General features: G+C 45.7%; 6 protein-coding genes and 2 pseudogenes across 13 annotated transcripts; 2 read left to right on the top strand and 6 right to left on the bottom strand.

The window, feature by feature from the left end:
* Window positions 1-58,929: 58,929 nt before the first annotated feature.
* On the bottom strand, window positions 58,930-62,361 carry LOC136474626 (transcription initiation factor TFIID subunit 8-like). Of its 3 annotated transcripts, none has more exons than XM_066472183.1 (4): window positions 61,372-62,361; window positions 61,160-61,243; window positions 59,951-60,120; window positions 58,930-59,863 (listed from the first exon to the last, which is right to left on the bottom strand). In XM_066472183.1, the coding sequence occupies exon 1, from the start codon at window positions 62,269-62,271 to the stop codon at window positions 61,522-61,524; it is 750 nt and encodes a 249-aa protein (XP_066328280.1). In that variant the 5' UTR covers window positions 62,272-62,361; the 3' UTR covers window positions 58,930-59,863; window positions 59,951-60,120; window positions 61,160-61,243; window positions 61,372-61,521. The 3 variants fall into 3 exon arrangements, with proteins under 3 accessions (XP_066328280.1, XP_066328279.1, XP_066328281.1); XM_066472182.1 differs by having other exon boundaries at window positions 61,160-61,314; window positions 61,420-62,361; XM_066472184.1 differs by having other exon boundaries at window positions 58,930-59,780; window positions 61,160-61,314; window positions 61,420-62,361.
* Window positions 62,362-75,859: 13,498 nt separating this feature from the next.
* On the top strand, window positions 75,860-83,616 carry LOC136477948 (DNA topoisomerase 2-like). The gene is given in 23 exon segments (XM_066476227.1): window positions 75,860-76,500; window positions 77,606-77,892; window positions 77,994-78,057; window positions 78,135-78,405; window positions 78,496-78,695; window positions 78,772-78,981; window positions 79,088-79,201; window positions 79,368-79,475; window positions 79,654-79,818; window positions 79,898-80,083; window positions 80,176-80,331; window positions 80,436-80,569; window positions 80,660-80,726; window positions 80,728-80,829; window positions 80,944-81,138; window positions 81,233-81,419; window positions 81,505-81,554; window positions 81,625-81,753; window positions 81,755-82,042; window positions 82,117-82,252; window positions 82,365-82,429; window positions 82,685-82,775; window positions 82,870-83,616. Coding segments are annotated over 23 exon segments (4,344 nt in total). The 5' UTR covers window positions 75,860-75,951; the 3' UTR covers window positions 83,460-83,616.
* A 3,398-nt stretch (window positions 83,617-87,014) lies between these two features.
* On the top strand, window positions 87,015-87,812 carry LOC136474625 (protein DEETIOLATED 2-like; annotated as a pseudogene).
* Window positions 87,813-88,916: 1,104 nt separating this feature from the next.
* On the bottom strand, window positions 88,917-90,087 carry LOC136474623 (large ribosomal subunit protein uL11z-like). The gene is made up of 2 exons (XM_066472181.1): window positions 89,514-90,087; window positions 88,917-89,170 (listed from the first exon to the last, which is right to left on the bottom strand). The coding sequence occupies exon 1, from the start codon at window positions 90,016-90,018 to the stop codon at window positions 89,518-89,520; it is 501 nt and encodes a 166-aa protein (XP_066328278.1). The 5' UTR covers window positions 90,019-90,087; the 3' UTR covers window positions 88,917-89,170; window positions 89,514-89,517.
* A 13,499-nt stretch (window positions 90,088-103,586) lies between these two features.
* On the bottom strand, window positions 103,587-110,455 carry LOC136477947 (uncharacterized). 5 transcript variants are annotated; one of them, XM_066476223.1, is made up of 9 exons: window positions 109,540-110,455; window positions 108,920-109,451; window positions 108,757-108,822; window positions 108,575-108,667; window positions 108,335-108,451; window positions 106,773-107,974; window positions 105,408-106,682; window positions 104,935-105,327; window positions 103,587-104,664 (listed from the first exon to the last, which is right to left on the bottom strand). In XM_066476223.1, exons 1-7 carry the CDS (start codon window positions 109,669-109,671, stop codon window positions 106,599-106,601), a joined length of 2,226 nt encoding a protein of 741 aa, XP_066332320.1. In that variant the 5' UTR covers window positions 109,672-110,455; the 3' UTR covers window positions 103,587-104,664; window positions 104,935-105,327; window positions 105,408-106,598. The 5 variants fall into 5 exon arrangements, with proteins under 5 accessions (XP_066332320.1, XP_066332319.1, XP_066332322.1 ...); XM_066476222.1 differs by having other exon boundaries at window positions 104,935-106,682; XM_066476225.1 differs by having other exon boundaries at window positions 104,935-106,679.
* Window positions 110,456-110,604: 149 nt separating this feature from the next.
* On the bottom strand, window positions 110,605-120,404 carry LOC136477945 (uncharacterized; annotated as a pseudogene).
* Window positions 120,405-121,046: 642 nt separating this feature from the next.
* On the bottom strand, window positions 121,047-123,389 carry LOC136474622 (uncharacterized). Of its 2 annotated transcripts, none has more exons than XM_066472179.1 (6): window positions 123,174-123,381; window positions 122,979-123,069; window positions 122,459-122,574; window positions 122,068-122,127; window positions 121,921-121,986; window positions 121,047-121,311 (listed from the first exon to the last, which is right to left on the bottom strand). In XM_066472179.1, exons 1-6 carry the CDS (start codon window positions 123,228-123,230, stop codon window positions 121,117-121,119), a joined length of 585 nt encoding a protein of 194 aa, XP_066328276.1. In that variant the 5' UTR covers window positions 123,231-123,381; the 3' UTR covers window positions 121,047-121,116. The 2 variants fall into 2 exon arrangements, with proteins under 2 accessions (XP_066328276.1, XP_066328277.1); XM_066472180.1 differs by lacking the exon at window positions 121,047-121,311 and adding an exon at window positions 121,318-121,575 and having other exon boundaries at window positions 123,174-123,389.
* A 10,872-nt stretch (window positions 123,390-134,261) lies between these two features.
* On the bottom strand, window positions 134,262-140,800 carry LOC136474621 (protein NRT1/ PTR FAMILY 8.3-like). The gene is made up of 6 exons (XM_066472178.1): window positions 140,572-140,800; window positions 136,512-136,673; window positions 136,075-136,168; window positions 135,752-135,969; window positions 135,270-135,659; window positions 134,262-135,187 (listed from the first exon to the last, which is right to left on the bottom strand). Exons 1-6 carry the CDS (start codon window positions 140,623-140,625, stop codon window positions 134,357-134,359), a joined length of 1,749 nt encoding a protein of 582 aa, XP_066328275.1. The 5' UTR covers window positions 140,626-140,800; the 3' UTR covers window positions 134,262-134,356.
* Window positions 140,801-143,160: the final 2,360 nt, after the last annotated feature.

Here is a 143,160-nt window from a genome sequence, read left to right as displayed (position 1 = left end):
TTGGCGGCGCGGATCAAGGAGCTGGAGGAGGAGCTTACCCACGCCGTCAGCGACCGGGATGCCTTCAGGTCCCGGGCTGAAGAAGCGACGACCTCGGGCAAGGCCCTCGCTGGGCAGCTGGGGGCAGAGGAGAGTGCGCACCGGCTGACCAAAGGCGCTCTGAACAAGGCCCTTGCTGCGGCTGAGGCCTCGCAAATCGAGGCTGTGGTTTTGAGGGGGACGATCGAGGGTGAGTTCGAGTCCCCTTGCTTTGTTTTCTTCCCCTTATGTTTGCTTCCTAACTTCCTCGTATGACACAGAGCTGGGGAGTGAAGCCTCCAGGGTGGCCGAGGCCTCTCGAGTCGAGGCCCAGCGGTTGAAGGCGAAAGCCGAGGCCTGCCAGGCCGAGGCCCGATGCTGGGAGCTGAAGGCCAAGGGTGAGCTCCGTGGGCTCCCGTCCCTAACTTAGGTTGTTTTTTCTCTGGCTCAACCTTATTTCATTTTCCGTGGTGCAGAGTCAGAGGCGGAGGTCGTTCAGGCCGCCGAGGCTTCCAGTGCGGTGTAGACGGTGCTCGAGACCGAGATCGGGGAGCACGAGGCACTAAAGCGTGCTGCCCTTTCCGCCTGTGAGGCCCTGGAAGTCGAGGGGGTTCAGTCGGGCAGCTCCCTGGGGAGCCGCTTGATTGCGCTGAGCAGCCAGATGCGCGAGCGGCTCCGAGGGGCGCTGCACACGGGTGTCAAGCGGGCGATGGCCATCATCTCCTCTCACTACCTTGGCGTCGACCTCCCAGCCATCAGTGATGGCTACGTTCTGCTTGATGATGATGAGGAGGCCCACGCGGCAGTCGCGAAGCTGCTGGAGGCGGCGGAAGGCCCTGGCACGGCGCTAGCGACGCTCTTTGAAGACGAGGTGGTTCCTCCCCTACCCTCTGCTGGTGCTGGGGGCCCTGAGCCTTAATCTGGGCCCCGGGGGATATGTAAAGATAGAATAGGGGTTATTTTTGTATCACAACGTTTGTGGCCGTCGAGGCTTTTATTTCTGACGTATCTGTGTTTCTTAGTTGTTTTTCTCATGTTTCCGAGCCTTTGCCCTCTGTTGCTCCTGATCCAATTTCATTTGCGAAACACCCCTTTGGGGCCTAAGCTGTCCCTTGAGCGAGAGGTAGTGAGGGAGTGCCGTAGCCCGGAGGTGTAGGCCGTCTCGCGACTCAGCCGGCCTCTTGCTTAGGAAACAGACCTTGGTCCGAGTCTCCACAAATGATTCGTCAGAGCCTGCTAGAGACTTGGCGTAGGAATTTTTTTCGAAAAGCAACTAAAAAAATGGTGCGTGGGACCTAGGGGAAGTCTCCCATCTAGCCCCCGAGGGAGGCTTGGTTCTGCCAAGGCAGAGCCGAGTCTCCCTTATTGTGTTTATTGTACTGCCGAGACCTACTGTGGGCTTGGGGGGTTTCTCGAAAAGTAAAGACCAACTAAAGAGCGCTTTTTAATTGCATTTCGAGAAACGATATATACAATGCTTGGAAATTTAGGGATAAAAGCGACGTAGCTGTTCTATGTTCCAAGCATTGGTGAAGATTTCGCCCTTCTCGTTGGCCAGCTTGTAGGTCCCGGGCTTCAGGACTTGGGCAATGATGTACGGTCCTTCCCATGGCAGGGTTAGCTTATGGCGACCCTTGTTGCTCTGTGCTAGCCTCAGCACCAGGTCGCCTACCTTCAGGTCTCGGCCTCGGACGCGTTGGGCCTGATAGCGCCGTAGGCTCTGCTGATACTTGGCCGAGTGTAGTAGCACGACATCTCGGGCTTCCTCCAGCTGATCGAGGGCGTCCTCTCAGGTTGTGCGGTTGCTTTGTTCGTTATAGGCTTGCAGCCTTGGGGAACCATATTCTAGGTCGGTGGGGAGGATGGCCTTGGCCCCATAGACTAGGAAGAAAGGCGTGAACCCCGTGGCTCGGCTCGGAGTGTTCCTCAGGCTCTAGATGACCGATGGGAGCTCAGCGAGCCATTTCTTGCCATACTTTTTCAACCGGTTGTGAATTCTTGGCTTGAGGCCTTGTAGGATCATGCCGTTGGCACGCTCTACTTGGCCGTTGGTCCTTGGGTGTCCTACGGCCGACTAGGCCACACGGATGTGGTGGTCGTCACAAAATGTCAGGAACTTTTTGCTGGTGAACTGCGTCCCGTTGTCGGTAATGATGGTGTTGGGGACCCCGAACCGGTGGATAATGTCAGTGAAGAACAGCACTGCCTGTTTGGATTTGATTCGATTGATCGGACGGGCCTCGATCCATTTGGAGAACTTGTCGATTGATACCAGTAGATGGGTGTAGCCCCCGGGGGCCTTTTGCAGAGGCTCGACCATGTCGAGCCCCCACACGGCGAACGGCCATGTGATGGGGATGGTTTGCAAGGCCAGGGCCGGGAGATGTGTCTGCCGAGCGTAGTACTGGCATCCTTCGCAGGAGCGTATTAGCTTGGTAGCGTCGGCGACCGCCGTCGACCAGTAGAACCCTTAGCGGAAAGCGTTCCCTACGAGCGTCCGAGGCGCCGCATGGTGCCCGCAGGCGCCTGCATGTAAGTCCCAAAGTAGGGCTTGGCCCACCTCGGAACTGATGCATCGTTGAAGGATGCCTGAGGGACTTTGCCTGTATAATTCACCATTGTAGAGGGCGTAGGTCTTGGCTCGGCGCGCAAGCCATCGTGCTTCAGTTCGGTCGTTGGGAAGCTCCCCCCGGTCAAGCCAATCGAGGAATGGGACTCGCCAATCCGCGTCCTGATCATTCTGCGGAGGCTCGGCGTTGACTTCCATGACCTCAGGCTTGGTCGAGGGGGTCTCGGCAGCAGAGGGGGTATTTGGCTTTGCCATGGGTTCCCCAGGTGGGCCCTCCTCTATTGTCGAGGTGCAGCCGATGGACGGTTTGTGGAGGTCTCTAGCGAAGACGTTCGGGGGGACCGGGGCCTGTGCTGAGGCTATCTTTGCCAGCTCGTCGGCGGCCTCGTTGTACTTTTGCGCGACGTGATTTAGTTCGAGACCGTCGAACTTGTCTTCTAGGCGTCGCACCATCTTGCAGTAAGCCTCCATTTTAGGGTCAAGGCAGTTTGACTCCTTCATCACTTGGTCTATGACGAGCCGCGAGTCACCTCGAATGTCGAGGCACCGTGCCCCAAGCTCGATGGCGACTTGTAAGCCATTGATGAGGGCCTCGTATTCGGCCACGTTGTTGGAGGCGGGGAAGTGGAGCCGCACCATGTAGCGCATGTGTACTCCGAGGGGCGAAATGAAGAGCAGACCCGCGCCTGCCCCGGTCTTCATTAGGGATCCGTTGAAGTACAGGGTCCAGCACTCCATCTGAATCTGAGCAGGTGGCAATTGAGTATCTGTCCACTCAGCCATGAAATCGGCCAAGACCTGAGACTTGATCGCTTTTTGAGGCGCAAAGGTCAAGGTTTCCCCCATAAGCTCGATAGCCCACTTGGCTATCCTGCCCGAGGCCTCCCAGTTGTGAACTATCTCGCCCAGGGGGAAGGATGATACCACAGTCACTGGGTGCGACTCGAAGTAGTGGTGCAGTTTGCGCCGGGCCAGGACCACGGCGTAGACTAGCTTCTGGATGTGGGGGTAGCGTGCTTTGGTCTCAGAGAGCACCTCGCTGATGAAATAGACCGGTCGCTGGGTAGGCAGAGTATGCCCTTCTTCCTGCCTCTCCACTACTACGGCGGTGCTGACCACTTGGGTTGTTGCGGCGACATAGAGTAAGAGGGCCTCGTCCAAGGTCGGGGGTATCAGAACGGGAGGATTGGTGAGCAGCCTCTTGAGTCTGTCGAGGGCTTCCTCGGCCTCGGGGGTCCAGGAAAAACGCTCGGACTTTCTCAAGAGTTGGTACAGAGGCAAACCTTTTTCGTCGAGGCGCGAGATGAAGCGGCTCAGGGCCGCAAGGCATCCCATGACCCTCTATACTCCCTTGAGGTCTCTGATTGGTCCCATGCTGGTTATAGCCGAGACCTTCTCTGGGTTGGCCTCAATGCCGCGTTCCGAGACTATGAATCCCAAGAGCATGCCTCAGGGGACCCCGAACACACACTTCTTAGGGTTGAGCTTGATGCCCTTCTCTCTAAGGCATTTGAAGGTCACCCTCAAGTCATTCACGAGATTTTCAGTCTTTCTGGTTTTGACCACGATGTCGTCTATGTAGGCCTCGACGGTTTGCCCGATGTTGTCGCCAAAGACCTAGGTCATGCACCGCTGGTACGTGGCACCTGCATTTCTGAGGCCGAAGGGCATCGTGACATAGCAGTACATACCAAACGGTGTGATGAAAGAAGTCGCGAGCTGGTCGGACTCTTTCATCTTGATCTGATGGTAGCCAGAGTACGCATCGAGGAAAGACAGGGTCTCGCACCCTGCGGTGGAATCAACGATTTGATCAATTCGAGGTAATGGGAAGGGGACCTTTGGATAGGCTTTATTCAGATCGGTGTAGTCTACACACATCCTCCATTTCCCGTTTTTCTTCTTGACTAAAACGGGGTTAGCCAACCACTCTGGGTGGGATACTTCCTTGATGAACCCAGCCGCCAAGAGTTTCTATACCTCCTCTCCGATGGCCCTACGCTTTTCTTCGTCAAAACGGCATAGGCGTTGCCTCGCCGGTCTAGATCCTGCCCGGATGTCCAGGGCGTGCTCGGCGACTTCCCTTGGTATGCCCAGCATGTCCGAGGGACTCCATGCAAATATGTCAGCGTTCGCACGGAGAAAGTCGATGAGCACGGCTTCCTATTTGATGTCGAGGGTGGCGCTGATCCTCAGCGCTCGGTCGTCGGGGCATGCGGGGTCGACCGGGATGAGTTTGATGGTTTCAGCGGGCTCGAATGCCCCTGCGCGACGCTTGGAGTCAGGCACCTCACCACTGAGTTGGTCGAGGTGGGCGATGAGGGTCTCGGCCTCTGCAAGAGCCTCGACATACTCGATGCACTCGACGTCGCAGTCGTATGCATGTTCGTACGTGGACTCGATTGTGATGACACCATTAGGGCCTGGCATCTTGAGCTTGAGGTAGGTATAGTTGGGCACTGCCATGAACTTGGTGTAGCACGGTCGCCCTAGAATGGCATGGTAGGCTCCCCCAAACCTGACTACCTCGAAGGTGAGGACTTCCTTGCGGTAGTTGGAAGGGGTGCCGAAGCAGACAGGAAGGTCGATGCGCCCGAGGGGTCGCATGCGCTTCCCTGGCACGATGCCGTGGAAGGGTGCGACGTCGCCTCGACCGGTCGATCTCCAAGAGCTCCAGGGTGTTGGCGTAGAGGATGTTGAGGCCGCTGCCTCCGTCCATCAACACCTTGGAGAGTCGGGTGTTGCCGATGATCGGGTCGACGACCAGTGGGTACTGCCCGGGATTCAGAATACGGTCGGGGTGGTCACCTCGATCGAAGGTGATCGCCTCTTGAGACCAGTCGAGGTACTAGGGGGTGGCCACCTTGACCGAGAAGACTTCTCAGTGTTCCCTCTTGCGCTGCCACGCCGTAAGGCATGTAGAGGGCCCACCGAAGATCATGAAAGCGTTGCGTACCTCGGGGAACCCGTTGTCCTTGTCTTCGTCCCGCTCACCGGTGCCTTTCTGCTTGGTGTCGTCGTCGGGGAGCCCAAGCCTAGCGTAATAACGCCGCAGCATGGTGCAATCCTCGAGAGCATGCCTGACCGGGCCCTGGTGGTAAGGGCAGGGTTTCTTGAGCATGTCGTCAAAGGGCCTAGGGCCTTTGGGGCCTCGGGGATTCTTGCGCTCTGTGGTCGTAACCAGATCAGCCTCCAGGACTTCCTGCCTCCCTAGGCGCCCCTTTTTCTTTTTCTTAGGGAGGTGGGAGGCTGAGGCCTTGGGGGCCTCTTCCCTCCGCTTACCCTTGGTATCGGCGTCGGGGAAGAGGGCTCCGACAGCCTCTTCTCCTAAGGCGAAGCTGGTGGCGATGTCGAGGAGCGCGGCAGTGGAGCACGGGACATTGCGACCTAACTCTCGGACCAAGTCCCGACATGTGGTGCCGGAGAGGAAAGCCTGGATGATCTCCGAGTCGCCGACGCTGGGTAGCTCGGTACACTATTTGGAGAAGCGCTGGATGAAGTCTCGGAGAGACTCGTCCGGAATCTGGCGACAGCTCTTAAGATCCTAGGAATTCCCAGGGCGCACGTATGTGCCCTGGAAGTTCCTGACGAAGATCCCAACCAAGTCGCGCCAGTCGTGGATTTGCGAGGGAGGGAGATGCTCGAGCCAGGCTCGTGTCGAGTCCGACAAGAGCAAAGGGAGATTGCAGATGATGAGCAGGTCATCGTCCGCGCCACCTAGCTGGCAGGCTAGGCGGTAATCGGCGAGCCAGAGCTCCAGGTTGGTCTCGCCGCTGTACTTCACGAGATTGGCCGGCTGTCGGAACCGGGCGGGGAAAGGAGCAGCGCGGATGGCCCTGCTGAAGACCCGAGGGCCTGGCGGCTCAGGGGAAGGACTGTGGTCCTCACCACTGTCGTAGTGACCGCCTCGGTGTGGGTGGTAGCCCCGAGCGGGCCCCTCGTTGTCGTGGCGTCGTCGCCTGCTGACCACCTCATGGTCTCCCTGCTCCTCGCGTCGATTGCCGAGGCGGTCCAGAAGCATGGGGACCCCGTGGGCTATCGGCGCTCGGTCGGGGTCGGGACGAGCCGAGGCTTCCCTGTCCTGCCGAGGCGGTGTCGTGAGAAGGTTCAAGGCGCCCCCGCGCCGTCGGGAGGCGGAACTCTCGGCCTGCTGAACCGCAGTGGTCTCTAGGAGATCGCAGAGCTCGCCGCGGACCCGCCGCCCCTCCGTGGTAGAAGGCTTGGGCATTACGTGAACCAGCATTGCCATAGCCGCAATGTTCTGGCTGGCACGATTGAAGACTGGGGGTTGCTCGCTTCCTTCGTCGTCATGGATGCGGTGATACACATCGTGAGCTCTTCGTCAGGCTCCCCCACCTTCACCGCGGCCTCGCTGTTCCTGTTCGAGAGAGTCTCGAAGCTGCTGCAGAAGGAGTTGGTCTTGCTCGACCTTGGCCTAGAGCTCGCGGAGTTGCTCTAGGTCTGGGCGCTGAGGTCGTGCAAGAGCGACGTTCTCATTTTGTGCGGTCGGCAAGGCATTACATGGGGGCGTGACGGCGCCCGCCCCTGGACAAAGTGGGGAGCGGCTACCTGCCCCCTCATCCTCTTCGCCTGCCCTCGGCATCCCGAGCCCGACGTGAAAACACTCGCGAGTGGGGTCGTAAGTGCCTTCGTCGTCGGAGTCGGAGTAACCGAAGCAGTAGTCGCTTGCGGCCAAGAACTGGCGCAAAGTCCCAGGGTCATGGAGCCTAGAGAAATCCACTCCGAGCCATGCCTCGTCCTCATCCGAGGAGTCAGTGTGGGTGCTTAGGTCGAGACCGAAGCGCTGGCAGCATTCTGAGGGACCCTCATGAGCAGCAGCGTACGCGTAGGTGTAGGAAGCGGCGGCATTTTTCAACCCAAAGGGGTATGGGGATGATGTCGTTGCCAGATTCTGCTCCGCCGGGGTCGGTTCTTCAGGGAGTGGTGGAGCGGAGCTTGACGACTGGGCATCATCGTGAGCCACCGGCGATTTCCCTTTGTCCAAGCTCAGGCCAGACAGGTCCCCAGCCAGGGACCCCGTACCAACAGCTGGTCGTAGGATATCGGCAGGGAGTGGCATGCCGCCCTAGGTTCGCGTAACGTCGGGGTGGTCTTGCTCGTGTCGTGCCTGGCGAGCACGGCGAGAGCGGCCGCTCGGGCACCGCATGCGCCTGGGCTGCCGGTGCATAACTTCATCGTCGGGCGGTGGGGCTCGAGGAGCGAGGAGTACCATGTCGTACTCATGCCCTAGAGACATGAACTCTAGGCTCCTGAACCAAACTACGGTGCTGAGACGCAATGGTCGCACGGGGTCTGCCATCCGGAACCTGCTGGGATGACGAAACTGACACGCAGACGACCCCTACCTGGCGTGCCAACTGTTGGTGTTTCGGACCGAGGGGTCCTCAACCAACTAGTGAATTTGTTCTACGTGCTCCCGATTTCGGATGGTGATGCAAAGAGACACAAGGTTTATACTGGTTTAGGCAATCGGCGCCCTATGTCTAGTCTGAGGGATAGAACTTGTATTCCTTGCATCGAAGTGCTTGTAGTAGGGGGTTACAAGCTAAGGGAGAGAGGGAACTTGTCCCAGGTCTCGGCAGGGTGTCGTGGAGCCGTCTGAGATGTTGGTCTCAAGCGGCTGGAAGGCGTGCGTGTGTGTGTGTTCTCTGGGGGTCCCCCCTAAGTGGCCCAAGTCCTCTCCTTTTATAGTTGAAGGGGGGACAAGGGCAGTACATGTATTACTATGCGGCGTCGTGCCGACAGGGACGGCATGTCCAAGCCCTGTGGCATGTTCCTGTGGCGGCATGGTCGTCGGAGCGGCCCATCCTTGGAGTACTAGGGTGGCGTGGTCGTCCCATCAGGTCCTATGCGTCGTGGAAGCCCCAGGAATGCCTTGGAGTGGATGTGGCGGCGACCATAAGCCGCCGTGGACGGACTATGCATGAGGCCAAAACTTGGTCGGGGCCGAGGCTGGTACTGCGGTGGGGGGGTCTCAGCGGGCGCAGACCCCAACATTGCTGAGGCCCTGATGTACAGTGCTGAGGCCTTGTTGTACAGTGCCGAGGCCTTGAGCGGGTGGCTGATCGTGGACACAGTGGTAGGACACAGTGGCCAGTAACCCCCGCCACATCCGATCCCAGGCGCTGATGGCGGCTGATCATGGTCACAGTGTTTAGACATAGTGGCTGGTAATCCCTGCCGTGCCCTGTCCTGGCCGGTATGGTGCTGATGCGAGCTCGGGTCGCGTCGGTCCTTCTCCTGTCCTGTGCGTCGTGGAAGCCCCAGGAATGCCTCGGAGTGGACGTGGCGATGACCATAAGTCGCTGTGGACGGACTATGCACGAGGCCAAAACTTGGTCGGGGTCGAGGCTGGTACTACGGTGGGGGGTCTCGGTAGGCGCGGACCCCAACATTGCCGAGGCCCTGATGTACAGTGCCGAGGCCTTGGTGTATAGCGCCGAGGCCTTGAGCGGGCGGCTGATCGTGGACATAGTGGTAGGACACAGTGGCCAGTAACCCCCGCCACATCCTGTCCCAGGCACTAACGGCGGCTGATCGTGGTCACAGTGTTTGGACACAGTGGCCGGTAATCCCCGCCGTGCCCTGTCCTGACCGGTATGGTGCTAATGCGACTTTGGGTCGCGTCGGTCTTTCTGTGACGTTGAGCCGCTGTCCGGCTGAGATCACGGGAGTGGTTGAAAGCATTAATGGGACGTGACCGGCTATTGGGAGGGTCGGCCGAGGCGGGGGCGACGGACCGCGGGCGAGCCGGCCTCGAGCGACATGGAGAATGGGGCCTCGCGTGAGACAGAGATCAGGCTCCTTGCCGAGGCTCCACGCGAGAGGCCTCGCGCGGTACGGAGAACACGCCTCCTGCTGAGGCCTTCTGTGGAGAGCCTCGGGCGAGGCGGAGATGGCGTTTCCTGCCGAGGCCTCCCTGGGGAGCCTCGCCAGGCCGTCGAGACCTCCTTCTCAGGGCTCGAGGCGAGGAGGAGGAGGACCCAGTGGGCCTGGTCATGACGGGGAGGGGCCCATGACTTATCCTTTTGCTTTTATCATCATTATTATTTTTTAGATGGGACTTGGGCAACCCATTTGACGTTTTGCTTGGGGTACCCCATTCTAAGGTACCCGACACATAGCATGTTCACTTTCATCATATAGGAATTCTTCTAGGTCATGGTCTACATTTCCCATTAATACATCAGCTATGTTACTAGGTCCAGGTGCAGCCACACTACTAGTTTTCTTTGCTGGTGCAGGAGCAGAACTAGCATAAAAGTTGTATAGTTTCTTTACCACACAAATAAACTCATCGAGTGCAAGTTGATAGTGATCACCATGGAACTTCTTCATGTAGTACTCTATTAGCCTTTTCTTACACCTTGGATCAAGAAAACAAGCTACAGCTAGAGCAATGTTGGACTGTTCCCAATATTTTTTAAATTTTGCATTCATAGCAACAGCCATTTCTCTAATTGTATCATCTTCATTAAAGCACCAATCATCTAGCAAGATCTTTATATCACAGAAACCTCTATAAAATAAGTTTGCAGTAGGATATGAAGTGCCAGAGAGAATTTCAGTGAGATCATAAAATTTCTTAAGACAACCATAAATTGTCAAAGCCTTTTCCCATTCAACAGAAGATGGAGAAATCTTAGCATACCTATGGCGATTTGAAGACTTCAGCCTAATAAATGCATCCTTGTAGTACAAGGCATCTCTCAGCATTAGGTAGGTAGAATTCCACCTTGTTGACACATCAATTTGAATACCCCTCTTTGTATCCAACCCAGCTTCGGTGGCACACTTCATAAGCTCTTCCCACTACAATGGAGACCCTTTCACAGCTAGCACAAGTGATTTGACCTTGCTAATTGTTTCTGAAATGACTTTCAACCCATCTCTAGCAACCAAATTGAGAATATGACATGCACATCTGACATGAAAAAACAGCCCATCACACACTAGGGAGCCATTACCATTCTCTTTTAGATCTGAAATTATATCATTAACAGCCACTTCATTTGAACTAGCATTATCCAAAGTCAATGCAAATAGTCTTTTCTCAATGTACCATTTAACCATAACTTCACTGAATGTCTTAGATAACTTAGCACCAGTATGTCTACCTTTTACATTGAAGAAACCAATAATTCTCTTTTGGATACGCCAATTATCATCTATCCAATGAATTGTAACACACATGTATCCTTTGTTTTGGCATGAGGTCCACATGTCCATTGTTGCACTAAAGCGGCACTTGATAGTTTTTAAGTGTGCATACAAAGTTTCCTTTTCTTCAAGATATCTGTCCATTATTTCTTTCCTAACAGTGACACGAGACTTTATCGGAAAGCTAGGCCGAAGAGATTTTATGAAATCAACAAGATACTCATGCTCAACTATATTGAAAGGATATTCATGCATGGTGATTGCCAAGTTCAATTTCCTCAAGCTAACTTCTTGGTCATATTTGAAAGGCACGATATGAGCAATTTCAGAACCAGTGTTCTTACCAACATTAAGCTATTGTTGTCCCTCCACAATACTGTGCTTTGACCTCAAATGGCTCTTGAATGCAGTCGTCCCACAAGGGCCCTCAGCTCTGTACCTCTTATTGCACCTAGCGAAATTGCAGTACCCCCACAGCTGCTCATACTGCTTTCCATCCACCTCTATAACCTCCTTTTTCTTGGTGAAATACTTCCAGACATGTGATGTGCATTTTTTGTACCTCTTGCCAGAAAGATGAGCCTACTCTTCATCATCTTGATCATCTTCGCCGATATTAACTGGAGCTGCAGGTGTGTCTGTTGCTGGTGCACCACCAGGTTGGGCTGGGCCAGTGCCAGTGCTAGCGCTAGTGCAACTAGTGTCAATGTCAACAATAGGAGCACGGGAACCGATCACTGAAACTGACGCTGCTATGGATGCTTGTGTGGCTAGACTATCACAAGTTCCAGAGCTAATACTCTGAGATGCAGACCTTTTATTCCTAGATCCTGATGATCAAGCAAAATGACCAAAATAAGTTAGAGTACTGATAAAAATATCTCAGATTTTTCCCAATAAAAACTATATCAGATTTTGATAAAAACTATAGTTTTTCCCAATAAAAATATCAGATTTTGCAGGACAAAATATTAATTACAAAGGCAAATCAATGCTGCACCAAAATAGAAGACTAGGTTTTATCTAGCCTCATAGCCCATGCTTATCTAATCTTTGTGTCAGGTTTTGGTTTTGTGTCCAGAAAAAAAAAGATGTTCCAATCCTAAGTGCACCAGGCTTTATTACTCAGTGCAGAACTGAATAATACTAAGTTGATGTTCCAATCCTGAATTTCTGGAGGGGATTAGTGTATGTCCCTAGCCAGCAGACTCATATGTACCGCTCCAGCATTGACAAACAACACACATATCAAGACTACAAATCTTCAGAAAAGAAAACATACTGAACGATGCATCAGATATATCATACATGTTCAGAGTTGAGACTGAAACTTTCTACTCAGTATGATATCACACGTCCACAACTAAAACTTCATCAATCTAGAAACATATATGTCTTACACGTGCTAGCTAGTAGTGCATGTCTGCAAAGCTTCTAGCACTGGTTCTGTATGAGAGCATACGGCAATGTAAAATAGCTAGTAGGAGCAGACAAGCGGAACATCAAGACCCCAGATCGATCGTACCTAGAGCTGGAGGTGGCGCTGGAGAAGTCATAGCTGCCGGTGCCGGTGCCCGTGCTCGTGCTGTCGGCGGCGCAAGAAGTTGGCGCATGGTCTTGGTCTTGGCCTTGGCCTTGCCCTTCGTGGGAGCAGAAACGCCGTCTTCGGTGGGCGCCATCGATGGGCACTGCGGTCGGCGGCGTTGGCTGGCAGTGGCAGGCAGAGAGCTGCAGGGCGCGGCGGTGCTCCCGGCGTACCTCGAGAACTTGGCCGGCGTGGCAGACCACCTGGAGCGCTCGTCGCGGGCGCGGAGGTTCAAGGCACTCCTCCTCGCCGACCTTCGGCACGCGCGTGGGGATGACGGTCGTCGCGGGCGTGGAGGTTCAAGGCGCGCCTCCTCGCCGACCTTCGGCACGCGCGTGGGGATGATGGACGGCGCCGCCAGCGCTAGCCAAAGCAATAGGGAGGGGGCAGACTGAGGAGCCGTTGGGCAGTCACGCTGGGGACTGGGGATGGGGAGTGGGAGTTTGGGGATTAGGGTTAGCTTCGTTATTGGGCTAGGCTAGTGCACTGCTGGGCTAGTGCCCTGCTGGGCTAGTACATGGGCTAGTGCCCTCTGCCCTGCTGGACCAAATTCGGTTCCAAACTGAATTTAAATTCGGTATATTGCGAATATAATGTAGAAATGTAGAAATCGAACGAACAAATGCCCAAACCGATTTCGTACCGAATTTCGAATTATGTACTCCGTATTTCGTTTTCGAATTTAGTATCTGTTTTTTTCCGCAAAAAACGAATTCAATCGGGTTCAATGTAGAAAACGACTACGGTTCGGTTCAGGATATTTCCGTATCGTTTTCATCCATAGTGCTGTATGACCGGGCTGTTTTCGAGGAGGCTTTCCAGCTGACCTGGACTGACGCGTGAGCCATCAGATGGTCTACTTTCACGCGATGTGCTAAAATCTGCCGATTTCATGCTTTGGTACGCGCATCAGCTGTTTCCAAGTTTCAATTGTTTGTTGAGTTTGCTTGTATTTGAAATAAGTGTTGTTTTGACCAAAACTCCAATCAGGGACGGCGATACGCCGGTACCTGTGTATGATTTGCATATGCCCCCTGTCACGATTACATTGGTATTTTCACATGTCAACTTGACACACAATAATAATATAGTCACTAATGTTTATATAGGATTCTTGTGTTATAAAACATGTCGTCAGCGGTTAGAATCTCTCTCTCCGTCTCTTATGATCAACAAAGTAGATGAAAGTAGAACGTATAGATACAAGAGATAGGGAGACTATTCTTTATTCCTCTGAATATTGGTAATTATAACATAGAGCTCTCATATATATATATATATATATATATATATATATATATAGTTCTACCAAGGCCTAAGAGTTTGGTAAGAGCCCACATACAAATGGACTAGGATTAGGATTTCTTGTTCCCCTTTCCTTCTAGGATAGAGTCCGTATGTTTTATAACACTCCCCATTGGGTGATTATCATGATATGCACATGCCTCATTAAAAACTCTATCTGCAAATCCAGTGGAAAAACTGTTCTTGGAGAAAAGAGTACATTACATTCGTTAATTGCATTGCACATGTTGTCTCATTAAAAACCTTGTGTGAGAAACCTTCAAGTAAAAACTCACATAGGAAAAAATACAATATTTAACCTTTTTGGTCATGTATTCTTCAGGATATTCTATTCTTCATGAATAGATATTGATCTTCATGATCTATGCATAAACTTCAGTGTTTTAGCAAATATGATCTACTTATCTTTGTAATTCCAGTGGTTTACCTTCGAGGTAGATTCAATAAAATATACTCCTCCTCATAAAGCTAAATTTTGAACTTTATTGTTGAAACCACACTTTTCATAAATGTGTGCTTAATTAATGATATGCAGTACCAAAAAGTTGGCTCATAATTCTTCTATGAATTGTATGGGTATAAACAAGAGCAATATGCTTCATGCATAATGACCACTTATTAGTTGTGCAAAACAAATAAACTTTATCCTTCAAGATAATAAATCCTTTCAGAAGATTATGAGTGTAAATAAGTTCATATTCAATATCTTCTGGATAGTGTATCACTTATTAGTTGTGCAAAACAAATAAATTTTATCCTTCAAGATAATAAATCCTTTCAGAAGATTATGAGTGTAAATAAGTTCATATTCAATATCTTCTGGATAGTGTATCAAACTTATACTAGAGTTTGAATACTTATAATTCTTTTTAGTGGATTTTCAAATCATAAATCTTTGGAATTTTAATTGTACCACTAAATAAATCCAGTCTTGTATTTGGCACATAGGGGATAATTCAATTGCCAAAATCACCACTATTCTTATACCTTCTATGGTATTTAGAGGATATCAACACTTGCTGCTAGCTTTACAATATATAATTTCTGAGTGTTTGTATGACACCTTCATGGTGTTTAGGATTCCTCATTTTCTTTCTCTTGGGTATATATTCACTTCAGGGATTACTGGTGTTTATTCAAGAATTGATTGGTATATCCTTCATGGATTAACTCATTCAAGGATGTTATCATTTTTGGTGAATAACATTTCTCTTCTATAAGATATATTCTCTACTACATGAGAGATTATTATGTGATATACACAATGAGATAGTTATTCACTACTAAGTCATTCAATGACCATTTCTTCTAGGACATGCTCTTCTTGAGACTTCAATATTCATTCAGGAATATATTGTACCTTAGACTTCTTAATACTTGGTATGAGATTTATTTTTCATATGTTGCGATTTATATTCTTCAGGAACTATATGGATCTTCATAATCTATTTATTAACTGCATATTTCATATTCATTCATTTCATTTACCAGAGATATAGCAGAATATTTATTTCTTCTTAGTAGGAGATTCAACCTCAATTGCTTTCTTCATTGACCCGATATAATCGCTACAAGAGACTTTGCCATGGACTTTGTTTTTCGGATCTGGGTTCTCCTAAGAGAAACATTTGCAATTATAGAGGTAGCTGAAAGGATCTAACAATGCCTAGAGGGGGTGAATATGCGTATCTAAAAATTAACTGCAAATGCTAAGTTCAAATTTGTCAGTCAATGTCGGAAGTCCCAACGTCGTCAGAAGTTTCGGCACAAACATCAGCAGTCCCGACGCCTACGTGAACTACAAAAATAGTGCCAAATTTAACTTAGCGGATAAATAATCTTACAACCCCACTTCCTTGTGGTTTGGTGAAGAGGTTGGGTCACTCCCTTGATGCCATAATGCCTCCAAACCATAGATCGAGTCCAAACCCTAAAATGAAGTTCAAGAGAGAGAGAGAGAGACAAACAAATACAAGTAATCTCTAGCAATCACACCAATAAGCACATGGGACACAAGGATTTATCCTGAGGTTCGGCAACCCCACAAAGGAGCTCCTACGTCCTCGTTGTTGAGGTGACCACAAAGGTCGAAGTCTATTCCACCTTCTTGCCTCTCTCAAAGCGACCACAAAGGTCACTTGAGCTTTCCACTAAGAAATCAAAGTTTAATACAAACTTCCCAAGGCTCTTCCACAAGATGGAAGCTCTTGGGCAACGCCTAGCCGGCTAGGGGCAAAGCCCCAAGAGTAATAGATGCAAAACCAACTGGCTTGATGAAGAAATCAAGTGCTCAAGCTTGCCAAAGTGATTCTCTCACTTAATCCACTCTCCTTTCACTCAAAACCCTAAGGGGATCGAAGATTGAAGCAAAGAAGGGAGGAGAGGGGTGCCTTTGTTGCTTGGGAGTTGTTAGGATGAAGTTGGGTCAGCTGTGAATGAGTCCGTAATGGTTAGAAGTGAAGAGATGGCTATTTATACTCTTAGTACAAATCTAACCGTTCAGATCTACATCAAAAGTTTCAACGTAGATCTCGGGACTTCCGACGTTAACAGAAAACACTGTTCACACAGGGTTAGAAGTCCACACAAGAAGTCAATGTCGGAATTCTCGACAAACATCGGGACTTTCGATGATTGGGACTCCCGACGTATGTCGGGACTTTCGACGTGCGCAGTCAGTCAATCAGCAAAGCCCCAGGTGTCGGGACTACCGATAAGGGCCAGGACTTCCGACTGTCGGAAGTTTCGACGTACGTCGGGACTTTCGACGGGCGCAGACAGCCGGCCAGCAGAGCCACAGGTGTCGGGACTCCTGGCTTGGGTTGAGACTTCCGACTATCAGGAGTTCTAACTCATGTCGAGACTTCCGACATCCACAGTCACCATGCAGGCTAAGTAACTGGGAGTCAGAACTTTCGACATGAGTCATGACTTTCGATGGTCAGGAGTTCTAGCTTACGTCGGGACTTCCAACATCGACATTCATAGAAAAATACTCTACATGCTCGTGGAGGGCTAGAGTGTCTCTCTTTTGATTTTATTTTTATGCTTCAGCGCTCTATCTTCCTCAGACCAACTAAGTTTGCATCTCTCTTTATAGTGCGGCGGATCCTAAACTCAAAAATAAAAATAAAACCTTTGGAGAGCGTTTTGAGTTCGTCCGCCTTTACAACTTCAAGAATTGAGGGATACCATTTCATCTTTATCAACTCTTTGAATCTTTCATGGGACTAATAGCTGTGACATATCTCATTAAGATCACATTAGTCCCTAATTTGGATGTCATCAATACACCAAAACCCACATAGGGGGCAAATACACTTTCGATCTCCCCCTTTTTGATAATTGATGACAACCAACTTAGGCTTTTATAAGAATGAAAGAATTTAAAGCTTTTGAAACCAAAAATTTATGAAGAGCTCCCCCTTGATGTATGCATGAATTTGAATTTCCATTATAATCATATATATATATGATTTGCATACATCAAGACAAGCTCTCCCTAAATTTTGCAATCCGTGTGGTGCAACAAGTGTGTGTGAACAAATATATATCCATGAAAAGGAATACAATAGGACATGTTATTTCACACAACAAGTAAAAGAGAATATGATGGCCAAGATTTTAAAGTAAAAACTTGAAGCAACACATGGCCATCCAAAATACATCCACCATCACAATATAGACAAGTATAAGCGAATAAGGTAGATAAATAACCATTACTTGTCCTACAATCATCCATCACAAACATATATATAAAGTTGTCCATCACATAGTATCCACCATACGGAATAGTTCACCCAAGCTAAATGTTTTTAAGTCTCGAAACAGAATGACTAACTAACTTATTACAAGATATTAAAGCCTAACACTCCCCCTTTGTCAACAAGTGCCAAAAGGGGTAGGCCATGAGTTGTGTGTTATTTGTTTGGTCCGAGCCTTTGTTTGGGAAGCCGGTCTACGAGGGACCCTGGGTTTATGAACCCGATAGGAGCCCCCGAGCCCCTGGGCGATTTGGGCAGAATCGTTCGGGTGATTTTTGCCTTGACGGCGGGTGCACGTGAGCGCACCCACGGGTGTAGCCCCCGAGCCCCCGGGCAGTTTGGGTAGAACCATCTGGGGGGTTTTTCGTGTTGTCAGCAGAGGAGGTTTTCATTTCATCGACGAGTGCGCGTGAGCGCACCCGTGGGTGTAGCCCTTGAGCCCCCGGGCGGTTCGGGCAAAACCGTCTTGGGGGTGTTTGGTAGCGGGCGTGTGTGCGTGTTTTTTTAGTCAAGGCGGAGTTGTTAACCAAGGCATTGTTGTGCAGCCGAGGCGGTTAGGCATGGGGATCCGATGAGACAGAGCTCGCGGATCCTAGCATCGGTGCACGTCGTAGGATTGGGCAAGGCAGTTAGTTCATTAGTTTAGGGATCAGGTGAGGTGACAAGGCGGTGCTCGTGGATCCTGATGGGGCGAGATCGGGGTTGTAGACCTAGGTAGTTTTTGGAGCGTAGTCGGAGCATAGCCGGATGGGGTGAGATCAGGGTCATAGACCTAGGTGTTTTGGAGCGCAGTCGGAGCGTAGCCGGATGGGGTGAGATCGGGGTCACAGACCCGGGCATTTTGGAGTGTAGTCAGAGTGTAGCCGGATGGGGCAAGATTAGGGTCGCTGACCTAGGTGTTTTGGAGCATGATCAGAGCGTAGCCGGATGGGGCGAGATCAAGGTCGTAGACCCGAGTGTTTTGGAGCACAGTCAGAGCGTAGCCGGATGGGGCAAGTTTAGGGTCATAGACCCAGGCGTTTTGTGTCTTGAGCCCCCAAGCCCTATTGGGCCTTATTAGGGGTCGGTGTGAGTTGTGTGCGTTACCCTGTCCTTGGTTCCTCACAACCGAAGGGGCTAAGTTTTGTCGCTTGTCCTGATTGCTCGAGCTTGAGTGACGCGCTCGGTGAGTTCGCTAATGGTTATGATCGAGTGAAATTGGGGTTCATCATTCATGACAGGGTCAGCATAGCCCTCTTGTGACATTCCACTGCTCCTTTACCTACAACCTAGCAGATGCCTGGGTCGTTCCAGAGACTGACCCGGGTGGCCTAACGGCCTCCCCTGGATGGAGATTCTATGGGCTTGGCAAGAGGTTTAGGATCGAACAAGAAGGTTGAGATGACCCTATCTGCCAGACTGGGTGAGGGCCGCACAGGGCTCATCTATTTTTTTTTCTCCCTTGGTTCTATTGGTTGCTCATGTCAAATAAGGCAACCGCCGCTTCGTGACGTAACACGGAGCGTTGTGATGCATTTCTCTACACGTGTGATGCTTAGTTCCCAAGCCCCCAGATGGTTCAGGGCCCAAATCATCTGGGAGGCATGGGCATATGGAATGAATGCGCATATGGATGTATGAAATGATTATAAAGAAATAGAGGGGGTTGGTAGTTTTTACCTTGATGACTCGAGTGATGGGGTTTGGAGAGCTCTAGTCGGAAAAGTCTGACCGAGACCCGTGCTCATCGTTCATGATGGAGTCGGCATGGCCTATATGGGGCATCCCTTTGCTCCTTACCTGTCGCTCGGTGTTTATCCTAAGCGATTCAATTGACTTAGGGGGCCCGATGGTCTCTCTCGGTAGAGATCCCATTTTGGGTTTTTCTAGGTCTGGCCTAGGGAAGCGGAGAGCCGCCCACGTGCGGTGGCGCTTTGGTTCTTGTGCCCGGCATGCGGTAGTGGTTGGTCGTGTAGTAGTGGTGGGCCATGCCCAAGCCACATCCCATCCGATCAGAAGCCGTTCCATTAGGTAGGGCACGTCTCATCATTCAGGGCGCGTCTCATCTGCATTAAATGGGAAAAATAGAGAGTTTTTCGCTCCACCGTTTTGCCTTCGCCGATCGGCATGCCCTTCCCTAACTGTTGTTCCCTTTGCCTTAAGTAGGAGAAGGGAGAGGGTTTTCGCCCTGTTCTTTTGCCTGTTCCTCATCTATTGCCTCCTTTCCTCTTCCTTCTTGCGTTCCTAAGAGCCGCGGTGGTTTTTAGGAAAGAAAGGGGAGAGAGCGAGGGAGAAGGGAAAAACTCACCAATCCTTTTGTGATCCTGGAGCAAAATGTCAGACTGGAGGTCATCCACCATGAGAGAGTCGGTTTTGAAGGCCTTCGTTACGAAGGGGTTCCTGCCGCCGAAGGAGGTGGCGCACTGGAGGGTTCCCGAGAGGGAGGAGTTCCCACAACCTTGGCCTGGCGAGGTGGTGTCCTTTCTTACCTTCCATGAGCATGGGTTTGGGTACCCTGCACACTAGTTCCTGCGTGGGCTCCTCAATGAGTGGGGTTTGGAGCTACAACACCTTAATCCAACGAGGGTGCTGCACATCACTGGCTTCGTCACCGTCTGCGAGGCTTTCCTCAGGATGGAGCCACACGTGGATTTCTTTTGGCAGCTATTCTCTAGGAGAGCCTTGACAGTGGGGAATCTAGCCGAGATCACGCTGGTGGGGGTTTCACCCTATAGAGGAAATCGAGCATGGGAGGTTCGTATCCCACGTACCTCCCTTGCGACTCTAACCAGGGGTGGCATGGGGAGTGGTTCTATATCAGGAATCCATGCCATCCCTGATGTTCACCGGCAAGAGGCCTAAGAAGCAGGAAAGTTGGTCATGGGGTTGCACCCACAAGGAGAGGAAGAAGGTGGTGGTCATCGAGGAGGAGCTCCAAAAGCTTGTGCGGCATGGTCTGAATGGGGTGCGGGTGTTCCACACCCTCTACCGCTGTCGGGTTGTGCCATTGGCAGAGAAGACGCGGCTGATGTGGATGTACAGTGGCTCGTTGGACCTAGACCGCGCATCACCGAAGGATCTGCCGGATGACAAGGTTTGGAGTCACCTTGGCCGGGTGCTATAGCTAAAGCCCAAAGAGAGGGTCGAAGAGAAGCCTGCGCCTTTCAACTTCACGATCATGTCCAGACTGGTATGCTCCCTCCTCTTTAGTCCATACTTCTTCCTCTGCTTTTCCTATTTTTTGATTTGGAGCCACACATTCCATAGGGGCTTGTAGTTTACAAGTCCCGGCCACACCTTCCCAAGGGTCCAGAGGGCGTGGCCCGGTAGGCCAATCAGAAGGAGGTGGCAGATGCCAGGAAGAAGAAGGCCGAGGTGGCTCATCGGAAGTACAAGAAGGAGAAGGAGGTTGCCTGGCGTGCGAAGGCCAGGGAGAGAAAGAGTGACGTCGAGTCTGAGCTTGAGTCGAAGGATCCCACAGATGTGGATGACATGGTTTTCTATGAGGAGGAAAGTCAGGAGGTCGTTGCGACCTCGGTGGAGCGCCGCGATCCTGCGGTGTTGTCCATTGGTGAGGAGCAGGAGGCAGATAGGAGCGCGGTGGTTCCCATGCTGAGGAAGCGCGTGGCGAGCACGGGTGCCATCAGTGAATGGGAGGCTAAGCAGATGCGGTCACCGTGCCCCTTGGTGGCGTCGCCGGTCCCATCGCCGCCTATGGCGAACACGACTAAGCAAGTCAAGCGGTCCGAGGAGCGGACTGGCACTTGTGCGTCGATAGGACCGGTGTCAACGCATGACTCGTAGCTAGGGGAGGCCCCGCCTACCATGGACATGATCAAGCAAGTTAGGAGGTCCAAGGAGCAGATTGGCACCAGCGTGTCGCTCGACTCATATCTAGAGGATGCCCCACCCACTGCTCTGGTCGGGGAGTCCCAAACCGAGGGTCACGGTGACCCGCAGGCCAAGCAGGAGTCGGTTGGGATGACTTCGCCCCCAGCTGAAGTGAGGGGGCATGGGTTGTAGCCTGGGAGCAGACCTTGCCCTACAGGCCCGTCAACGTCGGGTCTCGCCTTTAGAGTTGTGCCACTCACCTCCTAGTACGTTTTCCTTTGTTTCTTTTCGATCTTTCGCTATTGAGCCTTTTTTGGAGTGTGACTTACCCACACTTTTTGTTAGTGGCCAGGAGATGTTGGGGTTGAGCATTGCCCCAACTCCCATGCGGGAGACTTGGAGGCCCACCCTGTAGCATGTTGCGGCGAGCGACGGGAGGAATAGGGTGGCGGTGGTGAATCCTTCCCTTCCAGGGGTGGTGCCCCCTAGGTCGGTTGCTGGTACAACAGCAAAGGCGGCGGTATTGGTGGTGATCTCGGTGCAGATGGTGGGGGTTGCGTCAGACGTAACCCTTGTGGCCCCTCCTCCTCTAGCTGCGGTGGAAGAGGAGAGGGAGACCGAGCTCCCTGCCTCGCCGGGTGTAGGGCTGCACGGCTCACCCTCATGGTCAGAGCCGAAGGCACCGGGGGAAGACGTGGCCGGGATGGAGTTAGAGAGCCTAGCAGCAGCTCATGCACCTAAGATGGTGGATATCCCATCTGATGATGAGGTAGATGTTGAGGTGGAGCTATCGATGTTGTCACGAGAGTTGGCGGTGGTTCCATTGAAGGCTAGGCCCTTCGGTGGGCTTTTGGAGGGCGACTTGGAGTGGCCCTACCCTAAGGACCCGGCAAAGGTGTGGTTCATCCTTTAGGATTTGCAAGAGCATCAGCTCTGGGACATCCTTGGGGAGCAAGGACATGTCGTAGTGTCCAAACTCACCAACCTGTCCACAAAGCTTGGAGACGCCCAGGAGCGAGTTAAGTCTGCCCAGTAGTTAGTCGAGGTCGACCTACAGCTTGCCGTGGAGGTGAGTTTCCTATCTTTGTCCTTGACCTATGGATCTTTTGTTGGTTGCCTTAGCATGCTTATTTTTCATAGAGTCTGAAGGGGATGTCGTCCTGCTTCCTCCGAATGGAGCACGTCTAGGTGGTTGAGCTTGAGCGTTAGCTAGAGTCTGCTCACCACGAGTCCTAGGACTGGGTGGCTGAAGTGACCATGGCGCAAGCGAAGGTAAGCCTGGGCAAAATACCCGATACCCATTACCCGTACCCGAATTACCCGAACCCAGACCCGAATTACCCGAACCCGAGGTACCCGATCCCAAATTCGAATAGCGATTTTGATTACCCAAAATTAGTTTGGGTAATTCGGGTAATATCCCCCGATACCCAAACTACCCGAACTACCCAAAGATTTGTTTTGTCTTTGTATTCATCATGTGTTGTTAGCTGAACCATTTAACTTATCACTTTATTAGAATATAATTCTCTCTATTTGAATGAGTGACTGTAATATATTATTCTCTACAAATTGCTATTGAAATTCTATACAAATTGCTGCTAAAATTATGTATAGATCGCTACTGAAATTTAGTGTAGTTTGTTGTTTTCTGTAAATTTAGGTATATCGGGTAATACCCGAACCTGAACCTGAATTATCGGGTACCCGAATTTGCGGGTAGTGTTTTTTTGGGGGTAATATCGGGTAACAATTTTTATTACCCAAATTTTGAATTACCTGAATTACCCGACCCAAAAAAATTGGGTAACCCGAACGCCCAGGCTTAAGCGAAGGGGCAGCGGGCAGCTGCCCCTGAGCAAGGGCTCGAGGCGGCGAAGGCCCGCCAGGTGGAGAAGAGGCAGGGTTGTGGACATCCCTAGCAGATACCAAGGCAACGCTCCAAGAGTCCTTGGTGGCCCTTGAGTTGGAGCGGAGCGCTTTGGTGTCAGAGCGGAGCACCCTGGAGTTGGCGCGGAAGGCCCTGGAGTCAGAGCGAAAGGCCCGATCGGAGGTAGACCAAGAGGTGCTCGTGCTTCGAGGCTAGGTGATGGGGACGGAGGAGGTGAACTCCCGGCTGTGCGCGTAGGCGGCTCGACAGGCGGGGGAACTCTCCGTCCTTGAGAACTTCCATGTCAGTCCGTACCTTTTCTATTTCTCGTCGTGTTGGTTTTCTTTCTTCAGCCTATTTCTGAGCTTGCCGCCCTTCTTTCAGAGCTGGGCGAAAAGGTGAGGTTGCTGGAGCAGAACTTGGAGACGGGCAAGGCGACTTTCAGCAGGAATGCAGAGGAGCTAGCCAAGTCTCATGAAGAGCGACGTGCGCTCAAGGGGGAACTTGACCAGATCCGCAACGTTGCCCAGCTAGTCATCTCGGAGATCTTCGGGTTGGTGCCAAGCACTAGCGTGCCTCCCGTCCAGCTAGCGGGGGTCTCGGATGTGGTTCGGGACCTTATCACGAGCGAGCTATTCTACGAAGCGTCGAGGGTGCTTACGTCAGTGGTGATGCACCACCTGAACCTGGACTTCGCCACTATTTGCAGAGGGTATGCTGAAGGCTTGAGCATGGAGGACATTCAATCGATCGGGGAGGGCTTGCTGCCACATGCAAGGTCGGTGGTAGAGCAAGTGTTTGCCCAGTGGGTGATGGACATCTGATATGAAGACATGGCTAGAAGCATGCATGGGGAGGATGTTGCCTAGCCTACGAATGGTACAGAGCCTGGGTCGGAGGTGGACATTACCCCAGCTTCGATTGAGCCGAATGTGGTCCCGCCTAGAAGTGAGCAGCCCGCACCTCCATTGGTCGCACCGACAGCAGATGCCACCGAGCTAGTCCAATAGCTTGTGCACGGGCGGAGGGGCAGCGTACAATAGAGCGGGCGGCTGCCGTCGAGCAAGGGCTTGAGGTGGTGAAGGCTCGCTAGGTGTAGACCGAGGTGGCGCTCCATGAGTCCTTGGTGGCCCTTGAGTCAGAGTGGAGCGCTTTGGTGTCAGGGCGAAGCGCCCTAGAGTTGGCGCAGAAGGCCCTAGAGTCGGAGCAAAAGGCCCAGTCGGAGACGGACCATGAGGTGTTCGCTCTTCGGGGCCAGGTGATGGGGATGGAGGAGGCGAACGCCCGGCTATGCGTGCAGGTGGCTCGATAGGTAGGGGAACTCTCCGTCCTTGAGAACTTCCTCATCGATTCATACCTTTTCTATTTCTCGTCGTGTTGGTTTTCTTTCTTTAGCCTATTTCTGAGCTTATCGCCCTTCTTTCAGAGCTAGGCGGAAAGGTGAGGTTGCTAGAGCAGAACCTAGAGACGGTCAAGGTGACTTTCAACCGAAATGTAGAGGAGCTAGCCAAGTCCCGTGAAGAGCGATGTGCGCTCGAGGGGGAACTTGACTAGATCCACAACGTTGCCTAGCTGGTCATCTAGGGATCTTTGGGTCGGTGCTAAGCACTAGCGCACCCGCCGTCCAGCTAGCAGAGGTCCTAGATGCGGTTTAGGACCTTATCATGAGTGAGCTATTCTACGAAGCATCGAGGGTGCTGACATCGGTGGTGACGCACCACCCAAACCTAGACTTTGCCACTATCTATAGTGGGTATGCTGAAGGCTTGAGCACAGAGGACATCCAATCGATCGGGGAGGGCTTGCTGCCGCACGCAAGGTCAGTGGCAGAGCAAGTCTTTGCCCAGTGGTGATGGATGCCCACCGTGAAGACATGGCTAGAAGCATGCGTGGGGAGGACGTTGCCTAGCCTACGGATGGCACAAAGCCTAGGTCGGAGGTGGACATTGCCCTAGCTTCGACCGAGCTAAATGTGGTCCTGCCTGGAAGTGAGCAGCCTGCGCCTTCATTTGTCGCACCGACAGTAGATGCCGCCGAGCCGGTCTAATAGCTTATGAAATATAAGTAGCTTAGTGAATGTAAAAAGTTTAAGTTCATGGGGGAGCCCCCGTGTAAATGTTCCTGTGTGCCTAATGACTATGGTTCGTTTTGTTTTCTATGATGGAGTCACTCCATTCGAGGAAGCTTGTTCCCCTTTTGTTCCTTAGTTTTTTCTTAGCATAATTTTGTTTTTTATTCTTTCCCTCTCGTCCTGCCCGTTTGTCCCATAGGCTGCAACCTTGGGAGCCCGGGGCGTGGCCCGTGAGGCTTAGCTACTTGTAACCATAGGGAAAGGCAGGGTGCGATCAGTCGGAATGTTTTAAAGCAAAGATACATAAGGCAAATTAAAGGAACGAACTACCCTTTTGGTCGGGTATGAAGGAATTTCACCATATGATAGTAAACAAAATAGAGAGGTTGTAGTGTACCCTAGTGGAGCCCCCAAGTGCCTTGGGCCAAAAAGTGTTTAGGTCGGGGTGCTTTTATAGGAGCATACGCTAAGTAAATAATGGTAAGACTGAAACTTAGGGGAAGAGAAATGACATAGTTGTTCCAAGCGTTCAGAGAGAATGTCATCATTGTTGTCCTTCAGTCGGTAGGCATTTGGTCAAATCTCTTCAACCTTCAGTCGTCCGGAACCCTACCCGCTACGCCCCCTTTCTTGGTCGCTGCTTCTTCACCTTTTTCTTCCTTTGGCCTACCAGCCTGCCGCAAAAGGCGCTTGAGGAGATGGCAGTCCTTGTAGAGGTGTTTGATGGGGTAGTTGTGGTTGGTGCAAGGGCTCTCCGTGAGCTCATGGAAGTGGCTCAGAGGGTCTTGCTGGGGCTGCATGCCCGCGTGATTAGTCGTGGCATCCAATGCGGAGTTGGCCGGTCGGTAGCGATCCTTTCTATTCTTTTTCCCCTCTACGTGGAGGGGCCCTCATCCTGATCCTAGCGCTTGGCCTTTCCTTTGCCCTAGCCTCTGTTGGAGCGCGGTGGGAGCGGTGCTCGCTGGAGGTTTTGGACAAAGGTCCACGGCCTCGGGCCATCAGGGCTAGAACTTCGGTCGCTGCTGCGTGTGTCTCAATTTGGCCCGAGCCACACGTAGATAGGTGGTCAGTACTGATGAGGACATCACTCCTTTGGATGTACCCGCTGATCCTCCAACCGTCATGCAAGGTCCAATGACCCGAGCTCGAATGCGTCAACTCAATTTAGAGGTGAGCTCGTTCTTAAGCAATCCTTTTTATACTTTTGAGAATAGACTACTACCTAATGATGTTATCTTGCTTAGGAACATTGGAGAGGGTCATGAAGGACTTAGAGGACGTGGTGAAGGCGAAGATGATCAGCAAGGACATCCAACAGGAACCGGAGGCCCGGTCCAACATGATTTCGAGTCCACCTCGGCCTCTAGGACCAGTCTACCTTAAACTGGTCACCTAGGATGCATCTGGACTCTAGTTTCGATGATCCATATATGGATGGAAAGCTAATTTGATAAGGAAACCAATCCAAGTAGTCTCACATCAAAATCTCTTCGGAATCAATAGGAATCATCAAAACAAGTCAGCGTCCAGAATCTACCAGGGTGCTGTGACACCGTCTTTTGGTCTGTTGGACCATGTATCGTGTTTGGGCTCATTAGGTGGCGCGTCCAGGGTAGGCAACGACCCTAAGACCTTTATAATCATATGCCACCACCATCATTAGGTTTTGGGTTTTACTTAGATTATTCTGTCAAGAACAGTTTCGCCGTTCATCGGTTTGTGAGACCCCAATTTTGAGAGATTAATCATTCATCTGTAATTTGGTTGTGTTCTTTCTTGTTCTTGCTTGTGTTCTTTGTTGCACAGGAAGGGATTAGCCTTCTTGGCGAGGTCAACCTGGTCTAAGACTCGGTTGATAACTAGAGGAGCTGTGGTGCTAAGATTGCAGGGTTTGATCTTTTGATCTGAAGCCGGATCGGTGTGTCATTCTCTGCCACAACGATAGTTACCACCACCTAACGAAAGATCGGGATCCCCATTCCCATTAAGTGGTAATCAGAGCTAAGGTATACCATTAGGTTCACATTTATTCCCTAGTTTGAGTGTTTTGCATTCGTCCCATAGTCCAGTGCCATACTCATTTTTCCTATCCTAGAACCTTCCGCGCCATAGCCTTTGTATATTTCAGTTTTAGAGTCCGTCGTGTTGAGTTTGTGTCCTAGTCAAGGTCTTGTTGCTGGTTAGGTCATCTTAGAGTCCAGTTCGTGTGTTTTCCCCCATCGTTTCCATCAAATCTTTGCTGTTGTGACCAGTTTTGTGCACATTGTTCCCGTTTTGTCCTCTAATTCGGAGCCAATTCTTAAAATTAGTCTAGTTTTCGCATACGAACTCCGATTTTGATGTTCTATATATCAAAATCGATCAGAAAAAAGCCTTAGTCCTTGTGCCATTCCTGTACTTTTGGTTCCTAAGAAAGATGGAACTTGGTATATGTGTGTTGATTGTAGAGCCATCAATAATTTTACTATTTGGTATCGTTATCCTATTCCTAAGCTAAACGACATGCTTGATGAGTTGTGTGTAACTATAATTTTCACTAAGATTGACTTGCAAAGTGGCTACCACCAGATTAGAATGAAACTTGGAGATAAATGGAAAACTACGTTTAAAACCAAATTCGGGTTGTATGAGTGGTTAGTTATGCCTTTTGGTTTGACAAATGCACCTAGCACTTTCATGCGCTTAATGAATGAGGTTTTAAGAGCTTTTATTGGTCATTTTGTGGTAGTTTACTTTGATGATATATTGATTTATAGCAAGTCTTTGGATGAACATATGGGTCACTTACGTGCTGTTTTTAATGCTTTATGTGATGCATGTTTATTTGGTAACCTTGAGAAGTGCATCTTTTGCATGAATCGAGTTTCTTTTCTTGGCTATGTTGTAACTCCATAGGGAATTGATGTGGATGAGATGAAAATTGAAGCCATAAAGAGCTGGCTGGTTCCCCAAACCGTCACACAGGTGAGGAGTTTTCTTGGTCTTGCAGGATTCTACCGCCGTTTCATCAAAGATTTCAGCACCATTGCTGCCCCGTTGCATGAGTTGATGAAGAAAGGAGTGGTGTTCTATTGGGGAAAGGCACATGAGGAGTCCTTTGACACCTTGAAGGACAAGCTTATACACGCACCATTGCTGCAACTTTCAAACTTTGGTAAGACTTTTGAGCTAGAATGTGATGCTAGTGGAGTTGCATTGGAGGTGTTTTGATGTAAGATGGTAAACCCATTGCTTACTTTAGTGAAAAATTGCATGGCCCTATTCTTAATTATTCCACGTATGATAAGAAATTGTATGCACTTGTTTGTTCTTTAGAGACGTGGCATCATTATTTATGGCCTAAAGAATTTTTTATTCATTCTGATCATGAATCGCTTAAGTATCTTCGCTCTCAAAATAATCTAAATTGTAGGCATGCTAAATGGGTTGAATTTATTGAATCTTTTCCTTATATTATCAAACACAAGAAAGGGAAGGATAATGTGATTGTTGATGCTTTGTCTAGAAGATATACATTGTTGTCCCAACTTGATTGTCGGATTTTTTGTCTTCAATCAATTAAAGAACAATATGCGCTTGATCCTGATTTTAAGGATGTGCTACTTAATTGTAGAGAGGGACGTACATGGAATAAGTTTATGATCAATGATGGGTTTTTGTTTAGAGCTAACCACCTATGCATTCCAGTTGGTTCTATTCGTCTTTTGTTGTTGTAGGAGGCACATGGAGGCGGATTGATGGGATATTTTAGTGCTAAGAGACGAAGGAGCTGCTGTCCACACACTTCTTTTGGCCAAGGATGCGGCGAGATGTAGAGCGGTACGTGGTTCAGTGTGCCACATGTCAAAAAGTTAAGTCGCGGTTGAACCCACATGGTTTGTATATGCCTCTTCCTGTTCCTTCTACTCCTTGGGCTGATATATCTATGGATTTTGTGTTGGGTTTGCCAAGGACTAAGAGGGGGAGAGATAGCATTTTTATGGTGGTTGATCGTTTTTCTAAGATGGCACATTTTATTCCTTATCATAAGAGCGATGATGCTATTCATATTGCTGACATTTTCTTTCAAGAAATCATTCGCTTGCATGGTATGCCTTCCACTATTGTTTTAGATCACGACGCAAAATTCTTGAGTCATTTTTGGTGCACATTGTGGAATAAATTAGGGACCAAGCTGCTGTTTTCTACAACTCGTCATCCCCAAACTGATGGGCAAACTGAGGTTGTGAATCGAACATTGTCCACCATGTTGAGAGTAATTTTGAAGCGCAATTTGAAGATGTGGGAAGAGTGTTTGCCGCATGTGGAGTTTCCATATAACAGGGGGAAACATTCCACCACCAAGGTAAGTCCTTTTCAGGTAGTGTATGGTTTTAACCCCCGTGCTCCTATTGATCTTTTGCCTTTGCCTACCACTAAGAGAATACATAGTGATGCTAGAGAGCGTGCTGATTTTATTCGTAAGTTGCACGAAACAACTAAAGCAAATATTGAAAGAATGAATGAAAAGTATAGAATTGCTGGTAGTAAAGGTAGAAAAGAGATTAAACTTAAACCGGGTGATTTGGTTTGGTTACATTTGAGAAAAGATAGATTTCCTAAGCTGCGTAAGTCTAAATTAATACCAAGAGCAGCTGGTCCTTATAAGATAATTGAGAAAATAAATGATAATGCCTACAAACTTGAGTTGCCACCCGAGTTCGGGGTTAGTCCTACCTTTAACATTACAGATTTGAAACCTTATTTAGGAGAAGAAGATAAGCTTGAGTCGAGGATGACTCCATTTCAAGAGGGGGAGGATGATGAGGACATCACTCCTTCGGATGTACCCACTGATCCTCCAACCGTCATGCAAGGTCCAATGACCCGGGCTCGAATGCGTCAACTCAATTTAGAGGTGAGCTCATTCTTAAGCGATCCTTTTTATACTTTTGAGAATAGACTACTACCTAATGATGTTATCTTGCTTAGGAACATTAGAGAGGGTCATGAAGGACTTAGAGGACATGCTGGAGGCAAAGATGATCATCAAGGACGTCCAACAGGAACCGGAGGCCTGGTCCAACATGATTCTGAGTATGCCTCGGCCTCCAGTACTAGTCTGCCTTAAACTGGTCACCTAGGACGCATCCGCACTCTGTTTTCGACGATCCACATATTGATGGAAATCTAATTTGATAATGAAGCTAATCCAAGTTGTCTCACATCAAAAGCTCTTCAGAATCAATAGGAATTGTCAAAACAAGTTAGCGTCCAGAATCTGTCAGGGTGCTATGACACCGTCTTTTGGTCCGTTGGACCGTGTATCGTGTTTGGGCCCATTAGGGGGCGCGTCTAGGGTAGGCGATGACCCCAAGACCTTTATAATCATATGCCACTGCCATCATTAGGTTTTGGGTTTTGCTTAGATTATTTTGTTAAGAACAGTTTCGCCGTTCATCGGTTTGTGAGACCCTAACTTTGAGAGATTAATCATTCATCTACAATTTGGTTATGTTCTTTCTTGTTCTTGCTTGTGTTCTTCATTGCGTAGGTAGGGATTAGCCTTTTTGGTGAGGTCAACCTGGTCCGAGACTCGATTGATAACCAAAGGAGCTGTGGTGCTAAGATTGTAGGGTTCGATCTTTCGATGTGAAGCCGGATCGGTGTGTCATTCTCCGCCACAACGATAGTTACCACCACCTGACGGAAGATCAGGATCCCCATTCCCATTAAGTATAGAGTGGTCATTAAGTCAAGATGAGGTGCCAATGCGGCCTCCTGTGCCGTGCTCGGCGGTCGTCGTGGTGATCGGGTGGAGTGACCCATCTACCGCGTCCCCATTCCCCTGGTGGGGAGTGAGGTCACAAGTTGGCGTCGCAATACGGAGCTCTCTGCTTGTTGCATGGCGGTGGTCTCCACTAGTGCCCAGAGGTTCTGGTGGATCACCTATTCATGAGGGTCATTCAGCTCAGATAGGCCACGTAGAAGCATTGCCACATCGGTGATGTTCTGACTAGCCTGAGCGAACTATGGGGGATCGGTCCCCCTGTCCTTGGTGTTGCGCTAGACCTGACGGGTGTGACCCGGGCGCTGCTCGCTGGTCTATGCACATGGGGTGCAGTATGGTGCCCCGAGCGCACTGGCACAGTCGATGGCTGATGTAGCCACTATTGTCGTAGTGCCTCGCCCTACTCCCATGTGAGCCCAGGGGTCTCCGCACGAGAGTCCGGTGAGGTGTGAGTCTGTGAGGACTCTGCTTCCACTGGTGGGTGTCCCAGAGTGTCTGCCATGGTGCACTCCTAGGATAGACGGTGGCTAGGTGCCATGTCGTCGATGCTAGAGCCGTCACTCTTGCCATCATCATCCATGAGGCTGAGGAAATAGGTGGGAGCATAACTCACCATTCCCATGAATTCAGATGCGAGAGGGGGTGGCACTGGCATCCTTCAGAGCCCTCGAGCATATGCGTCCATGAAAGATGTGAGGCCATAGGGGAACCGGTCATATGGCAGTCGTGTTGGGGACAACAGGGTTCCTCTAGGTAATCGGTGGAAGATAGAGAATAGTAAATAAATAATAGCATGTACATTACTCACAGCAGGGTTTGAGCACAGAGTTTGCTCGAAATGAAGCGCAGATGCCGTGTTGTCGAAGTCATGCATCCCAGAGTCGATGGAGGGTGCCCCTCTAATGGGTGTTGGGACGTGAGCCTCCTCACAGAGGTGTAGTATGCTGAGCTAGTCGGCGATGAAGTCCAGGCTTCCAAAGAGGAAGGCCTAGGATGGCTCGAAGATGGGTGGAACCCGCATCCCAACCGGTGGGGGAGCGGGAAGTTTGAGCGAGCCGAAGTGAATCGTATCGCCTAAGCCCACCACGGCGAGGGTGGCAGAAAAGTGGGCCATCCAATGACCAAAAAGTATTGAACGTACAGCGTCTTCCCCACAGACGGCACCACCTGTTGGTGCAAAAAGTGACCAACACGTAAATATTTGTTGTTTTGCCATACGTTGTGATCAGAGGTGGCCTAGCACTCAATGACATAGGGTTTATACTAGTTTAGGCAACGTGCCCTATGTCCAGTTTAAGTCAGTTGGTGACTTTATTCCTCAGCCTAGGTGCTCGAAGTCTACAGTGGGGTTACAAACGAGAGGAAGAAAGATGGGGTGTACAAGAGGTTTAGTCGGCTCCGGTCAGAAGGGCCAAGAGCGACAGGAGCTCCGCTATGAGCTAAGTGTTCAAGCATGTGCTTGAGGTCCGAACCTAGTAGTTCTGTGGTTATGAGCTAGTGAACTTGATCGATCTAATGAATCTAAAGGGACTTTGATCAGCCTGGATCAATTTGGTCTATTGGGAGAGAGCGCATCCCCTTTTATAGATGAAGGGGATGGCCTTACAAGTGAGTGGGAGAGAGTACGAATGCTTCTAAGCCTTGTTGCCCACGTTGACAGGTATAGGATGATGGTAGGCGCCCATAACACTGTTGGATATCAGATGCACATAGGAGGTTCCATCATTCTTGTTTGGGTATGGCAGATGTTGGTACCTGCATATACTATTGATGCCTAGAGGCATGTGAGGAGTTTCACCATGTGCACTCGGTACGGTAAATCCTGGCGCCCACAACACTGTTGATACCCAAAGGCATGTGGGGGGAGCATTACCGTATGGGAGTTTAATGGCACCCATAATACTATGGAGGAAATGTAGGCGCCTACAACACTATTTGTGTCAGGGCGGTTGCAAAGTACTATTCCTATAGGTGTACAAGGTATGGTCTCTGGTATCATGGTTTGACTTGTGCGCCTTGTCCTGCTTTCTCTACACGTCTCCTGGTCCCTACCGAGTGGGCATTCTCGGTCGGTTGATCCCAGTCAGCTCTGATCGTGCCAGTCAGAGAAGAGCAGTGAGCTGGGGCTAGGCGTATCCCCGGTCGGAGAGTGTGGGGTCAGAGTCGGAAGCGGTGCTTTTGGCTAGGCCTTCCAGTCGAAGAGGTCATCCAGAGATGGGCTGGTGACCGAAGCGAGTGCTCTGGTTGGAGAGGTGGGCCGGAGTCGGAAAACAAGCATTGTTTCTCCTCGGCCTAACCTTTCGGTCAGAGATTGGATCACTCCCTCGGCTTGTCGCTCTGATACTTGGGCCGGCCTATAAGTTGTGCGTTATCAGTTTGGTTCGAGCCTTTGTTTGGGAAGCCAGTCTGGGAGGGACCTCGGGTTTATGAACCCGACACTAAACTAGAACCCACAGACATCCCCATGGATTTTAGCTTGATAGTATACAACATTTAGTTTACTACTAGTAAAAATAACTTCTAATTTATAACTTTAAGTTACTTCTCTCACTTTCAAAAATATCTGGCATATGCTCCGCTTCATGCTTCACAAGAGCATTAGTCAAACTATTGTTTGATTTAGTGCGTGATACTATTCTTGCTTCAAGCTTCAAAGAATATTTTCTCTTAAGATCATTTTCCTTCTATGAAAATAATATTTGGCATTCAACATAAGCTTTCTCTCCCCCTAATGTCAATATTAGATCTTTAATAGCATACTTTGAAAGATATCCCCTATGATGGGTTTAAAATAATTCAAATTCATGTATCTTCAACTACAAGTGGAGGCCCATTCATGTATGCTATGATAAAATTTTATGGGAAATATTCATGAACATATTTAAACATGGGGGTTAGTATTCATTAAATGCAGCGAGCTAGAATACATAAAGTGCACTTAAGAATGTTTAGCATTCCTACAAACTCAGGAATGTTCTCCCTCTGATTTTCACATATCATAGTTTAAAAAAAACTATGTCATTGTCTAGCTTCTTTATTGTTTAGCCAAAAAATTGATCCAATTACTCATACGTAATTAAAAAATGGATCATATACTTCAAATGTATAAATACGCAACATTCAAAATCACATTAAATTTTCTCTATAATTTTCTAACCAAATGCCTTTTCTTCGTAAATATCAAATCATCATTAAGTGTTTTATCTATTAACTCAATTTTCACTCTAATTCAGTCCATTCAAGTGGGTCACTTCTCCATTTAGCCAAATTCAAATTGTCCCTTTTAGATTAACCAACTCCCACTGATCTTAGGCTACTTGGTCATAGACCAATATAATGCTTATGCATACAACGCATTGAAAGTAAAATATTTCTTAGTTCAATGAGAACTACTAGCGTGCTAGCTAGCCAATTTAATTATGAGGGGAAAATGTAGTAGCTACAAGCTATGAATATAGCTTCTATGCTAATATTCTTGTAGGAGTGGAGATAGTCGCAGCTCAACAAGAGCAGAACATAGTGATACACATTCATGTGTAATGTGAAATGTTGATATTCAATCCAACATAATAGATAACAAAAAATGCAAAGCTACAAGCTTGGCTGCAATTAGTGCAATGTCGGGAAAGTTAACTCGGTTGGAAGGAACGCGGCTAGAACTTCAAGTCCTTATACATGCACTTAAAGAAAAAATTTGGAAGGCAATGTTTATTAAATATTTATTACCCATATTTTCTCATGTCTTTACCCAAAATTCCTCACCCTTTTCATGCCATAATTACTTCAAGTAGTAATATGCTTCATGCATCGTCTATGAATAATCATTTCTAATGTTCTATCAAATCCAATTATACTTCTAGTATTCATTAGTTGTGGTATGAAATTCGTATATCTAGTGTACTATTCAGTGTACAACAACATATTCAGGGTAGGACATAAACTTCTAGTTTTGGACAAAAGTATTAAATACTTAGTTTATGAATTATACTATTTCTTGACTAAATTGATCATTCGAAGATCAGTTCATATACCAGTATAGTCCAATTGTTCATGTGCTTCTAGAAATTCAGTTTCCCTTCTACCTACATGGTAGTAGTGCACAGAGAACTATAACATTCATGGTTAATTGAGGCTTCTTTGTGGATAAAATTAATGCAAAATTTATTAAGATAGGCAATAGCCAATTGTTTATATGTAAAACATATAAATCTAATTCATTTCATGCAAGATTGACATATATTACTGCAAGTAAAAGTTGCAACTAAGAATATTAAATGCTTCATATTAGTCTTCAAGCTAATAAAGTAACCATTAACTCTTCTATGAGTTTACATAATCCACTTAATTCAACAGGAATTTAAAACTTAAAGCATCACCATGACTACTATCAATACTTCAGGATATGAATTTCAAAAGCAACAAATCTATAAGCACATGATTTAAGTTCTTCTTCAAGAGAAACTTTAAATGTTCTAATTTCTATCAATTCTTACATGTCTTAGCTTCAATGCTTGACATTTAGCAGCTTCATGCTTGCTCAATCCTTCTACAAGTATAATATATGCAAGTCATATATCCTGGTTCATACAGCTATCTAAAAATTCTAACTCAATGTCGGTGTTTCGAGTTACCACTGATGAGTAAATTTCTAATATTACGTGTCTGGCTCAGATAATGTGCTTAGAGGACATGAGATTTATACTAGTTCAGACAGAAAGTCCCTACGTCTAGTTCGTTGCTGCTGCTCGTGTTACTAGCACTGCAAGTTTATAGTAGGGGGTACAAACGAGCGAGAAAGGGAAAGGATCTCAAGTCTCTGGTGGAAAGAGTGAATAGGTGCTGAGAGCTCGATTGCTGCTCAGCCATGCATTCATGTCGTGTTCTTGTGTGTTGATCTCGTGTTCTGATTGGTTCGAGGTGATTCGATCGGTCCTCGATGGGTCGATCCCCTCCATGGGATGCCCTGCTTTCCCTTTTATAGGCCAAGGGAAAGCACGGGTTATAGCAGAGCAAAAGAGAAGAATGAGAGGGAGAAGAAATCCTTTAGGATCATCGGGTCCTTCTTCTCCTTCATGTGGATCCCGTCGACCCTATAGATGTCAACAGGAGAAGCTCCACATCACAGCCCTATCCATCACTGGCGCTATGTGCAGGCGCCATCTACCGGTCATGCCATTCCATTCTGTCCTGGCAGACATCGTGATGAATTGACGTGCCTATCAGCGTTCGTTCAATGGTTAGGTAGAACAGCACTGGCATGCCCGACGCTGTTCTTGATGTGAACCCTCAGGTATGGCCCATCACGGCCATGGGTTACATAGGGGCATGCTAGTCTCTTCCTTGGTGTCAGAGTTTTGACCCAGGCCTATACGCCTGGACCTAGAGTGGTTGGGGCGGTATGAGACCCCGTTGGGTGAGGCAGAGCCTGTAGTCTCAGGGTTAGGCGAGGCAGAGTCCTCCCCTAGAGGTCGGGCGACATGGAGTGCACGGCCTCAGGGATGGGCGAGCTAAAGCCCATGGCCTTAGGGTCAGGTGAGGTGAAGCCCACCCTCAGAGGTCGAGCGAGGCGTTGCCCATGGCCTCGGGGTCGAGCAAGGCAGAGCCCGTCCCTAGAGGTTAGGCGAGACAAAGCTCGCCCCGAAGGTTGAGCGAGGTGGAGCCCATGGCCTTGGGGTTAGACGAGGTGGAGCCCGGCCCTAGAGGTCAGGCGAGGAGGAGCCCACATACCTGGGGGTCGGTTGGAGCTGTAGTCGCGCTCTTGACTGCTCGGATGAATCGATGTTGATGGTCCTTACCTCCTCCTCTTCGGGTACCCAAGTGTTGATCCCCGATAGTAGCCCCCAAGCCTGCGGAGGAGTAGAATACTCCTTTAGAGGCTTTTTTGAATGGGAAGACTCTGAGGGCCTTGGCCTTCTTTTGTCGCCCACGGCGTGACCTAGGGACGGTGATTCCCTTTCACCGAGATCGGACCCCTCAGGGGTATAGTCGTGAGATTTGGTGGGTCGGAAAAGGTCTTTCCTGATTCTGACCCCTACGGGGGTCTATTGTTCTGTGACCGCACATTCGATCTCCTTGCAAGTTCAACTTTCCTAGAGCCCTTGCTCGTAGCAGGGGTTTTGTCACCGAACCAACCAATTTATAAGAGCACAAGTACAAAAACAATCGCCGAAACGATCCAATTCTCGCACTTGAGCTCATATAAACCCGGTAGTCAACTGAAACCACGAAGGATTTCAAACCAACTTGCATACAACCAAGATCACAGTAATTCAACATAACACATCACACGTTACAACATTTCACAAATAGTTTGCAGATAGATTACAACACATCAGAGTCATAGTTATTACAAACCAAGTCTTGTAAAGTAGCAGAAGCAAATAGTTTAACTCACACACATGAGTTCAAATACAAGTACCAGCTTGCCGATCACATCCCACAAAAGCATTTGGATAAGATAAACATAGATCATGCCCTTAATCTAGTCTTCGTCACCCGCTGGGTGGAGACAATACTTACAAAAGCCCTGATAAAGAAGGTCATCTGCAACAAGAGGGAATAAACCCTGAGTACGAGAATGTACTCAGCTAGACTTACCCATCAGAAACCAAAATAAATGACACCAAGGATCATGCATAGCTTAATTTAGTGGATCTGGCTGACACTTTCTTTTTGCAAAAAAGCATAAGTAATAATGATCAACTCTTAACCTGAGCTAGTAGTGACTTTTAGCCATTAACATGTCATCTACATTAGCACCTATACTAAGCATTCATTTGATTAAGATGCAAACATTAATAACCATAGCAGGTATAAATCATGGCAACATTATCATCGTCATCCATTTAACCATATCGTTAAATTAATTGAATCTACGTTGCCGCTGCTTAGTCAAGTTCTCACTATCCGAGAGAGACGACAATTCGAATCGATTCCTATCTAGCTGGAGGGGTATTCCTAAACACAAACCCTGCTCCCCCCATTAGGATCGCAATCAAGTCACCTTTGGCATAATTTAGGAGTCACGAGTCCGAACAGATCGGCATTCTCAGAGAACCACTCTGCCAAGAGTGATCGGGACTCTAACCCACCTTGGGCTTATACCAATGGCTCTCCGCACATCCATACTACCTCCAGAATGCGCGCCGCTGCTCGTGTTTGTAACACCTCTGGTGTTTTGACCTAGCACTAAAACTTGACATGTCATCATATGCATTGCAAAGCATTCATAAAGTAGAAAAATTTTGAATGCATTTAATAAATAAGCTTTATTTCATAAGTTGTTATTTTATGTGATGTGATTCAAAACTCTAAATAAAGATCATGACCACAAGGGTCAAATTTCATGTGATCATGTGAGACCATGTGTCAATTGACTCAAATAACCCTAATGGGCCATGTTACTGGTCAAAAATGAAAGTTAAGTAAAAAGGTAAACAAATCAAATTTGAATTCAAATTTAAACCATAAAAGTCCTTTTTGCCCCTTTTGTCTAATTCAAAGTCCATTTGGAATTTGGGGGTGTGACAAAAAGCAAAGTTGAAGCTTATTTTATAAGGATCAACTTTGGTATTCAAAGTTTTTGAAGTTTACATATAAAAATTGGAGTAATTTTGAAATGATTCAAATGTTCAAATGCACCCCAAATTCAAATTTCAAAATGGAGGCAGAATTTGAAAATGTTCATTTAAGCAAAGTTGTAGAACATTTATTTTGAACAACTTTTATTTTTGGAGATTTTCAACTTTTTTAGAAAATTTGGGAGTAATTTGTAAAATGAACTCAGTGGCAATTCTATAATTTTGGGTGAACAGTACATGATCACCGCCCCACCGCCGGCGTCCTTTCTCTGGCCTTCTAGGCATGCCCGTGGCCACCCTCGGCTTCGTGCTGGCACAAGCGGCTCACTGCATGTCACCCCCTCACTCATCTGGCCACGCTATAAAGCCCCGACGACGTTATCTGCTTTTCTTCCTCTCCTCTGTTTCCCGCCGCCGCCGCCTCAACTCCGGTGAGCTCCCCTCGCCTCCTTAGCGCAAGACAGCCCTAGAAAAGTAGTGTCCCAGTTTCACCTGCTCCTTGCACCTCCAACTGACCTATTGTTACCACTTGATTTCACCGAGAACCGCCGATAGCGACTCTTCTTCCTCGCGGCCGGCGACCTCGACCGAAACTCCGTTTCACCATGGCCAGCATCATCCAATGAGCTATTGCCCTTGCTTGTTGTCTCTATAGCTTCATCTCGATGCTGTAGTGCTTAATCCACTCTTGCTTGGTCGTTTTGCCCACTGTAGTCGCCGAAACGCCGTCGTCGACGAGGTCCGCTCCACCGTGATCACTGTCACCGTCGAAACGTGTCACCATAGGTTCTCCGGTCTCGCTCGTTGCTTCAACACATTTGGGGTGAGCCACTGATGCTTCCTGGACTCTTTGTTTCATCGTTACCGGCCTTGTTTCGCTGGCGTAGCGCTACCGTGCCACCGTGTCCGCCATGGCCGGTGTCAGCCTTGTTCTGTGTCGTAATCAACCTCTGTAGTGCCACAGATCGATGCGCCTAGTCCTTGTGAACGTTGTGGTGCCTTTGCCTTCGCCATTAGACTCACCGTCGGCAAGTTAGCGCCGGTCAGCGCCATCGTCGCCGCGGTCAAGGCCGAAGGTTAGGGATGATAGGTGGGTCCCGTATGTCAGCAACTGTATAGTTCAAATGGAATTTTTCTATTTTCAGAAATGGATGAATAGTGTCTATTTTTGTTATTTTTGTGTAGATTTATTTAGAGCTCTAAAAATTATGAAAATTTTGTGTGACCTCTCTGTGACGAATACTATTTAGGAAAAATATGAAATATTGATTTATAGAACTTTTTGAATGTGATGAAAATTGCCCAATTAATTGATAAATGTAATTTCCATGATTTTTGTAGGCCACTGCATAATTCCAAAAATTATGAAATTTGTTTTGATACACTAATTTGTCAAGAGGAAGCTTACATAAAATTTTGAGGTCATTTGGAACAAGTTCATTTTTGGGCTTATTTACAAATTAATTCAAAAATGAATAAAAGCAAACCCTAAGTGTTAGATTAGTGTTTGATCTTGTTTTGGTCATGTTTTGTGACCAGTAGGGTTTCAAGGTCAGTTTGGTCAAGTCACTTGTGTGGTCCTTGATGGTAGAATTGCAAGTTGGTTTTGTTGGCTTGCAACTGTACCGTGAAGGATAGTTGTATTCGAGGTGTTGTTATATTTCATGTACCATGAAAGCATCATGTTTACATTATCATCATGTTGAAGCATATGTTATCATTTCGTGTAGAATCTGAGAGTGAACCGATCATAGTTGAGCAAGTTATGGAAGGATCCCCGGTTGCCTCGGGATTCGATATTTGTGGTACTAATCCGGAACCTGAGATCGTCAACGAAGGCAAGCCCCAGTTTACGCATTAAACCATTACCTTGTTTACTTTGAAAAGTTTATCACCTATGTTACTTATTGCATTAAGTTGATTTATTCAAATATTACCTACTTGATGCATTGCCTACCTTGTTAATTGTTTACCATCCTTGAAGATGATTTCATTTACAAAGGCGTAGAATGCTTAGTATGCTTATGGTAGGTTTTCAAAGTAAAAGTTTTGATACAATCAAAGATGGCATACTGGCCAAAGAAAGAAAGAAGATAGAATGAACTAGAGACTAGTCGGGTGACTTATCTTGAATGTTGGGTAATGTTGCCGACTATGTCGCTTAAAGGCCACTCATTGTGGATCTTCTGAACGAGACACTTTGTAGTACTGGTCACATACTCCGGTAAGCCTACTTTGGCTAATCTGATATTAAGACGAATACCCACGCACTGGGAGTGGAGAGATGGTGGGAGTAGCGTGCACCCTCATGGCTAGAATGTGGCCAGATTTGAGGTGTGCTGTGCTCTCGGATGGCGTGGAGAGGGCTTAGTATAGGAGGATCCGGTAGCGAGGTTGATATATGCAAGATTAAGTTCTGCATATGTCGTGTGATAAGGAATCCCCAGCTAGGACTTGAATCAATTCAAATTGCCGGTGCTCTATGGATTTGGAGACTCGTTTCATTACAGAAGCAATGTAGGACTGGTGAATTACTAAAACATGAGAAAAAGAATAGAATGAGAAGGGTTGGAATATGGGACATGTACATTTAGTTTGAGATAATGAACTAAGAAGACTTAGGGGTAAAACTTGAAAATAGAATCAAGAAAAATAAGCATTTTGGCAAAGAACTTTTGAATCTTGCTACATCCTTACCTTGCCCCAACACCTGCATCTTTAAAGTCTTTCACCCCCTGTTACGTCGGGTCAGTCTTGTTGAGTACTTTTGTACTCAGGGTTTGTTAACCCTTGTTGCAGGTGAGTCGCATGCGTAGGCTTGTTTTGGTCCTTGCTGCATGTCTGTGTTTGAAGTCAATGACGATGAGAAGTAATGAATGGCCTTTGGACAAGGCACTAGTTTGTATGATAAATAATGTTAATGTAATATTATCCTGCTACTATGGTTGTATGACACTTATGGTTTTGTAAGTTTGAAACAACTGGTTTGTAAACTATGTTATCTTAAGACTTTCGCTATATTTTACTCTGATGTATATATTTGAATAAACTGTTGTAATCTACAATGTCTGTGATTGGGATCCTGTTCAAAAAAGATTCGTGGATGATTCGGGTTTCTTGAGGACACCCGACAGACCTATTAAGTTGTTGGGAACTCATGTATGCTATCAAAGGTCTATTGAGACAACGATAGATGCACGTGGGCCTGATTTCTTAGGAGGTTCTGCCACAGTGTTCCTGGCCTAAGTCGAGCTACTAGGCTTCGCGGTTGGAACGAGTTATCCGGCCAGCTAAGTGTTAGGCTGCATTCAACATGACATGAGGACATACAGCGTATCGGTCCTTAAATGACACAGACGGAGTCACTATATCTAACCCTACACATGACTCCACCCGGTCTTCATTCATTATTAACATGGTTCTTTTCCACAATAGCAAATATAGCCAACCATGATCCACCTTATCCTAAAGCTCGTAGGTGACAGGAAATCACCTGACTTCTACCGCACTAAGCATGGCTAAGCATTTAACTCGTTCCTAAACTTAAATAGGATTCAAGTGCGATATCTGGACAAGGATAGATCTATAATGCAACAATTGGTTCCAACCAATTCCTATACTTAATGCATCATCAACAATAAAAGATACTCAAGATATTTGTAAAAACATGGGAGACTTAGAATGCTCCGAGGCTTGTCTTTTAGGAAAGAGGATGGGCGGTGGTCAGGGCACTCGGGCAACTCCTCCTCGGTGGCTGCTTCGTTGATTGCCTGAACCTTGGGCTCCTCCTCCTAGCTCGCTCCCTCGAACTCCAGAAGCGTCACTCCCTCCGGCATACCTATTGCAAGTATGCACAAGATAAATATCATAGATGCATATGAACGAAGTTAGGAATGCTCGGCGAATGCACATGCTTACTGCAGTCCGCATTTTCTGACTTAAGCTATATTCAAATCACTTTAACTTACCAAGTGTATACAACCTAATGTATAATTGCTCGTCTTTAGTTAAGGACCTAGCACCTGCACCTAAGCATGTTCTCAAGTTAGGCTAGCACCTAAACAATCAACAAGAACATTGCAACAAAGCATACACACATTCATATTTCAGCAAAACAGGAACTATATAGTGGTACAGTAAACGGATCATAACCAGAGATCCACAAATCGAAATGATAGGTAACAAGACAATTTGGAAAGCTTATAAAATTGGCTACAATTAATTTTCAGATTTCAAGGCACGATTCCAACCTTTACCAGGACGAATTTATAGAACCACATAATCAGGTCTAAACAAGACAGAGAGCAAGCAAAACTGTGATCCAACTTTGAATGACTGTAACTCATAAACTACTAGGCCCAATGCCACCAAATTTTGACAGGAGCTAGATACATAAGTTATCTACAACTTTTGTATTCACCACTTTCTCAGCAAACCAAATTATCATGGTGAACTTTGTAAAGTTCCGAGAGCTGTCCAGAAAGACATAATGCAAGAAAATATTTATTAACTTATGTTGCAAACATATAATTGGACAAAACCAACTTTACTCACTTCTCACACATATCACAAGAACACCAGAAAGTAAAGTGTTCACCACCAATTCATTTCTTTTAATGCCTTTCTTAATTTATTTAAGTATTTAAGAGGAATGATAAACATATATGAAAACTACACCATTTAATCTACAAAAATTACAGTAGGTACTACATGCTCCAAATAGCCTACTGTACAAATTTCACATCATTTGAGCAAGTATAACATCCTACACAAAAATGACAAGGCATAAAGGCTTAAAATGACAAATAGGAAACCCTAGTGAAAAGTGTCAAGCAACAGATTTTATATTTTTCTTAGCCTCCTTAAGGTACTAGGACAACCTCCAATAAATTTCATGAGCATTGGATTCATAGATTAATTACTAAAATTCACACAAGGATCACCTAATTATAAAAGGAAAATCTATAACTCAAAAACTATACATGCACTTACTCTCAAATTTTAACCAAAGCTTCTACTCATCAAAAAGAGCTCACCATCAAAATTTCATAATTTTTGGAGCACAGGAACTCAAGATATAAATTAAACAAGTTTGCATTCATTTAAAAACACATTTCAAGTTTCAATTTCATTCTTCCAGAAATTCTACTACAAGTGTTCATATTATATTTTTCCTAAATACTACACTTCACCATGATCCTAACAAAATTGGAACCACCCAATTTGGATCTACAAAACTGGAGATACAAATTTTACAAAACAGCACTCAAATTTGAATTATTTGAACTAGCTTTCAACCCTTAAGTCACTGACACCGGGGTCCACTGGTCAGTCGGGTCCACGCATCAGTGATGGCGAAGCAGAGCACGGCGCGGGATCAACCGGAGTTCGCCAACAGTGGCTTCTCTGATGAAACCAATGACACGACGAGCATCTCCATGACATTGCGCATCTATAGAGCTACCTAGCTTGGCCTATTGCCAACGCTCAGCATGATGGCGGTGGTCATGGCGGCACAGTGGTGCGGCTTGACGGCGGGCGCTGAGGCTGGCTATGAGGGCTCGATCTAAGGTTGTGCCGAGAATCTAGGGTCTACGGCGAATCTAGTGCACATGCTAGCGAGGCAAGGGGTGGTCAGAGGTGAGCTAGCCATGGTGATGGGATACGACGGTGAAACGGCAGTGAGGACCACGTGCGGCACGATAGCTTACCAGGCGCTGCCAGTGAGCAAATGTGGGCACGGGGTGACGGTGGAAGCATGATGGAGCTGCTGTGGTGGTGATTGAGTGATGAGGCATGGGCTTGTGCTGTCAATGGTGACGATGGTGAGCTACGCTGCGCGGTGTTGCTGCACTACTGCGGGAGAGATGAAGGAGGAGGCAGGGAAGGCAAATGCGAGCTAGCAGGGTAGAAGGACATGGCCTCTTACAGTGGACAGTAGGCAGCGGTGCTAGGCTAGCCATGGCATGTGGCAGCCATGCGGCGGTAGAGGCCGACAGTCGGTTGGCACTGTAGCTGTCTGAAGTTTTTGATTTCGTGTTCAATGGTGCCAACTGACAGCGCAATTTCCTTGATCCATATCTTCCAAACTGTGATGATCTAGCTCATGGTGTAGTTAACAAAGTTGGAGATCTACATGAGGACTACAACTTTTACAATTGGAGCTCAAGCTGGTTTGGCTTGGTTTGGGAGATACAAGGCTCCAAACATCGACACATGAAACTAAAAACCAGTTCCAAGACTTAGAAAATTTCAGAGTTTCTAAATATACCTCAAAACTGACTTGTGGGCCCTTTTTGAGCATATTCAGCTCATTTTCATGAGATAGTCATAAAATAACTTTTGTTCCTTATAAAATTTTCTACAACTTTGCTTTAGGTTGCTCAGACATGCAAACACTCTAAGCTATACTTTTTAAACAGTCAAACAAAGGAGCTCTAGGGGTCAACACTAGTCAAACCATTACTTGGAAACATAATGAGACACTAAGGTCAACATGAACATTGTTCCTAATGACATTCTAAATGTAGCTAAGTTGTTTAAGAGGATAATTAGCCACACCACACATTGATCACACTAAAATCAAGCATCACATGCATTGAAACAAGGAAAAATAAGTGAATTGCTACTTTTGTTTCAAAGCCATGTTTCATATGTTTCATGAGTTTGTGGCATAGTACTAGCTAACCATGTTTCACTGAAGTGAGTTGCACATGTTGCACTTGAGTGTTGCACACTATTTATTTCCTAAAACAAACACACATGGAATATAATAATATGTTGTAATGTTTCAAAAGCATGTTTCATACAATCTAAGCTCATGAATGGATGAATGATGCTCATGTTTATGAAATGCAAGTGCAAATGTGGAAGCCAAACACCTAGGGTGTTATAGGTCTGGTCGAGGGTCGGCTCGTCTTTGTGTATGTTTTCCCTCAAGCATTTTTTCTGATAAAAACGGCAGGCTGAACAGTGCCATAATTTTCCTTTATGGACGAATCAAGGCGCTCGGTGAGCTGTTAAGAGGCTAGTCCAAATGGGGACCTAGCATCCCATTCATGGGGGCCTAGCTTGGGTCAACTAGTGATGGACTCTAGATTCTCAGCGGTCAATCCATATAGTTCTTGGGTCTGTTCGATCGGCCTCGAGGGCTCTCTGCCTTTCTTCGAGGAAAAACTATGGTTTGTATTTAGCCAAGACTCGAACATAGGCCAGGATGCCCACGGTGCTTGTGTGCCTAGGTTCTAGCTACTATCGGGTCCATCCCTTTCCACCCTCACTCTAAAGGTGTTCAGAGCGGTTGTCGAATCTATCGGTGGGCCAACCTTCAAACTCTAGGGCCTAGACAGGCCGTAGGAGCCTTTTTAGCTTCATATCCCTTTTACCTGTGATGGGTCATGGCCCATTCGAGGAGATGAAATGTCTAGCATGTTTTTTGAGGGAACAACCATAGGTTGCGTGTGTATGCCTCATGACAAGTCATAGCAGGCGTGGAGATCTAGACGGACGGTTGGTTTCCTCGCTTTTTATGCGTGAAAAGGGGTTAATGCGTTTTGACCCTTCCGTTTGTTAAGACCATAGAGTTCAAGGTGTAGGCGGGAAACTTTGATCACGCTGGTAAGCAAGAACACCATAGCCACTAGGGCATAGGTTTCTTGTAGTCCGACCAGCCTTACTCAATCGCTCATTTCTACAAACCTCGCCACTAGGTTTTTTAACATGAGGAAGGGGTCGAGCACAGTGATTGTTTCAAAAAAGGTATATATATATACTCTTATCAGCCCTTGAGTGAGGCCTGACCCCTTGCCATTGCTAGGGTCAGGTGTCACTAAAGATCGAGGAGAGGATAGCGAAACTAGTAGGAGAAAGCATCTCTTATTTTAGAAAAGTTATTCTTAGTTTTTGCACGTACCCATCCCCAGGATCTGAGCCATCACTCTATGACCATGCATTCAGTCTCCTTACAAGTCTAACTTTTCTTGAGCCCCCATGCGTAGCAGGGGTCCGATCGAGGGTCAGCTTATCTTTGTGATCGTCACCCTGTCTGCGGTTTTCGCAACCGAAGAGGTTGAGCTAACATCACTTGCCTCGATGGCTTGAGTGATGCGCTCGGTGAGCTCGCTAACGGGCATGTATGAGTGGAATCTAGGACCATCATTCGTGATGGGGATGGCATAGCCCTCATGTGGCATTCCACTGCTCCTTAACCCGCCTCCTGGCAGATGCTCGAGTCATTCTAGGGACCGACTCAGGTGGCCTACTGGCCTCCCCTCAATAGAGATTTTGTGGGCTTGGCTCAAGGTTAGGATCGAACAAGAAGGTCGAGATGACCCCATCCGCTTCTGAGCGGGTTGGGCAAAGGCTGTTGGGGTTCTTCTATGTTTTCTCCCCTAGCTCTATTTGACACGAGGTGGCCTCGAGCCCTTCGTGAGTCGGCCTTCAAACCTCTATCGGTCGAATTCCTGAGTTAGGGTCGGGCGACTCGAGCCCCCAAGCCCCATTGGGCTTGGTAGTGGTCGGTCGAGTTTTATGTGTCACCCCATCCATGGTTTCCGCAATCGAAGGGGTTGAGCTAACGACACATGCCTCGATGGCTCGAGTGTCGCACTCGACGAGCTCGCTAATGGGTATGTCTGAATGGAATCTAGGTCTATTGTTCGTGATGGGGTCAGCATAGCCCTCATATGGCATTCCACTGCTCCTTAACTGTCTCTCGGTAGATGCTTGAGTCATTCTGGAGACTGACTCAGGTGGCCCGTTGGCCTCCCCTCAATGGAGATTCTGTGGGCTTGGCTCGACATTAGGATCGAATGAGAAGGTCGAGATGACCCTATCCGCTTCTAAGCGGGTCAGGCAAAGGCCGCTGGGGCTCATCTTCGTTTTCTCCTCTAGCTCTATTTGACATGAGGTGGCCTTGAGCCCTTCATGGGCTTGTGATAGAACCACCCAATTTATACAAGATCAAGTACGGTTGTCCCCGCTAACACGTTGACACACCCATACTTTCACTCATATAAACCTGGTAGTCCGTCGAGTGTCCCGAAAGACCTTGATAAATCAACATCACAACCAAGATCACGTGATTAAGCAAATACACGTCATATACGTAGAGTTGCAGCAGAAATAATGTTACAAATGGGTTCACAAATAATAGTACAAGTTTGGGTTTCAAAACCAATTATTGAAAACAACATAGCTTTCAAATGATTACATTAATATAAGTTCCAAATACATTGCTAGCATAAGTGACATCCTCAGACAAAAGCATATAGATGAGAAGTAAATATAGAATCACCGAGCCCACCGGCGGTTAGCCACCATCTTCAGCAGGCCAAGAACTTCACCTGCAACAGGGTGGGATAAACCCTGAGTACTCGAATGTACTCAGCCAGACTTACCCGTCGTAAACCAGAAATAAAGTGACACCAAGGATTATGCAAGGCCTTCTTTAGTGGGCTAGCTGACTCGTTTACGAAAAGCATAAGCTATCATGAAGAAACCATTTTAAGTACTTTGCATCATCTTTATTATGACCTATCCATCTAGGTAAGCACCTGTACTATAGCAATCACTTGATTAACAAATAACATCCAGTTACCAATTTAGATTTAGCATATCCCATACCATCCAGATAACCATCATTGTTCCATAATAATTACTACGATGCCGTAACTCGAGTCAAGTGCTCACTATCCAGGAGCGATGGCGATTCAAATTGATTCCTAACCAGCTGGTGATTTATTCCTTACACAAACCTCACTCACCCGCTAAAGTGAGGTATCGGTCACCGAGTCAACTATTCAGGAATCTCGAGTTTGCTAGGAACCACATGTACCCGGGGGCTGGCCGACTGCCCTTTGGTCTTATCATCGCGCCCCCATGTCCTACCACACCTGCTCCGGTACAGTGCGCTGTGGGCAATCTACTTGGCCCGAATAATCTCCTAGCTTCGCGATCGAATGGTACTTTCTTCGGCCAGCTAAATATAAGGCATGCGTTCAACATGACAAGAGGGACAAGCAACGGTTGGTCCTTAATCGACACAGACGGAAACTAACAGCACCCCAGAACCCTATCTGGTTGCCTCCAACTTTTTCCGTCCGGTCTCCAATTATCCATCATACATGGTTAATTCTAGGATATCATTCTTTCCATAGCTAAACTCTTCTAGTAACCACCTATAATGTAGGTGACCAGATATCACCGATCATTACCAGTCTAAGCAAGGCTAAGCAGTTATTCGATCCCGACCTAACAGGGTAATAAGGTAATAAGGTAGGCAAGGATAGTACTAAATGCATCAACGGTTTCAATCAACTCCTACAACTTAATGCAACAATATATAACTCATACTTAGAAAGAATTGCTTTTATAAAGTAGGAGACTTAGAATGCTTTGGAGCTTGCCTGGGATCCGACACAAGTCAGTTCAGTTAGCTTGCACCGTCTTGGTGACATCTCCGGTCCTAGCACTTGCTTAGTCCTTCCATCTTTGGGATAGATCCTCCATACACCATCTTCAGGTTCGGCTCCAACATCACATTCTTCATGTGGTTCATCTAGCGCACCTAGATGAGATGCAAGATGCATGTGTATGAATGTGATGAATGATAACATAAGATGCATCACATAAGCAGTCAAGACAAACCAGTTATTCACGGCAATCACAGAGTCAAGGCTGCAACAGCAGCAGCTAATTTTACTCATAACAGGAGTTGTACTAATCCAAAAGACATGCAACAAGATAATCTGGAAAGCTTATGGAATTTTCTACAATTCATCTTTAATCATCTTAGCATGATTCTTAAGTTAACTAAGTCAAATATACCCATTTACAGAAACTGGTCCACAATTGACAGAAAGCAGCCATTTCTAAAACCCAACTTTAAACAGGCATAACTCACAAACCAAAAGGCCAAATACCACCAAATTTTAACATACGCTAGATACATGAATTATCTACAACTTTGTTATTCTCATATTAAGATGATTTTACAGTTAGAAGGGTCAACTAATCCAATAATTGCATCTCTGTCCAAAACATAGACAGAAACTGACATGCCACTTTAAACAGATATAAATGGAGTTATACATATACTATAAATGTGATTTTAGACTTTTTAGAAAGGTTAGAAAATTCTAAACAACTTTGTTGTAAACACCTAAAGCTAATTATACTATTAAGAAGGCCCCACAGTAAGAATAAGGAAACCCTCTCTGGTTTTGGGTAGAAACAGCCACAGAGATTTAAGCAAGTATAACTCAAGATCTACTTAGCCAAAAATCATGATATTTAACTTTTTGGAAAGCTTAAGAAAATTACCACAACTCATGTATTTTCACCAAGTCATGATTCATAACTTAACTGAGCCAATTAATTCAAACATGGGAACTGTTCAGAGTAGAAGCAAAGCAATACAGGGCATTTGTTATTTTTATAACTCTTAAACTATAAATACAAAACTCCTGAAAATTTTACCAGACAACAACAATCACCTTAGTAGCACTCCACAAAAATTTCACATTTATTTGAGCAAAAAACTGCAGTTATGAAAAAGACAAGACATGGCAAGTATCAAGAACCTAGCTGCATAGATCTATTTTTACAGCAAAATATTTAAACTAAAACATGTCACCTTATAGATCTACTGCATAGAAAATTTCACAAGGATTCCAAAAAGTCCTCATTTTCTATTTTACGATTTTTGTATGAATTACTATGAATTTTCAAAGTGGAGCATTCAAATCTGCAAAAATCAGGGAAAGAAAATTTAAATCTTGCATCGAGGACCCTACAAAAAATATAAATCAAACGTCAGCAAAGAGGTCCTTATGAGTACTATTCACATCAGTCACTAGTTCTTCACATAACCCCCTGCCTTTTCCCTTATTGCCGCTCGAGGTCCTTCTTCTTCCTCCATCAGACCACAACGGAGCAGCAGCCAGCCGAGGAGACGGAGGGCTCGGCCAGCGAGGCAGCGGCCGGCGGAGGCAAGGAGGGGACGCGCTGGGGCTTGGCCGCGGCCAGCCATGGCTGTGCCTAGCCTTGGCTGGCCAAGCAACAGGCAGCAGCAGCGCATTAGCTGAGCAGTGCCAGGACGGCACTGCCGGCAGCGGCGAGGGCGCATGGCGGCAGCGAGCGCGCGGTGGGGCTCGGCTACGACTAGGGCTTGGAGAGGCGGTCGTGGAGCCATAGGAATGCTCGGTGGTGGCGCTAGAGGGGCTGCAGGAGAGGGAGCAATGGTGGCAAGGAAGTTCAGCGACGGCGGCCATGGCGGCTTCGCTCTGGTGCGGCTAGAGCGCGAGTGAGAGAGCGAGAAGGGACGGGTGAGGGATGGGGCAGCCCTGGCGCTTGGTTATGGAGGAGTAGGGCATTTAGCAATGCGTGGCACGAGGTAGGACACGCGTTGGCCATGGCGGGACGCGCTCCGGTGCATGGCAGACACGAAGACAAACTGTCGAGCACGTGGCGAGCACCGGAGTTGACATTGGTGGGGAGCCAATTTTGGCCATCCCGGGTGCGAATTGGACATTGGGCCTAAAACAAAGTTTGAAGCCTGCGAACTGCTCTTCATTTTTCATTTAGAGACCAAGGTCATTAGAGCTCTTCAACAGCGGGTAATTAAGCCATAAACTGCTAGGTCAGTGTATTAACAGCGACAAGCAAACATTCAAATTGATGGTGAAAACGAGGTCAAACTGGTGCCATCTTTTTACATGCCCTTTTCTATGAACTTAGCTCCAACTTCCATTTTGGGGTCAAGTCAAGTTACTTAACGAAATTTGGAGAACGCGAGACGTCAATGCCTATGGCGATGAATTTCTAGACTTAGAATATTTCTAAGTGCTGAAATCAGCAGCAAATTCAATCTTGTGACCTCGATTTGACTTACTTCCAAGATGATCTAGCTCTTAGTCCAAAAACAAAGTTTGTTCTACATGATATGGACTACAACTTTCATTTAAGGTCCAACCTCAAAACTGGTATAGAACCTACTGTTCTACTTTGACCAAAGTAGGATCACGATGAAGCTTAAATTATCCTTTTTGATCCATTGGAGCATTTTCTTGGCATTTGCTCAACATGAACCTTTCATGACTTTTGTTGTAGAGTTCATCTAGAGTCATTTGGGCATGGTTGCAAGATTTGGTTGACGATCGAGAATTCCATTCACTTTATAAAATAATTCAAGCAAGGACATAACTCGTCATTTCATGTGACTTCTTGATTCCAAACTTCATGAAACTTTTCCATGAATCAATATAGATGGGTATTGATGTGAGACACATGAATATATTCCAATAACACCAGCCAAGCATATATCTTGAAAAGGGCCTATATGTAAAGCAAGGGTGCAATATCCAGGTTTAGGTTGGGGCTTATTTCCATAGGTTTGACCTTGACATTTTCATCATCACTTAATATGCCATGTTCGAGCTCAAACCCATTGCTTAACTGGTGGCAAACACCTGGGGTGTTACAGGGTTGGCCTTCGAACCTCGGTCGGTCGCCGCTCAAATCGAATGAGACGACTATCGCCTCATGACGCGACGTGAAGCGTTGTGACGCAATAATTGCATATGTGATGCTTGGATGTATGAGATGAATGTATGAATGCATGCATGAGAATGGATGAATGAATGTTCATGCACTAGAGAAGTAAAGTGGGGGTTGGTAAAGTTACCTCGATGGCTCAAGTGACGGGTTTGGGGACCTCTTATCGTATATGTTCATGTGAAATTCAGGTCCATTGTTCATGATGGAGTTGACATAACCCGCATGGGGCATCCTGCTGCTCCCTACCCATCTCTCGATAGTGGCCTGAGTCATACAATCGACTTGGGTGACCTGCTGGCCTCTCCTAGATGGAGATTCCATAGGTGGCCCCCTCCAAACCCTTCTGGCAAGGCAGAGGCTAAAGCTCAGGGTGCGGGGATAAAAACTCTAATCACGCTGGTGAGCAAAAACACCATAGTCGCTAGAGCATAGGTTTCTTGTAGTTCGACTAGTTTTACTCAGCGTTTGTTTCCGCACACCTTGACTTTAGGTTTTAGCATGAGAAAGGGGTCAGGCATAGAGAATGTCTACCAAATAGACACTCTTGCCAGCTCCCGAGTGAGGCCCGACCTCTTGCCATTGCTAGGGTCGGGTGTCACTTAGAGATGACCCATCTCTTGGTAGCGGCCCGAGACGTCTAATCAACTTAGGTGACCTACTAGCCTCTCCTCGATGGAGATTCCACCGGTGGGCCCCTCCAAACCCTTCCTAGGAAGATGGAGGCTAAAGCTCGGGGTGCGAGGACAAAAACTTTGATCGCGCTGGTGAGCAAAAATATCATAGCCACTGGGGCATAGGTTTCTTACGGTCCAACTAGTTTTACTCAATGTTTATTTCTGCACACCTTGCCTTTAGGTTTTAGCATGAGAAAGGGGTCGGGCATAGAGAATGTCTACCGAATAGACACTCTTGCTAGCCCCCGAGTGAGGCCCGACCCCTTACCATTGCTAGGGTCGGGTGTCACTTAGAAATGACCCGTCTCTCGGTAGCGGCCTGAGCCGTCCGATCAACCTGGGTGACCTGTTGGCATAGGACTTACCTTGATGGCTCGAGTGATGGGTTCAGAGAGCTCTTACCGGACATGTCCGAGTGGAATCTGGGTTCATCGTTCATGATGGAGTTAGCACAACCCACACGGGGCATCCTACTACTCCTTACCCATCTCTCAGCAGCGGCCAAGTCGTTCAATCGACTTGTGACCCGCTGGCATAGGACCTACTCCTTACCCATCGTCCTCGATGATCCTCCGGTTCATGTCACGGGCCATGGCGTACGCACGCCCACCGTCTCCATGGCGCTCAATCTCTTGCTCGAGCTCTGTGCGTTCCTGCTCAAGCTGGAGTCATGCTTCCTTGAGCTCTTGGTGCTGGACCTTTAGCTGCTCTACCCATAAGCGAGGTGGGGCCCCTTCATCTCTCTTGACCTCGTCATCAAAGTCATTCATCGGGGTAGCCTCTCCCTCATGGATGCCTTCGACATGTCCCTTGGGGCTACCTACTATGAAACATTCATGAGAGGGATGATGGCTCCCCCTGTTGGAGTGAGAGCTAGAGGGTGACTCTGATTCTCCTACGAGGAGGTTGTGGAAAGATTCCATGACATATACAGTCATCCCCATGAACTCATCATTCGTAGGGGGATGGAGGAGTGCGTTGTGCCACAAGGTGGCCAATGGTCTCTATGGTGTTGCGGAGACCAGACGAGATCGTTGTCGGGGTGCTCCGGATGAGGTATTCTAGAGAGAGCGGCTCTCCTCCGGCAAGCTGTGCCATGACATTGGTGAATGAGAAGGTGAAGTGGCATAGGTTCTTTCGGGACGGTCAGGGTCCTAGGAAGGCGTCGAGCTAGCGCTCTAACCTCTCGTAGTCGAAGCCGAGGAGCTGGTCGCTCCTGGGGGCGTGGGCCTCTAGTGCATGCAGTTGCAGCTCCTCAAGTGCCTCAACGATCATGTCAAGGCCGGTGGAATGGAGAGGTTGGACAACGACGGGAGCCTGTGCCAACTCTCGCTCTGTTGTGACAATGAAGTCCATGTCCTTGAAGCGCATGTGTGTGCCCAAGACCCAGCTGGCGCTGTGACTGGCCATCCAAGACCTAAAGTGGATGTCGAGACGCGCAAAAGGCCCCTACCCAGCGCGCCAGCTGTCGATGTTTTGAGTTACCACCGATGAGTAAATTTCTAATATTACGCGTCTGACTCGGATGGTATTGCTTAGAGGACACGAGGTTTATACTGGTTCAGGTAGAAAGTCCCTACGTGCAGTTCGTTGCTGCTGCTCATGTTACTAGCACTGCAAGTTTGTAGTAGGTGGTACAAACGAGCGAGAGAGGGAAATGATCCCAAGTCTCTGGTGGAAAGAGTGAACGAGTGCTGAGAGCTCGATCGCTGCTCAGCCATGTGTTCGTGTCATGTTCTTGTGTGTTTATCTCATGTTCTGATCGGTTCGGGGTGATTCGATCTGTCCTCGATGGGTCGATCCCCTCCATGGGATGCCCTGCTTTTCCTTTTATAGGCCAAGAGAAAGCACGGGTTACAGCAGAGGAAAAGAGAAGAATGAGAGGAAGAAGAAGTTCTTCAGGATCATTAGGTCCTTCTTCTCCATCATGTGGGTCCCGCCGACCTTGTAGATGTCAACAGAAGTAGCTCCACGTCGCGGCCATGTCCATCACTGGCGCCACGTGCAGGCATCGTCTACCGGTCATGGTGTTCCATTTTGTCTCGGCGGACGTCGTGATGAACTGACACGCCTGTCAGCGTTCGTACGATGGTTAGGCAGAACAGCGCCGGCACACCTGACGCTATTCTTGATGTGAACCCTTAGGTATGGCCCGTCATGGCCTCATGTTACATCGGGGTGTGCCGATCTCTTCCTTGATGTCAGAGTTTTGACCCAGGCCCATACGCCTAGACCTGGAGTGGTTGGTGGTGGTATGAGACCCTATCGGGCGAGGCGGAGCCCGTGGCCTCGGAGTCGGGCGGGGCGGAGCCCTCCCCCAGAGGTCGGGCGAAGTGGAGCGCGCGGCCTCAGGGACGGGCGAGGCGGAGCCCGCAACCTCGGGGTCGGGCGAGACGGAGCCCGCCCCCGGAGGTCGAGCGAGGCGGAGCCCGTGGCCTCGGGGTCGGTCGAGGCGGAGCCCACCCCTAGAGGTCGGGCGAGGTAGAGCCCGTAGCCTCGGGGTCGGGCGAAGCAGAGCCCACGGCCTTGGGGTCGGGCGAGGCAAAGCCCGCGTACCTGGGGTCGGTTGGAGCTGTAGTCGCACTCTTGACTGCTCGGATGAATCGATGTTGATGGTCATTAGCTCCTCCTCTTCGGGTACCCTAGTATTGGTCCCTGACACTCAACTTCTATTTAAGTAATTTCTGATGATAAATTTAAATACTTCATGTATTATATTGCTCTTTAATATTCTATATATAAGAGACATTTCTTCGAGAATATTCATCGATAAAATCTTATTTACTATCTTGTCTTCTATGACATTTAATACAAAGCTTCAAGCCATTGTATTTGTTTATAGAGCAGCATATATATCCCGTATGGTCATGTAAGCTTAAAAATTCAATTTTCAATATTTCTGACATTATGCAATCGTAACATGGGATATCTTCTAAAATTTCTCATGCAGCGAGTCCCACAAGACCTTGAGATTTATTATGGCCACATACTCATCCTTGAGAGTAATACCAGGAACTATAGTGCCTGAGTCTACTCCACTTCAGTGGTTGTAGAATATCCTAGTATGATTTAACAATGATCATGCTATATAATTCTATCATTCAGGACAAGTCTAGGATATTCCTTCTTCACGAAGGTATGCATAGATATATTATTATAACTAGAATCATCATGTGCATATGGGTTTACTGCATATAAACAAGTAGCAAGGTGCAAAAAGATAGTGGCTAGTTATACAAAATATTCTTAGAAGCATCATAACATTTTTCAGGATTATGGTATATACAAATTTTCAGAATTAATACCAAACATTTATTTATTACAAAAAATTATTATGCTAGGAAAAACAAGTATGAGCCTCTCAAAGGTGATATATGTCTAAGGTCTGCAGGATTTAGAGAGCTCATATGTCTTATACCATGTTTCTAGTGTAATAATTCAATATTTTACTCTTGCAAATACATGGTATATGATTCATGAGGTGTGATATATAAATAAATGCATTCAAAAGAGCATAAAAAATTATCCACTTAATGGTACGTATACATGAAGATACTATGCACGCATACAGATGGAAGGATTTTACTGTTAAAATGCCAACACACGCAATTCGGCAGGAATTTTTATGTTTCTGGGGTTTATAAACTTAATTTGATGCTTCGCTCCATACAATTTTTAGACTAAATATGGATCAATGGTTCCCGAACGGAAAGCCTACTTGTCTCAACCCTTTTGTTTCTTTCCGCTTCCCCTGTCAGCCCAGCCCGTAGATCTTCTTGACCTACTCTATTCGATTTGGACAAGCTAGAACAAAATCTCGATGACTTGAGTCGAAACTCTAAGTGTTTGTTTAGTTTCCGGTCAAATTCCCAAAAAGTGTTATAGTAGCCATCATATCGAATCTTGCGATACGTGCATGGAGCATTAAATATAGACGGAAAAAAACTAATTGCACAGTTTGGTTAAAAATTGCGATATAAACGTTTTGAGCTTAATTACTCCATGATTGAACACTAATTGCCAAATAAAAACAAAAATACTACCATAGCTAAATTCCTAAAATTCACAAACTAAACACAGCCTTAACTGCTGCCTCTCTTCGTCCTAGCTACAGCGGTGCCACACGAGAGCCTAGGCATGCATGTCCAGGCGTCCAGCTCACGGTACAAGGTGCGGTGGCACAAATTCTAATTTTGTACTGACCACCGATGGCTAGCTACTGGCTATTGCGGCCGCGTTGCTGGACGACGGGCGGTTGCTGACTGCATGTAGGACGCGGCCTTACCGTCAGGATTTAGTTCGAGACGAGCAGCTAATGGCGTGCAGGCCACAATGGAGGAACGAACAGCGGTGATACACACGGGCGTACAGGCCGCGTAGCAGAGACGACGATGAGTCGTAGCTTCAAGCTGGGCATGGCGCATCAGCCGTGCGGGCCACTACGGGTTGTATGGTGTGTCGGTGTCTAGCGGCAAGCTAGCTAGATGCATTCAGGCATTGACAGAAATTTGGAAACGGCTTCTTGCCAACATGCGTGGAGTCCGTGTCAATTGGTCTTCGAGTCCAATTAGCATTGCTGCATGCGGCGCTCTCGATAATGAGACTAGATCTTGCTGAATCTGCCTCATATCATAATTTGGATGGCACACGGTACTAATTATTAGGCTCCACCGTACAAGTTTTCGTGCACATATGTACCGTTCATGTGTGTGCATGTTCGTACGCTATGTATTCATTCATGTAAGTGTGTGCGTATAAGCTTGTATGTTTGTTTACAGGATACCTCACGTAACGTACTTCATGTACGTGGGCATGTACAATGTATACTTCGTCATGCTTCTTGCATGTATGTATATGTACTGCACGTACGGATTCTATATGGCATTGGAAAGCATAGACCAGCTCGAAGGCCAGCACAATAAAACAATCTGCGAGATCTTTTTCATATCTTTTAAAGGTGCTAATTTGATCTACCTTACATGCCGCGTAAGGCAGTGGCTAATAGATACATACCGCGTAGGGCGTTTGGCATTATTGTAGAACTGCCTTCTTGACAGCGATTGTGCATGTCGATGTAGTTCAGATCTATTGCCTGTAGAGGTAGTAGATCCGTTCCGCTAACAACATAGGAGATGTCGACATCGCGAAGTAGTCACGGCGGGATGTTGATGGTACAAGCGCCGGCATCGAAGATCGGCGACGGCTTCAACGGCGATGTCGACGAAGAGCTTGTCGTAATGATAACGTGTTATAAAACATGTCGCCAGCAGTTAGAACATTCCCCTCTCCGTCTCTCATGATCAACACAGTAGATAAAAGTAGAACATATAGACACAAGAGATAGAGAGACGATTCTTTATTCTTCTGAATATTTATAATTATAACATAGAACTCTCATATATATATAGGCCCCGTTCGGCTTACCTAAATCCGGTTTATTCAGCTTCTTTTTTTCAGCCAGAACAGTATTTTTCTCTCACAACGTTTCAACCAGAACAGTGTTTTCAGCAAGTTTTAGACAAGCGAACAGGGTCATAGTCCTGCCAAAGTCTAAGAATTTGACAAAAGCCCACGTACAAACGGACTAGAATTAAAATTTCACGTTCTCCTTTCCTTTTTAGATAGACGGCCTATTCGCTGGTTGGTTTCTGGGCTGGTGCTGGTTTATTATAAGAGGAAACACTGTTGGCTGGCTGGTTTGGGCTGACTGAAACCAACAAGCGAACAGGCCGAGAGTCCGTATGTTTTACAACGTCTTGTTGTAATCGTGCGTCATTATCCCTCCTCCCCTCCAAGTACTCCCAGCTGCTGATTTTGTTGTGTTCATAGTCGTCGTTAGAAATCACCGAAGTAGCAAATGTGAGTACAGAGGAAGTCCTCACTAGGAACATGGGGCGGCGCTTCGCCTCACCTGTGCCAGCATACCCCCTCCGACCTTTTTTTAACTATCATTCTCACTTTTCAAGAAAAAATATACTTAACTTTGATCAAATATATATAAAAAAAATATATTAATATTAATGGTACATAATTAGTATATCACTAAATTGTTCGGAGATACAAATGTGACTAATATTTCATATAAACCTAGTCAAACTTAAGAAAGTTTTGTATAAACCTAGTCAAACTAGTTTCATCAGCATAAATACAAATACCGTAGCAACACTTAAAAAAGGCCAGGTGGAGTAGACTCCAACGGCTCGTCATAGTGAGGTGTTCTGGGCGAGCACAAGTCTGGTAGATCTCTTAAATGTCAGGTTTAAAACTGGTTATATTTTTTTTCACAATGAACTGGGTTGTATGTACTGTCCATGAAGTCCGGAGAGCCAGGAAAGAGTATCATTCCATTCTTCAGTAGCTGAGCTAGTACAAAAGGTTGGAACGAAGCTACAGGTTCCAAAAAATATGATAATGAAATGGTCAGCCACAGAAATGCTGCATGTAGGATCTCCCGATATATGTAATGTAATGGAAGCTCGCTAAACAAATCAGCCTTCAGGTACTATCAGCAGAACTGTGAAATTTGACTATCTTAGATAATCAGGCATCAAATCAAGCTGTGGAATACCTTCTGTCCTTCTGTTGTTTTCTTAACTAATACACTCGTTTCTGAGCATGAAGTATTATTTGCAGTTTTAACCTATGTTAGCTGTTTTGTCAGATTTTCCCTAAACAATAAAAATTAGAAGAGTGGAAGAAGGTTTTGAAATCTTAAGATAATAAGGAGGTACCATAACTGAATTGTGTGCTTGCATTTTATTTTAGAACTTGCACCACTATGTTTCCAATAACAAAGCACACCTTGGTATCTTCTTCCTCTAATGCATCATGTTTGGATCACGACCTTGAACTAGTTGTCGGTGAGGCAGCGATCCGATCCCAGCCGCCAGGGGCTGAAAATCGACAGCCTGGGTTGTCGTCTGGTCAGGCAGCATTGCCTGGACACACAACCAAACAGGGCAGAGTCTTCGTGATCTCTATCTCCCTGAAGCTCTGCACCACCAGCAGGTACAGAGTTCCAAGTAACTGCCAGCAAAGCAAGAGACGTTGAATTACTTTACTTGCCCTTATCACTATTGAGGGTGTCCAGAAGGCCTTGCAATACTCTCCTGTACATGTTATTCGTTTCAGGAACTCCGAATCAAGTGGCCATAATGAGGACAACACAACATTATGAACTCCAGTAGACCTATCACCTGTAAGGTTAGCTTCTGATAGAATATGATGTTGCACCAATAGACGATGGTCCAGATCTTCTCAAGTCCTGCAGTCCGATAGTCCATACAGAAGCTCCCAACACCTTATGGAACTCTAGCAGCAGAGTTGAATTCACAATTGTGATCCAAGCAATTTGTTGGGAATGAATCTGAGTATCAAAATAATAAAATGGCACAGTTAAATAAGATGAGCAAAAGCAAACGCAGATCATAGATGGTGAACTGCTTCTGATTCACCTACATTAAGCCAACGATACCAAAAGCATAAACAAGCCACAGGAACTATAAGCGAAATTGGCTCACGGAATAGTATATTGATTAATCACTGTAGTGAGTGCACATATATGTATATAGGCATTTAGGTAAATGAGTGCTAGGGTTAGGCCTACGGAAACAGAACCAAAGCTAAACATCATTACTTAACACAGATCAACAATCACATCTACTAGTGCGCTCACAGGCACAAGGCCAGCGGCAGAAAACACATGTTGGCATAGAGTGAGCCCAAGCTAATCCTGTGGGCAGCATGGCTAACAGGCCACAGTTATTTGAAGATTTCAACCAGAAGAAATTAAACACTTTGCTAACTGTTAATGCACAAAATATAATACACATAATGGATAACTGAGATCTGGGGCACTATCTTTTCTCCAAAGACAAACAAATAGTGACTCAAAAAATAACATGGGCTAAAACATATCAAATAGCCCTCACAGAATGAATTATACCCTTTCAGACCACGTACATATAGCTAAAATAGTTCTTTTGATGTAAAGTATGTGAGGCGCACCTATTATAATTTGCATCCTAAAACTGAATGCACCATGCAGAAGGTAAACATGCAGTGTCAAGCACTGTCCTTTTTGAGAGCAAAATTGCACAGTTTCTTTTTCTTGAGAGCACAATTGCACTATGCTTCTTTCACAATTCACACACTATTTCATATGCATAAACTCAGTAGTAATAGCTGGTCAGAGCAATCTGCCATAAAGGAAGAATAAATGACGCTGCATTTTAATATTTCAATTCAAACTGGTACACATTTATGATTTACCACTAAATCAATTGTGTTTACCTACCAATTCATTTTGCTTTCAGTTTAGATACCATATGCCTTGCCAAAACAAAGGCATCATATATAGAAGTAGGTTAGCCAGATTAAATTGCAGATAGAAGAAAGAGCCAAACCTAAGCTGAATTACTGGAATAGGAGCGAATCAGAGTCATTCTGCAACAACAGTCGGCGTTGTTAGCACCCTCACTTATTGATCCCTGTCAAGGACATCTGATACATTTAGCCAGCAATAGGAAACAGAAGGTGCTGGTTTGGCTCTTGTGAATGCCTGAAATTTGAATAGAAGGTAATTAACAAGAATAAGGCACAATTTGAAGAGACTTACTTGAAAGCTTCAGTTAAATATACACGTGTGTAAGTAACAGTTTCAGACCTGAAGGCCAACACAGAAGGAGTGCAACTAATTGCTCTAGTGCTTCAGAGTTTTTCCATGCCAAGGGACCAATAACTTAATTTGAAGCTGAAGAGATACATTCTATGGACCAATGACTAAATTTGAAGCTGAAGAGATACATTCTATGGATAGAGAATTTTCTCCTTGTTTTGTGAACAGCTCGAAGGCACCACCATGCTTGTCGGATGGTTTCACACGCTGCCGCTTTTGTCCCAAGAGGAACGACAGCTTCTCCCTATTCTCCGGCATGCCTCTCTTGCCATTACCGTTCATCACCGTTACCACTTGCCCCATGTCCTTCTCGTCATTCGCTGCCTCCTGGCAGCGAACGCGCAACTGTTCCTCCCACCCCTCGGGGAAGCAAGGCAGCCACTGTGGAACGTGCCTCAGCGGCGGCTCCCTCCCCGCCGCCGCGAAGCTCTCCCACCCGTCGCTGGAGCCGCAGCCCGGATCCCTCCTCGGCAGGGGCTTCGCGAATGGGACCTCCCTCACCGCGGCGACGAACTGGGCGAGCTCCGCGAGCGCGCCGGAACAGAGCAACGGCCGCGTGGGGTCGGACGCGCCGGGGAAGCCGCCGAGTGCGTGGTCCTCGAGCGCGAGGACGGCGTCGGCGACGTTGGGCTCCGTGCGGCCACGGGCCTCGGCGAAAGCTGCTGCTGCGCGGCCCAGAGACGCGATGTAGCGGCCGGCGATGTCGGAGAGGGCCCGGAGCGCGGTAGGTTCCGCGGCGGAGTAGCCGGAAGAGCGGAGTATCTGCGCGGTGGAGACGGTGGAGACTGCGGCCTGTAGGTGGCGTGGGACGGCACGGGGGTGCTTCGCCGGAGTTCCCATACATGGCGGCGACGGCGAGGAAAGGGCCTAAATAAAACCCTAGCGGTCAGATCCTTCCAATCGAGGGTTTTATGCCATGTTTTCGGTTTGTGTTTTTGAGCGGGTCTTTGTTTCTATTTTGTCGACGGGATTTTTTTCGAGTTATTGGAGGACAGGGGTTATTAACAGGCTTTTGGACTAAACAAGGATTCTCCTTTCCTTGTGGTTTACTTCTATCTTTTTTCGGCCAATCTTTTCGTCAAATTTTATGGCTTACCGTCTCTGTAGCTATTTTTAAGACAAAAACAAAGGAGAGTACAATAGACGTACGTATCACTCATTATTACATTCTAATTTATTGAAATCCAATTATATTTCCTATGATTAAAAGGTGGAGTCTTAGTTCCATTATACAAAAATATGACAAATGCTAAATTAAGTATTTTTTAAATTTGTCTTGAATCCCTATATTTTAGGATATTTTAAATTTCAGAATATACGCTATATTACAAATAGAGTAATTTATTTTATAACATATGCATTTAGCTAAGCTAGCCTTTTTTAGTCAATCTTCTAATAGCAACCGAGGGCCTGAAATATAGGTAAGTTTAAGAGATTTGATGGACAATTAATTTGGTACTAAAAATTGGCAAAGCTAAGTTTTTCACCTTTGTTGGTAACAAACCAAGTGCCAATCTTGATCGTCTTACCAAAAATATTATCTTGTTCTTATATTTGATGTAGACTAGGCCCGATCTTCTGAAAGGTATGATAGTGTTGATTGATGGAGACTCGACGTTCACGATCTAGGCTTCGAACCAAGACTGATTCGGACCCCGCAACCGTTACACCACATCTCCGTTGGTTATCAACCACGCGAACGCGATTGACCTCACCGAGAAGGCTTTCCTGCAATCGAATCGAGAACACAAGCAAGAACGGGATGAACGCAATATGAAATTGCAAATAAATATGAGGCTTATTCGAAAGGACTAATCGCCACAGATGAACAAGATCAAGAACTGGGACCCTGGTTCACAGCAAGCAGACTTGTCAGCACAGTTGCAGCAAAACGATATCTGTTTTACGAGGAAATAAAAAAACTAAACAAAACCCAAACCCTATAGAGAGCGACGACTGCTATTTATAGAGTCTTGGATGTCACCCCCGGACGCGTCCCCTAATGGGCCCAAACACGATACACGGTCCAACGGACCAAAAGACGGTGTCGTAGCACCTTGGTAGATTCTGGACGCTGACTTATTTCGACGATTTCCGTTGATTCCGAAGGTATTTTGATATGAGACCACTTGGACTGGCTTCCTTATCAAATTAGCTTTCCAACCATATATGGATCATCAAAAATGGAGTCCGGATGCGTCCTGGGTGGCCAGTTTAAGGCAGATTGGTCCCCGAACCCGAGATGGGCTCCAACTTCAGTTGGACTAGGCCTTCACCATGAGAAAGATGAATTGGACGCCCATGCTGGTCCTCCTCCTCTCCTTGGCTTGTATGTGATGAAGAAGTGATATCCTTATCATCCTCCCTTTCTTGAATTGAAGTTGTCCTTGACTGAAGTAGATCGTCTACTCCATTGGATGACAGCAACGATGGCTCCGGAAGAAGACGTTCATCTTGGCGCCCAATCCTTCGCAAAGGCGGCTGCCATGGTGGCTTCCCTGCTGGGAATTTATCCTCCTCCTACAAAAGGTTAGTACCAACAAGAGGCATAGCACTAGAAGCAGAGCCAAGTGGACATATACGCAATGTACAAGTTAAAACATAACAAGGTTTATCATGATCACAAGAACAGATTTAAGAGCAAATAAAACTTCTTTTATGTTACTTGATGGTTCATTTGTTGGTTTGCTAAAGTCTTTATCATGGTCTTTCTTTTTCTTTTTAGCAAATTCCTTTTCATATTGCACAATTTCAGCAGGAGTTAAAGGAAGTAAAGCAATGGTCTTTCCTCTAAATATAAAAGTATATCTATTTTGCCTACCATGATGTAGAGCATTATTATCATATTGTTAAGGGCAGCCTAACAAAAGTGAACAAGCTTGCATAGGCACGACATCAAAATCAACATAATCATGGTATGATCCAATAGAAAAATGCACACGAGCAGATTATGTTACCTTTGTCTTACCACTATTGTTGAACCACTGAACATGGTATGAATATGGAAGAGCACGTGTAGATAAACCAAGGGTCTTGACAATCTAAGAACTTACCAAGTTATTGCTGCTCCCTCCATCAATTATAGCACGAACACGGAAATTATTGGCAATGAGGAATATTTGAAACAAATTATGGCGTTGTAACTTGTCTACTGGCTCAACTTGTGTACTCAAAACACGCTGAACAAGGATTAATTTATAGTTTACCGTGCATGTCACACTATCAATTACCTCATCAGGATCTTCAGCACTATCCATAAATTTATCTGCATAAAGATCAGTTGCAAGTACAAATTCATTCTCTTCATCACTAGCACTAGCATACCCACCATCATCAGTAGCAATATATGCGTGTTTGCTAGGGCATTCTTTAGCAATATATCTCATGCCCTTGCAGCGATGGCAAACAATTTTAAAAGAGCTGCTAGACGAAGGTGTAGCAGATCCACTAGAAGGTGGTGTGATAGAAGAACTCTTCTTTACAGGCGTTGGTGGTGTCTGCACATCAGAAATTTACTTACCTCAGTTGGACGTGAAGGAGTGGACGGAGTCGTGGAACGCCTAGGTTGTCATCCCTGTACTTCCCTTTCAGCTTTAAGAGCATAATGATATAATTGGGAAAATCTAGTCCATTCTTTATAGTCAAGAACATCCTGTATTTCACAACGCAAACCTCTAAAAAATCTAGAACACTTATCCATTTCATCCTCTTGTATGTTACTACGTGCTAGACCAATTAAAAGCTCCTGATAATATTTCTCAACAGTCTTACTACCTTGACTTAAATATTGTAGTTTTAATCGTAGATCACGCTGATAGTATGGAGGAACAAATCTTGATTTCATTCATCGTTTAAGTTTAGTCCAGGTTTGAGGTATTTGAGCATTAGTATTAGCATTAACATTATTGCCAATATCATTCCACTAGAAAAGAGCAAAACTAGTAAACTCAATAGTAGCAAGTCTGACTCTATATTCTACAGAGACTTGATGGGAGCTAAATTTTTTATCTACAGCCATCTCCCAATCTAAATATGCTTCAGGATCAGCAGAATTAGAAAAAGAAGGTATCTTAAACTTGGTTTTAGAGAAAGGATTATTATTACCTTGGTTATTACCTCCTATACCATGTCAGTTAAAGTTCAACCGATTATAGTTACGTGCATCCTCAGCACATCGTTGAGCTTCGGCTTTAACCTCCGCGTCGCCATCATCCTCCTCAGAGAGATCATTATCATCTTCTTTAGGACGTGGTCTAGGATGTCGTTGTTCAACATCTTCAATCCTTTTGGCCAAGTTGGTGATTTGTTGAAGGATCTTATTGAACTTGTCATAAAAAACAACACAAAGCTCATTATTAGAAATACAGTCATTGAAATCTATAGGTGTCTCTGTTTCCTTTGCCATTGCCTTCCGCTTTTCCTGATATGGTTAGTAGAAAAAAAGAAGACAACACAAATAATATTATCCCTACCAACTACTTAGGTTATGGACAAGGAAAAACAAGGCACTTAACTCTCAAACATCTTACCACAGTTTTACAAGTGTTCTTATCAAAGCGACAGGCGGTGCAATCGATCGGTGATTGTGATTCCGCTGTAGCTTGAGTGTAACAGTTGCAAGACGAACATGTACTTGGTTAGAAGAAAGTGGAGCTTAGACAGTCACAATATAGTAGCAAGGTATAGCAAAATTCGCAACTGAATAGCAAAACTAAATAAGTATCCCAAATACTTGTCTTAGTTGCTGGCCTACTCACGTTCTAAGTACCAGATGTATCAAGTGATGTGAACAACAGAAATATAATTAGAAACAAGGCAGAAATCAACACACGCAAATATAGCTCAAACGACGCCCTCTATGTGCTCCTCTAGATATTGTTTCACTTTTGCCCCTCTCTTTTTCTCTATTTTTGGACTATCGTTGTTTTTTGGGATTCTTTGACTTTATCTTTTTATTTTTTTGATATTTTTTCTTCACTTAGGAGCACAAAAGAAGTAACCACAAAAAATATGAGCTTAAATAAGTGAAAGACGTGACCTGTGGAAATTTTAGAAGACATGCTCAAAATCGACAAAGAGCTTGTAACCACGAAAAGAGAATCTCGTGACCAGTTTTTGACCAAAATAAAAATCTCTGACCCCGATAGTTCGAGGATGGACGGATCTGAATTTTTTTTTCTGATCGATTTTGATATATGGAACGTCAAAATCCGAGTTCGTAGGCAAAAACTAGACCGATTTTATGAACTAACTCCGAATTAGAGGACAAAACGGGAACAATGCGCGCAAAATTGGTCATGGCTGAAAGGATTTGATGAAAACAGTGAAGACAAGTATAACAAATTAGATAGCGTGGACTAGGATTTGATAGATACAAAAAAAACACAGCAAGACTTGAAGGTGTTCACGGATTATGATGAAAAACAAAGGAAAAAATATAAACTGGACTCAAAATAGATCTAAAACCAGCAACCAGAGCTTGACCTAGGGCAAACACTCAACCACGCGACACAGAGACGAAATTGCATGGCACAACGTGACTATAGGACAGGGAATATATAGCGGTGTATATTTTTTGACTTTTTGTGGACTATAGGTAATGCAAAAACAGTAACAATCTAAAGAAAAAAACAAAGTTATACCTAACAGGCAATAAGGTCTCTGATACCACTTAATGTAGACTAGGCCCGATCTTCTGAAAGATATAATAGCGTCGATTGGTGGAGACTCGACGTTTACGATCTAGGCTTCGAACCAAGACTGATTTGGACCCCCGCAACCGTTACACCACAGCTTCGTTGGTTATCAACCACGCGAACACGATTAACCTTGCCGAGAAGGCTTTTCTGCAAGCGAATCGAGAACACAAGCAAGAATGTGATGAACGTAATTTGAAATTACAAATAAATATGAGGCTTATGATAAGAAGAAGAAGTTCAAGTTTTTATTCAAAATGACTAATCGCCACAAGCGAACAAGATTAAGAACTGGTGCCCTAGTTCACAGCAAGTAGCCTTGGCGGCACAGTTGCAGCAAAACGATGTCTGTTTCACGAGAAAATCAAGAACTAAACAAAACCCAAACACTAAGGAGATCGACGACTGCTATTTATAGAGTCTTGAGCGTCACCCCCTCGGACGCGCCCTCTAATGGATTCAAACACGATACACGGTCCAACGAACCAAAAAACGGTGTTGTAGCACCCTGATAGATTATAGACGCTGACTTATTTAGATAGTTCCCATTGATTCCGAAGGTATTTTGACGTGAGACCACTTGGACTGACTTTCTTATCAAATTAGCTTTCCAACCATATATAGATCATCGAAAACGGAGTCCAAATACGTCCTGGGTGACCAGTTTAAGGCAGACTAGTTCTGGAACCCGAGATGGGCTCCAACTTCCGTTGGACTGGGCCTCCACCGTAAGAAAGATGAATTGGACGCCCATACTGGTTCTCCTCTCCTTTGCTTGTATGTGATGAAGAAGTGATGTCCTCCGGCCTGTTCGGCAGGCCATAAACGATCATGGATTATTTACTGCTGGCTGGTTTGGTGTGAGAGAAAAATATTATTCCAGCTTATAATCCACGATCGTATACGAGCAAGCGAACATGTTGCTCATCAATATTGGTGCACTCACATTTTCAATTGCTCTAAGATTGGATGGCAAAAAAGTTCCCAAAATCTCAGTGTTTCCAAGCCAGCCAAAAATAACTAGGAACAACAAATAAGGATTTTCTCTATGGCCGTTTGTATTCTTTCATTTTGGAAGAATTGGAATCTACTCAATAAATTATGTTATTTGGTTTGAAATTTGACGTTCCACAGCTTTTCCAAGTTCACATATGAGACTATCTCAAATTCATATGGTGGGAGATGAAATTTTATTCTATATATCATTATGCTATGTTTCTACTTTCCTACTTATAGCATGGTCTTTAACTCATTTTTTCTATAGTAGAAATGCAACATAGAAGTATCTCCCTTATATGTCTAACAATAATATATAAATATATTACATATACAACTATATTAGCTTAATTAATTTGTACCTAAATTATAATTATTGAAATGAATTTAATTCAAGGATCCAAACAGACCGAACAGTTTTCAAAAAATAACTCCTAAAATACAAAAAAATTGGACCCACGAAAAACTTTTGTGGCGGCGCATGGATTTTTTTCACGGGAGATCATGTCTGCACCTGAATCCTAGTCGTGGTCCTAAAATACGAAAAAATGGACCCACGGAAAACTTTTCGCAGCCATATCCAGTCGGCCACAACCTCGCCCAGCCATCAAGAGGCAGACACAGCTGGCCACCAGCCCGGAACAGTGCCCACCGCTGTGCGTCTGTCGGTATTTGATGACCAATAACCTGTCACGGGGTTACCTCTAAAGATGGCAGTGAGTCGGGCTTGGACCCGAAACCCGTGGGTTTCAGACCCAGTGGGGGTGGGTGTGGGTGCAGTTTTTGCCCTGTGGGTTTGCGGGTTCGGGTACCCAAAATGGGGCGGGGCGAGGCGGGTGCGGGTTTGAGGTCTCCCCCGCGGGTACCCATCGGGGACCCGAAAGTGTGCGTGAGGAATCAAGATTAAAAAAGCCCATCAAGTGGTGGCCCATTTACATGTTGACGTATATATACAAGTGAATCTCCTCAACTCCTAGTCTCGCCTCCAGTAGTCGAGTCGTCGATTGTCGTCTCATCTCGGCCCTTCACATTCCGCCGCTCTCTGTGCACTCTCGTAGGTTTAGGGTTTTATCTCGGCAGCGCCGCAGCCACTGTCCATGACTCCGTCGAACGTCAGACGCCAGACGCGCCAAGCTGTCTCTGCTCCACCGTCCATCCGTTCATGTCGTACCATGCCGCACAGGGTCATGGATCCACGGTGAGAGAGACGATTTGACTGCCACTGGTCTATGTATCTGTTCGTCATTTATCAATAGTCGATAATGAATTAATGATGTATTTTCTTCCAGGAAGGGGCAATGGCTACGCAAGGTACCAGTGGATCTGGTGCTGTTACCCGTGCATGTGCGACTGCCTTGATAGGAACAGGTGACTAAACTACACCTCCATCTGATTCGACTACAGTAGCAGGTCCAGGTGGACCAGCAGGTACTGAAGATGTGATACAAATAGATGATGATGTTCGTGTTGGTAGTAAGAGAAAGCTAAAATCTGAAGTTTGGTTAGAGTTTGATAGGATTGAGGTAAATGGGGTTTGGAAAGCTAAATGCCAATGGTGCAAGAAATTGTTATCAGGAGAGACAAGAAATGGTACAAACAGTTTGAAAAAACATCTTCAAATTTGTGACGATAGATCTTGTAGAAAAGGTCTACAACAGTCCACTCTTAAGTTAACTCCAAACCAGCAAGATGGGACTATCACTATTGAAAAATATGTCTTTGATCAAGATGTTGCTAGGAAGGAACTTGCCCTTATGATTATTGTCCATGAGTACCCTCTTTCTATGGTTGACCATGTTGGATTTAAAAAGTTTTGTGATGCGTTACAACCACTGTTCAAAGTAGTGTCTAGAAACACAATCAGGAAGGACATTTTCACAATGTATGAATTACAGAAAGAGAATATGGTGAAGTACTTCAGAAAATTGAGTTCCCGTGTTGCTGTTACTACTGATCTGTGGACTACAAACCATCAGAAAAGGGCTACATGGCTGTGACAGCACATTTTCTTGATGATGACTGGAAGTTGAAAAGCTTCCTTATTAGGTAATATTGTATTAATCAAGTTTGTGTTCATAAATGGCTGCCTTGTTTTTCATGTGTTCCTCATTATGTTGTATTTTTTTTGTAGGTTCATTTATGTTCCAGCCCCACATACAGCAGAAGTCATCACTGATGTTCTTCATGAAGTCCTGCTAGATTGGCACATTGAGAGAAATTTGTCCACCATTACTCTTGATAATTGCAGCGTCAATGACAACCTTGTCAAGCAAATGATTGGAACTACTAATGATGATCTTGCAAAGAACATGGCTATCATGCAAGGCAAGTTGCCACTCTCTTCTTGTATGTTGAATGGTCAATTAGTTCATATGCGTTGTGCTGCCCACATATTAAATTTAATTATGAAAGATGGAATGAGTGTCATGGAGAAGGGGATTGACAGTATACGTGACAGTGTTGTATTTTGGTCAGCCACTCCTAAAAGACATGAAAAATTTAAGAAAATGGCAGTGCAAATGAAAGGCAAATATGAAAAAAGAATAGCTCTTGATTGCAAAACTAGATGGAATTCCACATATACTATGCTTAGCAATGCACTTTTGTATCAAGATGTTTTTGAACGCTTGGCTTCCAAAGCTCCATGTGTTCCAAAAGCAGAAGATTGGAAGTTTGCTAGGGATGTTTGTGATAGATTAAAGATGTTTTATGATGTAACAGAGTTACTATCAGGCACTAAATATGTCACAGCCAACCTTTTCTTTCCTAAGATCACAAACATTTATTTGACTATTAGGAAGTGGACAAATAGTGGTATACCCAAGGTAGAAGAAATGTCTACTAGAATGAAAGCAAAGTTCAACAAATATTGGTCAGATGTCCATGGTTTAATGGTTGCTGCGGCTGTCCTAGATCCCAGGTACAAATTACAGCTGTTGAGTGCTCTTTTTAATAAAATACATGGCAATGAAAGTACAGCAAAGGATGCTGTTCAGAAAGTGAAGGATATGCTATGCAATTTGGTATTGGAATACCAAGATCCAATGGAGGATGTTGCCACAACCGATGGTACTCAAACTAGGCTAAGAAGTACTCAAACCATGTATGGTGAAGATTGGATTGACGCTTTTGATGATTACATATCAAAGCAACCAACAGTGACCTCCACTTATGTACGCACATAGTTGGATTTGTACTTGGAGGAGCCATTGCTTCCTAGGACACAAGAGCTGGATATCATAATGTGGTGGCAACATGCTGGACTCAAATATCCTACTTTGCGAAAAATTGCACGTGATGTCCTTGCTATTCCAGTGACAACAGTGGCATCTGAATCAGTCTTCAGTACTAGTGGGAGAATAATCAGTCCACATCGCAGTAGGTTTGCACCATCAATGGTAGAAGCACTTATGTGTATGCAAGCTTGGTCTCGTGCCGACATGATAGGTAAATGATCTGTGATCTATTGCATAATTGCAAGTGAACATGTTTATTTCTTGTAAGTACTAATATCTAATTTATAAACACTTTGGTACTGCAGGGTCTCAGTCTTGTTTTGTTAGTGCTTTGATGACTTGTCTTGATGAAGAAGAGGAAGAAATGGTATTCCTATTATTTTTCCATATTCCAGTTGTGATGAATTGATGATTTAGTTCTATATAATATATAGTATATATATTGATCTATTCTCTGTATCTTTACTTTGCAGGATGTACCAGCTTCCACGGTTATTGATGAATGATGATGATTGACGATGATGGCATGAAATGAAGATGAAGGCCTTCTGAAAATTCTTATTTATATAATAGTATATTAATAGTCCTATTCTCGTTTTTACATTTCAAGAAACTCTAGTTCTCTACTGGTAGTCTGGCACTGCAGTATGCTCATGCACGTGCACTTGCCTTGGGCCATTGGCCTTGGATTGTTTTAAATTTTTAATTGTTCATGGACAACGAAATGACCTTGAGTGCATGTTAATTATCTCCAATTCAGACGTAATTGTGCATGTGCTTGACCATGGGTGCTTGTTATCTTCATTTCAGACGTTCAGTACTTCATATGCGGTACAATTGTTGTAAAGTTCGCGGGTTTCGAGGAACCCGTCGAGTTTCGGGGACCCGCCGGGTTTGGGGCCGGGGGCAGATCTTCACCCGTCACAGGTTTCGGGTCGAGTTCGGGTAGTGTGTCGGGTCTCGGGTGCGGGTCCACGGACTATCGACCCGACCCAAACCTGACCCGTTGCCATCTTTAGTTACCTCACAGCCCTGACGTGAAAGCGTCCAGGTGAGAGAGCAACGCCATCAAACAGCAAAAACACAAACCGATAAAAGGCAACTACGGCTGTGTTTAGTTTCAGAAAATTTCAAAAAGTGCTACAGTAGCTATCGCATCGAATCTTACGATACGTGCATGGATCATTAAATGTAGAAAAAAAACTAATTACATAGTTTAGCTAAAAATCGCGAGACGAACGTTTTGAGGCTAATTAGTCCATGATTAAACACTAATTACTAAATAAAAATAAAAGTGCTACAGTAGCAAAATTTCCAAATATCGCGAACTAAAACAGCCTACGATGGATTCTTTACCAAATTGCTCCATCCGCCAACTCGCACTCCTATGACAGACTGATAGATAAACCCAACGATCGTCTCATCACGCACGACCTTGGTCATGTAAGTGCTGTTCTCATTAATTATTAATGGCCCGTTTGGTTTACCCTTAGCTTGTTTTTTCAATTAGAATAGTATTTTTCTCTCACAAGAATTTAGCCAGAAACAGTATTTTCAGCCAATTTCAGTCACAATTCAGCAAGCCGAACAGAGCCAATGTAGCTGGCTATACCCGTATACACATATTTCCGTTGGATTTTAATTCTGCAGAAGCAGGGAACATGAAAGCTAGATATGACGATAGACATTACCTAATTTATGACCAAATACGTTCTCCACGAAAACATGATTGTTGAGCAAAACAAGGTTAATATACATGCCTACTCTGCAAGAAGTACATAAACTATTCTATTTTTCCTTACTTGTATTGTGATTGTTCTTAATTTAACTAGCAGACACCTAAAATATCTACTCTAGGCCAAGGGTGTTCAGCCGGTCACGTTTCGACTTTTATTTTGACTGGTTTCAGCTGGTTCAATAGTATTCTGTGAGAGAAAATAAACTAAAACGAGCTGAAACAAGTGGAGACTAGACCCGCTATTAGGTTGCTTGGCTTTTATGAAAAACTAGACTAGACAAACTTTCCACGCGTTGCTGCGAGGTATCTTGTGTACGACTTGACTCTGTTTGGCTTGTGACCACAGGTTGCGGCAAACTCAATTGTTGTCGAGCGAAAAGTCTGGCGAGCAAAACCAGCGCTAGAGTTTTGGCGAGTAGCAGCGTTAAATCAATTAGATCCGCATAAGCAAAGTAGGCTCACAGTAAGTCAGGTCATCAAGCAAACATTAGGTACAACTTATAAGCTGTTTATGGCTAAAATAAGCTAAAATCAACAGCCAAACGTTACACTTTTCAGTAGCTTATTCTGGCCATGCTTATTTCCACAGCTTCCATTTGTAATAAAAAACAGAAACGGGATCATATCAGCTTATTTTGACCGTCGTTTTTACTCTATTTGTGCAGCTTATCTAGGAAATGCTTCCCAGATAAACTGTACCAAACATGCCATTGGCTAATGCTAGGTGCGGTGTGCCCTAGCGAGCTGGGTCACGCTTAGGAGACAAACTAAACACGCCCTTGAAAAATGTTGGGATCACTAAGAAAATTTGTATACTACATGGCATTAAAATTAATACAACCAATCACCTGTAACAATTTTTCCAAAGCCATTACATCTTATTGCCTTGTACACATGAAGTGATTAGTACACACAAGAACCCTAACAATTAAAAAGCCAAAAGATTGACAATCTTCCTAGGAATCTAATTAACATACATAATTTCTTACCATTTCAGCTCTCCTTTTATCATTAGAAATAACTTTAAAATATTCCTTTTTACCCAAAAGAAAGATTTCATTTTGATTGAATCTTTCGCCGTCTAAGCCTCAAAATACCACATGTGAATGAAAGGGCAAGTGCTCATCAAATTTTTTTAAGTTTGACTAGCTTTATAAAAAAGATTACCAACATTTATGTTACTAAATAAATTTATCGTGAAAATATATTTCATGATTGATCTAATGATACTAATTATGTATTATAAATATTAATATTTTTATATATAACTGGTCAAAGTTAAATTAGTGTAGGTGTAAAATTATGCAAACGCCCTTCTTGTATCCTCATTCCACACACAGAAACTCAAAAGCAATTGATCACTCTGTTCGCTTGTTGGTTTCAGCCAGGCTTATTCAACCAGCTAACAATGTTTTTCTCTCATAAAAAACAGCACAACCAGTCTAAATCAGTCCAGAAATCCATCAATAAACACGCCAGATATGTCTAGAGAATTCGACGGAAGTTCAGAATATTTTGTGCCACATGGAGCTCGGCACCCACCTCTACACCGTGGATGAGCATCACAGATGGAAGGATAGGGTGCAGCAGGTCTTTTTCTTTGTATGCATGCACTGCTTTTTTTAAAGGTGGGTCCCATAAAAAAACGGGTTTCAAACTCATGATTATCTGCATGTTCGGTTGGCTGGTTTATATCGTTGTTGGTTCGTGAAGAAGTACTACTAGCTGGTTTGTGTGAGAGAAAAATACTGTTCCGGCTAGAAATTTAATGGTCGTTTACGATAAGTCATGGCCCCAAACGAACATGCTGTATATTATTTCCAGGATAAGATCTGAACTTAGAATTAATTATTTTTTTTGATAAACAATTACGTTCGTTTTTTAGAGTGTTGGGATCCCGGTGACTAAATTTTTGAAGATGTAAAACGAGGGTGTTACATGAGGTGTTCGGATACTAATAAAAAAAATAAATTACATAATCCGTCAGTACTCCACGAGACATTTTTTAAGCCTAATTAATCCATCATCAGCACATGTTTACTGTAGCACACATTGTCAAATCATAGATTAATTAGGTTTAAAAGATTCGTTCCGCAAATTAGTCGTAAGTTGTGCAATTAGTTTCGTAATTAGTCTATATTTAATACTTCATACATATATCTAAACATCTTATAGGACAACGACTAAAATTTAGAAAGGAATCAACACCCACTTAGGGTGCGTTTAGATCCAAAAAAATTTTGGATTTTGGCTCACTGTAGCATTTCGTTTGTATTTGGTAATTAGTGTCTAATTATGGACTAATTAGTTCAAAAGTTTTGTCTCGCGATTTCTCGACCAACTGTGTAATTAGTTTTTTTTCGTCTACATTTAGTACTCCATGCATGTGCCGCAAGATTCGATGTGATAGTTACTATATAAAATTTTTTGGCAACTAAACGGGACCTTAATGAGGAAATACATTCTTGGGCAATCCAAACGCTCAAGGTGCGACAGTGTAGTAAAAAAATTCTCTGTCCACTGCTCGCTTTCGCTGGAGCGTCAGGGTCGGACAGAAGCCTCTGGATACCCCGCAGTTCAATTCCGCCGCACGATCCCTCAGCCGCGATCCCACCGTCCGTTCCTCAGTCCGCCGCGTGACTCCCGCACCCCAAATTCAAATTTCGAATCCCAGCCCCGTTGCCCGCATCGCACCCCTTGGGCTTCGATAACCCCTCCCCCCCCCCCCCCCCCCCCCCCGCCCCCCCCAAAACCCATTCCTTTCTCCCCCCAGATCCCCAATCCCCACCTCCGCACACCCCACCTGAAAACCCTAGCGCAGGCACACGACCTCCGTGTGCAGCGCGTAGCCGCCATGGCGGGCCCCCTCAACTCCAGCTCCGGCCACAACGCCGCCGCCGGCGGCGGGGGCAAGACCATCGAGGAGATGTACCAGAAGAAGACGCAGCTGGAGCACATCCTGCTGCGCCCTGACACCTACATCGGCTCGGTGGAGAAGCACACCCAGCCGCTATGGGTCTACGAGGACGGTGCCATGGTGAACCGTTCGGTCACCTACGTCCCGGGACTCTACAAGATCTTCGACGAGATCCTCGTCAACGCCGCCGACAACAAGCAGCGGGATCCCAAGATGGACGCGCTCCGCGTCGAGATCGACGTCGATGGCTGCTGCATCTCCGTATACAACAACGGCGACGGGATCCCCGTCGAGATCCACCAGGAGGAGGGCGTCTACGTGCCAGAGATGATTTTCGGCCACCTCCTCACCAGTAGCAACTACAACGACAACGAGAAGAAGACCACCGGCGGGAGGAACGGATACGGCGCCAAACTCACTAACATCTTCTCCACGGAGTTCGTCATCGAGACCGCTGATGGGCGTCGCCAGAAGAAGTACAAGCAGGTGACATGTTTTGGCTGTCTCTTGAGCGCTCTTCATAAGGGCGTTTTGCCCTTTTGGGTTGCCATATTTCCGGTGCTGATGTGTTTTGAAATGGGGGGTAGATCTGTCAAAACAAATTAGCTACTAGAAATTTTGCTTCGGATTCCATAGTTCTGTTGGCTAGCCATATGATTATTAGAACTAAGTGCCTTCTGTTGTCAGTTTAAAATCTGGTGGATAAAGCATTCGAGTGTAGGTTGAAATTTAATAATTCTACTAGGCGTGCACAAATTTTCAGCAGTTCAGTATATCTTCTCTTTTGTTTTTTTTTTCTCGATCGGGCCATTCACCCCGTTTTTCATTAAGAGGAGGAGGTAACCAAATGTTACAAAGACGATATATAGGACACGCAAGTAATCCTTGGATTACTAACGAAATCCCACAGAAACAAACAAACAGCAAGAAAAACACGAGGGAGGACCCACCACCTCAAAACCCCAACCGACCGAGCCTAATACATGAAGACAACACAATGATAGCTAGTAGTGTAGTGAAACCGCAGAGGCGATGAGAGAGACCATGGCGGCGAATCATCCGCCCGAACTGCAACCTGGCCATCACGCCCTTAGCAGCAAAGCATCTACCTTAGGGGGGGCCATCACGACATCTGCGGCAAAGCATCCGCCCAAGCTGATAGCGGCAAAGTATCCGCTAGAGAAGCACGACAGCAAAGCATCCGCCAGAACTACAACCTGACCATCACGCCCTTAGCAGCAAAGCATCTGCCTTAGGGGGGGGCCATCGCGACATCGGCGGCAACTGATAGCGAATCGGTTCATAGATTTTGTCCTATGGATACTTCAGATACCTTTTCAATTTAATACTGATCTCTAGTTGTTTTTGTGATACATGCTAAAGTTGTTACGAATTTTCATCTTAAATTGTTGTGGGATTGGTTAGTAAGGTTTAGTATCAGCATGGCTCAATTTGTCACTAGTTTAAAGCCGATTTTTAGGGTCCAGATGGCATGGTCAATATGAATTAATTCATTCTCCACATGTTACGGGATAGCCATTCTAAATCTCAAGATACAGAGTGTGAAGTTTCTTTTTGAATTCAAATGCAGGTTTTCTCTGAGAACATGGGGAAGAAGTCAGAGCCTCAGATTACCAAGTGCAAGCAGGGTGAGAACTGGACCAGGGTCACCTTCAAGCCTGATCTTGCCAAGTTCAACATGACCCATCTGGAAGATGATGTTGTAGCTCTCATGAGGAAGAGAGTGGTTGATATGGCAGGCACTCTCGGCAAAACAGTGAAGGTTGAGTTGGATGGCCAGAGGGTGCCCATAAAGAGCTTCTGTGACTATGTCGACCTGTATATGAAGAGTGCTAACTGCGACAGACCTGATAAAATGTTTGTATTAATTTTCTTCTAACATAAACTTTTGGTGATGTCGATAAACAAAAAAATTTGTGGGTTATATCTGATCATTCACAATGGGTTTATTATTTCAGGATTTATGAGAAAAATGATCGGTGGGAAGTGTGTGTTAGTCAAAGTGAAGGGCAGTTTCAGCAGGTAATATTGGGTTATGTGAGAGCAGCTTCTTGAGTTGTGGTTACAATTGCATCCTAAAATCTGCTATGCTATTGCAGGTCAGCTTTGTCAACAGAATTGCAACCATAAGGGGCGGAACTCATGTTGATTATATCACCAACCAAATTGCCAACCATGTGATGGCCATTGTGAATAAGAAAAACAAGAATGCAAACATGAAGCTGCACAACGTGAAGAGCCATTTGTGGGTCTTTGTTAATGTGCTCATTGACAATCCGGCCTTTGATTCACAGACCAAGGAGACCTTGACCACTCGTCAGGGAAGCTTTGGGTCAAAGTTTGAGCTTTCTAGTGCTTTCCTCAAGAAAGGTATGTGATACAGAACACTATAGTTGCTTACATCAGTTTTTTACTGCTCAACTAATGCTAATGCTCTCTTTGTAATTTGTATGATTGCAGTCGAGACATCCAGTATAATAGAGAATGTCCTATCTTGGGCTGATTTCAAACTTAACAAAGAATTAAAGAAGACTGATGGAAGCAAGAAGTCAAGAATTTCTGGCATCCCTAAGCTTGAGGATGCAAATGAAGCTGGTGGGAAGGACTCTGAGAAGTGCACCTTGATCCTGACTGAAGGCGACTCTGCAAAAGCTCTTGCTGTGAGTAATGCATACTTTCTATATAACTTTGTGTACTTTAACTATGGAGCTGAAATGCTGAGATCCGCCCCTGCAGATGTCTGGCATAGCTGTCGTAGGGAGAGATTACTATGGTGTATTTCCTCTCAGGGGAAAACTGTTGAATGTCAGAGAGGCAAACCACAAGCAGATAATGGACAACGCTGAAATTCAGCACATAAAGCAAATCCTAGGTTTGCAGCATGGAAAGCAGTATGAAAGTACCAAAGGTTTGAGATATGGCCATCTCATGATAATGACAGATCAGGTTTGGCATACAACATCTCCAATTTTATATCAACTAATCAAAATTTAGGATCATGATAATGACAGATCAAGTTTTGTTTGCTCATGCTTTGACAACCAAAATTTAGGATCATGATGGTTCCCATATCAAAGGGTTGTTGATCAACTTCATTCACTCATTTTGGCCGTCTCTTCTTAAAGTTGAATCTTTCTTGGTTGAGTTCGTCACTCCAATTATCAAGGTAGATAACAGTTGGGTTTTATCTATGCACATATTTTTATGTATTTTCACATTTTATTCTTGATCCCATACTAGTTTGCACCAGAGGGATTTTTTCCTGCCAGATGTGTAATTTTTGTAAAATATCTGTTTGACTGCCATTATAATACTTGAACCCACTTGTCCAGGCAACCAGAGGTAAAACTACGAAATCATTTTACACAATGCCAGAGTATGAAGAATGGAGAACGAATTTAGGAGCAAGTGCAAGTTCATGGACTATAAAATACTACAAGGTCTGGTTGTCCCTTCTAGTTCCTTTGGTTTTTGTTTCACTGATTTGTTGCTTGTGTTTGCTTTTGTGATTTTCCTTTGCTTGCTCCTGTCAATTCTGTTGGTATTTGCTGAGGATGGCAGCATTCTTATGTTGTTAGTCATTTATGTTAATCATTTAAAGGGATCATTTTGGTACAGGGGTTGGGAACAAGCACAGCCCAAGAAGGCCGGGAGTACTTTGAAGCTATTACTGATCACAAAAAGGATTTTGTCTGGGAAGATGACCAAGATGGCAATCATATTGAGTTAGCATTCAGCAAGAAACGGATTGCTGATAGGAAACAGTGGCTTACAAATTTTCAGGTTAGCTCTTGCATCTTTCCCCAGTTCGGCATGGTTTGTTTATGCTGGATCAACACTAAATCTGCAAACTGATTTTCAGCCTGGAACGTATATTGACCAACAAGAGAAAAAAGTCAAGTATAGTGATTTCATCAACAAAGAGCTGATACTCTTCTCAATGGCGGACCTGCAGCGATCAATACCTTCAATGATTGATGGCCTTAAACCAGGTCAGAGGAAGATTCTGTTTTGCTCATTCAAGAGGAATTTTGTTAAGGAAGCTAAGGTGCGTCTTTTGTTTACCTTTCCTTGCATTACAGATTATCTGGGGTTTATTTATTTATTTATTTATTTTGTTGTTTCTTCTGTTGACCACAGGTGGCTCAGTTCTCTGGTTATGTGTCAGAACACTCAGCATACCACCATGGCGAGCAGAGTTTAGCAAGTACAATTATTGGAATGGCTCAGAATTTTGTTGGCAGCAATAACATCAACCTTATGTACCCTGGTGGTCAGTTTGGCACCAGAGCTCAGGTGGGATAACAGGGCAAAAGCTTGTACTTGTGAGGTGCTTGTTATGACATAACACTGCCACAATTATTGTCATGTGTGTTTTAAATGTTTATATATCATTTCAGGGAGGCAAGGATGCTGCGAGTCCTAGGTACATTTTCACCAAGCTGTCTCATATCACACGTTCAATTTTCCCGAAGGATGATGATATTCTACTTAATTATCTGAATGAGGATGGGCAGTCAATTGAACCCACCTGGTAATGTTAGCGATTGCATATTTACATCATCTGTCCTTATCACAATCATCTATTCATAGTGTAGCTAATGACAAGCCCTATTTTTCTTAGGTATATGCCAATTCTTCCGATGGTCTTGGTCAATGGAAGTGAAGGAATTGGCACTGGATGGAGCACATTATATTCCAAACTACAATCCAAGAGACATTGTTGCTAACCTCAGGCGGTTACTGAATGAAGAGTCTACTGTACCAATGCATCCATGGTACAAAGGATTCAAGGTTGGTATTATGAGTTGGCTTTTGCAGTTGCACCAAGGCATAGTTTTGTAAATACTCCTCTAGACTAGAATTATTGGTTGTACTAAAGCAAACTTTCAATGCCCAAATCTACAGGGATCTATAGAGAAGACTGTCAATATAAAGGTAGCTGGTTCCACGTATACCGTCACTGGAATCATTGAGGTTGTTAACAACACTACACTGAGGATCACTGAACTGCCAATCCGCCGTTGGACTCAGGATTACAAAGATTTTCTTGAAAGTATATGTGCAGATAAGCACAACAAGGACAAAGTATCATTCATAGAGGTAGTTGACAATAGAAAACACCTTCGCTTGTGTTCATAATGTCTGCACCATCATATATCATAAACACTTTTCCTCAATTGCAACTATTGTACAGGATGTCACAGCGCAAGGTGATAATGAAGACATTTACATTGAGCTCCAATTAAGTGAGAGAAATATGAATATAGCTAAGGAAGAAGGACTAGTGAAGAAGTTTAAGCTGACAACAACAATTGGAACATCAAACATGCACTTGTTTGATTCAGATGGTAAAATTCGGAAGTACGACACTCCTGAGCAAAGTAAGTGATAGTCTCATATTGTGTGTTGTTACAGACCCCATTTTCTTGTCATTTAATCACTACTAAAAGTGTGATATTTCTGTAGTACTTGAGGAGTTCTTTCAATTAAGGCTTGAATTCTATGTTAAGAGAAAGGTACATCTGATGACTTTGATATTTTCAGAATATTAACTATAAGCCATACTAACCAATTTTTTTTGTGCAGGAAGCAATGTTGAAAAGTATCAAGCTGGACTTAAAGAAGCTTGAAAACAAAGTTAGGTTTATCCGCTGTGTTGTTGATAATGAAATTATAGTTAACAACAGGAAAAGGGCAGATCTATTCTTGGAGCTCCAGGCAGAAGAATTTTGATCCTTTCCCAAAGAAAAAAAAGAGGGCTGAACCAGCTGCTGTAGGTGCTTTAGAAGAGGAGGAAAATGAAGAGAGTCCTGAAGCTGAAGGAGCGGAGCCTAGTGACTATGAGTATCTCCTCGCAATGTCAATCGGTACGTTGACTTTGGAGAAGATACAGGAGCTCAATGCTGAGAAACAAAAATTAGTGGATGGTGTTGAGGAACTGAAAAACACATCGCCAAAATCACTTTGGTCGAAAGATCTTGATGCTTTTGAGAAAGAACTGGATGTAAGCAATGTCATTTTCTGATGTTGTGTTTACACGTCTGTGTTCTGCTACCTCACTTGCGTACTTTGATGCAGGTGCTTGATCAAATGGATCTAGAAGAGGAGGAGCGAAGGGAAAAGAGAATAAAGGAAGGCAAAAAAGGGGGATCAAAAGCTGGACCCAAGAAACAACGTAAAAAGGCTGCAGTTAAGGAGAAAAGCGATACAGAAGGTATCTGTTATTCCTCCACTGCACAAAGTTTCCTGTGGCATTCCTATGGAAATGATTGATTAGCTCTGTTTGAACTCTGAACCAATGTTGAAACTCTGATCGCCTGTCACAGATGATGATGCGGCTGAACCAGTGGTCCCAAAGCGTGGAGCTCAACGGAAGAAAGCATCCAAGAAGGTAATAATCTAACATGCTAATCCTTGAGTTGACTAAGTACTTTTTAGTTGCACTGTGCTGATAAAATAGTTATAGTTTCTAAGGCAAATGGTTCTGGGTCTGATGACGAAGATTCTGTAGCTGAGAATCCAAAACGTGAACACCAAAAGAAACAATCTAATAAAATAAGATTCTCAAAACTATCTATTTAACTAGTTTGTGTGTAATAACTTTTTAATTGGTTTTATTTACAACTGAAATGTGAAAATCTCACAGGCTCCTGTGGATGAAGAGGAAGTTGACATGCCTTCACTAAAAGACCGTATTGCTGCTTTAAGTTTCAATGACTCCTCTCCGGATCATTCTGGTACTGCCAAAACACATTCAACCAACTTGTTGTATTTGAATGATAAAAAGGAGAGTCCTCTGTTTAAAAAAATTGAGCTGATGGAAATTTGCAGCTATGGAAACTGAAACAACAGAAGAGCAGAATGAAAAACTAGCGACTAAGGGACCAAGCAAAAGAGGTGGAGGAAAGAAGGTGGCATCGTCATCCTTGGCGATGATACCATCTGATGACGAGGATGATGATTTTACACTGGAGGAAGTCTCAGAGGTCCAAGCTCAGAAGAAAGGTAGAGGAAAGAAGCCTGCTGCTGCTGTGAAGCCGAAGGCTCCTGCCACCAGGAAAAGGGCACCGGCTCAGGGCAAGGCAACGCAGAAGAAAATAGATGAGATGCTCCAGGCCATTGAAGCTAACAACACCAGCCCTGAGAAGAAGGTCCGGAAGATGAGGCCCTCTCCCTTCAACAAGAAGAGTGGCTCAATCTTACAGAGGGGCTCGACTGCCGCTTCTGCAAGCTCTGAAACTACTGCTGAAGCTTCACCACCCTCTGGCAGCTCTGCAGAGCCAGTTGGTGCAGCACAACCTAGAAGGACAGCCAGGGCCACCAAGAAGCCTGTCTATGTTACTGATAGCGATCCTGAGGATGAAGTGGTGGAGTTGACTGATGATTCTGACTTTGATTTGGATGGTGACTCAGACGAGTGAAGGTAGCTGTCATCCGTGTGTTGTGTGCAACAGTATCTAGTTTGTGTGTCGTTCCACATGCTATACTTTGATGATGCATTTCTTGTTCGTTGTATGTGTTCATTGTGTTGTTCTGTTGACTGTTGTTGCCAAGAGCCCAAGACAATTACCTGGTTAACTGATTTGTCTGTCTGTTATTTTTGCATACAAGTGTCCAGAACTGAGTTCTGACTTCTGATGCTGCTCGGCACGGGCGTCCACGAGAGGGCTCTGTGGCCTGTGGTCCGTGGGGTTGGGGTTCTGATACATCATTGAGCTAGAAGCGTGGCGCTATGATAGATTTTGTACGCTGGTAGCAGTTGGCGAATGGAGAGCGATCCGTTTGCAGGTTTCCAACCTCGCCCTCTGGCCTCTTCTAGTTGAGGTGATATAAGTAACCTAACTGAGAGTACAGTCTGCAGAGTTACAAGGAGTCCATTTATATAAGCGTTGTTTTACAGTAAGCTATTGGGTCCCGCGGAGATCGAACAGGAAGAGATACGGACGCCTTCTGTTACACATGTAACCAAGGACAAGGAAACAGTCCATCGTTGGTGAGCATTTGTTTTCTTCTTACTTCTGAAATTTTTGTTACGTGCCCAGATCAATACATTTCAATTTAAAACCCTGAAATGTTTGGTACGTGTCCAGAACAGTGCGCATATGAATTTGAAAATCCCTAGACAGCACTCCCTAAAGTGAACCATTTTCGCTGTTCCACTTCTGCCCGAGGCTTCTTCCTCTTCCTCCGTTGCTGCACCCTTGCCTAGGGGTAGATAGCTAGATTGGCAGAAAAGAGCCAACGCTCTGCGCTCTGTTCTCCACGGAATACCAGCAGAGATCATCGGCTCCTTCAATGGTTGATGGCCTTACGCCTGAGTCGCCTGAGTCGCCTGACTGCACATTCAAGAGGAACTTCGTAAAGGAAGCAAATGTGTGGCATCAAGCATATATATAATTTTACAATTTTTGTATATATTATTATTACAGACCATCAGTGGTCTGTTACCATTTCGCTTGGTCTGTTAGCTACAGGTTTCTCAATTCTGTGGTTATATGTGGCAGAATACTCTGCATACCGCCATGGCAGAAGAGAGTCTAGGGGATAAACTCATTGGAATGGCTTCAACGTTTTGTAGGAACTAACAACACTGGAGGCCATTTCGGTACCAAGATATCAGGTAGGATAACAGCTTTGGGATGGGATAATCCTGTGCTCTGTGATCCAGTCTTACCGTCCTTGTTTGCATATTTATGTCTTCATTCCAGAGATGAGGAGACGGTTGCAACACCGAGAACATGTTCACCAAATTGTCGCCTATCACTCGGTCGATTTACCTGGAGGATGACGACGGTCTGCTGAACTATCTGCAGAGAGATGGAAAATCAATTGAACCCACATGGTAGTAATAGCTTTAGATGATCCACTCTGAATGTTTGCATCTACATAGTGATATAATCAGTTAAAACATGACTCTGTATCCATAGGTATCTGCCGATCCTTCCCATGGTTTTAGTCAATGGAACCAAAGGAAGCGGCAACGGATGGAGCTAACCTGAGACGGTTGCTGAATGATGAATTGATGAGTGTACTGAACCCATGCACCCTTGGTACAGGGGTTCCCAGGTCAGTAAAATGAGTTAGCCTGCATAATTCTTTTGCATTATGGCGTGGGCCTTTTTAGATAGGACAATTTATAGTTGTATTATGCAATGAAAATTTTCTTCCCCAAACAAATAGGTATCTATATTGAGAAGACAAGAAAAAAGGCAGCTGGTGTCACGTATACCATCACCAGTATTATAGAGGCTGTTGACAGCACTACGCTGAGAATAACAGAGCTGCCAATATGCTGCTGGACTCAGGATTATGAACAATTTCTCGAGCCATTGGCTCCACACAGCAAGAACTCGAATAAGGAATCAATAATTGTGGTGTTTATTTAAAGAACTCTATCACTTGGGTTTACTTGCTGTTTTTTAATCATTTGAGTGATGCTGAGGATATTTACATTGTCATCATATTAAGTGAGGAAAATATTGATATAGCTAAGTGACAAAGGCTGGCAAAGAAATTTAAGCTGACAAATTGGTTCAACAAATATGCACTTGCTTGGCCAGGATGACTACATTCGGAAGTATGACACTCCGGAGCAAAGTATGCATTGACTGTCCATCCATCTTTATGTTTCGTTATAAACAATTTTCTCTATTACCATCTTGCATCTAAAAGTGTGTCGTTTACCATCTTGTATCTATTACATTTTTTTTTTTAAATTGAGGCAAGTGCACCTGTGAGTGATGCGATGAGCACATGCCTGGACTAAAAGACCGTCTTGCTGCCTTTAATCTTCATGGCCCATCTGCAAATCATTCTAGTAATGGCCAATTGCAATCTGTCAATATAATGTCTTTCAAAGGAAAAAGGCTAGTCGCTCTCTCCCAAAAGTTACTGATGGTCTAACAACTTGCAGCCATGGAATCTGAAAGAAGAAACCAAGAAAGAAGAAAAAGGAGGAAGATACCAAGCCAAAGCGGCGAAACAAAAGAAGGCATCATCATCCTTAGCAGTGGTACCAGATGATGAGGTTCAGGACGATAACTTTTCCATGGAGGAAGCATCAGAAATACAAAATGAGAAGGAAGTTGTCATGGAAGGTGCAGGAGCAGATGCAGGCCAAGGAAGCAGCCCGGACACTCAGGTTACAGCCACCAGCTGTGTCCCTGCATCTTCCGCAAGGATTGGCACAAGAACACAGCTTGCATCACCAGGCGAGAACCCTCTGTTAAATCAAAGGTAAGAGGACTAGTACCTGGACAGCATGAACACACCAGTAGAGATTACAATAGTAGGAACATCTAAATCACAGAAAAGTATCAGCTTGTCTAGTAAAAACATTAATAGAATTGTGACTTGTGCCACCCTGTTTCCAGGATCTCCTATTCCAGCGCAGAACAACATTTCGTATGGGATTATGAAAGGCTTGACCGTGGCCTGCTATACAACTAGACATCCCATTGGATCACAATATCACAAACAGTATCACAAGTGGATCAAATCAGGTGAAAACCTAGTCAACTACACACACACAACACATAATGCAGTTAAATAGAGGAAGAACAGAGCATTGGGTAGTATGGGAGCACTCATCTGACTGTGGGCACCGATGGCCGGCTGTCATTCCATCCCGGTCAGTCAGGAGAGGCCACGCACGGCCGAGGGGTCGACGGCAATGTCGGGGGTGGCACGTCAAGGACGTACCCTGAATTCCAAAACCAGAGTGAATGAAGAACTGAAGGAATTGGAAAGTGAGGAGAAAGGGAGTCCACCTGCAGCGAGGCTGCGACGGGAGGACCTGCTTTTGTGCAAGCCAGATGGCATGGTACAAACGAGGATCGGTCGGAACCCCCCTCGCGATTAACGCCCTAGCGCGACCGCTATCCGCGCTCGCCCCACGCTCTCTCTCGGCTCGGCCGCCGCCCCGCCGCACTCGTCCCCAAACCCCACAAAGGTCAAAACCTCCTGGGGAGGGAGGGATGACCGACCAGGCGGCTGCCGCGGCCTCGGGCGACGCGGTGTTCGAGCGGTGCCTGCTGGCGCTGTACCTCATCAGCCCGCTCACCGTGCTGGCGCTCCGCTTCGTCTCCGCGCCGTACGGCAAGCTCTCCCGACCGGGCTGGGGCCCCGCACTCCCGGCCCCGCTCGCGTGGTTCCTCATGGAGAGCCCCACCCTATGGCTCCCGCCGCTCGTCCTCCTCCGCTCCACCCCGCCGCCGCTCTCCAGCCCGCTCGCCGCACTCCCCGCCGCGCTCTACGCGTTCCACTACGTCCACCGCACGCTGGTCCACCCGCTCCGCCTCGCCCGCCTGCGCCGCGCCCCGGCCCCCGTGCCGGTCCTCGTCGCCGCTTGCGCCCTCGCCATCAACCTCCTCAACGCCTACGTGCAGGCCCGCTCCTTCGCGCTCCACGCGGCCCGCCCGGCCTCCCGCTCCGCCCTGGCTCGCTGCATCGCCGGGCTGGCCCTCTTCGCGTGGGGGATGCGGACGAACATCGCGGCGGACAAGGAGCTCCTGCGGCTCAAGGAGGCCGGCGGCGGGTACAAGATCCCGAGGGGCGGGTGGTTCGACCTCGTCACCTGCCCCAACTACTTCGGCGAGACCGTAGAGTGGCTGGGCTTCGCCGTGGTGGCGTGGACGCCGGCGGCGTGAGCGTTCTTCCTCTACAGCTGCGCCAACCTCGGCCCGAGGGCCCGGGACCACCGCCAGTGGTACCTGCACAAGTTCGGGGCAGAGTACCCGGCGTCGCGGAAGGCGTTCGTCCCCTACATCTTCTAATTGCCCTGCTCAATTGAAGCCTTTGCAATGGCATGGCATGTGCGTCTCAAATCTTTGAAATCTCTTTGGCACAGAGTGTGAGAATCATTGAAATCGGAATGCGCCGTGGCGTACTGCAATTCTGTTTACGGTGAAATGGACACGCGCTATTTTAACTTCTATAAAAACACAACTCGTGAGTTTGGGTCTGAGACTGAACATCAATTCTAATTCATCACGTCCTACTATTTTTTGTTAAAACTGGACACGATTTTTGAGTGAATGGAGACAGATAAACTTTTATATGAAAAGTATAGATATAGATATTATTTTGCAGTAAGACGACAAATGGACTGTTCATGCTAGATTTTAAGCTCAGATCGAGATTTGTTGAGCGCATTTGTGCATAAAATTAACGATGAGGCGTGGCTCTGAATGACAGCAGGTTTGGGTTGCATTTCTCCTTGACAGCATTGTAACAGAAATAGGAGACTACTCTGTTGCATGAATTGATTTGCCCATATGGGAATGCAGGACGATACTCAGGGTTGCATGAATTGACATGGAAATGATGGATACTCAGCACTGTTGAAGAAATATAAGTGAATCCAGCTGACAAGACACACTTCTCTGTTGTCGCATGAATTGATATGATAATGCAGGACGACACTCAGGAATGCATCAAATGATGCAAATGAGGGATACTGGGGGGACAGGATTACAGCCAACGGACACTCAGGCAAACCATCAAAGCTCATGGAAGTATTAATCAACAGGTAAGCTGCTGTATGCAGAAACAAGCGATCACTACAGACTTTTTGACAAATCCAACCTGGGTGTGTTATTCAAATCGAAGAAGCAAGATTTCTATGGCATCTTTTCAAAATGTGAGTTAAAGCTTGCCCACAGGCTTGAAGTTCAGCACATTGTTTAGCTGCATATAGTGTGAGTTTGGAGCAGGAAAAATCTCATCGCTGCCACATCCAGCTTGGGCCTTGTGCAGTGCAGTTACTGAAAAACACTGCTTTGACGATAGCAATGGTAGCAGAAATATATTTCAGCTACTACTATGTGCTTGAACGATGTAATCACTAATCAGGCAAATCACCAACTGGCCATGCAATATAGTCAAAATTTAAACAATGCATGAAAATTTCCAACAAAACTTAGGCATTGGTAACTTTCATTGTACCTAGGAATGTTCATAAAATTTGACAGAAATTGTTTCAAAGACTTAAGCATGACAAAGTTTCTAAGGAGAACTCTGCTGTGATAACGTCCACGTCCGACCTCCACCCCCCACCTCAACTAAATAAGGGAAAATCTAGGTAGAGAGAATTACTTCAGCAGACCAAGACAAACCCTCCTCGCCTCCAATCCTGCAAGGTTACAAAAGGAACTGTGTCAAGCTACTGAATACGAACATGGCATCCATAACTGAAACAGCATTCAGCGAGAAATAAAAGCATAATTCATTCAGTACACTAATAAACACTAACACTAAGTCCTTCAATTTTGAAGATTGAACAGCAACTAACACCCCAGAGCCCCACTTACTAGAGCATCATCGCTTAAATGAAGGCAATTCCCATTAACATAAGCAGAAGGGAACGTGAACGTGAACAAAGCACAGCATTAACTGTATTGGCTACAGATTCCAAACGACAAAGCAAAATGGTTCATCAATATTACAATCAAACAACAGAAATTTGCTCATTATACCTTCTTAAGCGGACGGGATCTCCACCTCGCCATCGTCAATCTCCTGCTGCAGGTCCTTGGGGTCCTTGCCGTCGACGGTGCACCCGACGCTGACGCAGGTGCCGAGAATCTCCTTGACGGTGCCGGCCATTTCCTTGGCCATGGACCTGGGCCTCATGGTCTTGGCGATCTCGATGACGTCGTCGAGGCTGATGTTGCCGCTGTGCTTGATGTTCTTGACCTTCTTGCGGTCCCTCTCGGGCTCCTTGAGCGCCTTGATGACGAGCGCCGCGGCGGAGGGAACGACGGAGACCTTGGCCTGTCGGTTCTGGACGGTGAGCTTGACGGTGACGCGGAGGCCCTTCCAGTCCTTGGCCGTCTCCTTGGCGATGTCCTCTCCGATCTTCTTGGGAGAAAGACCGAGTGGGCCGATCTTGGGGGCCAGCGAAGACGCCGCGCCAACTTCGCCGCCGGTCACACGGACGAACACCTCCACCACCTGCGACGGGTCGAGCTTGGGCGGCATGGCTGCGGGCGTGGGGGTGGCTGCGGCAGTTAGTTGCGAGAGCTAGGGTTCCAGGGGCGATGGCTTCGATCGAGTGGGGTATTATATCACGGCCGCCCCGACAAGGCTGCAGTTGGGCCGTCGTGAAATGGACCGAGTCGCATCTCAGCTTTCATTGTCCAAAGGCTTGTAATGGATTTTTGCCCCCCAGTTTAGGCTTAGGCCCTGTTTGGTGTTGCTCCCGAGAGTTTCAGCTCTGGCTCACAAAACTTCCACTCAAAAAAAAAAAAAAAAAAACTCTGGCTCACAAAACACTGTACTCCCTGAGACACTTTGAGCCACCGCAGGTGGTGGAGTCGTCCTGAGACACTTTGGCCCCGTTCGGCTGGTCACAATTCCAGCTGAATTCCAGCCAACGCGCACAGTGCCCTGAATCAGCCACCAGCGAGGTTCAGCCGGACAGCATTTAATGCAGTTCAAATTCAAACACCATTTAATGCTTTTCAATTTGAAACACCAGCAGCCACGCCATTGCACTACAAATAAAATGTTCTTTACAACCAGGAAGCTCCATTACTACATCATTCAACTCCACAAATGAAATGCCATTCAATACACCACCATAATTAACAGTACAATGGCACAGCACAGCTTTGACACCATAGAGCATCTACAATCATTGGGCTGGAACAACATGCCCTCTCAGAAGATTGCTGCCTCTCGCCAGCATCGCCTTTGGAGGCCTAATTGCCCTCATCAGCACCCTCCTCCTGCACATACAAGATACAAAATTTATCACCGGATAAGAAGAGTAGACAGGCAACAGATTAAAAGGTTAGGTTTATTTTAGGAGAAGAAAATACAGTGAGGTCAGAGGTCCAAAGGGTCAAGTTGTACCTGAGGAGCTGCATGATCAGAGTGCTATCTTTGTATGACTCCTCCCCAAGGGTGTCCAACTCAGAGATAGCTTCATCAAACGTCTGCAAAGACTAGGCAAACAATATCAATTACCAAAGTTTCAGTGCCACAAGGACTAAGGCATGCAAAATATAAGTTACATGATCAAGTAACCAACTCAAATGCCTCCAAGTTGACACAAACTAATTAAGTTAGATACTGAAACAATAAACCAAACGGCATCATCATCATCTTCATAATGTAGGTGCCAGATATTGCAAGTATGACCACAATCCAATACAACATGAACAATTCTTTGTCTGGGAAGTTCAGAATCTCATAATAGAACACTGAGAATGTCGTACACAATACATAGCAGAATAAGACTTCATAATCAAACAGTGTTCAGACTAATAGTTAACAAGAACAAGAAGGTTATGAAATCTGATCCTAGCAGCAGTACAGGAAGGCACTAGGTGAGAGCCAAGCAGCTTCATCTGATCCCAGCGCACCATGACTTCACTTCCTTCACCTGCATGTGTATGTATCCTCATTAGCCGCACACTACGCAAACAAAGTAAATGTGCATGACTTCACTGATAACATCCACAAACCATAAATGATTCACTTACATTGTCTTCCCAAGGAGTCCAAGCCCATATGTTATCCACTCACGGACCTGTTCCATGTCATTAGGATCTCCCAAGGCCATAGGAACCACTTGACTCAACGGGCCAAGGTCCGGCGCCTGCATAACCCGTCATGGTTGGTGCTGACCCTCCAGCTCATGCACGTAGTTGTGCAATGCACAGAGAGCAATAATTATCTGGGTTGGCTTGGTCCCCTGATAGTGAGGTATGCCTTTCAACATCTGCCACTTAGCTTTCGCTGCTCCAAATGTTCTTTCTATGACATTACACAACTTGGAATGGTGCCGGTTAAACAACTCCTGGGCATCAGAAGGCCCCCTAGTCTGGAACTCCTTCACCCAGTACCTCTTATTTGGATACGGCGTCAGATACCTGGGGCGAAGTGCGTAACCGGAGTCCACCAAGTAATAGCGGCCTTAACAAATTCAAAGCTTGATATCAGTCCATGTTGAATAAGCTCCAGCATGAAACAACCAAACCGACTAAGTTCAACTAACCTAACGGTGGATGTGGGAAAGATGCATCGGCATCAGCCTTTCTTTTCACCCGCATATCATGGGCGGAACCCTCTGTCCCCGCCTCGATATACGTGAACCTCATGTCGAAGTCACAGACTGCAACCACATTTTGGGTTGTCCTCCCTTTCCTATTAATGTGGTCATCACTGACTCCTTGATCAACTATGACATCTATGTGAGTGCCATCCATGGCGTCTATGCAGCCATCAAAAAACGGCGTGTACTCCACCAATACAGTCGGCTTTCCTGAATAACTAGTGTCCCTAGGCCTAAGCACGTCATCTGCAAATCTAGTTATGGCAGCTAGAACATGGGAAAATACCTTGCTACATGTCCCCAACCCCCTTCTAAATCTCTCATGCATTTGCCTCTGGCATTGATTTGTACCACATGCCCATAGAAACATGGCTAAAGCTTCAATTGATTCAAGCTCCCTACTGCCTTTTAGCCCATAGGTGTCACGTAGTATGCTATGCAACCTAACCAAATTTTCAGGCCGCATTCGGCAGTTTTCATAGCACCTACCAGCATCTGACAACAACTTATCTACCCACTGTCTTCCAGTAAGTTCAGGCACTGAGAAAACATGGTTACCTAGTGCTGGTTCCTGCAGCATGTGCGCAAATGCATAGCCTGCAGCCATAGCTGCAGAAACCACCTCGTTGAAGCTATTTTCACTTGAATTCTGACTTTCCTCGTCGCTGTTGTCCATCTTCAAATAGGCTGCCAACTGGACAAATATAAACCATCGTTGGCACATAAAATATAAACTGAATGCTGAATAATGTGATCGGTTCTGTTCCGGAAGAGAATAGGCAGCAAGTAGAGAGACTAGACAGATCCAAAGATAGCAATGAAAAAGATTTCAAAAGACAGGTGGTTCATAAAACCAAAATGAGAATACATAACTTCCAACAGGTACCTATTATCTGCTTCAAGAACCACCGATGCTCCAATGTACTTGACCCTATCTCCTGAAAACAATAATGAGAAAGGTTTAAGTTGTCTATGCCCTCAGGCTTCAGCCTTCATTCATAGTTCTGTAAGTTCTATAAGTAACAACTACTAACAAGTGCAGCCTAAATTTCAGTTTTCATAGCAGTGAGTAGAAAGCATGTAAAACTCGCGGATCACTGAAACAATAATCAGTCCAAAAGAAGGCATGCACACCTTCAAGCTCGCGGATCACTGAGTACCTCTACAAGCAGTCCCGCACGTACCTGCAATACATGTAACCCATTATGATTTGTTCAAATACAAATGAAATATTTGTTAGCTTCAAGAACCAAATAATCTCAGGCAGATGAAACAAATACATCACATCAAACAACTTATAACGAGTTCGGGAAAAATAGTACGACACATGGTTTTTGGCCACAGGCCTCGTTACAAGACAGAAACATCAACACAACTAGGACAACATTGAATGTAAAGGACGAAAGACGACACTCAAATGCCACCGTTGCTTCACACCAAACTCAACATCCCAGTAGCTGAACTATTTGTTGTTCCTGTGATATGTCAACCAAGCCATACGTTCTTCGGCTGTCAGCAGGTTCTTGAAGACCCGCCGGGTCACTGAGTCCTTGAACAGCACCATTGCCAAGAAGAACTCGTCTGAAGTGGATGGCACACCATCTTCTCGTAAAAGTTGCATAGCTTCATCAACCTCCGCCTGTTCACGGGTCCGCTCTCTTTCACGTGATGTGCTCCTTGCAGCAATGCTCTCAGACAACCTGGCCATGTACTCCCCCATATTGCAATTCTTCTTCTTCTCTGGGCTGTTGACAACATGGTCCATGGTGTCCCTCTTTGAACCCGAATGGTAGCTGGATGGGCCGCCTAAGTCTAGCTGGCGCACAGCAGCAGGAGGTGTTAATTCCCTAATACCACCAGCGGACACGAAGCAGCCCGTGTTCCGGTTGCGGTCCCCAAACAGTGCCTCTAGTTTGGCCAGTAAACGAGGTTGGCTACCACGTCATACCTCAGCCTGACTATCGTCCTACAAAAAAACAAGAGGACATAATGTTAAACAATGTAAACTATGTATTCGGAGCTGTTAACAAGCTAACGTACCGATGGAACGGGCTGGGAACCTTCTTGAGTTTCCCAGTACTCCGGGTCAGCATCAATGGCGCCCGTACGTGGGTTCCTCCCAAGTCCGGTGGCTGTCAGACCATCTTTCCACGTCAGATAAGCTTTTTTTAGGTATTGAAGCTTGTTGTTGCACTGTTTCTTATCAAATTGGGGGAAGTTCTTGTAAATGTTGTGCCAGCCAGCTGTGGTGAGACCCTGCTGATTGAAGTTAAACTTTTCCTTCTCTTGAAGACAAAGCTCCAGCACAGCTTGGTGTCTTCCTTGGGCCAACTTGCATGCTTTGGAGCCATCTGTTGGAACGTGTAAGGGCTATTGTCGTTTGTGGCTGGACATAGTAATTGTACCACAAAAAAACCTAAAGTAATGCATAGGTGACCTCAAACACGATGCAATGAACATAATTGTATACTTGCCTTGGATTCACGCTTGACTCGCTTGGAACGCAAGTTGTACCGAGGGGATTCCGGTGGGGAGCAGGAACCTGTTGACGATGGTGCCAGTATATAGACTTTGAAAGAGCACAACTACATGACAAACATGTGAATATGTTAGAGCTGTATGTGAACCAAAGTAATCCCGCATCATTGTCTAAATTAAGTATGCAAAATGTGTGCCAACTGGACTGACAACATATTTTGTATCAATAAGAGGCAAGGTAAAGATACTGCTGATAAAATGTATAATGTTGAGTGTTGCTATTGCTAACACTCAAGCTGCCTAACATGTTCCTGACACCATGGACAACCAAGGAAATGCAACACATGAAGATTGTCAGCAAAAGTACAAGGAGGAAGCTAATCATTATCCAGCAGCAGCAAGAGGAAAACGAAAACAAAAGCACAGCATTGCACCCCCAACGACATTGTCCAGTATCAGCATCAACTCAACTTAGAAGAAAGAGCAGCATACGCAGAAAGCCTCATTTATAGGGAAAATGTAATTCATCATAGCATAATTCCCAAAGCCTCAGCAAATAAGAAAGTACAGAAGAATCACAATGTAATTCTCATGCCTTAGTTGAAAAGCAAGCAAATAATCATCGCAGCATAGCTTTTCCAAAACATCATTGGCAGTAACAAGTATGCTCAAATTAACTGACGTGATATCCTTGACAAGTATGCTATGTTGACTTCTAGTGAGAGAGTGAAAGCTCTAGTTTGGTTTTGGTGAATTGATAAAACCCTAAGTGCTAACCTAGTTCATTAAGTGATCATGAGATAGGTAGCGCACTTCAAGTAGAGAAGCAAATGAAGATCATAACATGACAATGGTGATAGCATGGAGATGATCAAGGGCTTAAACTTGAAGAGAAGAAAGAGAAAAATAAAAAGCTCAAGGCAAAGGTATAAACCATAGGAGCTATTTTGTTTTGGTGATCAAGACACTTAGAGAGTGTGATCACATTTAGGTTTGATAGCCGTACTATTAAGAGGGGTGAAACTCGTATCGGAATGCGGTTATCAAAGTGCCACTAGATGCTCTAACTCATTGCATATGCATTTAGGATCTAGTGGAGTGCTAACACCCTTGAAAATATTTGTGAAAATATGCTAACTCACGTGCACAAGGTGCTTGTAGGGTTAAGATGGGTTTGGGTCCCTCTCTCCCTCCCGCCGAGCTTGCGAGGCGGGATTCGGCGCTTTTGGAAAAATGAAATGTCTATTTTCTATTGCGCCGGATGCAAAATTCTTGGTGGTTGGCATATTGGAGCAAGGGTGAAGAAGTTAGAGTTGAAATGGAGTTGGTCGAAATGATGCTGGCGTCGGTCTACTGACCGGACGCTGGGTCACTCAGCGACTGGACGCTGAAAGGCTGTGTCCGGTCGAGCTGTCAGACGGCACAGTAGGCTAGGGTTGAGCACCGGACGCTGGCTGCGTCCGGTCAAGGTGGACCGGACGCGTCCGGTCAGAAAAACATGCCTCGGGGAGCTTACTGGAAACGACCGGACGCTGGGGCTTCAGCGTCCGGTCAGTTTTACCGGAGCGTCCGGTCAGCTTCATAGCCGTTGGAATCTGACGAACAGCGTTTGAAGGGGATGACACGTGGCGTCCATCGGACGACCGGACGCTGAGGGCCAGCGTCCGGTCAGTTTGACCGGAGCGTCCGGTCAGAGCGCGTTTTGCCCAGTGAAGGGGTATAACGGCTCTATTTGTTGGGGGCTCTATTTATAGCCCCATGGCCGGCTCAAGGGACAACTCTTGCACATTTTCATTGACATAGCAACCTTGTGAGCCTAGCCAAAGGACTCCCACTCATCTACATCATTGATTCATCATCATAGTGAGATTGGGAGTGATCCAAGTGCATTGCTTGAGTGATTGCATCTAGAGGCACTTAGTGATCGTGTTTCGCTACGGATTTCGCTTGTTACTCTTGGTGGTTGCCACCACCTAGACGGCTTGGAGCAGCGAAGATCGTCGAGCGGAGGAGGTGATTGTCTCCGGCTCCGATCGTGGTGATTGTGAGGGTTTCTTGACCTTGTCCCCGGCGGAGAGCCAAAAGATACTTTAGTGAATTGCTCGTGGCTTGTGTGATCCTTATCTTGTGTTGGTTGTGCGGCACCCTATTGAGGGTTTGGCGTGTGAAGCCAATTAGCGCGTGAACCTCCAAGTGAGTGAATCGCCACAACGAGGACTAGCTTGCCGGCAAGCAAGTGAACCTCGGTAAAAAATCATTGTCTTCATCATTGATTCTGAGGTGATTGGTCTTCATTGTTATTCATCTTTGTGATTGATTGGTTCTTCATCTACATGGCGGTATAACTATCCTAACCACTCTCTTTACTTTACCGCAAACTAGTTGACAAGCTCTTTAGTGTAGCTAGTTGTGAGAGCTTGCTTGCTTGGTTGGTGTGGTTCTTTAGTTAGTCTTTGAGAGTACACTAACATAGGATAGTGTCTTTGCTATTGTGTAAATAGACACTATCTAAAATAGAATTGTGGTAGGTGGCTTGCATTTTAAGTAGGCTAGTGCAACACTCGCTTCGCCTCATAATTGTCTAACCATTTGGTTAAGTGTTGTTGTAGAAATTTTTATTAGGCTATTCACCCCCCCTCTAGCCATTAGGACCTTTCAAGTGGTATCAGAGCCGAGGTCACCGTTATTTGAGGCTTAACAACCTTCGATGTTAAAATGGCTCAAATCAACAACACCAAGAAGCCACCCCAATTTGATGGCTCAAATTATTCTTATTGGAAATCAAAGATGGCCACACATATCAAGTCAATCAATAGAAAGGTGTAGAAGGTGGTAGAAACTAAAATTGAGATTGGTAATCCAGAAAATCCCACCGCCGCCGAAGAAGTACTTCTCCAAAACAATGATATTGCTCTAAGTGCCATTCATGATGCAATTGATGCAAGAACATTTGAGCAAATCAAAAATATTGAGATGGCACATGAGGCTTGGAAGAAGTTGGAAGAATCATTTGAAGGTACTCAAGCCGTGAAGGGTGCAAAGGCATACATCCTCAAAGAAAAGTTTGCAAGCTTCAAGATGAAGGAGGATGAGAGTGTGCCGGACATGTTCCACCGAATGGAGGTGATTGTAAATGATCTCAAAGCACTTGGTGAGAACATAGAGGACAAGGACTTCTCAAACAAGTTCTTGAGATGTTTGCCCGAGAGATTTAAAATGTTGGTCACCTTGCTAGTGAGGAGTGGTTTGAACACAATGACACCAAATCAAATCTTGGGAGATATCATGACCGATGATGCTTATAGAGATGATGATGAGAAGGAAGAAAAGAGGGAGAAGAAAGATGAGAAGAAGGATGACAAGAAGAAGAGCGTGGCATTCAAGGCCACATCATCCAAGGGCAAAGCAAAGCAAGAAACATCAAGTGAGGATGATGATTCATGGGATGATAGTGATGATGAGAAGATGGCTCTCTTTGTCAAGAGGTTTGGCAAGTTCATGGTAAAGAAAGGCTACCGTGCAAGAAGAAAGAAGTATTCATCCAAGAACAAAGATGAGTCAAGAAGATGCTTCAAGTGTGGAAGCAAAGATCATCTTGTTGCTCAATGCCCATATAATAGCGACAATGATGATGACAAGAAGAACAAGAAGAAGGACAAGAAAGAAAAGAAGGAGAAGAAGGACAAGACATTCTTCAAGAAGAAGAAGGGTGGATCATATGTGGTCACTTGGGATAGTGATGCTTCCTCAAGTGATGATGATGATGATAGTGATGATCACAAGACCACCAAGAAGAAGGTTCTTGCAAGTATAGCAATCAATGAGAAGCCTTCTCTCTTCGACTCTCCATCATGCTTCATGGCTAAGGCCACTAAGGTACAAACTTGTGATGATGGAGGTGATAGTAAACATGATAGTGATAGTGATAATGATGATGATGAACCTACAAAAGATGAATTAATTGACATGCTAGAAGATGCTATAGAACACTTTGACATCTTAAGAAAGGAATGCAAAAGCTTGCGTAAGGAACTAAAAGCCCTTAAGCAAGCATTTGATGAGCTTAGTGCATCTCATGAGAGGCAAGAGGATGCCCATGAGAAGCTTGGCAAGGCTCACAAAAAGCTTGAAAAAGCTCATTCCACTTTGCTTAATGAACAAGATAAAAAGAAGCATGTTGAAACTTGTGATGTAGGTTTAACTTGTGATTTAATTGATACATCACTATCTATGCCTATCATTGTTCCTCCAACTAACCCTTCTTGTAGCACTTCCACTTCTACCTCATCTAGTAGTGATGGTCACACTTGTGATACCTCACTAGTGGTTGAGAATGAGAACCTCAAGAAGGAGGTAACTAAGCTCACTCACACCTTGGCTAAGGCTTATGGTGGTGAGGACCGCTTGCTTATGGCCTTGGGTAGCCAAAGAGCTTCTCTCTACAAAGAGGGATTGGGCTATACCCTCAAGAAAGGCAAGGCGGCCTTTGCTCCTCACAAGACAAGTTTTGTGAAGAACAATGGTCGATTTTACACTAGTTGCAAGCAAGTTGGTCATAGAGAGCATGAATGCACCAACAAAAGCAAAAATGCTAATGTATCCTCCATTAAGCTTAATTCTTCCTATATGCTTGTTAAGGGTACAAACGGTGTGAAGGCTAAGTTCATTGGCAAACCATGGATGGGCTCAAAGAAGAAAGCCATTTGGGTGCCAAAGAGCTTGGTTACTAACCTTCAAGGACTCAAGCAAGTTTGGGTACCTAAAAAGAATTGATCTTTTTTTGTAGGTCAATTACAAAGCTGAAGGAAGGCATTGGGTTCTTGATAGTGGGTGCACTCAACACATGACCGGTGATACAAGAATGTTCAACTCAATCAACACCAATGGCAATGATGGCTATGATAGTATCACATTTGGTGACAATGGCAAAGGCAAGGTCAAAGGGCTTGGTAAGATTGCAATATCCAATGACTTGAGCATATCCAATGTGTTGCTAGTAGAGAGCTTGAACTTCAATTTGCTATCCGTGGCTCAATTGTGTGATCTTGGATTCAAATGCATATTTGGGGTAGATGATGTAGAAATCATAAGTGTAGATGGATCTAACTTGATCTTCAAAGGCTTTAGATATGAGAATCTATACTTGGTTGATTTCAATGCTAGTGAAGCTAGATTGTCTACATGCTTGTTCACTAAGTCTAGCATGGGTTGGTTATGGCATAGAAGGCTTGGTCATGTTGGAATGAAACAATTGAATAGATTGATTAAGCATGACTTAGTTAAAGGCTTGAAAGATGTTGTGTTTGAAAAGGATAAGCTTTGTAGTTCTTGTCAAGCCGGCAAACAAGTTGAAAACACCCATCCTAAGAAAAGCATGATGAGCACTAGTAAAGCATTTGAGTTATTGCATATGGATTTGTTTGGGCCAACACAATACACTAGTATTGGTGGAAATAAATATGGATTTGTGATAGTGGATGATTACACTAGATACACATGGGTATTCTTTCTAGTGGACAAAAGTGATGTATTTGCAACATTCAAATCATTTGTCAAAGGTATTCACAATGAATTTAAAACAACCATCAAGAGAGTTAGAAGTGACAATGATAGTGAGTTTAAAAACACTAGAATTGATGAGTTATATGATGAATTTGGAATTAGACATCAATTCTCGGCCAAGTACACACCTCAATCAAATGGCCTTGTTGAGAGAAAGAATAGAACACTCATTGATATGGCAAGGTCTATGCTTAGTGAGTACAATGTGAGTCAATCTTTTTGGGCCGAAGCTATCAACACGGCTTGCTATTGTAGCAACCGCCTCTATTGTCACCGATTGAAAGAAAAGACACCATATGAGCTCTTGAATGGTAGAAAGCCCAACATTGCATATTTTCGGGTCTTTGGTTGCAAATGCTATATCTTGAAGAAAGGCACAAGATTGGGCAAGTTTGATAAGAAATGTGATGAAAGATTCCTACTTGGGTATTCCACTACAAGCAAAGCATATAGAGTTTGGAATTTGGATAGTGGTACTCTTGAGGAAGTTCATGATGTTGAATTTGATGAAACCAAGGGTTCACAAGAAGAGAATGAGAACTTAGAAGATGTTAGAGGCATTCAACTTTCAAATGCCATGAAGAATATGGATATTGGTGAATTGAGGCCTAGGCAAGTGATTGATGATGAAGATGATCAAGTGCAAGTGCTCTCCAACTCTAATGTGCAAGATGATACAAATCAAGCTAGTGCAAGTAACTCTCATGATATTGATCAAGATCAAGTGGCTAGTACATCATCTCAACCCAATGATCTAGCAAGTGCAAGCAATCAAGTTCCATTGCTTCAACCAACAAGTATTGCAAGAGATCATCCTTTGGATACAATCATTGGTGATATCTCAAGAGGTGTACAAACAAGATCAAGATTAGCATCATTTTGTGAACACTTCTCTTTTGTGTCATCCATTGAACCAAAGAAGATAGATGAAGCTTTGAAGGATGTTGATTGGATGAATGCTATGCATGAAGAATTGAATAACTTCACAAGAAATCAAGTATGGGAATTGGTAGAAAGACCAAAGGGACACAATGTGATTGGAACCAAATGGGTCTTTAGAAACAAGCAAGATCAAGATGGGATAGTTGTAAGGAATAAAACAAGATTGGTAGCACAAGGCTATACACAAGTTGAAGGTCTTGACTTTGGAGAAACCTTGCCCCGGTTGCTAGATTGGAAGCAATTAGAATCTTGCTAGCCTATGCTTGTGCCGGATGCAAAATTCTTGGTGGTTGGCATATTGGAGCAAGGGTGAAGAAGTTAGAGTTGAAATGGAGTTGGTCGAAATGATGCTGGCGTCGGTCTACTGACCGGACGCTGGGTCACTCAGCGACCGGACGCTGAAAGGCTGCGTCCGGTCGAGCTGTCAGACGGCACAGTAGGCTAGGGTTGAGCACCGGACGCTGGCTGCGTCCGGTCAAGGTGGACCGGACGCGTCCGGTCGGAAAAACATGCCTCGGGGAGCTTACTGGAAACGACCGGACGCTGGGGCTTCAGCGTCCGGTCAGTTTTACCGGAGCGTCCGATCAGCTTCGTAGCCGTTGGAATCTGACGAACAGCGTTTGAAGGGGATGACACGTGGCGTCCATCGGACGACCGGACGCTGAGGGCCAGCGTCCGGTCAGTTTGACCGGAGCGTCCGGTCAGAGCGCGTTTTGCCCAGTGAAGGAGTATAACGGCTCTATTTGTTGGGGGCTCTATTTATAGCCCCATGGCCGGCTCAAGGGACAACTCTTGCACATTTTCAATGACATAGCAACCTTGTGAGCCTAGCCAAAGGACTCCCACTCATCTACATCATTGATTCATCATCATAGTGAGATTGGGAGTGATCCAAGTGCATTGCTTGAGTGATTGCATCTAGAGGCACTTAGTGATCGTGTTTCGCTGTGGATTTCGCTTGTTACTCTTGGTGGTTGCCGCCACCTAGACGGCTTGGAGCAGCGAGGATCGTCGAGCGGAGGAGGTGATTGTCTCCGGCTCCGATCGTGGTGATTGTGAGGGTTTTTTGACCTTGTCCCCGGCGGAGAGCCAAAAGGTACTTTAGTGAATTGCTCGTGGCTTGTGTGATCCTCATCTTGTGTTGGTTGTGCGGCACCCTATTGAGGGTTTGGCGTGTGAAGCCAATTAGCGCGTGAACCTCCAAGTGAGTGAATCGCCACAACGAGGACTAGCTTGCCGGCAAGCAAGTGAACCTCGGTAAAAAATCATTGTCTTCATCATTGATTCCGAGGTGATTGGTCTTCATTGTTATTCATCTTTGTGATTGATTGGTTTTTCATCTACATGGCGGTATAACTATCCTAACCACTCTCTTTACTTTACCGCAAACTAGTTGACAAGCTCTTTAGTGTAGCTAGTTGTGAGAGCTTGCTTGCTTGGTTGGTGTGGCTCTTTAGTTAGTCTTTGAGAGCACACTAACATAGGATATTGTCTTTGCTATTGTGTAAATAGACACTATCTAAAATAGAATTGTGGTAGGTGGCTTGCATTTTAAGTAGGCTAGTGCAACACTCGCTTCGCCTCATAATTGTCTAACCATTTGGTTAAGTGTTGTTGTAGAAATTTTTATTAGGCTATTCACCCCCCTCTAGCCATTAGGACCTTTCAGAGAGAAAACATGAGGAAGACCATGTCATTCATTCATTGATGCATTATTCTTAAGCCGTAAGCTGAAATAGCAATTTACACGCATACAACTCATCGAACATTGGACTGCATGATGAACTAGAGGAAAGTTTAAATGGAAACAATAACAGAAAATGGCATTTATGCTAACACGCAATGAAACGGATGTGCAAGGGCTATGTGACCATACCAATCCGGCTCTACTAAGGCATCCAAACTTGGGAGCAGGAACATCAGCCCTAACGAAGCAGATCTGGAACTTCAGCCCTAATGAGACAGTCGCCTACGTACCGGATCTAGCGCTGCCGGGGAAGAGGAAACAGGTAAAGGTGACGGATCCGGTGGCTACAACGGAACGTCACGAACATACGAAAAAGGAGGGGGAAGTAAGCCTCGTACCGGAGTGGTTGGAGGTGAGTCCGCAGCCGACGAACGGGCAGGATCTGTTCGGCACCACGGCGAGTACGACGCGGTGGATCTGGTAGGGCAAGACCGCACCGAGAGGGGGACGGGGACGGGACAAGGACGGCGGGCGGGCGGGCGGGGGGCGAATGCGGATCCGGCGAGAGGGGGACGGGGACGGGACGGCGAATCGGGAAAGCACAATGCGGGCGAGCAACGCAGCACGTTAGCGGCGGGAGCAACAAGTGGGAGTGGCGAACCCTAGAGCCGCGCGGGGGAATGCGAGAGGGGGACACTGACGAGGCGCGAGCTGATTACTTGTAGTTCAGCCGAACGGCTGGAGACGCTGGGCCGGAAGGCCCATTCAACCTTCAGCCGAAACCAGCCGCGATTTCTACCTGCCGAACGGAGCCTTTGTCACTTTGAGCCACCGCTGTTCCGAGGGCTGCAGTGGCTTGGCGTCGGTAAGGACGTGGCTCAACGTCGTGACGACAGTTACAGAGGTTCTGGAGCGAAAGCTTGGAATAACCATCTGCTGTAACGCCTGCGACATGGGCTGCAGGAACAAGTGTCATCCAGACATTCGTTTTCTTCAGTAGATGTGCAGGATTAACCCATCTGTGGCAGCAGACATTCGTTTTCTTCTTCAGTACTCAGTAGATGTGCAGGATTAACCCATCTGTGGCAGCGCTGCGAGGCTGCGACATGGGTTGCAGAAGTGTCAACCCAACATTCGTTTTCTTCAGTATGTCTTGTTATTGCCATTTGAGTTTATACTGTAATGCCCTATTTTTCTTTTGATTAAATTAAACACGTACCATTGATCTACGGTTCCTTGTGTCAAAAGAACTATTCTATGTCACCCTTTCTTTTGGACGATTTCTTCAGGATTCTATCGTACCTCTTCATTTCTTATTTTGATGATAATTTAAGAAGGAAGCCGTCAGTAGGAGCATTGGCTGATTACATCACAGCTAATTTCTTCTGATTCTTCTTTTTGAATATTCAGATGTATCCTCTACTAATCTTCACAAAATATATAATTCTGACAATATGATCGGGGTCAGCTGCGTTCTGCCGTGCTCATCAATCATAACGTTACAAGCAGCGTAACAAATGATTTAAGTTTTGCTAACCATGAGCATGAAGCAAACCAGCATCAATATCCATTTCAGAGTCAAATAGAATAACTTGGAGAGGAACTTTACAGATCAACTTCAGCACAAGTGGGATTTTCATATAATTCGAGCAAATCATCATTTTTGCCTAGAAAGTTTGAAGTGACTCAAGAGCTGATGTATAGCCCGATTGCACATAATAGATTGCATGCAAAAAAAAAAAAAGCCTCGGGACATAAGCTATTTCCAAAAATCTCCACAGATGAAAGCAGCAGCAGGATCACGGCAGAGCTCTACATGAAAGCACCTCGGCCTCCTCTCCTGGTAGTCGGTCTCTCAGAGCTTGTGTTTATCTTCTCGACCAACTCGTTCATTGTGCTGCAGATTATAAAGTTGAAATCAACACAAGTGAAATTTCCAACAAAGAGGGTATAGAGTTGAACAGTTAAGTCACGAGGAGAGTGTCGTTGTATTCCTGGAAACAATGAATCATCATAATTACTTATACAGGGTCAAATATGCAACATTGAGAAAATTGAGAAAACTACATATAATCGGTCATTACTGGCAACATAGCTGGTATAAGGAAATATCTTTACATATCAAAAGAGAGCACTTTGTCTAAGATGAGAAATGAAACTAACATACCATTAAGAAGCCATCTTGGAATTTCTGTGACTCCATAGCTGGTAGCCTTCTTACGAGGCTTGAGACTTGCCTAAGCAGCGAATTATCCACTGGAATGTCACCCGCAGTTGAAGAAAAGGCTTTGCAGTTAAGTTTCTCAAGCCAAAAGTCCAACAGGAACGTCAATAAGTTTGGGAAATTAAAGTTCTATAAAGGTTTAGGTGAATGGAAGCATGTTTTGGAGAACTAGCACAATATAGCATTATCTCAGTAACGAGAGAGAAAAAAAGCAATGTAGCACTTCATATATGTACGGACCTTTTTTTTTGCATGGCAACAGATACTGATGGATAACACGGACCCTGCTATTGAGCATCTTGACGGCACTGTGTATTCCTGTAAGATGAGCAGCCGCTGCACAAAAGCATCGCTTAGTACAGTTCCGCCCAGAAAATACCTTGGATAGTATGACTATTAATGTTGAGAAAGCTCACGGTGAAGACACCCCCGTTGGCATTGTCTTGAGAGAGGGCTTCAAAGTAGAATCCTTACACTGAGGTGCTGTTTGGTTCAAGTAGAGCCAACACAAACGTAAAGGGGATCATGTCACGCTGTGAATGGGAGTGGAACGGTTGTTTACGTGTTTTGTTTGGCACACCACGACTTCATCGAGTGGCTGACTGCCAATGGGATCGCATACCACTCGCTGGTGGGCGGTAATAACTTTATGAAGCGCTGTATCAGGTCACGCTGCGAATCGATTACATGCAGGACCAGCCACGTAATCAGATATCAGGGCCAGGGGGAACCTGTTTACGGGCAAAATCATACCAAACAGCACCTGAGTTGCTGCTGAGCCACCATCAGATGGTTTGAGAACATGGTCCACAGATATCCTCTCAGCTTCTACAGTCTTTCATCAAGCATACTAATGTTAAGAAAAAACCATATATAGATAGACAATGACAAGGGGGGAACCTTACCTCAATTTTATAATTTGATCTGACAAAGATGAGCTGAGGACTGACATGCAACTCTTGAAATTACAGAAAATAAAGAAGGAATTAACAGACAAATAGACATAAAAAAGTGAGTGTGTGACAAGAAAAGTTGATGAAACTCTGTGATCATACAAGTGAGAACAGTTCAGGGTCACCAGATAGAAAATAAATAAATAAGCATTTACATTTAATAGCATCATCAGTGAGCTTCATAAATTGATAGATATCCTTTCTTGCTCTGAACCCTGAATTTAAAGTGTAGACAAAAATTGAGGCACTCTCCTTCATATACATTATTAAGCAAAACATAGCATCATTCATCAGCATACCACTGGAGAAGCGACAGGAACTGCAAGTTTGTTGGCTGAAACCACGGTTTCACCCGATCATGATCTCCCGACAAACACGAAAACTTTTGGAAATGAACATAAGGTAGCCTAGTTATCACTTCACAACCAAAGCATTCCTCGATTCAATCCCGTTGTGGCAGATGCCATCCACACGAAAATTTTGTGACCTGTCTTCTGCTTGTTCTGTTCAGTGGTTGATGCAGGCGTTCTCATCCACCTCCTGGAGAGGAAGCCTCTTCCCTTCGGTGACCTCCAAAGCATTCCTCGATTCAATCCCGTTGTGGCAGATGCCATCCACACGAAAATTTTGTGACCTGTCTTCTGCTTGTTCTGTTCAGTGGTTGATGCAGGCGTTCTCATCCACCTCCTGGAGAGGAAGCCTCTTCCCTTCGGTGACCTCCTCCTGCTTCCCTTCCTGCTACAGATTAAAAAAAACAATGAGTAAAGAAAGAGCCACGAACGACAATGCTAAATGAGTGCACACGGTATGAGCCGATTAGTTTTATACCTTTGCAGCAATAAGACATTTCTTGTACGTGCTTTTAAGCTTCCTTAGGCTCATGCTATTATAATCCTGTGGCTGCTGCTTCTGCATCTCCTCTGATTCTCCCTCCTTGAAGGTGAACTCATCCAGGGACTTCACAATGTTGTCAACCTCTTTCAATGCTTTTTCAGTAGCTTTCAATGCTTTTTCAGTAGCATCAGCCTCCTCAGGACCCTCCTCCTGCTCTAAACTCATGGCAGAATCATCCAGAGACTTTGCAGTTTTGGTTGCAGATGCAACAGCAGCCTGGTTTTCCTCGAGCACTGGAGCAGCAATGTCACTCTCAGTTTCAGCATCACTGAATACCATGATATTGTCAAACTCTGGTGGTAGGTCGCCACTGAAATCATCATCTTCAGTAGAGGCATCTTCGTTGGCCTCTTCAGCTATCCCAGTTCCCTGCAACATTTGGACTGCACCAATGGTGTAACTCTCCTCATTGGTCCCATCAGTATCTTCATCGCTCTCATCAGTAGAGCCAATTTCATCGCTCTCATCGTTGGTCTCATCATCATCTGAAGCCCATTCCTCATCTTCGTCGAGATCTTCTTCTTCACTGGCCTCATCGTCTGTCAGTTCACCCTGCAGCATCTTAGCAGCAGCTCCTTCTCTCTCTGCAGTTAGGTCATCTTCGTCTTCTTCACTTGTTTCATTGTCTGCCAGCTCAGCCACCTCATCAGCAGCCCCTTGTTTCAATTCAGTGAGGTAATCTTCCTCATCTTCTTCACTGGTCTCACCAGCCTGTGGCATCTCATCAGCAGCACCTTCTTTGCCTTCAGTGAGTATGACTTCACCTTCCTCAATGGCCTCATCTTCTCCCGCAGCAGTCAGAATCTCCTCTGGGGTAGGATCAGTCTCAACAGTGTTAGCAAAACCATCTTCCTTGACGGCCTCCTCATTGACGGCCACTTCCTCATTGATAGCTACTTCCTTATCTTCAGTAGCCTCCTCCCTGATGACCACTTTCTTATCTTCAGTAACAACCTCCTCACTGATGGCCACTTCCTTATCTTCAGTAACAGGAATGATCTCATCAGTCATCTCCCTTGCAGGTGCGAATTCAGCCAGGTCCTCACAATCTTCAACCGAGGCATCCTGTTCCTTCTCAATGACTGTCAAAAGAGCAGATCTCTCAACACTTATAGGTTCCAGCTCTTTCACAATTCCTGACAGTGACGCATCAGAATCAGAATGCACGATTAGTAAAAAGGGTTCAACGAGCACATAGTTCAGAAACTCATCAAATAACGACTGAAAAAGCAACAATTAAGAACGTGTAGTACATATACATCAAAGAACTTATGGCCGGATTAAGCATGCAGACAAAGAACAAATGGGTTGATTTCAAAATGTCCTGGTTCAGAGCCTCAACAAGACAACAACTACAGATAAATCAAGAAACTAATGGTTGGTCTCGAGTATGCTAACGATCATATGGATAAATTTCAAGATGACATTGTCAGAATCTCAATAACTGCAGACAACAATTCAAGGTACAAACGACAGTATTTGGGAATGCCTCTCACCTTCGTGGGGCTTTGTGGACTGTTCCTCCATGACAACCACCACTTCCTCCACCATAGGATCATTGCAGCTCTGAACCAAAACAGCTGCAGACGCTGTGGCTGCATCAGAAGAATCAGCTGTGCATTCAAGAAGTAAGATCACTGACTGCTTAGGAACAATACCTAACAGTAAATTTCGAATTACAGAGCAAACAAGGAACATTGAAACTTTCAGGTTAACAGTGCAAAAATAAATTTCACCTTCCTCACCCTCCTCCAGTTCCTCCTCTTTGTTGTCTCCTTCCAAAAACTTGGCAATTTCCTCCTCGTCACATTTCACATCCGAGGCAACAACTACATGATAACAAAACCAGCATCAAACACTGTCCCCATAAAAATTGAACAGTAGAACCAAAGCAATCAGGGAAGTGAAATCCTCTAACCCTTTGGTTCCTCTTGCTGCCCCTTCTCCTCCTTTGGACCATCACATTTCACATCCGAGAAAGCAGCTACATTGATAACGAAATCAGCATAAAAAGGCTGTCCACAAACAATCGGACAGTAGAAGCAACAAGCAAGTCGATCTGGGAAATGAAATCCTCTCACCTTTCGGTTCGCCTTGCTGCACCTTCTCCTTCGATGCGGTCGCCACCACTTCGGCTTCCTGATCCAAAGCTATCGTCATCTTCGATGTCTTTTCCTCGGGTACATCTTCGGCGGGTCGGCCCGCCTCCACTGCCCCCGCGGCATAAAAAGGAGACGCCGTCCTCTGGCTCCTCCGGGTGGCTGGGGTCGGCGCCACCTCGCCCGTCTTACGAGCGGCGGTCCTCCTCGCTGTTGCGCGCGTACTGCACGCCGGCACCGGAGTAGGAAGCGGCGCGGGCGTGGCCCGAGTGCCGCGGCGGGTGCTGCGCAGCGCCACGCCGGGAGTCTTCACGATCTCCTTCATCTCGTCCGCTCCTCCTTCAACCTCCATCCGGATGGCCTCTGGTGATTTCACCGATACGCGGCGGCCGCGGGGGAGCGGGCTACCGTGCTGCTGCTCCTCGACGGCCACCATCTTCGCCGCCGACTTCATCGCCGACCTTCCTGGCGTCGGGTGACAGAGAGTCGTGCCGATCTCGTCGATCCCGTCGACCTGATCGACAATCAAACCCCCCACATCAACTACCATTTCCAAACCTAACAGGCCTCGTGAACGTACGCGAATGGAATCGAGAACTCACCGAATCTAGGCGCTGGAGCGCCTCGGCCATGGCGGCGTTTGTCATGTTGGCGCGGACGCCGTTGCGCTTGCACAGCGCCTGGAGCTCCCGTCGCGAGAGGGTGTGGAAATCCATGGCCGTCGCCGCCTCCATCTCCCCCCTCGTCTGCTTACCTTCTCCTGATGCGATGCGGTGGATTTGTGGATGGGATGCGAATAAGAGCAGAGATGGGATGAGGAGGGGGTAGGCGGCGGAGGGATTAGTATATAGGAATGGATCCGACCGTTGCAGGGGGCTCGTCTAGGGTTTTCCCCTCTCGTTTGAATGTTTGAAAGTTTGAACGCTGCTCAGCTCGGGTCATGGAGGCGGCTTTGCGGAGCTGTTCGATGGCGTTTAGTGGAGGCATGTATTGTCACTGCAGGTGGGGTCCGGAGGTGATTAACGAGTATGCACGCCGTCCACAGCTCCTCCTCCGTTGATTAGCTTCGGTGTGCGAGCGTCGCAGCATGTGGGGCCTGGGGGTGATTAACGAGTACGAACAGTCGAAATCCGGAAGGAGTTTAATTGAGGACGCGTGACAGGGTGTTTTCAAGCTTTCCTCTTGTAATTGCGATTCGTATCGTTTCGATATCTGTTGCTTGGTTTGGAAAATGGTAATCACGTTTAGGTGCGAACAGGTAATCAGCTTCTATACTATTGATCCGTTTAACTTGACGAAGATAGGTGTGAACAAGAAATCAGTCAAAATATTGATCGTTTCGATATTTGTGTTCCTCCGTTTAACTTGACTGGCGAAGATAGGTGTGAACAATAAATCGGTCAAAATATTGATCGTTTCTTTGTGTTTTCATACTTTTTCGTGTAAAATCAGCGCACCCATACCATTAACCAGCAACGTAGAGTTATTTAACTTGTTGACAGTCATCTCCCAAAAACTTAGTGCTAGTTGCAAATGTTTGCCATAATCCTCCATGAATTTTCTTGAAAGCTTGGCTTGCCAAATTATGGGACATCGACACCTTTTTTAGGCAATACTGTATGAGATATCTTACTTTGGACATATGCTAAAAAAAATAGAAAGAAAGAAAGAAGAAGCTTGCAGCACGAGTGCACTTCATAACTTCACGCATCTCGCCCTTACGAACAAACACGTTGAAGATCAAAAGTCCTACTGAAATGTGGATCCCTAACTAAACATTACTACAGCTTTACTTACGGAAATTTACATTACCACTGTAACTATGGACAAGGAGAAGCACAGCTGGACAGACAGCTTATACTTGCAGTTGCTTATGTACACAGTAAACTCTTGTATGACACAACACTTACTGCACCTAATCCTTCTTTCTTCGATTCATTTCGACAAATGGACTGTACAATTGAGATTTGGGTTCCTGTTGCATTGCCAAGATCTGGCAAGAACTGAGGAACCAATATGATCAATAACCCTGAGAAAGGTGTACTGGAAACTGGTACTTGCATCTATACCCTCACTTCAACTATATCCCCATCCTTGAGCTCTGTTTGGGGCAGCACTACTTGGCCATTAACCCAAAGCAGCTTCCCTACAACGCCCATTCTTCTAGCAGCGTCAGCAGCTGTGCTACCAGTGCTCATTCTCATAATCTTGCCATTAGGCCAGAATATTATGGCCACCTCACGCAGGATTGGTTTTGTGCGGGTGTTTACACCGAGACTTTTCTCTGCCAAAGATGCGCCACGGCGAACTTGCTCCTCCCATTGAAGCATGGTTCTGAGCAAATGCACCTACGGGAGCACATTGTGGAAACAATGAGGATTCATGTTATTTTCTTCCTTCGGAATACCTCACAATTCCACGAGAAAGAAGAGAGGTAACAGAAAAGAGGATGTAGACACTGAATTGTGCAAGAACAACAGCTACAAAATGATTGTAAACAATCTTTCCTTTCTCATAGATAGATGTAGTATGCTAACCTTATTGTTGATGGGATCACTTAATGGAGTAGAACTTGGAGGTTCAGATGATTTATCAGCATAACTTGATTCAGATGGTAGACTGCAAGTTTCTTTGCCCTCAAATATGGCAGACACAACCATCCAATACTCTTCCTCTTCCTCTTCCGTCAAATCAATTATTTGAAGAAATGTAGGTAAAAGTCTCCCAAATTGGTCTTGCTGAAACAAGACATCATAGACGAACAAAATATAATCAAACCCATGACATAAATCACATAATAGGAGTTTAGGACACCAGCAGTAACTTGTATCTCTAAAATTTTCAGTTTGTGCAATGATTCCAAATGTGCATGCAAGATCAGTCTTGCATTCTCAGATAATCTAAAACAGAACAAAAGGCTGAGAAGAAGAAACACAAAGTGATAAAGAGCTAATAATGTTTCAGCTGTACAGACCTTATGAAATATTCCATCCTGGCATAGTGTGTACCTCTCCAGATTTGTTGACCAGTCACCATGTCCAGGTGCACACCACCACTTTTCAGAAACCTGAAATAAGAGTCAGTATTACCGTTTAGACTGAAAGTAAGTGATTTATCACAATAACCCCATTAAGAGTAAAATTGCTATCACATTGACCTTTTTATGAAGCCTAGCATAGGCTTCCCAACGCTTCAACTGAAAAGATGACCTTAGCTCAGCTACAGCTTCAGAAGCTTCAAGACTAAAACTTACAGCAACAATCAATTCCTTTCCTCCTTTATCTATACTGCAAATTGATTTAAACATATATCAGCTGAAATATTGATCTTCCAGAACAAATAACAGTTTCTATTTCTGAATGAAGCTATACCTGACTATGACAGCTGCTAGTAAGTCACAACCTTCAATTCTTAGCACTGGATGCCCCACTTTCATAGAACTGTACTTTGATGGGATATCATCCTGTATAGAACTTTCATCTTCTGAAGAACTAGATGAATATGATGTACTTTGGCTTATTCTCTTACTCATGCTACTTCTGTACTCAACTTTTCTCTCCTTATACAGCCAATGAGCAGCAAGTCCATGTTCTGCATACTCATGCATTCGCTGTGAAGAGACCTCCATCAGCATCAACATGAACAATCAGAATTTATTCAAATAAGGGCAGAAAATTATGTACCTGGGTTCTAATCTGGACCTCCAGTGGTGAGCTATCAGATGCCTGAACTGCTGTGTGGAGTGACTATAAAGGGAAAAACGACAGCAAATTAATAAGCAAAGAAGGGAAAGCAGACTATGAACTCAGCAGTCTACTATTTCCTCTCACAAATACAAGTCCATCTAAGTCAAACGTTTGTAACCTTGACTACCAATATCTATAAAAATATATTATCCTAAATTAAAGTAATTATATTTGAAAGTATTTTTCGTGTTTAATGCTAACCTTGTGTTGCCAATCTATATATAATTTTAGGTATTGATCATCAAAATTCAAGATTGACTTAGGAGTTAGGACAAACATAGATGGACTTATATTTAAAATTGGAGGAAGTAATTTATAAGAAAATCAATTCAACTCTAGCCAGTTCATGATAGAACTGGTATATAAAACTAGCTATTCAAAACTCAGAATTCTAACTTTTTGAAAATTTCATCCTGACTAGAATGTAATACTGTGCTAGTGGCTACTGGCTGCAGAGGGTACTGCCTAACAATGGATGTTATGTTTAGATGATTCTTACTCGGTAACCGCTACCCTTAGGATTGATAATGTAGTCATCAAACTCCCCATCAATTGGAGTCCATAGCCTGCAGGTGGAGCAGACAATTTACAAAGTTTGGAAGTGAATAAGTAAACAAAGTTTTAAACTGAAATAAGTGTTGTGTAGTGAATTGTGGACTAAAAAAATCAAACATAAACACAGATCTCAAATTAGCCACAACGAACATTCAAAATACAAACATGGTAAGACCTACTTCATATGTAATATAACGTAAGTTCACCCAGGTACAATGTCTTAAAGTAACGGTTCTTTCTTTTTTATCGAGCAGCACATTAGTATCTGTAGTCTTATTGATATGAGTAATTCCAGCAATAGACCCTTATGTCACCTGTGTACTATATCAAGGATGCTGTAACAACTCCGGACAGCAGGTCCATGCATGGCACCATTTTTGTCTCCGACAATCACCCTCAATGCACGAGCATCATACACTTGCCTAAGTCCTTTATCCTTTCTTTTCATCTGTGGAGACAGAATGTGTTAACACTAAAAATGAATGCTGCACAAAAGAAGAAAAAGAATAATAATTTGGTTAGACTAAAAGATCCAGCATAATGTCATATCCAGCACATTAGGGTCCAAGGAGCAGCACCAAACCTCCCTAGAGCCGGTGCATAAATGTTCACGTGCAGTCCCGTTCCAGTACTTTTCATTCCAGGCCCAAAGTGGCTTAGTTCTGTTAGAAATAGATTAGGGGCATATTTGGATGACGACCTGGCTGGCAGCTGCCTGCCAGGCAACGTATCCTGCCCACAGACATAGCAATTCGAACGTCTAGTGGTCTTGCCTGGCTCCTGAGCTGCCTGGCAAGCAGCATCAAAACATGCTGTATATTGGTTTGAGTTGTTATCTATTTCCAGAGATCAGGAGTCCCTACCCCTTTTTTAGCCCGGCCCTTGTTGTGCGGCCGTCAGGCATCGGCATGGTCACGCTGCTTGGGTTTAGGGCCATTTAAAGTAAATCCATGACACACAACTTCTTAAATTTAAGTTCATGATGGATGAGACATGTGCTTACAAACAACACACATATTTTGCAATATATAAGTAGTAGTACCTTGCAGTAGATACTGTACAAGCTCTTGAGTCTACTCGACAAAGTCACTTCCATCCCAGGTATGTACCTGAACAGGAAATTACATACTACAAGTATTAAAACCACCACAATGTTAGTAGTCTTCACAACTAACACGACGAGTCAGCTAGGGGTTCCCTTCTTCATGGAAATTATCATTTTAATGAGTTTGTCGATTTGGACAGCAAGAAATGGTTTCATCTTCAATGGTGTTGCTCCCTCAATAATAACCTGCAAGCTGCTCTTTAGGAACAACTTTGCGATGCTTATGCATAGAGCAAAGAAGTACTGGATGCTGTAACAACTCCGGACAGCAGGTCCATGCATGGCACCATTTTTGTCTCCGACAATCACCCTCAATGCACGAGCATCATACACTTGCCTAAGTCCTTTATCTTTTCTTTTCATCTGTGGAGACAGAATGTGTTAAGACTAAAAATGAATGCTGCACAAAAGAAAAAAATAATTTGGTTAGACTAAAAAATCCAGCATAATGTCATATCCAGCCCATTAGGGTCCAAGGAGCAGCACCAAACCTCCCTAGACCCTAGGGCCGGTGCATAAATGTTTACGTGCAGTCCTGTTCCAGTACTTTTCATTCCAGGCCCAAAGTGGCTTAGTTCTGTTAGAAACAGATTAGATTGGTTTGAGTTGTTATCTATTTCCAGAGATCAGGAGTCCCTACCCCCTTTTTAGCCCTGCCCTTGTTGTGCGGCCGTCAGGCATCGGTACGATCACGCTGCTTGGGTTTAGGGCCATTTAAAGTATCAAGTATGTCCATAAATTTAAGTTCATGATGGATGAGACATGTACTTACAAACAACACATATATTTTGCAGTATATAAGTAGTAGTACCTTGCAGTAGATACTGTACAAGCTCTTGAGTCTACTCGACAAAGTCACTTCCATCCCAGGTATGTACCTGAACAAGAAATTACATAATACAAGTATTAAAACCACCACAATGTTAGTAGTCTTCACAACTAACATGACGAGTCAGCTAGGGGTTAGAGCAAAGAAGTACTTCTCTGAGCAAAGAAGTACTTCTCTGAGTCTCTCTAATTGAACAATGACTACAAGCCCTTTTGTGACCATATTTTATTTTATTTGTCTCTTTTACATTTCTTAAACTCTGCTTTTGTACTTTACTATCTTTTTAATCTATTTTTAATATATATAAGCAGTAGGGGGCAACTCCTGTTGATTCCTGAAAAAAACCAATTAACACGACAAGGGACAGATTTAAGCATTCTGGACATTAGAAAGAAAAGCTTACGATGTTGATATGAGTAATTCTCGCTCAAGTTCTTCCTCACAAGATGCTAAAGATGCTAATGCAACAGCAGCATCGTCAACTATCTTAGGATTTGGTATAGATTCTCCAGAATTACTATTGAGATTGCTAAGGAAGTATGAACGCCTCTTCCGATCCAAAAAGATGTCAAATGGCAAAACTGCCTGCAATAGGTCCTGCACGTAGAAAAGCAATTTATATATTAAGATATTGGATGTCACATACGGTCAACCTACCTGGCAACAAATGTAAAAAATGATGCATTGATTTCTATTCAAATCTATGTTCATATGAGGTAATGGCTGTCATATGGAAGAAAAATGAGAAGAACAAATATGCCATAAGGAAGTACAAATGAGAATGCTGAAAAATGTCAATGTTGATCAAGTGGGAGCAAAAGAGTGTGCAAGAATCACATTTGCAGTTTTACAATGTACTCACCTTCATATTTGGTTTTTCTTGGTTGCACAAACTAAACAAATCATTGATGGACGTCATATGCCCATCTTTCATTGAGGCAAGCAATTCGTTTCGAAATGATGATCTTCTCATATTTTTAGATTTTCCAGTACGACTCCACATTAAAGTAAGTTCAGATCGTATTTTCTTGAAGATTTGAGGCTGCACAGACACAGAGGTATTTAATAATAAAACTACACAGATAGATACAGAAAAAATAGATTCCAAAAGCAAGTTGATTTAAAATAAAGGGTAAATGCCAAATCGTTGCAGCTACAAAACTGAGAGTATAGGACCCAAGCAAAGATGTGAAAATGTAGATGATCATCAGGGTCATATATTAGGGTGTGCAACATGTGCGACTGTTCAGGGCCTCCAAAAAATTAGGGCCCCCCAGATGTACATCAACTACTAATTAACAAGGTTTAATAGTTATTAGAAAAAAATATTAGTTGCACACGCTAGAGCATGAAAGGCTCAAACCCCACTAACTAAGGCTCAGGCACCCACCAGCCTCCACTTTCAGGCATGCGTTTGGATCCTTGGATATTGGATCAACGGTGACTACATGTACGCGAGTAGGAGTCAGGTGAGGCGATGTTTTATTTATTTTTCTTTGCTTTTCGCTTCTGCTTGTCCCACCGTGGACCACGCTAGGGCCGCCAGTGCCGTCACCAAGATGCTGATTACCTGCGCTGTGCCGCCAGCCGCCAATGCCAACACCAATGGTTCCATCAATGGCAACTAGGCAAGGTAGGCATACATCTCCTCGTCCAGCCATCCCCAATTGGCCAGTTGTCGCAAATGAATTGTGTATTATTGTATAGCAAACTAGTGACTAGCAATTTTTGTATGTTTGTGTTCTGCTATATTTTCAAATTTTAGGGCCCATATTTCTTCGCATCGGGGCCTCCAATTTCTAGGTACGGCCCTAAAGATCATCATAGGTTTGTGTGCTTTACATGAATTTACCCATTTGTTAGTAAAAAAGATTTCGGACAAGGAAATTATTTCTTTTGAAAAAATTCAAAGCATCTAGATGCCAGTTAAACCGTGGAAGTTCTATGGTATAAAGTAAACATTTCACAGTTAACTAATATGTGAATAAAATTAATACCTGAAGGACAGCAAAGCATAAATCTTCCAGCTCAGCTTTCAAAGCCCAGACTCCCAATCGAGAAGCAAGTGAGCACCAGACAGCCAATGTCTCTTGAGCAACAGCTTCAGCTTTAGGTACAGGAAGAGCATAACTGCAATAAAGTTTTCCACAAGGATCAAAATTTATGGAATCCAACAGCTATTTGAAAGCATAGTGAAGTCAAGAGTAGGAGCATTGAAATCATTTGAACTGTCTTATGATACTGATATGCTGAAATGATTCAAGGGAACACAGTAAAACTTTTGCAATGGGTATGAAGCACAAGGTAGTCTGTAAACCTGATGCCTAGACTGGAGCCGATGGAAATGTTCATGGAGTATAGATTAATGAATAATGAATTTTCTGCATCAATTCCTTTGCATAAATAGCAGCAGATAAAATGAAAATGTTGAGGAGAGGCAGATAATACAAAAACAGGAATCCAATTATCAAAATTCACCCTTCCTTCTTTTCTTGAAACCTAATGTGTTTATCTAATATAGATCCCTACTCCATTTTAATGTTCATTCTCCGTGACCATCCCAGTGCTTTGAGTATGTCTTGCCATTTTCTGAAGAAAATATTAGAAACTCACGACAGAACATAACATGGAAAGGGAACATGATGAACAAAGAGAATATAAATAAGAACTGAATCCCTAAAATACTTCAGATCACAAAGGTGATTTTACATTTAGGAAACAAGTAATAAGCAGGACATGCTAAATAGTGATGAAAGGCCTAGAGTGGCATACATTGTCCGCATATTGTGCAAGCGATCTGCCAGCTTGATGAGCACCACACGAGGATCATCAACCATCCCCAATAACATAACACGTAGATTATTTGCCTGACTGACAACAAGAGGATAATCAAACCAGGGCTTTCAAAAAGCAGTTTTATATACTTTTCTGGCATCTCACAGCAGTTTTGTCAGAAGCATGCTGATATATTGTTTGAACTCATGCATTAACAAGCAAAATCATGCAAAAAGACTGATGATTGACAGTCTACATAAGAAGAGCACTGAAATTGTTCAATATAGTCTCATCACCATGTAATAAAGGCTAGTGGAAGGGAACATACTTCTTCTGAAGTAAGAGTGCTCCCACCGGTATTTTTTTGTCGATGCCTGCGAAGTAGCTGCAGCAGCACAGAAAATAGTAATGAACAACAGCAATAGTTCCTGAGGGAAGTAAACTGCTTCCTCCAATGTCATACAAAGAAACTTGGATTTAGTCTGAAATAGGTCTTGTTTTTATTGTAGGCGGTGTTTTCCTAAAAACACATATTAAAAGCTACTGAAAACTGTAGTTTGGATCCAATGAGTGTAGTGGGTCAGCAGATTGGGTTACATTGATTAGATGTCTGAGCAATCAAGGTGGGGTAAACAAGAAATAGGTACAGGAATTGATTGATTCTTTGGTTCAATATGTTGGTTGCTAAAATGACATTTATAAAGATTTCTGCGATGCAGTGCACTAATGAAGTTTTTGGACAGATCAATATTAGAAGAGCTAAGTTAAACAACAAGGAGTAAAGGAATTGTCATGTATGAGGTGCATAATGGATAGTTTAGCATGCTTCAACTATAACAGATAAATAAAAGAGATGAAAATTTGCATCGAGTCTCAATCCATATCAACAGGGTATACATCACCTGGTTTATGTAGCTTAATTTTGATACACCAGATACCAAACTAGCAACATCATCCCCAAACTGCTCTTCTATGCTCTTCAAGCTCTCTGATGTATCACAAACAACATCGTGAAGAATGCCAGCCACAACTGTGTTAACAGCCTATAAGGGAAGAAAGAAGAAAAACACTCATCAATTAAGCTTGTGAAGAAAAAAAAAATGAAGGATGTATTCTCGGAAGACAGAAGGAGAGGGAAATACTCTTTCTCCAGTTGATGGAACCAAGGCAGCTAAAATTTTTCCAGTATGTATGCAGTGTGTAACATATGGATCTCCTGTTCTCCTAAATTGCCCAAGGTGGGCTGTACTAGCAAATTCTATTGCTTTCTGCACCTTTGGATCCTCAAATATCTGGTATCCTGTCACCTCCACTCCTTCAAATATAAGAGTATCTGCTAAGGCGCATAATACAAATATGAGATAGTAATCAGAATGAATACAAACATTGACGATCAGAATGAATACAAACATTGACGAGGTGAAGATCCTGTAGCATAAAATTGTTATCGGCTAATTGCATCAATAATTCTAACTAAGAAAGTTTCGCCCAAGAAACAAACCCTACAAAGTAGGGGCCAAAGTAGATTATTTCTTTACTAAGTCAAACTACAAAGCACAAAATACATCCAGTGAGATAGCATAAGCATCTGACATTCTCATATTGAACAAAATACCTTTCGATGAAATAAGACAACAATTGAAATCAGCTAAGAAGCAATGGCGTTATATGAGTCACTACTGGTCCACGCTAAAGCATAGTAGTATGTTCACTTTCATTCCAAAAGAACTGTGCGCACATGTCACTGAATCGCTTATGTCTGAACATAACTGCTCTGCTTACAGTGGCAACTGTTTCAACAAATGAACGCTTACTGAAACGTTCTTACATAGCTTAATGCTTAATTATGCAGCCGATACGGCCAAGTCACTATAAATCTACACAATTGCACGTCTGTTACCTGGCAACTGCTCGATGCGAGGCCAGAGGAAGTCGACCTTGGTTGAGAGGCACGCCCCCGATGCAATCGCCACGGCCGTGACGGCGACCTGCGCAGCGTCGACGCCACGGCGCCGTGCGCCGCGCCGCTTCCCCCCGCGCCCGCGGCGGCAGCCGCCGCGATCACCTCCCGGGCACCCACGAGCGCGGCCGAGGCCACCGCGAGCCGCGGCGCCACGTGGTCGACCAGCACGCACCCCACCGTCATCCGCGCCCGCGTCGTCGTGCCCCCGCGCGCGACGGTCGCCGCCGGGAGCAGCGCGAGGCGGCGGCCCAGCATCCCAGAGTCGGAGACTGCAGTGGACGCCGGCGATTGCGTCATGCGAGCGAGCCGGGGGTGGGGGGCCGGTCCCGCTTCTATCTCATCCTCGCGAGTCGCGACGAGGGTCACTCACACGGCACGGCGCGCGAGTGGCGACGAGGACTGGAGGGTGAGAGCACGGGAGGGGCCGTCGGTTTGTGTGGCTGCGGCAGGGAACTGGGTGGCGTTTGCTTGCTGCTTTGCTCCCGTGTCCTGCTGGCTGTTGCGGCGTTCGTCAGTGTCACCTGTCACGGTTCTTTCCTCTTCCTCTACCTGTCCTCCTAGCCTCACGGCTTGGTTTTCCAAGATATTTTTATCGTCATTTATTTTTATATTGGCTACACATATGATTGAAGATTCTTTTAATAAAAGGGAATGGTACAGATACAGCCTACGTTGGCTGTTCTCGGCCTGGATTATTCATAGAAATATTAGGCACTGCACCAAATAAAATACCCAATACACATCACATGTGTGTTCTGGAAGAGAACTAATGGCCTACGTTGGCCGTTCTCGATCTGACTATTCATACAAATATTAGGCACCGTATCATATAAAATTACCAATGCACACCACATGTATTTTAGAAGAGAACATTGGGTGAAGCAGCCCATTCAGCCATCATTTTAGGATGCCCGGCCTCTTCTTTCGTTTAATAAACTCAATCCTGATGAATGGCCATCAGATAGATATAATGACACCAATTTGTTGAGATAAATTGTTATCCAACTTCAATTCTCATATGTGACAGCCGGTTAGCTTTGTATGAACTCAGCAACGAAATTTACAAGGTCTATACCACAGGTTAGATCGCTGACAAGAAATCCCCAGGGATTAATACAAATACATGACACAAAAAATAAAAATAAAAATGCTCTTGATCCATTATTACTAGTATCAGCCTAAGGATCTTACAGGCAGACTTGCTTCTTAGAACAACGATATCCCTCCAGAAGGTAGGCGACATGAAGCTTGCAATTCCTTCAGTGTGCTTGCCAGCCAGTCCAACCCCTCATAAAGGCCATCACCTTTGAGCGCACAAGAGCCTTGGATGTGCCAGATGCGATTCTTCAAATCGTAGAGGCCAAGGCCCTCACACACCTCCACTGGTGTCATTGCCCCTTTCTAAAAACAAGGAAAATTACATCAGGGAGCAGCAGCTAGCATAGGTGTACTCACTAAGTGCAGAGGGTGCAGATGCACAAGAACATATCTGATCAAGACACAGACATATTGTTCACATATTGTCCTTAACAACAGACCAACAAATGAAGCGCAGCTTGCAGCCAGCAATGATATGTTTCATGGCAGAGTATACTTTTCTCTTGCAGCACTCACCATAAATTGGGGATGCCAGAGAAACGCAATCACATCTACACATAAATTAAACTAAACACTGGGAGTTAAATCAATGCAGTACAAGATAATCTGTTAAGGTCTGAGCGAACCATTCTTTAAGATAACAGAGCCTGATTGCAATGCAGTGAGATGCATTGATGTTCAAACTGAAATGAAGGTCTCTCTTGGTATATGAATTGATGTTCAAAAGGCTTGGCATCAATTTCAGCATAAAATAAATGTTCTGAAATTTACAATCATATCTGAAGACAAGTAAAGGAATTTTTTCACAGGCAGACAGATATAATATATCAAAGCAGCGTTTGCACGGTTGAGTAACTATTCATTTTCACGAATATTCGTGTTAAAAGAAGGGGTCAAGTGTGGTTGCCTCACCATATCTTGCTTATTGGCAAATACCAATATGACACTGTTAAGCATCAAAGGATCATTGATTATTGCCTACAACAGAATTGTTCAATATTAACTTGGTTGAAGAAATTGAATTCAGCTATAAGCAGCTCTGACTGACAATTTACATACCTGAAATTCAGCTTTGGCTTTTCCAATTCTCTCCCGATCTAACGAATCAACTACGTAGATCTGCAACTCCGAACATGCATAAAGAGTCACCATGTATAACTGGTCATAACCATAAACCCAACAAAACTCTGGAATTTAAAAATGGTATCTCGAGGAAGAAAAGCAGCAATGGATGTAGAATAATGTTTCACTGAAGGGAAATGATAACTGCCCTAAAGATTACCAGTGATGAGATTGACATTACAAAATAATTTCAGGAGTATCCCCACAAACTCAAGAAGTGAAGCATAAATAACCCAACCCGTTAAGCAGAACAATTACAAAGTAGAGAGTACAGATCAATATCATCATTTTATAAAGGTCTTAAAAGAATAAAAGGAATAAAACATACCAAGCCATCAGTATTGTTGAAGTAGTGCCTCCACAAGGGCCTCAACTTTTCTTGGCCACCAACATCCCAAACAGTAAACATCACATTCTTGTATTGAACTTTCTCGACGTTGAAACCTAGTAGTAGCATCAGAGAGATATCATCACACAAAAACTTGCAGGCAACGTGAAACATCGTTCTTTTTTAATTGTCCTCATAAAACCCTTATAAGAAAATATACTAGTTCATATGGAATTCACGTTTACCAGACGAATTGATTGGTTACTAATAGACTGCTATTATAGAACAGCAAGTGTTTCACTGGAGGAAATATACTACTACTAATCTAAGAGTGCTCAGCTAATCATTTGGGTACATCTGTAGTAGCAAATTCGGCAAATCGCAACCCCCATATAGAACGAGCATCAATTCTTTCACCCCACAGCAGAAACCTCCTTTGCCTTGGCAACACATCCGGAGCCCTGCTAATATTAATTAAACTAACAAAAAACTGAAGGAATTCCTGAAACAGATAACCTACCAATCGTGGGAACAGTCGACAAAACCTCCCCAATATGCAGCTTGTACAAGATGGTGGTTTTACCGGCGGCATCCAGACCAAGCATCACAACCTAACAAGCAAGCACAAAACCACAGTCAACAAAATGATACAGGCAGTTCGTTGAAAGTACAACCAAATAGCGAAAGAAAATCGCGGGCGAAAAGATCAGCAGACCCTCATCTCGCTGGTGCCGAAGAAGGCATTGAACAGCTTGCGGAACGCCTGCCCCATCGGCGCACCGAAATCAACCCCTCAACGCGCGAGCACCAAACTTCCAATCGAATTCTGGAACGTCGTCTTCTCCAAGTCGCCGGAGTTGATGAAAGCAGCCAAGCAGGTGGAGTTTTCGGTTCTCGGATTAGCCTCGCAGAACTAGTCGGGCAAAGCCTTGTGACGAAGCATAGAAGTTTCGCGAGAATTTTTTGCTGCCCGTGGGGTGAGAACACATCTGAGCCATTTGCGCGAACACGAACGGTTGGGATGCGACATCGCGTAGCGAGCACGCGCTTCTGCGATTCCGTCCCGTCAAACGATGCGTACGGCGGCGCTTCCGTCCCGTCAAACGATGTGTACGGCGGCGCTTACCGGGCCAGAAAAGATCGGCGCGTGATCCTAGTTTTTTTTTATCAAGTGATGTAGGCCTAGTTGATCTAAGGCCCCGCTACTAAGTCAGCTACTAAAGAGGTGTTTGGATCCTGTGACTAAAATTTAGGAGGTGTGTTGGGAGAATGTTGTATAGGGTTTTCGGATACTAATAAAAAAATAAATTACATAATCCGTCAGTACTCCATGAGATGAATTTTTAAGCCTAATTAATCCGGCATTAGTATATGTTTACTGTAGCACCACGTTGTTAAATCATAGACTAATTAGACTTAAAAGATTTGTCTTACAAATTAGTTGCAAACTATGTAATTAGTTTCGTAATTAGTCTAGATTTAATACTCTATGTATGTGTTAAATATCCAATGAAACAATGACTAAAATTGAGGAGGGACAACCAAACACCACCTAAGTCTAGAACCTTTTCCAACAGAACGTCACTTTGTACGCCCCGGTCTCCTCAAGCTATTTGAACTCACGGCGAATCCAGCCACAAAGCTCATCAAGATCATTTAACACAATAGGGTTAACACCATTAATGAACATCGATGTACAGTAATTCTCTACTGATTTCCTGAAGTTTGTCGGGGTCACGCAATCCCGATGAAATAGGCTAGATTCGTTCCTGCGTGTAGATCATTGTATTTGCATATAGACCAAGATACTCATATTGACCCTGTTCGTTTAGCTGAATTTAATTGAAAATACTGTTCCAACTAAATTGTTGTGAGAGAAAAACACTATTTCGACTAAAAAAAAAAGACGAACAAAAGGTCAGCCGAACAGGGCCATTACTCTCTCTCCATCCACTCACTGGCACACGGGGCCCACTAGTCATGCCCTTACACCCACCTACGCCTCCATCTCTACTACCATTCCTACTAGCGCAAGGAGAAGCTGATGCGTCTAGCGCTTGCGACGTGTGCCCGCTAAGGCGTCGCCGGCCCTGCCTGCCGACTTCCTCATAGCCACGCTGTAGCTCAGGACACCGCGACCTGTCTCCTTCCCTTCCCCATCTTGTAGTGCAGCGCTGTCATGCAACATAGGAATCGGGCTGGCGAGCGTGGGGTACCTTGCGGAGCAGGCGAGGAATGGCGTAGGCACTACTGGAAACGCGTGCTTTGCCGAGGACCTGAGAATTTGTCGAGGGTCAAATCTCGGGCACTCGGCAAAGACACTCTTTACCGAGGGCCAGCCACAGAAGCCCTCGGCAAAGAACGGCCCTCGACAAAGAGGCCTTTGCCGAGGGTATGGCCCTCGGCAAAGACAGGCCCACGGCAAAGATGCCCTCGGCAAATTAGGGCCGTTGGGTTACGGCGGCCATTTCCCGTCAATCTTCGCCGAGGGCCACCCGTTAGGCCCTTGGCAAAGTTTTTTTTTTCCTGTGCAACCAGGTTATTCGGCAAATTTTTTTTAAGTCTTTGCCGAGGGCCCTAGACCAGGCCCTCGGTAAAGATTTTTTTAAAACCAATTTTTCGGCCAATTTTTTTTTTATAAATCTCCTTTGCCGAGGGCCCGAGGCTAGGCCCTCGGCAAAGAAGCCCTTTGCCGAGGGCCCAGGAACGGCCCTCGGCAAAGATTTTTTATTTTTTTAAAAAAATTCTTTGCCGAGGGCCACGGGCCAGGCCCTCAGCAAAGAGCCCTCGGCAATTTTTTTTTGTTTTTTTAGCCCAGTTTTTTTGTGGTGGTACAATACATTGTTTTGAACTCAATTTTAAAATTTAGGCCAATTTTGATTTTGTTTTGTATATTTCCTTAATTTATTTCGATTCTTTGATTTTTTCGAATATGTCAAATTTGAACTGCAGGTGCATGGAATATTGCAATGTAGTGTTTCGAAAAATGTTATTCATGTTAATTGATGCATGTTGAGTCCCTATCCACGAACTCGCATCAAATTTTCACGCATCTTGTTCGCGTAACATGACGACCGACTTGCCGGAAATGTGTTTTAAAATTATATAAAATCCATACGAAGTTCGAAAATCACGAAACTTGGCAGATGTCTGGGTTTCAGGCATCCGACATCGCAACTCGCTCGAAGCCTTCTCAATTTTTTACCACAGCCTACACATGCGATAACATGACATCTCGCCAAGTTTCGTGATTTTCGAACTTCGTATGGATTTTATATAATTTTAAAACACTTTTCCGGCAAGTCGGTCGTCATGTTACGCGAACAAGATGCGTGAAAATTTGATGCGAGTTCGTGGATAGGGACTCAACATGCACCAATTAACATGAATAATATTTTTCGAAACACTACATTGCAATATTCCATGCACCTGCAGTTCAAATTTGACATATTCGAAAAAAATCAAAGAATCGAAATAAATTAAGGAAATATACAAAACAAAATCAAAATTGACCTAAATTTTAAAATTGAGTTCAAAACAATGTATTGTAGCACCACAAAAAAAACTGGGCTAAAAAACAAAAAAAAAATTACCGAGGGCTCTTTGCCGAGGGCCTGGACCGTGGCCCTCGGCAAAGAATTTTTTTAAAAAAATAAAAAATCTTTGCCGAGGGCCGTGGATCTGGACCCTCGGCAAAGAATTAAAAAAAATAAAAAATCTTTGCCGAGGGCCGTGGGATCTGGGCCCTCGGCAAAGGACCGAACCCTAAATCGGGCCACAGCCCAAATTCCTGATCGGCAATTGTTGAAAAAAAACGGTCCACCATCTCCCTCCCACGCTACCGTCGAGCCGGCCCCCGCGCGTCCACCACCGCCGCCTGCGCCCCCGCCCGCCGCGCCCAGCTGCTTCTCGTCTCCGTTTGGCCCTAGCCCGCCGCCCACCTTCGCGAGAGATTCCCTGCTGCCCCTCGCCTCCACCGCCACGCGCCCGCCTCTGCGCGCCCGACCGCCCCGAGCCCGACAGCCCCGGTCGCCCCGCGCCTCCACCACCGCCGCGCGCGCCCCACTGCCCGCACGCCCACGCTGCGTGGGCCTGGCCCACCCCTCTCTCCCCCCCGCCCCTGCTCTCGGCTGCGCCAGCTCTCCCCTTCTCCCCACCCGCGCTCCCCTCCTCCCACCACGCCCAGTGCGGCCCGAGGTCGCGCCTACCTCCGTTCCCCGTCTCCGGTCGAGCAATGGGAGGTCGACCGCCCCTAGGTAAAACTCTCGTTGTCGGCCTTCGTGCCGTATGTGGTTGTGTGGGCCTTTGTGCCGTAAGTTGATATGAGGGCCTTCGTGCCGTTGTGGTTGTCGGCCTTCATGCCGTTGTGAATGTTGACCATCGTGTCGTTTTTTGTAGGTTTTGGAAACCTTCCTATGCAGGGGAGGTGCTGCCGAAATTTTGAACAAAAAATAACCTATTGTCTTTTTATGCAGGAGAAGAGTACGTCGGAGGGGACCCAGAGGACCCCGATCGTCTTCGTCGACGTTGCGGTTCTGCCTGCACTGCGTCGCCTCGCCACTGCGTCGATTCGCCACTGCCCCGCTAGCCTTACTTCACCGACACCCTAGGTATAAATAACCTATTTTTGCGCATGTCTGTCGTAGCCCGCGCGTAACCCAGTTAGGCGTCTCCCGTCCGAAAGAGATACGGTCGTAGGTATGCGGATCTTTGCGTATCTGCGACCGTATCTGTTTTGGATTGTCCAAGTTTTTTGGACAGCCCGTGGATGCGTAGATAGGTTAGTTTCCATGGTCCGCTCCGGTCCGAGAAGGAGTTTCGGCAACACCTCCCTGTTGTTCTCCGGATACACACTCTCCCTTGCAGGACATGTATTGGGAGAACAACGGGAAGGTGCTGCCGAAATTCTGTCTCGAAGAGGAGCGGAGCATGGAAACTGACCTCATCTACGCATCCGCGGGTGGGATTAGGACCTATCCTCACCTATTAGACAGTAGGAACACCGCGTAGATGCAATTGATGGTCACAATACTCTATGCTGTAAATGTTAAAGGATGGAGGACCGTCAGTGAATGTACACGGGCTGGAGAAGCGGGAGTGACTACGACTATGAATGGGTGAAGGGGACAGATGATTTCTTGAAACATGCATTTGGCCCAGGAGCAGGAGGACATTCTCTAGTTTGGTGTCCCTGCAGCAAATGTGACAACAGGAGAAAAGTAGACGAGAAGACCATGGGTAGACATCTTGTGTTCAATGGTTATACATCTGGCTACTAGCAGTGGATCTACCATGGTGAAGCAGATCATATAAGAGCGGAGGTGGTGAGAGCACGCCTCGAGGCTTTTGATGATGATGCGGGGGTAGCAGACATGCTAGATGACGCCCACCAAGCTCACTTCGCTGAACGATGTGAGAAGGAGGAGATGGAGGAATCCGCAAAGGACTTCTACAAAATGTTGGACTCGGCACAGAAACCCCTTCACGAGCGTACAATGATTTCTCAGCTAGATGCGATTGGACGCGTAATGGGGTTGAAGGCCGAGTTAAACCTGAGTCGAGAAGGCTTCGATAAGATGTTGGCCATGTTTGGCACCATGCTACCGGAGAAGCACACTTTGCCGACAAACTTGTACGAGGCAGAGAAACTCCTTCGTATGCTTAAGATGCCGTATGACAAGATACATGTTTGTCCGAAGGGGTGCATCCTATTTAGAAAAGAACACAAGGATGCAAATTACTGTCCGAAGTGTAAATCCTCCAGGTATCTAGAGGTAGACTCTGGTGATGGTCAGAAGAAGTAGCTTCCGATCCCCGCGAGAGTGCTACGTCACCTTCCTTTCCTACCGAGGATCCAACGGCTATTCATGACTGAGGAATCCGCGAAACAGATGACATGGCATAAAGATGGCAAATGGTACATGTAATACTATGGTTTTTTAATTTGTGTTTTGTTTATATATTTTGAATCTATTTCTAATATATGTACTAATTAGTCTTGTTCATTCTTTGTGATTGCAGGTGATTGGACAAAGATGGCGAGCAGACGTCCACGCCGTGACACGCCCTCGGTTTACGGGAGAGACCGCCCTCTCCTTCGAGGTGAGGGGTCGTCGTCCAGGGTAGCGTCCGCAGGAGGTGACGAGAGGAGGACCAGGGGCAGCCACCGTAGGAGGTAGCGGTCTCCTCCCTCGACACGTGACGAGGTGCTGGAGGAGGAGCACGTGACGGCCATGGCCTCGTCCTCATCGGAGGACGAGAGGGGTCAGCAGACGGGCGAGGGAGGCGAGGCGCTCGAGGGCGAGGGAGAGGGAGAGGGTACCGCTACCCGAACTCTCTATGAGCGAGGTCCCACGAGCCTCCCTCCGGTTCCGCTTCCTCACAACCGCTCAGTGATTCGGCCTATGGCAAAGAGGTAAGTAACTATGGATGTTATCGCAACTACTTCATAAGATATGTTGGAAAATCTTAAGAGAAACTGATAAATTTTCTTAATCACTTGTGCAGAGCCTGGTTGGTTTTGTCAGGTACTCCAGCACGCACCCCCACGAGCATCCTTGGTGTTTTGTGCAGGAAATGGTACCCCGGCATTGTGCAACTGTCCGAAGAGCCGGTGGTGCGAGAGCCGGCCTCCAACTAGGACAGGTACAAGCTAGTCACGGATGACATTTACCGCAACAAGCAGGAGCGAGTATTGGTGGAGTTTTGGGTAAGTCTCTCTCGCACAACATTGCTTAATACATCGCATTCATTGGTTAAATCTTTTATCGAAATAATGAATGGATACATCGGTTTTGTATGCAGAAATATTTCAAGGCCGAAGAAGGACTTGAGGCCCAGGCGAATCGGGCGGCTGCCGCAGCTTGTAGGAAGTACGTCACCAAGATGCACCACCATGGACGCGTCCAGGCCCACATAGACTACTACAGGTTGGTACTTAGGCAGTCCCTCCCCAAGCCTCAAGCAAGACGGATTACGTTGACCCGGGACTAGTACCTTGAGGTAGGCGAATAACATTCATAATGATTCGTTTTGATATTAAGTAGGTTTAATTTCATCTTCTTATATGTCAAATACTCGATGACTTGTAGGTGATTCCCTGGTAGTGCCGATCGTATCCCGAGTGCTGGGCCATGATCGTGGACAAGTGGTTATCACAGGACTTTGTTGACATGCACGAGAGGCAGCGGGAACAGCGTCTGATGAGGCAAGGTCTAACTCACCATCAAGGCAGCCGTAGCCTCCCCGGATACAAACAAGCATACGTAAGTGATTTCTTTCATTTATTTTGATGCTCAATTCTACTTGATTTCTCACCATCTTTCTATCTTTCTCGCAGGAGGCTACACACCCGGGCGAGGAGGTCTCGGAGTTCTCTGCGTGGGCTATGTCCCACATGGGCAGGGCGTCGTCCTCTGTCTCCTTCGACCCGGCTGCCCCGCCCCAGGTGTACTCCGACCCGAACGTGTACACTAAAGTCCAAACGTCAACGGTAAGGCAGATCTATGGGGAAAATTACAATGTGCGCACTGAGCCCATTGATGCAGAGGCGATCATGAGGCTCGGAGGAGGCAAGAAGCATGGGCGGCTGTGGATTGCAGACGGCGCCATCGACTCCACCACTGTTCTCTCCCTCGACGCTATCCGAGCACGGAGCACGAGCTCCAGCCAGTCCATACGTCCACGGCCTTCTCCAGCACTGCAGCAGGTCCAAGCACTCCAGGTAATTCCTATTTTACTCATCGTACGTAGATATTTATATACCTAAATTAGATTTGCATTACTGATACATTGGAGTGAAATATTGCAGGCCGAGCTGCAAGAAACAAAAAGGCAAAGTCAAGAGCAGAACGCGGAGCTGACCACACAGCTGCAGGCCCAGAAGGTCACGTTCGAGGCCGCGTAGAAGCAGATGGCGGAGATGATGGTGATCATGCAAAGTCTTGAGCAAACATCGGGTGTACCTATGCAGTTTTCAGCTCCTCCACCTCCTACTCCTGCAGCTACTCCTGTAAGTATGAAAGTTCACTTTTCGCTTGTGCTTTGCATGTATGTCGGCCTTCATGCCGTTGTGGATGTCGGCGTTCGTGCCGTTGTGGATGTCGGCGTTCGTGCCGTCGTTTCTTGCAGGTTTTGGAAACCTCCCCGTGCAGGGGAGGTGCTGTTGAAATTTTTAATTGAGTCTAATCTTTTTGTATTCCTACAATACTAGATGCAATCTCGAAGTTTCAAAACTGTTTTCCCGGATTACTTACACATGCAATCTCTGCTCCTTTGTGCAGCTTCCGTCCGCGGGTTCCAATCAACCCGCTAGTGCGTCACCGGGTGATCCTGCTTTTTCTTCACCATCGTCTCATAGGCTAGCTTGATGAGGACTCGTGCTAGGTGATGTGGTTGGACTTTAACGTGATTTATGATTTATGGTTGTGCCTTGTGCTTGGATTTCATTAACTTGTCGTAATAAACATGTGAATGATGATGAACATGTGACTTGTCGTTGTAATATATTGTGATTTGTGGTTCACAATTATGGTTGTGATATATTGTGAGAAAATGGGTTCTGTGTGATATATATATGTATATATATGAAATGCTTGTGTCGATGGAATGCAAAAAACAAAAAAAAATTTAAATTTCTACCTCTTTGCCGAGGGCAATGACCAAGGCCCTCGGCAAAGAAGGGTCCTTTGCCGAGGGCCCAAGCAATAGCCCTCGACAAAGATTTTTTGGAAAAAAATCCTGACAATTTCTTTGCCGAGGGCCAGGGAGCAGACCCTCGGCAAAGGGTTAAAAATTCAAAAAAACCATTTCTTTGTCGAGGGCCGACCCTCGGCAAAGAATTTTTAAAAAATCCTGAAAATTTCTTTGCCGAGGGCCAGGGAGGAGGCCCTCGGCAAAGGGTTAAAAAAAATTCAAAAAAACCATTTCTTTGCCGAGGGCCGGCCCTCGGCAAAGAATTTTTAAAAAATCCTGAAAATTTCTTTGCCGAGGCCAGGGAAGAGGCCCTCGCAAAGGTTTTTTTAAAAAAAATAAAAAAATTATTTGCCGACTTTGCCGAGGGCCGGCCCTCGGCAAAGGTTTTAAAAAAAATAAAAAAAATTATTTGCCGAGGGTCGGCCCTCGGCAAACAAATTCAAAACAAAAAAACCATTTCTTTGCCGAGGGTCGGCCCTCGGCAAAGAAACCGCCAACGGCGTCGGCGCCTGACGGCTTCTTTTCTTTGCCGAGGGCCGTCTTGGCCCTCGGCAAAGGCTTTGCCGAGTGCCCGATAAAGGGCCCTCGGCAAAAACCCCTTCGCCGTCTAAAAATTCTCCGAGGGGTCTTTGCTGAGAGCAGCCCTCGGCAAAGCCTTTGCCGAGGGTTTCTGGGCCTTTGCCGAGGGCTAGAGGCCCTCGGCAAAGCATGCGCCTCCAGTAGTGAGGGCATGGGCGGGACCGCCAGGTGACCTCGCCCCCACCGTCAAGGCGCTGCACTGTGCGAGCATGTAGGGCAAGACGCCGCGCGCTCCCCCTGTTCGGGCTCACCAGGCGACCCATGCCGCCCCACTCCGGCCTTCTGGTCTCGTCGGCGCAGCAAAGACGAAGATGGCGTGGATGGGAGGAAGGAGTTGACATGTGGAGCATGCATGTCAAGGACAGGGGGTGGATGTAGAGAAAAGTGATAGCGACATTTTGGTCAACACGAGAATATAATGGTATGCGCGTGGGCACAATGGTGTACTAAGAGTATAAAGTAGTATATTTCAAGTTTTAGATTAATTAACACCGGTCATATTAGGTGAAAAGTAGCGACGTGTCTCAAAACATCCAATCCAATTTATACAGTAAAATACAACTGCCGTAAATCGAACTTGGCAGCGCGTGTAGTCTAGGTCCCTGAACTCCTAGAACGCACATTTAGATCAACAAACTTGGCCCATGCTGCACCGTAGGTCCAAATAGGCCTTGGCCAGACCTAATTGCCAACGTGGCAGCCCACGCTGGCACCCGCCTCGTCCATGCACTCCGCGCTCGACCCGTGGTGTGCCCCCGGTCCGCCGCCACGCCAACCGCGCCTCGTCTGTGCGCACCGCGCCGCTCGCTGCCCATCCGCCGCCACGCCGTGCCCCACCAACGTAGACAGCGCCGCCTCCACCACGCGGGCATCCGCGTGCTCCAGGCAGGCCACCAGCTACTCCACTGCCTTGCACCAGCCGTCCGCTAGGCAGAACGTCTCCCACAGCGAGCAGAAGCCGTCGTGCACGCGGCACGTCCCCGTGGTCCCCGGGCTGCTGCTGCTGTCCCTGCCCGGGCCGGCGGCGGCGACTTCGGCACGTCCGTCAGCCTCACCGACTGCAGCGACAGGTTCTCCAGCGCCATGGCCGAGTAGAGCAACACGGCGTCCTGCCCGCTGCTCATCTGCTGCAGCAGCTCCACGAACAGCAGTGCCAGGCCCACCTCCCGCGCCAGCTCCACGTGCTGCCCCCGAGCTCCGCGCCCATGTACGGTGACACGTTGCGCAGCAGCTTGAGGGACTCCACGTCCACGCGGATCTCCCGGTGCGGCCATCGTCGACGGGGAGCTATATTAGGACCTTTCGGTCGGCCATCGTCGACGGGGAGCCGGTGAGCCCCACGAGGACGTGAAGGAGCTTGCACAGTTGCACTCGATGGCGAGCCCGGTGTTGATGATGAGGTGGAGCAGGTTGTGCACCATCTCCTCCGACAACAGCGTCTCCCCGCTCTCGTCCAACGAGATAGACCGGAAACTGGCGCGGTGGCGAACGGGGGGCGAGCGGCACCGTACGTTGACGAGCGTGTACATGCGCTCTCGGCGCAGTCTTCCACCGCGACCACCGGCATGCCGGTGCCAACACCCCGCACGGCGGCGCCAACGTCTCGCGGCGGGCGCTCCGGTACGCCTGCATCATCTGGTGCAGCCAGGTGCTGCGCGTGCTCCACGCGCGCCGAGATGGCGGCGCGGGCGGCCTTCTTGTCGTGGCTGCTCCCGCGCAGGACGTGGTGGAGCAGGCGGTTGACCGTGTCCAGCCGCGCCGGGTCCTCGATGGCGCCCAAGGTGTCCGCACAGACGAGGCGCAGTTGGCGCGCGGCGGACGTGGGGCACGCCGCGGGGCGAGCGCAGAGCGCATGGACGAGGCAGGTGCTAGCGTGGGCTGCCACGTCGGCATATACGTCTGACCGAGGCCCATTTGGACCTATGATGCAGCATGTGCCAAGTTCATGGAGCTAGATGTGCATTTTAGGAGTTCATGGACCTAGATGACACGCGCTGCCAAGTTCGAGGACCGCCGATGTATTTTACTCCAATTTATATTATCATGGATTACTCCAATTTATATTATCATGGACCTAAACCCACGCAGCCTAGTAGGGAGCGCTTCTCGCGCATCTAACCAACTGTTGTTGCTATCTTCCTCTTACTATTAAACAAAGCTCGGCAACCGGATCTTAAAAAAAATAGCATGGACCCTTCTAATTAACCCATTTTTTAACGATGTAATTTCAACTATATGAGAAAGAATCAAGGATTTTTTTCAGGAAAAAAAACGTTGTGCAGTTTCCATTCTCGTAAACGGGGCAAAAAATGCAAAAAGGGGGAAATCCTGCATTTTGTTGATACAATACATATGTTTAGCCTATTCGCTGGTTGGTTTCAGCCAAAGCTTATCAGCCAGCCAACAGTGTTTTTCTCTCACAACAAATCAGCAACCGTCGGACTTATCAATCCAGAAACCAACCAGTGAACAGACTCGTTATGTATAATTTCCTGTTGACAGAGATGCACTAGCCGTTGAACCAGAACTCGCAAATGACCCTTCACAAATCACAAATTGGCAAAGGTGCAACAAAGGAGTCGAGACAAATCTACCAGACGAGAAAGGGTGCAGAGCTGTTTATAGTCACGTCATGAGAGCATAGTCTTGACTCTTGGGCTTGCAGTTCCTGGCGAACACGCTGTACACGACGAAGTTGAGCGTGCAAATGGCGGCCATGGTCCAGAAGAAGTAGTCGAGATGGCCCTGGTTGAGGTTGTCCGAGATCCACCCGCCGGGACTGTCCGCCGTGGCCGTGAATGCTGCCACGATAGCGTAGATGAAGGAGCTGAGGTAGCTGCCCAACGCGATGGTGAGCAGCGCGAGCGACGAGCACGTGCTCTTCATGGTGTCCGGCGCCTCTTCGTAGAAGAACTCCAGCTGCGCGATGTAGCAGAGCACCTCCGCGCCGGCCAGGAAGAAGTACTGCGGGATCTGCCACGCGATGGAGATCTCCTCCCCGCGCGCCGCGCTGCCGAGCCGCTTCATCTCCACGAACGCCGCGACCGCCATGGCCAGGGCCATGATGAGCCGGCCGGCGCCCATGCGCTGCAGCTGGGACGGTTCGCCGTCGCCGCCGAACGAGAACCCGCATCCCCGCAGCGCGGGCACGATCACCTGGCCGTAGAGCAACACCCATAGGAGGACGCAGACCACCTCGAACGAGCCCATCGACGCCGGTGGCACCTGCACCGACAGGACGGACACGTTCATGGCGCTGCCCTGCTGGATGAAGGTGGTGTTCATCTGCGTGTACGCCGAGGAGACGATGATGCTGGTCGCCCAGATGGGCAGCAGCCCCAGCAGGATCTTGAACTCCTCTGCCTTCGTCGCGGCGCGGAGCTTCTGCGACGAGCCCGCCGCCTCCTCTGATATCTCCTTCAAGCCCGTCTCGGAGTCGGAGATGACGGCCGCCGCCTTGTCAAGCAACAAGAAATAGTCAGTGCGCCGCGCGCGATTTTGGGCTGTGGGTCCAACGCTAGCTAGAGTCGGTGCATACCTTGGCGGTGGGCATCGGGCGCTTGTACATGGGCGTGGCGAGCACGAAGGCGCCGAAGGCCAGCGCGATGCAGGCGGTAGCGATGCCGAAGCCGAGGCCCCAGCTGACGTTCTCCTGGATCCACACGATGAACAGGCCGGAGACGATCGGGCCAAAGTCGACGCAGAGGTAGAACCAGCTGAAGAAGGACATCTTGTTCTCGCGGTCCACCACATTGTCGTCGTCGAACTGCTCCGCGCCGAACGGCAGCAGCGACGACCGCACCCCGCCGCTCCCGATCGCGACGAGGTAAAGCCCCACGAACGCCACAGTGTGCGCGCCAAACACCGAGGAGCCGCCGAGCACCGTGGCCGTCGGCAGGAACGCCGATAAGGTCACCAGAATCATCCCCTGCAGGTGGCGCACGCAGACAGAATCAGCTAGGTAGCGCCGGATGCGACGGCTAGGAGAAGAAAAAAAAAAGAGGCAGGGCGTGTACATACAAGAAGGTAGATGGCGAGGGAGACGAGGATGGTGTTGTAGTTGCCCCAGAAGGCGTCGGCGATGATGGCGCCGAAGACTGGTATCATGTAGCTAGTGCCGAACCACATGGTGACGTTGGAGGCGCTGGCCACGTTGCTGCCGTGGAGGACGGTCTCCAGGTACATCACCAGGTTGGTCGAGATGCCATTGAACGCTGTGCTCTCCAAGCACTCGAACCCTGAATGCAGCAGCAGCAGCACACTACAGCGGTTAGTACAGGACTACAGGCTCAAACCCAACCTGTTTTCCGAAAAGAAAAATCAGAACATGGAGCTCTCCTCACCGAGAACTACCAATGGCGCCTTGCTGCCGGTGCAATTTTTATCATTAAGGAGCGGCACTTGCATGTTGTCGTCCTGAGTCTCTGGCCCCTGAGTCTGCAATGGGTTAAATTGTACGAATTGTCACTGGAAGAAAGTCTGCATATTTGTTTTTTCGAACAACGACAATGTGCATGTTTTACAAGAAAAAAGAAGTCATGGACAGATCCAATAGTAGTATGATGCAGATGCCAAACTCTTTTTATTACTCTTGGATCTGTCATGAGTAGCTAGGATCCAGGATATCAACCATGACAGCACTCTACACTTTAGCAATTGTTGAGTTATTTAACAGTGAGTATTCTGCCATGAAACTTGACTGCTTTAACAAGATATCCTCCACAAAATGAGTACTAAATTGATTAGTTGAACACGATGATCAAGACTAAAAAGAATTTACCTTTTCCATGTCTTCATGGCTCCTCGCTCCAATTGATCGCTGACGATCCGGCGTGAAGGATGCCAGCCGGTGTGGAGTGATCAGGAAGGGGGAGCGCGGCGTGCAGGGTGTCGGCACGTCCAGGGAAGGAGAGCGTCTCAGGCCTGACGGAAGAGCGAGCAGCTACAAGCAAAAGAGCGTACAAGCGTTAGTAGTGTCAATTGTAGTGCGATGGCCGGCCACCAAGACCAGTCCTTCCCTCATCTCACTATTACTACTAGTTGGAGGCCTATAATGTAGGCTCAATGTCCTCATAGACGCATAAAAAACATAAATATAAGAAATCATCATAAACAATTGGAGCCTCCGTATAGACTCATGTTAATACTATATGAGATACCAAAGAAAAGATATATCTTAAAATTTTCATAAAAAATAGAAACAACTATTCAATTAATTTGGTACCCACGAGATATTTAGCTTTCCTAAAAACCAACCATATTTATCATTTTGAGAAATAACATAGAGTAACCCGTAAACTTACATCTAAACTAGAAGCATACCCCGCACGTTGCCGTGGAAATTGCTGATGATTTGGAATAAAATTATTTATACAAAGGGATAAATAATTATAAGTTAATGTTAGTGGATGATGTGGCACACTGATATGGACAACTAAATGCATGTTAGTGGATGATGTGTCTTGCTGAGATGTATATCATAATTGCAAATGCTAGTTGGTCATAAATACATCCGATAGTAGACTGATGAGGTGGATAGTTTGCATGTTGAGAGAAATAGCCACTGAGATTTAGCTTTATAAAATTATATAGATCACTCATCTATGCCATTATGGAAGATAATCTAAAACCCCATAGATTTCCATTTGAATTACATACCAATGGCATAGAAAGATAATCTAAAGTAACACGTAAAATTCTCATCAAAGTTACATACCACTATCATTATAAACAGTAAGTAACCCACTACATTTATATCTAAATTACCTACCTTTTCATTATATAGATAATCTTTGCAATCCTTTAAATGGGCATCTAAATTATTCACCTATGTATTATTAAAAATAACTAACCACAAATTACGTCTATATATGTTTCTAAACTCTAAATACTGACCTCAACATTATTAACATATTAAAAAAAAACTATCTCAAAGTAAGCATAGGTGTTGTGTGCCACCATGCAAATCAAGTACACAAATACATGCAGCCTGTTCGGCTGGGGCTGAAACTATCGTATACGATCGTGGATTATTACTGCTGGCTGGTTTGGTGTGAGAGAAAAATACTGTTCTGGCTGAAAATTTACGATTGTTTATGACCAAACGAACAGGCCGGCATGCATCAGCCATAAATATGTATTTATGTAGTTTAGCAATCATCAAATTGTTACTTTATATAAATTTATTGCTAGATGCCAGGAGTCAAGAATGTGTTCCGTATAAAATACTGATAGGTTTCGTGCAGCTGGACTATACATTTATGTAGTTTAACAAACTATGTACCAATGATATAAACAACATTTTAATTATATTAAGTTTTTCATAATGACAATTTTATGTAAATTGTTACTTTATATAAATTTATATACTTTGGCTAAAGTATTATAACATTGATAATTTAATTGTAAGCATTCTATTTTTACAAACAAGTACAACACACATAATCCTTTAACAGAGAAATTTAACATGTAGAGCACCAAAATATCTGTTTGTGCCATTGTAATAAGTAAGAGTATAGTAAATGAATGATAATAATTTTTAAAATAATGCAAAAAAAAAGAGTTTGAACAGGAGGTACAATGATCACTAGAGTTTCAACTCAAATTATGGATAAAAACCATAGCAATTAATAAATTTTAGCTATCGCCATGCATGGGCTACAAGTAGAGCTAAGTTTTCAACTAAGAACATGTTGAATACACATAGACGTGCGATGCAAAAGCAGAGAAAACTATAAATATAGATGAAAACATGTACCATAATTGATAAATTTATCACAACCAGATGTGAATATCATAAAGCATATCTTTAATTATTATGTTAGAAAACGAATAAAAAGTGAGTGCAAAGATCAGCGTTTTTTGAACAATATATGCCATATTTATATTATACATAAACTTCTAATAGCTATGCCTCATAATGTTCTAGCCCTTCTAATAGTTGTGCTTCATAATATTTTAGCCCACGTAATAGCACGAATTAGGCTATCTTTGGCAGGACATCTCAAGGGATTTCGGCTCTTGCTTCTCTAACTTCTTGGGTGAAGCCCCGCCAAATGCTAGACATGAAATGGCTCTGTGAAAGAAACTGAAACGAAAAGGTCGTTTTCTTAATAGAAGGGTACCGTGGAGCCATCTAAACATGGTTTCTCTGGCTTCTCAAATGAAGTTGTTTACAAAGAAATTCTACCAAAATAGACTAGGTATCTACCTTGATTAGCCTTCAATGCTATAGCATAACGCAGCCCTCACTCCCGACTGAAGCCGCTACGAGCCCACACCCATACAAATGGTCTTGTTTGACTAGGACATATACGTTGCCATGTTGGTCGGTGCAGTGCATCAAGCACACCAGAAACCTATCTTGAGTCCCTAACTGTCTCCCCCAATCACTAGCGGTTCCAAAGCGTGACGCCCCACCGATCATCACTCACCGTCCATCCACACCGTCATAGGACCTGTTTGGATTCTCATGTTTAAACTTTAGTTGACTAAATTGAGGACTAAAACCTTAGACCACTTTAGCTCACTTATGTGGTCTAAAGTTTTGTAGGATGGTCTAAACTTTAGACATCACTTTGGACCTCCTGTTTGGAGTCTCAAGACCATAGAATCCAAACAGGGCCATATAGTTGACGACTTCTTTGCCAACCATCTTCCCAGTTCCTACTGCTGCCTTGCACCGCAGCAATTGTCAGAGTCAGACCATCCCTATAATCCTTTTGAAGCTCGAAGGAGATCAAATCATGCACATGCTGTGTGACGGCGAGAGGCCGTGCCAAGGAGGACAAAGAAGAAACTGGAGATCGGCGAAGAGGACAATTAGCCATTCCAAAAAACTCTAGGGGGTGAAGCTGTACAACATGTATGATCCACTGTGTGTATCGTTCCATGTGCATTTGTGCTTGTCTCGGGGAAAATAAGGGCTATTGTTAAGTGAGGACGAGAAGATCAGTGCGTCTGCATATTTGTCCAAACCCTCAGTCAGTTCGTCCAACCTTCTCCGGTTGTTTAATTGTGTGTACGATTGTACGTGTACCGCAACTATCGATCACTTCAATGGCCTCGTTCGTTTGGAGAAATTCTGGAAGAATTTATAAGAGAAAAACACTGTTCTGAATGAAAAAAGAAACGGATCAAGCCGGATTTAAGGGCACATGAATAGAGCCAATGACTTAGGCCTGATCCATGGGACTAAAGTTTAGTCCATCTCTATTAGTGGCCTTGTAACCCTCGTGAATCCAAACAGGAGGGCTAAAAGTGGGGGCTAAACTTTAGCCAATCTCTTTTTCATTAGCCCCTCTAAGACAGGCTAAAGAGAGCTAAGAGCGGTCAAAAGACGTATACTACCATATCCATGTCTATGCATGGTTGTGCATGTGTATTAATTAAGGACAAATGAGTCATGGTAGTGTACATAGCTAATCTTTCGCCCCTAGATTCAAACAGCCTCGTGGACTAATCTTTAGCATCTTCATTCTAAGGGCTAATTTTTAGCCCTGAGCCAAAGTTTAGCCGTGTGGATCTAAATAGGGCCTTAATCCATTTTTATTATAGACTTGGTCTATACTATGTTAATAGTGCACGGCTGCTAGACAGATAGAGAGGTACCGCCTCCCAATGTCCGATACTCATCCCAATCCCCGTGACCAAGTCCTCCTAGCTGCCATGTTCGTTGAGAAATGCATTCGACACCAGCATCGATCACTCCACGCGTCACGGCCTATCATTCTAGAAATGGAGCGACAAAAAAAATGGAGAGTAATTCCTCGTTCACTGATGAGATCGAAGCCTCCCTCTACTCCATGTGAGCGAACGAAAGAGCTCAGGAACCTTTTTACCTTAGGCCGGAGCGGAGCACGCACGCCCCTCTCCATGGTGTCCCCCGCATCCATGCCGATCGATCAGGAGTCTGCGGCTACCAGCTTGCGACTGCGGCCGAAGCTCGAGGCAGCTCTTGGAGACGGGTACGAGCTGGGAGCTGCTGTCTGCCAAGGGAGCTGCGTTTCTCTTCGCTCTGGCGCTTTTTCTCTCTGCTTGAGCGTAGACCGCTCGGTGCCCAGCCCTCCTGCTCCGCGGCCTCCCGTGCGAAGCTGCGAGACAGCAGCCTGCTTATCAAGGAAGCGCGCGGCAACTCACGAAGACGGCGGTGGGCGGCTAGGGAGATCCCACGCGAAAGCCGAAAGGTTGGTGAGCTCGGGGCCGGGGGATTTGTTGAAGGGGTAGTGGGGGGTACCGGCCGACTACCGCTGCCGCTGGCGCAGATAAAATAATGGCGCGCGAGGGAACGTTTCAAAACAGCAATGGTTCTCACTTCTCACCGGAAAAAGGCAACGCCGATGCCGACAGCGGATAGTACTCCTCTTGGAAGTCTCGAGTCCTCTGTACTGCAATTACTGACGTTGACTCGGGGCTGTTTTGCTTTCGCTAACGGCAGTGCCAGCGCTTAGACATTTGGACGGACGAGCACGTCCGGACGTCTATGCCTGTACTTCGTCCCTACGCCAGCCTGACGCGGCGTCTTCGCCCACCTGACCCCATGTGGCGTCTAGCCCCTGGCCGACCCCACATGGCGTCTGCGCCTCGTCTGACCCTCATGTCCCTTCTAGCAGTTGCAACAGGCGGGTAACATGTGCAAACATCCGATTTACTTTTAAAACATCCAGATACAACACTTTTAACATACGTCTGGAAACAGATGAAACATTAGAACAAATGCTTGCAACATGCTCATGAAACCCTTGGAAAAAAACACCTGAAAAACGCTTCAAAACCATAGAAAACATACGCAACATGCAGATAAAAACACTTGCAATATCGAGATAAACACACTTACAACATACGTCTAAAAACACAGATGAAACATTGGGAACAGACACTTACAACATACGTATACAACCATTGCAACATATGCAACATCCCCGATCTACTTTTGCAACATTCGCATTAACACATTTACAATATACATCTGAAACATCGGAAACATATATTTACAACATGTGCTTTCAGCGCAACATCTCCTTGCTGTTTTAGAAGAATGGAGGCTCGTTGGCGCTGAAGGCAGTAGCCCGATGACCTTGTAGGTGGCGGTTGCGGCTTCGCAACGTGGCGGAGAGGCAGCGTCTGCACGACTAGGAGAGGGTAGCCGCGCGCCACGCTGTCCCGCAGCAGCGTCTCGTGGCACAGAGCTTGTCGCTCTGGTGAAGAAGACCACGACAGATCTGGTGGAAAAGGCAGGCAAGGGACGCAGTGGAGAGAGATGCGCAATGGAGAGGAAGGCGAGCGGGAGCGCGTGGTGGAGACGGAGGCGCGGAGAGCGGGATGTGCGGTCGTAGGCTCACGACGCTACGATGAGTTTTTTCTCTTTTAAAAAACAACGATGGTTATATAAATAGATAGAAACAGATAGGAGAGCCTTCTAGACTTCCTGGCCTGCCAGCGTGGTTGTCGGGGGGATGGGGGGGGGGGGGATGGACGCCCTAATTCAAGCATTAGCGTTTCGCTAAACGCCGAGCCAATGTGGTGGGCAGTGGCCAGTGGGCTGGTGGCTGCCTGCTTGCAGTTGCAGCGCCGAAGACTGGGGTCGGGGGCAGATGAGGTTCCTATAGTCAACTGTCGAGTTGTCCAGTCGGCACATGCTCTACTTTCTGTCATCGGCCAGCCCGTGCCAGCGTGCCCTATGGTTGCCATAACGGATGTGTTTTTGACTTTTTGTGAACATCTTATTTAGTGAGAATTGCAAAAATAATCTTGGAACTCTTACATTCTCACCTATTTTTTGAAGTCTAATTATTATTTTACTCTTATTTATTCAATTTTGTAATTCTGATGGTCTGTTCTAAACAAAGGCATAGTTTACCCATATCGCATTTAGAGGAGTTAACAGTGTCAAATCAGCTAAAAAACTAGTTTTCCCATGTGAATTTACCCTATTAAATTCTGAGTGCTCTATGATTTTAACCTCTGTTTTAACATCAAATATTTTGACACCATTTTTTTAAAAAATACAGCAAAATTTCAAATCTAAGCAAAGTTTAGCAAGTTATACATGCTTAATGAACCATCAACGAATGTCGGGAGGGTTAGGATAAGGTCAAAGGGTTAGTTTTATCTTTTTTTAATACATTTATACGACCTTTGGCCAACAAAGTCTAAAACGAGGGGCAAACGGTTTAGAGGTTATTAGGGGAAATGGTGGTTTCATATTTTAAAAAGAGAGGATAAATAAAGTCACAAAAAAACTAGGGCAAAATCATAATTGGTCTTCAAACACGAGGCAAAAACATCAATCTCCCGATAATCTTACTAGGCCAAAAACATCAATCTCCCGAAAATCTTGTACTAGGATAAAGTCACAAAACTAAAAAAACTAGGGCAAAATTTTTGTGTAAATTATAAAATAAATAAACCATTACTAAAGTATCTCTACT

This window comes from Miscanthus floridulus, chromosome 8, assembly GCF_019320115.1.
Source record: "Miscanthus floridulus cultivar M001 chromosome 8, ASM1932011v1, whole genome shotgun sequence".
Taxonomy (NCBI): Eukaryota; Viridiplantae; Streptophyta; class Magnoliopsida; order Poales; family Poaceae; genus Miscanthus; species Miscanthus floridulus.
The sequence above is the reverse complement of the archived record's forward strand: the minus strand, read 5'-3'. Positions and strand labels throughout refer to the sequence as shown.

What these genes read in the sequence shown, in the direction of transcription:
- LOC136477947 (XM_066476222.1), bottom strand. Translation starts at nt 109,671, where the DNA reads ATGGAGGCGGCGACGGCCATGGATTTCCACACCCTCTCGCGACGGGAG. An exon ending in CGCTCCAGCGCCTAGATTCG is followed by an intron (nt 109,452 to 109,539) that starts GTGAGTTCTCGA and finishes ATTGTCGATCAG; the next exon opens with GTCGACGGGATCGACGAGAT. An exon ending in GTCCACAAAGCCCCACGAAG is followed by an intron (nt 107,975 to 108,334) that starts GTGAGAGGCATT and finishes CGTCACTGTCAG; the next exon opens with GAATTGTGAAAGAGCTGGAA.
- LOC136474626 (XM_066472183.1), bottom strand. Translation starts at nt 62,271, where the DNA reads ATGGGAACTCCGGCGAAGCACCCCCGTGCCGTCCCACGCCACCTACAG.
- LOC136474621 (XM_066472178.1), bottom strand. Translation starts at nt 140,625, where the DNA reads ATGGATGCGGGGGACACCATGGAGAGGGGCGTGCGTGCTCCGCTCCGG. An exon ending in GCCATGAAGACATGGAAAAG is followed by an intron (nt 136,169 to 136,511) that starts GTAAATTCTTTT and finishes AACCCATTGCAG; the next exon opens with ACTCAGGGGCCAGAGACTCA. An exon ending in GGCGCCATTGGTAGTTCTCG is followed by an intron (nt 135,970 to 136,074) that starts GTGAGGAGAGCT and finishes TGCTGCATTCAG; the next exon opens with GGTTCGAGTGCTTGGAGAGC.
- LOC136474623 (XM_066472181.1), bottom strand. Translation starts at nt 90,018, where the DNA reads ATGCCGCCCAAGCTCGACCCGTCGCAGGTGGTGGAGGTGTTCGTCCGT.
- LOC136474622 (XM_066472179.1), bottom strand. Translation starts at nt 123,230, where the DNA reads ATGGGGCAGGCGTTCCGCAAGCTGTTCAATGCCTTCTTCGGCACCAGC. An exon ending in AAGCCAAAGCTGAATTTCAG is followed by an intron (nt 121,987 to 122,067) that starts GTATGTAAATTG and finishes ATTCTGTTGTAG; the next exon opens with GCAATAATCAATGATCCTTT. An exon ending in TTGCCAATAAGCAAGATATG is followed by an intron (nt 121,312 to 121,920) that starts GTGAGGCAACCA and finishes CCTTGTTTTTAG; the next exon opens with AAAGGGGCAATGACACCAGT.